The 142610-nt window shown below is 36.2% G+C and overlaps 12 protein-coding genes and 2 long non-coding RNA genes across 40 annotated transcripts; 6 read left to right on the forward strand and 8 right to left on the reverse strand.

The window, feature by feature from the left end:
* The first annotated feature begins 15334 nt into the window (after positions 1 to 15334).
* Positions 15335 to 18670, forward strand: LOC149386281 (uncharacterized). The gene is made up of 6 exons (XM_089627391.1): positions 15335 to 15949; positions 16773 to 16933; positions 17007 to 17078; positions 17272 to 18121; positions 18192 to 18365; positions 18608 to 18670. Exons 2-4 carry the CDS (start codon positions 16787 to 16789, stop codon positions 18025 to 18027), a joined length of 975 nt encoding a protein of 324 aa, XP_089483517.1. The 5' UTR covers positions 15335 to 15949; positions 16773 to 16786; the 3' UTR covers positions 18028 to 18121; positions 18192 to 18365; positions 18608 to 18670.
* On the forward strand, positions 18056 to 21324 carry LOC149386282 (uncharacterized). Its single transcript, XM_089626504.1, has 8 exons — positions 18056 to 18121; positions 18192 to 18365; positions 18608 to 18819; positions 19229 to 19265; positions 19431 to 19568; positions 19744 to 20136; positions 20570 to 21051; positions 21127 to 21324. Exons 1-8 carry the CDS (start codon positions 18056 to 18058, stop codon positions 21302 to 21304), a joined length of 1680 nt encoding a protein of 559 aa, XP_089482630.1. The 3' UTR covers positions 21305 to 21324.
* Positions 21325 to 21790: 466 nt separating this feature from the next.
* On the reverse strand, positions 21791 to 24704 carry LOC149386283 (uncharacterized). Its single transcript, XM_089626505.1, has 3 exons — positions 23755 to 24704; positions 22583 to 23555; positions 21791 to 22267 (listed from the first exon to the last, which is right to left on the reverse strand). Exons 1-3 carry the CDS (start codon positions 24702 to 24704, stop codon positions 21791 to 21793), a joined length of 2400 nt encoding a protein of 799 aa, XP_089482631.1.
* Positions 24705 to 38356: 13652 nt separating this feature from the next.
* On the reverse strand, positions 38357 to 69214 carry LOC149386284 (uncharacterized). The gene is made up of 8 exons (XM_089625477.1): positions 67944 to 69214; positions 67727 to 67855; positions 67342 to 67402; positions 67111 to 67258; positions 66874 to 66920; positions 66577 to 66679; positions 66304 to 66484; positions 38357 to 38508 (listed from the first exon to the last, which is right to left on the reverse strand). The coding sequence occupies exons 2-6, from the start codon at positions 67812 to 67814 to the stop codon at positions 66673 to 66675; spliced, it is 351 nt and encodes a 116-aa protein (XP_089481603.1). The 5' UTR covers positions 67815 to 67855; positions 67944 to 69214; the 3' UTR covers positions 38357 to 38508; positions 66304 to 66484; positions 66577 to 66672.
* Positions 39189 to 45848, reverse strand: LOC149386285 (uncharacterized). Its single transcript, XR_016301267.1, has 22 exons — positions 45416 to 45848; positions 45221 to 45315; positions 45008 to 45113; positions 44775 to 44887; positions 44533 to 44680; positions 44349 to 44421; positions 44056 to 44261; positions 43852 to 43908; positions 43639 to 43756; positions 43028 to 43343; positions 42833 to 42932; positions 42249 to 42555; positions 41632 to 42094; positions 41438 to 41559; positions 40943 to 41307; positions 40615 to 40836; positions 40426 to 40487; positions 39985 to 40346; positions 39779 to 39879; positions 39643 to 39703; positions 39469 to 39559; positions 39189 to 39336 (listed from the first exon to the last, which is right to left on the reverse strand). It is a non-coding gene; the product is annotated as an uncharacterized LOC149386285 (long non-coding RNA).
* LOC149386286 (uncharacterized) lies at positions 54088 to 91872 on the reverse strand. Of its 23 annotated transcripts, none has more exons than XR_016301254.1 (47): positions 91450 to 91866; positions 91254 to 91349; positions 90988 to 91146; positions 90809 to 90921; positions 90568 to 90714; positions 90384 to 90456; positions 89846 to 90216; positions 89633 to 89732; positions 89254 to 89355; positions 88969 to 89115; positions 88785 to 88857; positions 88464 to 88694; positions 88162 to 88358; positions 88025 to 88085; positions 87835 to 87936; positions 87623 to 87706; positions 87362 to 87473; positions 87131 to 87229; positions 86587 to 86852; positions 86201 to 86496; positions 86065 to 86125; positions 85859 to 85960; positions 85645 to 85728; positions 84673 to 85519; positions 84465 to 84593; positions 84032 to 84119; positions 83382 to 83909; positions 83062 to 83159; positions 82807 to 82980; positions 82382 to 82639; positions 82178 to 82299; positions 81849 to 82066; positions 81703 to 81780; positions 73709 to 73909; positions 72139 to 73554; positions 71912 to 72055; positions 71687 to 71833; positions 71369 to 71583; positions 65964 to 66216; positions 65399 to 65888; positions 65196 to 65304; positions 64590 to 64696; positions 64380 to 64521; positions 63997 to 64096; positions 63795 to 63912; positions 54804 to 54924; positions 54093 to 54368 (listed from the first exon to the last, which is right to left on the reverse strand). XR_016301254.1 is itself a non-coding variant. In XM_089625474.1 (38 exons), exons 13-17 carry the CDS (start codon positions 88194 to 88196, stop codon positions 87429 to 87431), a joined length of 327 nt encoding a protein of 108 aa, XP_089481600.1. In that variant the 5' UTR covers positions 88197 to 88358; positions 88464 to 88694; positions 88785 to 88857; positions 88969 to 89115; positions 89254 to 89355; positions 89633 to 89732; positions 89846 to 90216; positions 90384 to 90456; positions 90568 to 90714; positions 90809 to 90921; positions 90988 to 91146; positions 91254 to 91349; positions 91450 to 91809; the 3' UTR covers positions 66073 to 66216; positions 71369 to 71583; positions 71687 to 71833; positions 71912 to 72055; positions 72139 to 73554; positions 73709 to 73909; positions 81703 to 82066; positions 82178 to 82299; positions 82382 to 82639; positions 82807 to 82980; positions 83062 to 83159; positions 83382 to 83909; positions 84032 to 84119; positions 84465 to 84593; positions 84673 to 85519; positions 85645 to 85728; positions 85859 to 85960; positions 86065 to 86125; positions 86201 to 86496; positions 86587 to 86852; positions 87131 to 87229; positions 87362 to 87428. The 23 variants fall into 23 exon arrangements, 3 of the variants coding, with proteins under 3 accessions (XP_089481600.1, XP_089481602.1, XP_089481599.1); XR_016301251.1 differs by having other exon boundaries at positions 81703 to 81788; positions 81839 to 82066; XR_016301250.1 differs by having other exon boundaries at positions 81839 to 82066; positions 91450 to 91865.
* LOC149386287 (uncharacterized) lies at positions 57116 to 58381 on the forward strand. Its single transcript, XM_089627039.1, has 2 exons — positions 57116 to 57632; positions 57707 to 58381. The coding sequence occupies exons 1-2, from the start codon at positions 57229 to 57231 to the stop codon at positions 58371 to 58373; spliced, it is 1071 nt and encodes a 356-aa protein (XP_089483165.1). The 5' UTR covers positions 57116 to 57228; the 3' UTR covers positions 58374 to 58381.
* Positions 91873 to 94166: 2294 nt separating the features above from the next.
* LOC149386288 (autophagy-related protein 8C-like) lies at positions 94167 to 95729 on the forward strand. Its single transcript, XM_089625487.1, has 6 exons — positions 94167 to 94418; positions 94536 to 94597; positions 95006 to 95061; positions 95148 to 95200; positions 95307 to 95425; positions 95540 to 95729. The coding sequence occupies exons 2-6, from the start codon at positions 94561 to 94563 to the stop codon at positions 95635 to 95637; spliced, it is 363 nt and encodes a 120-aa protein (XP_089481613.1). The 5' UTR covers positions 94167 to 94418; positions 94536 to 94560; the 3' UTR covers positions 95638 to 95729.
* On the reverse strand, positions 95654 to 96404 carry LOC149386289 (uncharacterized). Its single transcript, XR_016301270.1, has 2 exons — positions 96172 to 96404; positions 95654 to 96010 (listed from the first exon to the last, which is right to left on the reverse strand). It is a non-coding gene; the product is annotated as an uncharacterized LOC149386289 (long non-coding RNA).
* A 3132-nt stretch (positions 96405 to 99536) lies between these two features.
* LOC149386290 (Ankyrin repeat family protein) lies at positions 99537 to 102144 on the reverse strand. Its single transcript, XM_089627271.1, has 2 exons — positions 100429 to 102144; positions 99537 to 100070 (listed from the first exon to the last, which is right to left on the reverse strand). Exons 1-2 carry the CDS (start codon positions 101845 to 101847, stop codon positions 99729 to 99731), a joined length of 1761 nt encoding a protein of 586 aa, XP_089483397.1. The 5' UTR covers positions 101848 to 102144; the 3' UTR covers positions 99537 to 99728.
* Positions 102145 to 107861: 5717 nt separating this feature from the next.
* Positions 107862 to 108824, forward strand: LOC149386291 (uncharacterized). Its single transcript, XM_089626576.1, has one exon. It carries the CDS (start codon positions 107983 to 107985, stop codon positions 108463 to 108465), a length of 483 nt encoding a protein of 160 aa, XP_089482702.1. The 5' UTR covers positions 107862 to 107982; the 3' UTR covers positions 108466 to 108824.
* A 5685-nt stretch (positions 108825 to 114509) lies between these two features.
* LOC149386292 (ADP-ribosylation factor GTPase-activating protein AGD12-like) lies at positions 114510 to 118071 on the reverse strand. Of its 2 annotated transcripts, XM_089627007.1 has the most exons (10): positions 117810 to 118071; positions 117314 to 117364; positions 117169 to 117237; positions 116823 to 116904; positions 116530 to 116605; positions 116277 to 116440; positions 116053 to 116188; positions 115747 to 115863; positions 115350 to 115445; positions 114510 to 115050 (listed from the first exon to the last, which is right to left on the reverse strand). In XM_089627007.1, exons 3-10 carry the CDS (start codon positions 117194 to 117196, stop codon positions 114769 to 114771), a joined length of 981 nt encoding a protein of 326 aa, XP_089483133.1. In that variant the 5' UTR covers positions 117197 to 117237; positions 117314 to 117364; positions 117810 to 118071; the 3' UTR covers positions 114510 to 114768. The 2 variants fall into 2 exon arrangements, with proteins under 2 accessions (XP_089483133.1, XP_089483132.1); XM_089627006.1 differs by lacking the exon at positions 117314 to 117364.
* A 2168-nt stretch (positions 118072 to 120239) lies between these two features.
* Positions 120240 to 123207, reverse strand: LOC149386293 (ferredoxin--NADP reductase, root isozyme, chloroplastic-like). Its single transcript, XM_089625585.1, has 5 exons — positions 122993 to 123207; positions 122827 to 122883; positions 122055 to 122396; positions 121370 to 121589; positions 120240 to 120899 (listed from the first exon to the last, which is right to left on the reverse strand). The coding sequence occupies exons 1-5, from the start codon at positions 123014 to 123016 to the stop codon at positions 120400 to 120402; spliced, it is 1143 nt and encodes a 380-aa protein (XP_089481711.1). The 5' UTR covers positions 123017 to 123207; the 3' UTR covers positions 120240 to 120399.
* Positions 123208 to 128403: 5196 nt separating this feature from the next.
* On the forward strand, positions 128404 to 132142 carry NF-YA7 (nuclear factor Y, subunit A7). 4 transcript variants are annotated; one of them, XM_089626677.1, is made up of 6 exons: positions 128404 to 128579; positions 129475 to 129536; positions 130253 to 130395; positions 131278 to 131379; positions 131503 to 131667; positions 131731 to 132142. In XM_089626677.1, exons 2-6 carry the CDS (start codon positions 129509 to 129511, stop codon positions 131917 to 131919), a joined length of 627 nt encoding a protein of 208 aa, XP_089482803.1. In that variant the 5' UTR covers positions 128404 to 128579; positions 129475 to 129508; the 3' UTR covers positions 131920 to 132142. The 4 variants fall into 4 exon arrangements, with proteins under 4 accessions (XP_089482803.1, XP_089482802.1, XP_089482804.1 ...); XM_089626676.1 differs by having other exon boundaries at positions 128405 to 128691; XM_089626678.1 differs by having other exon boundaries at positions 128405 to 128634.
* The last annotated feature ends 10468 nt before the right edge of the window (positions 132143 to 142610 follow it).

The following is a 142610-nucleotide window of genomic DNA, read 5'->3' on the forward strand; positions in this document are numbered from 1 at the left end:
TACTTAATATTTATATTTGTAAATATATAAAATTGGCTATTAATCTAATATTTATCAAACTTTGATTATTTAACAATTTTCAACGTTTAAATTGGCTATTTTACTAAATTACCCTAAAAAAATGGGAAAGTAGTACTATGATTATGCATGAATTACTAGTACTCAACCTTTATCAAATAGCTTAAAATGTTTGAAGTTTGTTTACTTTTTTATAAAGTTTCAATCTAAAAGGATTTTAATTATCTATTATTTTTTAAATGTTTCACTTTAAAAATATTGTAGTTGTAATAGGCTTAATTTCATAAATCATGTGGAAATTTTATGTGATAGTATTTCTTGAAATTAATGACATAAATAACGTGTCTAGAACTTTTGCTATAGCTTTTTTTAAGTGGTAATCATTTTCATGATCATGTTTACATTTTCTTTTAATTTTTTTCTATTCTTTTGGGATTTAAATAATTCAAAATAACTGGTAACTCATCTAAATTAAAAAAAAAAAAAAAAAAGAAGAAGAAGAAGGGGGGGGGGGGGGGGGGGGGGGGGGGGGGGGGGGTTGGTGGTATTTGTAGAATGTTTAAATGTTGAGGTATTCGGAGAATCATTATCTTCTAATATATTTTTGGAATCCCCCTTCTTATCAAGCATATGGGCTTCGCTGGCCATTATCATGATCAGCCCATTACAAAGTAACCCATCACCAGTGCAATATCATCACCACAAGCAACAACACCGTGGCGAACTTTCTTATTCCCATCCCAAGATTGGGCTTTAGCTCATTATCACGTGCGGGCTCAAAAAGGGAAACCATTAATTACTTTTGAGAGAGGAGAGAGGAGAGGAGATATATATTTGAAGCAGAGTTCGTAATGTCTCTTCAACTTGCATCTTGGTGCCATAACGTGGCGCCGCCTGACGTTTTTTTTTGGCTTTTAACTTTTTTTTTCTTCCATTCTTTTCGGCTTTTAACTTTTTTTTTTAGTCTTTAACTTTTTTTTTTCTTTTCTTTCATCAATATATTTTGTATAATTTATTTATGTATATTATAATCATAATTACTAATACTATATTATACTATATCAATAACATACATTATCCTTTATTTTTTTTCCCGACCTTTAATTTTTTTCCCTCTTTCATCAATATATTTTATATATCTTTTTTATTTATATTATTTTCTTTTTTCTCCATCTTTCATCAATATATTTTGTATAATTTGTTTATGTATATTATAATCATAATTACAAATACTATATTATCATATATCAATAACATACATTATTTTGAATATATGTTATTATATATCTATATATAACATAGTTAATAAGGACCAACTCCTCCCCCACATGCATCCTAGGGCCGTCACGTGGCCCCGCCAGACAGCGACACGTGGCGGTTTTTTTTTTTTTTTTCCAGCCTTTAATTTTTTTTCCCATCTTTCATCAATATATTTTGTATAATATTTTTTATGTATATTGATTTTTTTCCTCCATCTCTTATCAATATATTTTGTATAATTTTTTTTTTATGTATATTGTAATCATAATTACTAATACTATACCAATAACATACATTATTTTGAGTGTTATTATTATTATTATATATATACATATATTCTTGGAAAAACTATGTGGGATTAATATTACACGTAGATTTTATATGTTATTGTTTGATGTATAATACACTTTTGCAATTTAACTTAACAATATTTATTATTAATATAAATATAAGATTTTTTTTTTTACTTTCTATTTCTTTATATCGTTTTTTATTTATTTCTTTTATCAAAATTTAACTTCAACTTTTACTTACATAATTTGTTTTCCCATAATACTTCTAAGAAATCTGACAGATAGGAAAACATGCAGTTTTTTGAAAACCTTTGAATCATAACAGTTTTTTTTTCTATCTTTTCTTATTGTTTAAACATCATTGACAACGATTTTGCTAGATTTAATTTAATACAATAAAAAAATTTCAACTTACTTTATTTTTCTTATTTTTATTTTCCTCTTTTTGTTTAAAAATATTAATAGTTTTGCTGACTCGCGCATCGCGCGTTTTTTAAACTAGTTTCGTTAGACAAACCTAGTTTGGATTTGAGATTATTAGTTACTGTAATGTCAAATAATTTATCTCCCTCTCTTACACATTTTCAGATATATTTGTTTTTGTCTATATTAGGAGAGCTACTCAAAGCCACACAAAGCCACTGATATATATTTGTTACAAAAATAAATGACACAACCATTTAGCTTTAAAGATCATTCAAGACCTAACCTCGTGTACAGGCTAATCAAGTCACTTATAGCCTAAAGTAAGCCCCAAGAGCATGAGCATGATTTGAAAAGCTTCATGATGCGCTCATGTCACAGGGTTCGAGTCAGCTAAAACTGATCATTCATTATTTGTGCTTCACACTCTTCTTGTTAGAGGAGTGCAGCCTAATCGGCGTCGAAGTGACAAAACTGACGAGTGAAGACCTTAACACGATGATTTGCGAAAATATTATTGTAAGGTTAATTAGTTGGGGGTATTTTGAGAATTTCAAGCATGTCTATTAGACCTAGTGTCTTCCCTATAAATACTCTATGCGTCGATGTTCTTTGTAGAGCGCAAGAGAGTTGTAAACATTTTTTCTCGATTTGGGTTTTAGTGAGAATTTGCAGTGGCAAAGTGGATGTGGTTTTTGCATTGAAAGTGAACCACTGTAAATCTGTGTGTGCTTTATTTTGTTTTTCGCAAATTTCGTTTTCAGATTTTAGGTCGGATTTGTTTGTTGAATCTCAACACTTCTCTGCAAGTCTTTATCTTAGTCTCTACAAATGGTATTATGTTTATAGAGAATAATGAATCACATGTACAACTCATCATCAAACAACTCTCTAGGAGAGATCATCAACTACTTCCTAGGAGTTAAAGTCCAAAAGAGTGAAGATGGGTTATTTTTAAGTCAATCAAAGTACATCAAAGATCTATTTGTCAAATCCAAGATACAACAGTCAAAAACTCATGCTCAGCACCACTGAAATATGCGCATAAGTTCCTGAAGTATGGAAGTGCTGCTATTGAAGATGTTCGCTTGTGTAGAAGTACAACCGGTGCTTTGCAATAAGTGGCTATTACAAGACCTGAATGTTGCGATTTTTCCGTACGCAAGTGCACGTAGTCGCTCAAGTAGTAGAGTTCGTAAGTACGAGTCGATCCCACGAGGAAAATGTTTAATTAAATTGACAAGATTACTAGCACGAATTGAACCGATGATTTGATGATTGTCAAAACGAACGAAAATTAAAAACAATTAAAAAACGATAGATTACGATAATGAGAAAGCAAGAACTATGGCTTCACAAGTTATTCCTATGGTTTGGATTCGGGAATTAAGCACTAAACACACACTCTTATCTTTGCTAATCACGCTCACGATAATGATAATCTAAGATTTCTCTCGAACATCTAAGAATCTAAACCTATGCCGGAATATCTTCTCTCGATCTCAACCCCTAAAAACAACGGCTAGCTTTAAAAACAAGAACGTTCACACGACTCCGAAACAGCCTAGTTATGTCTAGCCTAGGAATGTATCCCAGTAAATTAATCTTTGTGCACGACTAACCTAATCTCTTCCGAGCATCAAACAATATTCCTAATATCATGAACATGGTAGCTAATTGAATTCAAGCATTACACACGGAATTAAAATAAACAAACATGTTAGAGCATATGGGCATTAATTTGACATGATTGAATCCATAACCATATTCATAACTTGCTACACCATAGCCCTTAATGAATTTAGTGCATTATTGAACGGAAAATAAACGGCGATGAATATAAAGCAATCATGAATAAAACTGAATTATATTAATAAAAACGGGAGTTTCAAAGATTCAAAGAATAGAGATAAAAACTGTGAGTGGTGAAAACGAGATTGTGGCGACGGAGATCCTCTCTGAATGCTTCTTCTCTCCTGGGATTTTTTTTGTGGCCGAATAAGAGAAAACAAAACTAAAAACAAAAGCAAAAGATATGTTTCTAAATAAACTAAAATGTTTTTTTAGGTTTCCTAGGTTTTTCGGAGCTCATATGGGCCGTCGGATCATGTTCAACGGTTTGGATTACAATTAAAACGCGCGACAAATAAGTTGGAATTGGGGCCTATGCGCCGCACACCCCTTCCTGTGCGCCGCACAGGTCTTTTCTGGGCAGCCTGTGCGCCGCACACCAACGCACAGGGTGAATGCACAGGGTCTTCAAATGGCTGTGCGCCGCACAGGGACCGCACAGGGCAAACGCACAAGACTCTGTAAGTTTGTATGTTGCCTCGAAGGTCCGATTCACCTTGAACCACCTATCTTGAGCTCCGGGTGTCGGAATCGAGATCCGAAAAATGTTCTGAACTCCTTGTGATTGCCCCGTCGTCCTCGAATGCTCTATTTGTCATTTTTGCTGAAAATTAAGAAAAAACACTCCAAAACACATGAAAATGCTCTCGAACTAACTTCTTTTCACTTCCGAGAGTACAAACAAAACACGTTTATAACGCGCTTATCACTGAACTTACATACAGTGTCAATAGACTATATCAATCTATCCATGAGTCTCTTAAAGATGATTGGAAGGCTGTGAAGAGTATTCACAGTTTGAGTGGCATGATTGAGCATGGTTTTCATTTGACACGCCGGCCACTTTGATCCTAGCCTATGAGTGGCTTCTATAGGAGGTCAACGTCAAGATTCTGTCTTTTTTTTTTTGCCACAATCCCATCGGATGGCAGTCAAATAAACTACGTACAATATCAAGGTCATATAACGAAGCTAAGTGTGGAAGTCTTGCATCACTTGTTGCTAAATTCCTCGTCACGACATCTTCTTTTAGAACTAAATGTTACTTCTACTCAGACTCTAGTTCTTAGGTGTGATAGCCTTAGTGTTGTTCATCTCGTTGAAAATACAGTTCTACATGCTAGCACAAAGCATATAGGGCTGAACTTGTACTTTGTCTGTTAAAAGGTCTTCCGCAAAGTTATCAAAGTCAAGCATATCCTAGTTGTAGACCAAGTGGCTGATGTTATGGCCAAAGATTTGTCAAGCTCGTCCTTATATATATATATATATATATATATATATATATATATATATATATATATATATATATATATATATATATAAATATAAAAGGTCCAAGCTTAAGGTCATCGGTCTGAACACCATGAGCTAGACGGGGAAGTGTAATTAGGAGAGCTACTCAAAGCCATTGAAACGATCATCTCAACGGTACAACTCAGCAAGTGATATTCCAAGCTGGAGAATGCGTGCTCACCAAGCAATAGCTTGAGAGCTAAGCTGAAGAATGAGTAGTAAGAAAGCAACAATTTGAGAGTTAGCTAGAGTTAAAGTTAGTTAAATGTAGTTAATGTAAATGTAATTATGGTTAAAAGTTAGTTAGAAGAGTTAGTTAGTCATTAAATGTACTCTCTACATCAATCTGTTAATTAACACATAGATTTGTTGAAGAAATCGTCTCTATTCTTCTCTTCATTCCCATTCTTACTCTATTGTGCAGTCTAGATTAGAGGCTTGCTGTATGATATCATGAGGTATATATTCGTAGACCATACATGGCGTCCAAAGGGTGCAAATAACTCTTTATATGAAGTACATTCTAAGCCTATAAGTCCATAACCACCGACATATATTAGAGTTTAATGATCTTTCAAACATTTATATAATGTGTCTATATACCGTCCACGACCTTGTATCAAATTCATATACAAGTACATCTATCTTGTCTTATTCCCCCCATTTTTTTTATGCATGGATGCCTTGCAAACTAGCTTTATCATACGTATATATACTTTGTACCACGTTTTTAAACTTGAACTCTCGTATTGTTACGTCATGTCATCCTCATTTTACTTTAGAATGATTAAGCAGTGAATTTTTTAAGCACGTGTTACTAGGCATAAGTCGCCAAAAAAACGTTCCTGTACATGCATGCAGAAATGAGCATGGATTAAAACATTCAGAACCATCCCAGTATCAATGTATTATGTTATTAAATCGTCATGTGATATGTAGATGGCCATCATATATATATATATATATATTGACTATTCTCACTTTATAATTCTGTTATTCTTATCAATGTGTCGTCTTTTTGGCTAACGAGATGTATGTCTTCTTCGTCAAGATACTCCAATTCATGATAAATAAACAAATTTTTATCATGTGGCTCTCTTTTTTTTTTTTTTTGTAAGAGAGACTTCAAATATCTTCAAAGAATTTGACCTAAATATTCGCACGATTGATTAACGATCAACCTAAAACATAATTAAGATTTTGTGATATAAATGTCATTAAATCACGGATTTTTTTTATATATATTTTAACAAATCTAAATCTATTGACATACATCTTTGTGAGGCCCACTAATATAATATATTTTTTTATTATATTTTTAGTTGATTTCGGGAAAGAAAAAAAAAACTAATTTTACTAATATGTAAGTACAAAACTTGTTTTTAGAAATAAAGTATGGAACAAAGCGTGACAGTGATATATTTATGATATATTTATATTTATATATATATTAATTTTAACTGTGCACTAGCCTTATATAGCGAATTTTTTTTTAAAAAAAATAGTCATAAATTACTTGGGTTCCTTCCAGCCCCTTACAACTTTCTTCTAACAGTTTGTAGATCACAGTGGAATCGATAGATTATTATCATGCTAAAATAATTGATATATAAAATGCTAATTTATTGGGAGTGATATAGAATAGTGCAGGCAACTTCATAGCCGTTTTGATTGCTAGGAAGCATGTGGGGCACTATTGCATGTACTGTGTACATGTTCAATGAGTGCTTTTTTTTTTTTTTTTTTTTTTTTTTTTTTTTGCAGTTGATAGTAGCCACACGTACTATTCCGGCCATATTTCAATGTCTTGTAAGAATCATGAATATAACACGCTCTATTAATGAAAAAGTAAAGTCAAAGATATAATAGAAACTTTAATATCTACTTCAAATTATATATGTATTTATGAATGAATATCTCAACGTGCGCATAAACAGAAATTAATGCAAATTATATATGCGATTGCTTCTCATCTTTTCAAGCAGTACTGAAAAGTACTCCGACTCAAATCAAAGTGCATTCCACCAGGAAGTTTTCACTTACGTACCTATTTTTTAACGTTATTCCGCAAATATCCACCTACTTAACTAGTCTATTTCCAATCAGAGTTGTTTATTTATTTTTTTCTATTTCCCATCTCTAAGATTATCATTTTGTTTCCCAAATTTTGATTTCTATGTGATTTTAAACTTTTTCTAATTTTTTAAATTTAATTATTTATATATTTTATTTGCTGAATAAAAATATATACATCTAGACAATTTATTGCTTTCACTTCAGAAATTTTTTACATCTTTCAAAACTGTTTACATTTTGACAACTTATTCATTCAATTACTCAGAAGTTTATTTGTGTAACAATTATATCTATAAGAACCAAGTAATGCAAGAGATCGTTAGAAGTGTATTCATTAGTGCAACTCCAACCATACTCCAAAATATTAAAATTCACACCAATAGGTACAACCTGTAATTTTTTTTTGGGAGGTACGATGACTTTCATTTTGAGACGAACAAGAACAAATTAAATTTTAATTTATTTTTTTAATGATGCAAAAATCATCAATTATTTATTACCAAGCAATTTTACGAATTTGTCAGTTTTAAGGGTCTTATGTTAGCAAACAGTTAAAATTTGACGGAAGATATGTATGATATATTTTTAAACTTAAAGAATATTTATGTAATAATAATAGTAATGTATGCTAATAACTTTCCACGGCTCTGGAAATGGCTTCAAGTTGATTCCGGTGATATTCTCCGCTTGAACAGAACTTGCGCAATAATGTTATGTAAATGCTCTTATTACAATTTAGAATATATATTACATTTATTCGGGAGTAAATTGAGTTAGGGTTAATTTCCTTAGAATATATTTTGTTACCGCGTTCGTACATTTCATTGAATCAAAGACTACAAAATATTTGCACAATTGCACTCGTTTTTATTTGTTTGTTTTTAAATAATTGTTTTAATATAAATAATGGACTGTTTTCATAGAAAAAGCCAACATTCATGTTAGGTCATATCATCATCGTGATGGCAAGCATGTTAGGCATATCGTGTGTTGGCCCCGCGTATAACTTTCATAAATATGCAGACACTTCACCGCAGTTAATGCACTCAGGCTTTTGCCCCACCACTAATAATAATACAACTAATTCAGTTCCACTTTAAATCCCATATTTAGCTCCTTGATCCAGGTTTTAAATTTTAGGATTTTCGCTGAAAATTAAAAGAAAATTATTATGACATTTTTTACTCGATGAAGGATAAATTTGAATTTTTTTCACCAAAAAATTAGCGATATTTCAATAAAAAAAAATTTGTAATGAAAAATTATTTCCATAATTAAGAAAATGAAATATAATTTTCATAACTTCATATATAAGCGTTGTTCCGTATATATATATGTATATATAAATTGTGTATATGTAAAAATATATGTATTAAGTTCTTTGGAATATTAATTCACATCTAGTAATATATATTAAATTTTTATTTAGCACATATATAAAATAAAATAAAAAGTCATATTTTTTTTATTATATTCCGCAACATTTACACAATTTTCCGTTTCCAGCCGCTTTTCTATTTCCGAGACCATTAAAACGACATATAGAAGGATATTTAAAATCTTGCCTAGATCTCTAGTTATCTATTTTGGGTGTGTATACCTATGAATTACAACAAAGTACATATTATACTAATGATATATTGTTAGTGAAGTGAATTTACCAATAAGAAAACAACAAATAGTTTTTGTTTTACAAAGTCTCGAGAAATATCTCCATTATTTCGATTATCTCAAGTTTGAGGGGTGTTTTGAGAAACAGCCGTATCATTACAACTCCTCTCTCTCTCTCTCTCTCTCTCTCTCTCTCTCTCTCTCTCTCTCTCTACTCAGTTCATTGTTCCACATCTTGACAAAATATAATAATTTTTTAAGTGAAAAAATTTGTTTCTAACTTTAGACATATCTGAGTCGCCCTAGACAATCTACAAGGATATAACCTCAGCTTTGCAAAGGTTTCAATGTATGAAACCGTTTTATCGAGTGGATTAAAGTTTCTTTTAATAGAAAACTATATATGTAGATATACATTCCATGTTTCTCTTTACCATTATTAGAACAATATTAACGTTGCTTTTCTGTTTTTTTTTTTTTTTCCGTTGATTTGACTTGATAGAGATACGTACATCTTCAACAGTGAAACTCTCTCCCATTTTATCAAACACACTAACATGGGAACTAAATATCTATATCATATATATCTCATATATACTCAGCTAAGAAAAAGTTCATGTATCATCAACACCAAAACTATAATTGAACACGTTTAGCTCGCTTATAAACAGCTAGCTTGCTATAGCTAGACCTTTAATATCATTGAATATAATAATACACACACACACAAACACGTCAACATTTACATGTGTATAAAAAGACACAAATCTAAGCTCTAAACCATGCACATCATATCACAGGTCGCTCGAAAAAAAAATGGCGATATTCCAAGAGAGATCATCGCAGACTCATCATCATCAAGACCTTCACAGTGATGATTTTAAGTGTTCCAAAAAGGCGCCAAAAGGACACTTTGTAGTGTACGTGGGAAAGGGAGTGCTAAAGAGATTTGTGATTCCTTTGTCGTATCTGAAGAATCCCGTTTTCCAGGAACTTCTTGAGAAATCTGCTGATGAATTCGGGTTCGACAATTACTCCAAGGGCATCGTGATTCCTTGTGACGAATCCACTTTCCGAAGGGTCATAGAAATTATTCTAGGTTAGTTATTATCTGGGTACTAATTCATTATTATTTGCTAGAGGTAATTCATCGTTAATGGGATGAAATGGGACCGGGGATTTTTTTTTTTTGTAGTCCACGGATACGTATTTACAGAAATTGTCAAACTATGTAATAAGTTTTGGTGAGGTATTTTAAATGTAGTGAATATATATATATATATATATATATATATATATATATATATATGTATATTGATATATTTGTTTCTCATTTGTGTAAGTTACGCCAGTAATTTTCGCTAATTCACCGAAAACTCTAAATTTTGTCTAACGAGTCATAAATGCTATCATGGGGTCTTTACCAGCAATTTAATTAAAGTTTGGAGACATTGAAAATTGGATGAACTTTGACTCAGTCAAAGTCGATCTTTATATTGGAGCCTCGTCTTATTAACTCAATACAAGTCTGACTTTCCCTAAACAGGAAGTGCGGGCAGTGGGTCTTATTTGAAACTTAATCCCTCAAATATCACATTTATTTTTTTATTCTATAGGTATTTAAAATTTACTGCATTTTTTATTGTTTATAGTTTTATTTTACTTATTATTTTTTTTAAAGTATTATTTAACTATTTCTTAGTTGTTTAAAGTTTTATTCAATATTAGCATATAATCGTCCAAATTTTTAAAAAAAAATTAGGATATATATGAAAGGTTTAAAATTTAACATACTTAAGAAATAGCATCTTCTAAATGAGGTATTTTTATTTCAAGTATTTGGGGATTTAGCATTTTCAAATGACATATCTGTATACCAGTTAATTTACACAATAAAAAAAATGTGAAAATTTCCGGAACTACCCTAATTTAAAACCTTTTTGAGAACATCACACTTCTCATTATTATTTTGAGAATATAATATTTTGTTTCGAGAATAGCTCTTTTTACAGATTTCTTTGTTGTTTACAGTTTTATTTGATTTATTTATTCTTTAAAAAAAATTGAAAATTACAAAAAAAATCATGAAATATTTAAAAATTGGATATATTCAATAAATCACCATCTTCTTCATATGAGCTTTTTTTTGGAAAAATCTTCTTCATATGAGCTATTTTGAAATTTTCGCCAATAAAGTTACATAGTACACACCCATTTTGAATGCCCTATGCCCATCGCCATGAAAGAAAATAGAAGAAATTATCTAGCACATTTGTAAACTTAATTCTTCAAATATTGACAAAAAAAAAAAAAAAAAATAGTCTCATAAAATACTGATGGTCTACAGTTTTATTTAACATATATTTATTGATGTTTTAAGTTTTATTTTTATAGATTACAGTTATATATATATATATATATATATATATATATATATAGTTTATGATTTTATTTATAATAAAAATTGCCGTTTTAATTTTTAAAAAGGGTGATGTAGATAAATTGCTAATTTAATTAAAGTTATGAATTTGCAAAAGTGAAATTTGTTGTTACTAACCAAGTTTGTCATTCTTATTGGGGGAATAGCTTAAGTTTCATTTTATTAAGCAAATAGCCCATATTTTCGGCTCAGACCATAATGCCCTTGGTAAATTCGCGAATTGGTTCATTTAATTAACCTACTGAAGTGAGTTAGGTTAATTAATTAACTTATTGGTTGAATATTAGTTTAGGTTCTGAGTTTTTTGTGAGTAAAGTTAATTTACTAAAAGATTGAATTCAGAATTAGGTTAATTAATTGAATACTTTGAATATCAATTGACTTAAGTTATGATTTTTGTAAATTTTTTGTGAATTTCAAATCATTCACGAATCAGTTAATTAATTAACCTAACTCACTCCAGTAGGTTAATTAAATTAACCGATTCGCGAATTTACAAAGTGTCTCTCCTCAATCCCCTCCATCGCCGCCGATTTCCTCTCCGCCGCCGATTCCTCTCACCCCACCGATTTTCGAGTCAATCTGGTTCGTTCCGGTCGAGCATCGCCGCCGTCGGAGCTCGACGGAATCGACGCCGTCTATGGCGGATCTTGACGGCGTCTATGGTGGATTTCGCCGACGACATGTTAGGGATCAGCAACGAGGATGGACGACGATCGGCGACGACGCGGCGGCGTGAAATGGATCGGCGGCGATCGACGGCGTGAAGTGGATCGGTGACGTGAAATGGACGAGGATGAGTTTAGGTTTAGGTTTTGGGAAAATTGAGTTTTACTCTTATATATGAGGGTAATTTAGGTAGTGAAATATTAATTGGGCTATTCACTTAATTTATTCAAAATTGGGCTATTCTCCTAATATTGGTGAGTTGATTGGGCTAGTATGCTCACTCTCCCTTTGCAAAATAGTCAAGGTTTGTCTTAATACAGTGAAATAGCCAACATGTACAGTAATCTGGTTTCAAATTTTTTTTTATCCCAAGATTAATTTTTTTTAAAGTGATAAATTGCTTATAATAATGGGAGAGTGAGCATACTAGCCCAATCAGCCCACCAATATTAGGAGAATAGCCCAAATTTGAATAAATTAAGTGAATAACCCAATTAATATTTCACTACCTAAATTACACTCGTATATAAGAGCAAAACTCAATTTTCTCAAACCTAAACCTAAACTCATCCTCCTCCTCGTCCATTTCACGCCACTGGTCCACTTCACGCCGCCGATCGCGGCCGATCTTTCACGCCGCCGCGTCGTCGCCGATCGTCGTCCATCCTCGTTGCTGATCCCTAACTTCGCCGACGAGATCTGTCATAGACGCCGTCGAGATCCGCCATAGACGCCGTCGATTCCGTCGAGCTCCGCGGCGGCGATGCTCGACCTCACCGGAACAAACCAGCTCAACCACGGCGCCGAGGAACAAGACGAAGAAGGGAAGACAATCTACTGCTTGGCGGCGCAGGGAAGGTACGGCGAGGATCGGCCGGACTGGTGAGGAGAGAGAGTGGTGAGAGATCGGAAGTGGAGAAGAAGAAGAAACAGTTTCGCGAATAGGTTAATTTAATTAACCTACTGGATTGAGTTAGGTTACTAAATGATTGAATTAGAAATTTGGTTAATTAATTGAATTCTTTGAATGACAAATTTGACTTAAATTATGATTTTTGTAAATTTTTTGTGAATTTCAAATTTTTCATGAATCAGTTAATTAATTAACCTAACTCACTCCAGTAGGTTAATTAAATTAACCTATTCGCGAATTTACCAAGGGCATTATGGACTGAATCGAAAATATGGACTATATTTACATAATAAAATAAAACTTTGGCTATTCTCCCAATAAGAATGGCAAACTTGACTAGATACAACAAATTTCACTATAATAATCATCAAAAATATAATTTTAAGCGGCTATTTTATATAATTTCAAAAGGCTTCTTCATTTACCCATGACCTATTTTGTATAATATATTGTGAATGGGCCTAATTTTAGGCATATTCAAAATTCCCTATCCACGGAATTGGCACATTCTTTACTTTACTTACAGCGAAGACAGCGCGTTTGGGTTGTTTTTTTTTTTCAAGAAACTTTGCAATCGGTTCGTGTAAAATAGAAACTCAGCTCTCGCGAAAAGTGTACATGACATCACATTCTAATTGAAGCATTTTGGATCATAAAGCAATTGGATTTTGCATTTCCTTTTTTTTTAATGAAAATACACACAATCTCAAACCTTTCGCATTCACTGAATTTAACGAGCAATAATGAACTAATTTGGTATTCAAAGAGGATCTAAGTTCCGATACATATTTATTGTGAATGCATTTTTAATAAAAATAACAGATGATCTAGGGTTTCTCTTCTGCTTTTGTTATGTGATTTAACTAATACCTTGCTTTTTTCAGAAATAATTTGTATGTGACAGATTCTGGCTTCGTACTTTGGTGGATCTCCGAGATCCTTTCAAGGACCTATATATGTTGCTCGATTGTGTAAATCCCGTGGTAGCAACCGAATAGGGAAAGTATACAGAAAGGACTTTTATTTTCTAATATATTAATATTTTATATTGGCTAGTCATTTTGGCTCATTGAGTCCATTCTTGCGTGCTAAATTGTTTGCACCAGTCTTACCTTTTGTCTCTGTAGACTGAAGAGAAAGGGGAATCTGTGAGCATAGGTTATAATTAACATGCGAAAAGCAAGCCTCAACCTCTTTCGAATATACAACATGGATTTCCATGTTTTGGAAATGCAGCTTAGTTAGACTCTTATGTTGATCCAAATGAATCATCTTTTTCAAGGAGGTAAATCTTTGTCTGCTAGGCAAGAGGATAACAAGTTACAACATAGGATATGTATTTCTATTACTAGTATATGTAGTTTTGTTATAAAGAGTTTCAAGGAACTTAGTCGCTTGCTTTGGTGTGGTCTATAAATATATAGGGATTGATATGATGATACTTTTGGATGGTTTTTTTTTTCTTCATATACTGTCCATTGAAAAAGTTTTTTTTTTCTTTTTTTGTTTATAACAAACATGTCATGAAAAAGTACAGTAGTTAATAACTATATATCATGGAAAAAACTGTATCCAATGACAACCACAGTCATAAAAGTGGAATAAAGGATTTTTAATAGATAATGGAAAAAAAATCAATTAATCATAATTTTAGAGAGAGAGAGAGAGAGAGAGAGAGGATGTTGTTTGTTCTTTTGTTCGATATTTTGATAAATAATAGAATGTACTTTGCTTAGGTCATTTATTTAAGAGCCCTTTATTTAATTGACGTATTAATTATTTATTTTTGTGCCATGCAAAGACAGTATTTCGCAACTTTAGCCAATTCTCTAAAAAAATAATTATAATTAAGTAACTACTTCTTGATGACATGATTGATTAGATATTATAGGGAATCGATCAACGGCTTTTTTTAGGAGAGAAGAAGAGTAAGTGGTTTAGAATTAGCAACGGCCGTTTCGCGCCTAATTTTTCAAGCCCACGTTGTATGGGGTCAGTCAGACCATCCGCGTCTTATTTTTGTGATGCTTTAAGAAACGTTAAACCGGCCATAAATATTAGAGGAATATAATTTGGTAGTATCAGTCTGCAGGGTTACTTTTAGTACTAAATATTAAATACGTCAATTACATGGATTGTCTATGTAATTTAATACAGACTGGGTTATACTGAAAGTAAAATACAAGTTGGAGAAATCACTAGTGTTTAAAAGATAAAAGGCTTTTACAGAGATGTCGTCGATCCAAAATTATACATCTATGGAACGGAAATAAATCCATGAATAACGAAGAAAAAATGTTTCGAAATTAAATAGAAAAATCCAAAAAATTCCAAAAATCACAAAAATAGTAAAAAGAAAAAAAATAAATAGGAAAGTGCCATTTTAGAGGCCTTAACAACGAAATTTGGAACGAAGTCCAATTATAATTGGGAATTTGACGTTAATAATACCATCTTGTTGTCACTTACCATATTTAGCCCAAAACTCAAAATTTGACACATGTAATACCTACACCAATAGGTAAAGACTATTATACCCTCAAAACTCATTTAAACGAAATAAACCATCCCAACCCAATTTTCTCCATTTTCCCTCGCACACCTACACCTCTTCATCTTCTCGGTTTATCTCCCTCCCTCTCTCTCTCACGATTTTTCAAACCTCCAACCCCTCCCACATTTTCGCTCTCACGATTTCACTATCTCTTCCTCTTCCCTCCCACGATTTCGCTCTCTAATCATCTTCCTCTGTGTCTCTCTTTCTCTCCCTGTCCTTCTCTTTCTCTTTCTCGCTCAAAAATCGCGACGACCCATCTCGGGGACCCACGACCCAGCTCTCGGCGACCCAGGTCTCGGCGGCGAAGGCGCAACCCACCTCTGCTCGACCCAGCTCTCGGCGACCCAGCATTCGGTGACCCAGCTGTCGGCGACCCACTCCTCGGCGACCCAGCTCTCGGCGGCGAAGGCGCAACCCACCTCTGCATGACCCAGCTCTCGGCGACGAAGGCACCTCTGCTCGACCCAGCTCTCGGTCTCTATCACATTCTTGACGTTAATCGGTGAAGAAGAAGAAAAGATTGTGTTCATCTTCATATCAAGGTAAATCGGCCGATCTCTATTAAAGCCTCAAATTGATTGAAAACTCTATTTAACCTCAAATTATTTGATTTAGGGTTTTTGGCTCAAATTTTTTTTGGGTGTTTTAGTGTATTTGGTGTTTGGGCGAGTGTTTGTTGTGTTTGGCCGAGAATGTGTTGTATTTGGGCGTTTGATTGTATTTGGGTTTGGGTGTTTGAGTGTATTTGTGTTTGGGTGTTTGAGTGTATTTGTGTTTGGCCGAGAATGTGTTGTCTTTGAGTGTTTGTGATTATTTGTGTTTGGGCGAGTGTGTCACGGAATGACCCGAGTCCGTGACACTTGTGTCACGAAGTGGATTCACTCCGTGACACATATTTCATTTAGTTCGGTCTCTTAAAACCCTAGAAATACTGGTGAGTGTTTGTTAAAACCCTATTTCATTTACTCAAAAAGGTATGGGTATCTCTATTTCATTTATTTCGGCCGAGTATTTGTTGATTTAGGGTTTTTGGCTCAAAATTTTTTTGGAGGTTTTAGTGTATTTGGTGTTTGGGCGAGTGTTTGTTGTGTTTGGCCGAGAATGTGTTATATTTGGGTGTTTTATTGTATTTGGGTTTGGGTGTTTGAGTGTATTTGTGTTCGGGTGTTTGAGTGTATTTGTGTTTGGCCGAGAATGTGTTGTCTTTGAGTGTTTGTGTGTATTGTGTTTGGCCGAGAATGTGTGTGTTTGTGTGTGTTTCGTGCTCGTGTATATATTTGATTGAACAATGTTAGGTTTTGACGAGTGTGTGTGTGCGTATTTGGTCTTGAAGTTGTTGAAAATTGGTGACTTGATTTGTTTCAGGTTTTATATATTCAATGACGAAGTCTAAAATAACCAAGGTCGAGGAGGCCTCAAACGTTCGAAGAAGTTCTAGGACGGCTTCGAAAAGGAAAATAATTTCGCCGTCCAAGCGTTCCAACGATGACGACGCGTTCGTCGTCGCACCAACAAAGATAAAGAAGGTATAGAATAAAAATGAAGTGACTTAATTAGATGTATGTGCACCTATTTGATTTTGTTTTGTGTTTGATATAGCCAAAAAACAAGGCTGAGTCATCGGGCGTTGCGACCGCCTTGGAGAGTCCTACAACTGCTATTCCCCGAAAGGTGAGTGTCAGAAACTCATTTTGATCCTGGTTCATGACAGATGTGTCACGGACTCGATGACTTCGTGACAGATGTGTCACGAAGTCAGCGAGTCCGTGACACATCCGTCACGAAGTGGGTGAGTCCGTGACACATCTGTCACGAACTCAAGCATAATGGTTTCACTAATAATGTCATTGACTCATATGTGTAGGAGTGGAGACGGTTTATACCCGAGTCCAACGTTGAAGGATTTTCCTTTAACTTCCACGGGGGATTGGAAAATTTCCTCGCTCTCTTACTCGGCCGCAGCGCCGAGACTCAAGCTGGATTCGCCCAATCATGTTTTGGGCAGTTCGTGGGGCAACCCAAAATAGTCCGGTCGTCGGCGATTATAAGCCACTTGGTGTTGAGGACCGGGAGCTTCGAGGGCGAAACCACTGACGGGCTTCTGATTGAGATTGGAGGCCGAGTCCGGGAGTTCACGAAGAGAGACTTCCAGGAGATCACATTCCTCAAAGTCGTCGATGACTACGAGGAATTCAAGTTCGAGGGGGTTGTTTCTAATGACAGCCTGTTCAAAAAATTCTTCCCGGGGAAGTATTTGAGTCGGAACTTGGTCAACCAATTCTTGGAGGCGAGCGTAGATTGGCCGACAGAAGTTCAGGTAAATTACCTGAAAATTTACTTCGTCTTGAATGTCCTCCTGGCGGACGATGCGAAGAACAGGACACCGTGCGTAGAGCTCATTAAGGCGGTGGAGGACACGGACACATTCGGTCGCCATCCATGGGGCAACGTGGTGTGGAACTACCTTCTCGGCGAAGTCCGGAAGTTTGTGGAGAAGGGTGGCGAGCCAATGGAGCAAGGTAAAAAAAAAAAGGAAGCTCCATCTCCCCGGATTCGTCGAGCCGCTTCAGGTTTGGGGGTACGAGTGTCTTCCTTTCCTGACGAACATGGGGGTTTGTGAGAAAGTCTCCACCACAGCTCGGCCAATAATGCGTCGGTGGAAGTCTATCGGACTTGTTCAAGATGCCGCCATGAGAGGAATCAACTTCAATGAGGTAATAAATTTGTAGGTTAATTCATACTTTAAATTGATGACACTCATTTGTTAACTTGTCCCACGTATAGGTTGAATTTCACGGAATCGGCGACACTTCTTCAAGCGTTGCAACCCCTTCTACGACGGCAGCGGGGGTGGACAAACGCTCGGAGAAGAAACCCAAAAAAGACGCCCCACAACCAGAAACACCACCACCACAACCACCACAACAACCGTCCCATTCACAAGCACAGACAGTTGAGGTAACACAATTTTGGGTTTCTATTTTAATTTAAATGCATCCACTCCGTGACACATCTGTCACGGAGTGGATCCACTCCGTGACAGATGTGTCACGGAGTGGATTCACTCCGTGACACATCTGTCACGGAGTGGATCCACTCCGTGACACATCTGTCACGGAGTGGATTCACTCCGTGATAGATGTGTCACGTACTGGATTTACTCGTCAGCCAGCTTACTTTGTTATTTTGGTCATGGACAGTCCCGGCTCGACTCTCTCGAAAACTCAGTTGGAAATCTCGACGAGCGTTTCCGCTATATGCAAGACGACTACAGGAAGTTCAAAAAAGAAATTTTGGACGCGGTGAAGAGCTACAGAGTGGCTCTTGATGAACTGGATCAGTACTACGATTGGAGAAACGAGTTACAGTTAGAAAAGAAGCGCCGGGAGAAGAAAGCGGCCAAATTGAAGAAGTGGGAAGAAGTGATGGCGAAGAAGAGAGCGGAAAAAGAAAAGAAAAAAAAAGAGGAAGAAGAATATGTTGAGAAGCTGAAGAAAATGCAGGAAGAAGAGAAGAAAATGCGGGAAGAAGAAAGAAGAAGCAGAGAGAAGAAGAAGAGGATAAGAAGAAAGAAGAAGAGGAGAAGAAGAAGAAAGAGGAAGACGAGGAGAAGAAGAAGAAAGACGAAGAAGAGAAGAAGAAGAAAGACGACGAAGACGAGAAGAAGAAGAAAGACGACGAGGACAAGAAGAAAAAGGACGACGGGGACAAGAAAAATAAGCAGGACAAAGACGACAAGAATAAGAAGGACGATGGCGCCAAGAAGAGCAAGAAACAGGAGGAGAAGAAGGATGACAACCAAAAGAAGAAGAAAAACGAAGTCGAGAAAGGGAAAAGAAACAAACCAGTCAACAAGAGGTACAAGATATGCAATAGACATATTATTTTTTTCTTTAAGAGTGGATTCACTCCGTGACAGATGTGTCACGGAGTGTACTTAGTGCGTGACACAGTGTCACGGAGTCGCTGAATTTCGTTATTTTGATTACACTCATGTTGAACTAAATGATTTTGAATGGTCAGGAGGATGAAAGTGACGTCGAAAACACACAAGGTCAACAATCTTGGGGTGATGAAGATTCGCCTCTCAGTCTAGAAGCCCAAATGAATGCAGAGGCTATGGAAGAGTATGAGTTGTTAGGGACACAGGGGGTTCAAGAGGTACCTCCATTAATTTGATGGTTGAACTTAATTCTTGACTTGTTTAGAAGCATATAATTGTTATGGTTGAACTCAACAATAAACTTGAACTCAAATAAGCATATAATTGTTATGAAATATTATTTTATGGTTGAACTCAACAATAAACTTGAACTCTATTTCTCTTGTTTGATAGATATATGACTTGAAGACACCGAATCCCCATATCCTTATTGAAGACTCACCTATCAAGAAACATTTGACCCGGCAACGACGCAGCCCCGATAGGTTTACTCCTTCCAAAAAGGCGTTGCCTTTTCTGAGGTTCACCAATGCTCCGGACGTGCTTCCTGATGAACTGCCGCTGTCGGAGGTAACCAAACAACCGGACCAGGATGACGTTGACGTCATGAAGTTGTGGTTCCAAGTCGGCTTGAAGAGGGGCCACAAGAACATATCTCAGGGCAAACCAAAATATAAGCCGGAGGAAGAAACCATAGCGCCTTCTATGGAACTTGGACAGATGGCTATCAACCAGAAGACCTTCTTCTACAACATGTGGCACGAGGACGGTTGGTTGTCTGATCAGGTATTAATGTGTGTCAGTAATTTTTAAAATATGTCTTGTTTTGCAGCTCACTTCGTGACAGATGTGTCACGGAGTCAATTCACTTCGTGACAGATGTGTCACGGAGTCAATTCACTTCGTGATAAATGTGTCACGGAGTCAATTCACTTCGTGACAGATGTGTCACGGAGTGAATTGACTCCGTGACACATGTGTCACGGAGTGAATTGACTCCGTGACACATCTATCACGAAGTGAATTGACTCCGTGACACATCTGTCACGAAGTGTACTCAGTCCGTGACACATCTGTCACGGAGTGAATCCACTCCGTGACACATCTGTCACGGAGTGAATCCACTCCGTGACACATCTGTCACGAACTAAAGTCACTCCGTGACACTTGTGTCACGGACTGAGGTATTTAGTGCTTATGTTTATCTTTTGTCGTGCAGCATGTGGACGTCGCGATGTACTACCTCCGGAAGAAGAAAAAGGCGGGTTTGTTACGTCACTCCTTCACCATCATGTCCACGGTCTTCTTTAAGTATCTCCGAGATAGTTACACTCAGTTCAATGCTAGTCAAGATCCGGGTGTATTCTTAAAGAAGAAACTGAAAAAATGTGTCGTCGACCACATTACCGGAGAGTCTGGAGCGGAGCAACTGGTGGACCCATGGGACGGGGTCGATGATGTCTTCATCCCTGTAATAGATGGCGGACACTGGTATCTTCTTGTTGTCAACGTGCGTTCAAGGTGTATAACGGTGTACGACTCCATGAGTTCCACCGGTGGACACCAAACGCTCGTGGACACTGAAGTCAGAAACTTGGCCACCATTTTGCCATATGTTCTGCATGTCGCCGGCGTTCTACTCTCCAATGAAGAAATATTCAAGGTCGTCCACTACGATCAAATGCCACAACAAGACAATGGGTAAATATTTTAATTCTTAATTTTACATTCTTAATGACACATATCAATTAAAGCATGCGTTTTTTGTTCCTTCAGAAATGATTGTGGCATGTTTATGATCAAGACTGCCGAGTTTTTGGCGCACGACCTTCCATTGTCTGATTTGAAACAGGAGGACATGATCATGTATCGACAGAAAATGACCACCGAATTATACCGACACGGAGCGCTAAAACTACACACGCGTGGAAATGTCAATGTTGAGGCAACTTGAAATTATGTGTTTATGATTGTACGCATGTGTTTATAACTTTATATATGTATTATTAGAACTTCAATTTCGTAGTTTAAAAGTGTATGTATGTGTTTATAACTTTTTATATGTATTCTTAGAACTTCAATTTCTTAGTTTAAAAGTGTATGTATTGTTTATAACTTTATATATGTATTCTTAGAACTTCAATTTCTTAGTTTAAAAGTGTATGTATTGTTTATAACTTTATATATGTATTCTTAGAACTTCAATTTCTTAGTTTAAAAGTGTATGTATTGTTTATAACTTTATATATGTATTCTTAGAACTTCAATTTCTTAGTTTAAAAGTGTATGTATTGTTTATAACTTTATATATGTATTCTTAGAACTTCAATTTCTTAACAATAACATTGTTTCAATACCAATAAAGTTCAAAACATTCAAAATGTAATACATAGCAAAACACCAAGGAAGTTCTAGATATTCAATGATAAAACGTGTCGAATTACAAACCAAACCAATGTCCCATCCCCGGAGCCCTCATTTCCGGTGGAATTGGGTTGTGACACGTAGCTCTATTGTGACCTACACCTCCACAACGGGAACATTTACGAAGCGGGGCATCAGATTCTCCAAGAGAGGGAATCCTTCTCTTCTTAGGTCTACCCGCCGGACGACCTAAGAAGTTAGGCGGATTTACTTTGATCTGCTTGATTTCGTCGGGAAAAGTCCATGACGATTCACTTCCTTGAGGATGAATAACCCCTGCATACGCCAATTTCCAATACTCGGTCGTGTAGTACTCTGCACAATAGCTCTCAACTGGTAGGTTGCGTAAGCGACAAGCCGCAATGGCATGGACACATACAAATAGATCAGTTTGAAATTCTCGACACGAGCACGTCTTATCAATCAAGTTCACTGCCCATGGTGTTCCTTCTGTGTCTAAAACCTCGAATTCGTATACTGCAGAAGGCCGGACCTAAAACATAAGCAAAAAAAAGTTTAAACATAACCACTCAGTCCGTGACACATGTGTCACGAAATGACCCGAGTCCGTGACACTTGCGTCACGAAGTGGATTCACTCCGTGACACATGTGTCACGGACTGAAGTCACTCCGTGACACAAGTGTCACGGACTCGGGTCATTTCGTGACAGAATTTAAAAATTAAAAACACACTATAACCTGCATATTTGCCGAGACAACAAGTTTTTTTAACATTTCGGTATGATATTCCATTGACAACACACTTTGAGTTGATGCCGCCTTTTCTCGTCGTTGGTAGAACCAAACTTGCATTCTCTCCCTCAACCAATCAAGGCACTTCACTATTGGAAATGATCTTGCTTTAACAGTTAACGCATTCAAAGACTCTGCGTTGTTTGAAGTTATGATCGTATACCTTGATGTCTTGAAAAAACAACGTGCCCACTTCTCATTTCCTACTTCGTTGACAAGGTACGAACGTATCAACGGGTCTTCCTTGTCCAACATGCGCATAAACTTTTGATATTCAAATATAGTATACGCTTTTGCTGCACCGTAGAACTTCCAATTGAATTCCTTGCCAAGTTTTTTGAATTTTGCCTTGACGTTATTCTTCACGTGGTATGCGCAAAAACCATGTTCTGCTCTTGGAAAAACTTTCTTCGCGGCGTTAATGATTCCGGTGTTTCGGTCGGATACGATGACCATGTTATCCCTCTCCCCCAATGCTTCCTTAAGTTTGTTGAAGAAATAAAACCAGGACTTGGAAGTTTCGGACTCACCAATACCATAGGCAAGCGGGAATATTTGCTCATTTGCGTCCATCGCGGAAGCCGTAAACATGCTGCCCTTGTGATAGTTTGTCAAGAAGGTTGCATCAACAATTACAACAGGCCGACAATACTTCCATCCCTCTCTGAACGGAGCCAAAGAAACGAAAAAGTACATGAAATATTTATGACGGTCAGTTTTTAGGTCGATGAGAGAACCTGGATTCTTTTGCTCTAACATGTACTTGTATTTTGCAAGAGAGGCATATGACTCATCATCAGTCCCATACAAGGATTGTATTGCACATTCTTTTGCCCTCCATGCTTTTCTGTATGAAATATTGACTCCAACCTCTGTTCGCATGTAACTCTGAATCTCCTTTGGGGTACAACTATGTACAGTTGGATCAATAAATTTGTGTTTCACCCTCTCTCCAACGAACTCTGCAGTAGCTTGCGGTTGCCCTTTTTGTCTTTCCTCCACAGAACAAGTGTGCTTTGGATCATATCTTGAACCATAAACACATACACACGATCAAAAACAATTTAAAATTAAAAGGGCATACATTTCCTGACATATCTGTCACGAAGTACATCCACTCGTGTCAGGAGTGGATTCACGTCGTGATAGATCTGTCACGGACTGATTCATCTACGAAGAGAAATGAAATTTCAAATAAAATCAGTTTTTAGGTCGTGAAATTTTACCTTCTAATTTCAAAACAATCCGTGTTCTTTAGCTTCACTGCCCGGACCGCCCAATCACAATTTTTACCCGCACAAATGACATGAAGTTTGAGCGGAGATGAGTTCTTCGTTTTGAACCGATAATGATTATTGATTGCATCCATCCGCAAATGCTTCAACAACGCCGCTTTGTTTGCATATAATCCTTTTTTTTTTACTCTTACCGGAGATAAAATATCCAACACCTCAATATCGTTACTCTCGACACATGTATTTGATTCGGGAGCCGTAACCGAACACCCCCCATTCTCTTGGCTCGATACATTCTCTTTTCTTTGTGATCGAGTTGGCGGCTGTGGTGGAAGAGGAGGCTCTTCCTGGTGTTGAGTCTGTGGTGGAGCCTCTATTGACAAAATAACTGGTGGTGGAGACCTTCTGGGTTGGGGTGTTGCCTGGCTAACAGTATTCATGTCATCCAACCCAACAGTATCATTGTCGAAAGCCTCCGGACTTGGTACGTCCCATTCACGTGCCTCGGATATAGGACTCGGCATGTTTGGAATGATCCTGCTTCGATTGCAACCAAATCCACTCTCGCTTGTGTTTGCTGTTGGAGTGGATCCAACCCGTGGAGAAGACGCGCCATCCGCTTTTTTATCCTGAAATGCCTCCGGACTAATCTCAAGTACAAGATTCAACTTCGTCCGGTTCGGTTCGTTCTTCCTCAAGTACAAATAACATCGCAAACTTTCGTCGTCGTCTATGGTTGGCGGTACGAGCCCGTCAGCTTCATGCTTGACGTTGATTGAATGCGTTGCAGGGGTCACGTTCAACCGAGCATACAATGTTTGCATCAAACTTTGGTAATTCAATTTGGTAGGAAGTAAAAGCGTAAGAGTACCACCCTCTTGATATACGCCCGGTTTTACCCATTTCCCGCTATGCTTAGCATATAAACATATTTCCGCCATACCTGTATACGTTCACTCAGTATTAGAAATGAGTATTAAAAGACGGTTATTAACATGGAAAAACATCCAGTTCGTGACACTAGTGTCACGAAGTGAATCCAGTTCGTGACACTAGTGTCACGAAGTGAATCCAGTTCGTGACACTAGTGTCACGAAGTGAATCCAGTTCGTGACACCTGGAAAATTTCAACACTGAAATTCCAAACACCATTTTTGGCGAAGTAAAAACTCAAAAAAGCTTTGGAACACGTTCAAACTGAACGAAATCACTAAAATAGCTCTTAGTTGTTAGAAGAACAAGCTACTTACCCAGATTTGACGCCAAGATTTGACGGTCACCGGAGAAGACACTCGACCCAAATCTGACGACGGTGACCGGAGAAGACTTGGACCCACGCTGAAGAGGGTGAGCGATTGAAGAGTGAGCGTGAATGAGAGAGATGCTTGGAGGGAAATGAAGATCTGAGTCAGCGTGAATGAGAGAGCTGCTTTGGAGCGTGAATGAGGGTTTTTTTTTTCAGAGACCGTGAAAGAGAGAGTGAAGATGAGAGAGTGAGCGCAAGAAGGAAGATCTGAGGGGAGGGTAATTGAGGAAATTTTTATTTCTCTTTCCTAGTCAAAGTAACATATGTGTCAAAATATTGGTTTTGGGCTAAATATGGTAAGTGACAACAAGATGGTATTATTGCTGTCAAAACCCCATTATAATTCTGAAGACATGTCTGCTCTCTTGATCTTGTATTATGAATATTTATGATGTATCCACTTTTTTTTTTCCTTTGTGGTGCAAATGTGCAATTCAACATGGTATTATTTGAACGTGGCAATAAAGTCATAAAAAATTTCGTACAAAATGCTATAAAGTGACGATATATTGTAATCTTGCGTTACAAAAATGTATACGTTGCAGAGATCATGCCACTTTGTAGTATTTTATAAAAAAATGGTGAATTCGTTGAGATATTTGTTAATAATTATCCCATCTTATAAAGATTAAAATGATAGCCAAACTATCAACTTATTTTAAAATAATAGCCAACATTCACATGAATTCTCAAAAATACCCATTTCCCCCCAAATTCACTTATGATTCCTCATATCTCTCACGCTTCATCTTCTTGAACCGTCATTTCTACTCCATTGATTCCTTCGTCACTCTCACCATCGTCTTCAAGATCCGATGCGCCCATTCCACCCCTCGACGTCGCCGAGCTCCTCTGCCACGCCCGCAACGCCGATATCGACCCTCACCTAATCTTCGCCCCAACCCATGGAGCTTCCGACTTTTCTCTCTCGTCCTGGGACCCACCGCTCCGCAGTCTGGTCAACCACTCGGTGCGAACAATTCTTTCCATCGCCGCGGAGGATCGGAGCCCCGACGAGGAGCTCTCCGTCACGGCTCTGATTTTTGGAAACTCCGACCGAGGCAGTGTTCTTGATGTCCACATCCACGCCGGAGTCTATAAGCCGCTCGCGTTTGGCGTCCGAGAAAATAGAGCGAATTTGGCAGTGGTCGGTCATCCCAGAGAAGCCGCTGAGGCAAAGTATTCGGTTTTGGGCGAGGTCTGAACTGAGTCTAGGGCTTGCGTTTATCAATACCTAAATGTGATTCTGGTTTGTTTGTTCTCGAGGGTGGTGGGGGCGATTTTGGACAGGATGTTGCCGCGGGCGACGAAGGCGGCGGTGAAGGCGTTGGTAAAGGCATACCGGTGGGGGAGGAACCGGGCGAAGGCGGCAGAAGCGGGGGCGACGCACGCGGCGATGGAGGTGTCATTTCAGATTCTAGGATGTTTTGTTTCGACAGTTAACCCGATTAACTGTCACGGTTAATCTGATCAACTGTGATGAACCTCATCCGAATACGATTTCGAACACAGGCGAGTCTCGCGGTTGCGTCGATCCGGCCGTTCGAATGTCGCAAGTCGAGTTCGCATATTAACTATGACAATTAATCGGATTAATTGTGAAGGTTATTCCGATTAAGAGTGGCAATCCTCCTCCGAAAACGACCGTTTGAAGGTCACAAGTCCAGTCTTGAAATCGTCGGAAGAAGCTGAGATTTGAGAACTTTGTCGCCGAAGGTCAAGACCTCGTTTTCGACGTAGACGAGTGAGACTTCGCTGGAGAATGGAGCAACGTTGGAGGCGATCCAGTTAACGGCGGCGTTCGGATTGAAAGCTAGGGTTAAGATTTCGCCGTTTGAAATTTTGATTAAATCTCGGATTCCGGAGACGGCAAAGATGACAGTTAATAAAATTTATTGCTGTTCTTGTTACGGTTAATAAGATTTACTATTGTTCTTATTATGGGTAATGAGATTTACTATTTTTCTTGTTACCGTTAATATTATTTACTCTGACAGTTAATAATAACAACCCTTAAAGGTACTATTGGAATGTTATTATAAAAAATTGATTACTTTTCTAAATATGTTAATAATTGAGCTATAATTTTAAAATACGTGAGCTGTTTGGGCTAGATACTTAGCCCGTCCATATTTGTTTGCATTTTAAAGTATTATTTTTAACTAAAAAAGATAGAAACTCATATAGAAAAATACTTACCATATTTTTCTTATTTGCGGTTCTTGAATTTATTTTATTTTGACATATTGACTGTTCGTCTGTTCCTATTCTCTTTTTTATGAAATGAGATATGATCATTAGCTACGGCAATAACCATAAATAATAATGATGATAACTATGATAATAATGAGGAACATATGCTTATGTTTTCTTTTATATAGGTCTTCCTCTATGCCACTCTAATCGAAATAATACGTACGTCATCACTTATTTATAGTATTATTATATTTTTTCAGCTTAAATGTATTAAAAATAATATGTTTTATTTATATGGGAGGGAGGGACACGGAGGAACACAAAAAATGAATGCATGGATGGACACCTAGTTTTTCTTAGCAAGGAAAATTTGAAGTTTCAGTGAATGCAAATGCAATTTATATATATGGAATTGGAATTGGAATTGGCCAACTTTTTTGGGAGTGTTAATAATTTATTCGTGCATGCAAGCAAGAAAGAACACTACACTAATTTTACATTTATGGTTGATATCATAGTAATTCCTAAAATCACTTGGCATCACTTATATGCAGATCTCATATATATGTAAAAAGGGAATAAAAACATTGCATCGAATAAGAAACTCATATAACATTAGCAATATATATCGATTCAATAATTGGTTAAACAATGGACCACATTTAGAAAGAAAAAAAAATGGGTATAATCATATACATAAATAAACATAATTTATTTCCAGAAAATCAGCAAAATAACTGGGGAGAACTATTTATGTTACAATAATTGACATATATAGTTCTCTTTTTATAATTATAATTTTGGGTCACCCATCCAAAAAAAGACAACAACAAAATGGCCGCGTATGCTCGGGAGGAAGTGGTCACTAGCTAGTTCGAATTGATACATCTTAGCTAGTTAGATGTTAAACAAATGTACGTTACAAAAGTATTAATAATGCAGCTAAGAGAATATGTGGTTGAACTGAAAGATAGTCAAATAAGTGTGTATCACTTTGTTTCTTTTTTAAGTGTGGATCTTTGTTTACATATAAATGGCTTATTGATTTAAAAATTATACTGTGCGAAAGATTAGAAATGTTTGTCTTTATTTTAGCAAGACTTTATTATAAGCTTTTGTTTTATGGGGCCTTAGGCAAATGGCCTAAGTGTGCTTTACCATTGGCTTGGCCCGGTGGCTGTCTCTTTGGGTGTGTGTAACAAAGTGAACGAGCATCTAATCAATAAAAACTAGACCATACAATGATATAAATTACAAATATCTTCTCCATTAATTTTGTTCTTGTGTTTTGAAGATATTCACCTATAACTTTTCAATCCGCCCCGAGACAGATCTACACGCAGATAAAGATTTCGTCGGTCCGCAATGCTCACGTTTATAATCAAGGTTAATTATTTAGTTTGACATATTAGACACCAGAAGACGAATTACATGATTTCCATTATGTCTAGGGATGACGTCAACCTTTTCAAGTGCATGTGTTTTTTCGGTAATATATTACCAAAAGATGCTTCATAATTGATCGCATACATACACAGCGAATTACAAAATCCTCACGTTCATAAGCATATCATATAAGACCACTAAACCACCAAAGAAGCAGCACGGCGACATTGTAGCTCTTTTTTTCCCACTTGCTGAAAGATGTACATTGTGGTACAGATTATATCATGACATTTTTTACGGATCACGTGAAACAGCGTTAGAATTTCAAACTAGTTAACGAGCAACGTTTGGTAAAATATCCAAAAATTATGATATGACACTTCAACTTATTTGTTTATTAAAAATTTATTGCCACTAATTATTCCACTGACTATTTTTAAGATTCTAATTCAAGTTTCATCTTATTAAAAAAAATTACTAGCCCACAATAAATTAAATTACCATTTAGTTAATTTAATTTACCGTGGACTGATAGACTATTTTTTGATAAAATAAAATTTAAACTACTTTTTAAAAAGATGATAGACTATTAACCCATTGGTCTAATTACCCACTTTTTTATTTCAAGTTTAGTCCTGATTAATATTCTCTATTATTTAATTTTTAAAACAAAATCATAGTCTTAATTAATATTTCGAATTGGAAACTTATCCCTCCCCTCTCCACATTTTAGCAAACACATTATGTAATTAAATTATTCCAGATGTACTCTCTCTCTCTCTCTCTCTCTCTCTCTCTCTCTCTCTCTCTATCGACGATTCCATGCTTCGGAAGCCGATGATGCTAGAAATTTCAGAAGCTTACGGACCTCAAGCTTGCCGCCATCGAAGAAGTGATAGGGATCGATAACTTGCCAGAGTTGTTTTGTACTTTTTAGGGTTTAAATTTCTAGGGTTTGAACAAATTGAAGTTTTGTTCTCTAAGCATTAGGCATAATTCGAGGGAGAGGATGAGACCCTGAAGCTCACTGTTATTGTCTTCGTAATCAAGGTAAAGAAATCCTCTCTGTTTGAATTGGATTAAATATTCTAGATTTACATATTGGTGTATTGATTTGATGATTGTTGAATTTTCGGAAATTGGTCTTCAAATATATGTTCTCGAGTTTAGAGTTCAAATTGATATTACGTTGTCGCTGAAATCTCTTTTTTTATAAAAAAAAAATACTTGTCATTTGTTTATTTTTGTTGATTTGACACATAAATTTGAATCCGAGATCTCTTTATTTTTTGTAATTTATCATTTATTTATTTTGGTTAGTTTGACACATAATATATGCTATTTACTGAAATTAACCATTATTTACTAAAATTTACGGACATATAGCATTACTATCAGCTGATTTCTGGTCTGGTTCATCAATTGTGTTTTCATATCGAGGATTTATGTGGGGTATTTTTCATGTGGTCGCGATAATGTGGTCTTATGAGAGAGAGATAAGAAGGGTCATTAAATGTTGGGTCCATTAGGTATATAGCCATATTTACACTTTCACATTGCTATATATCCAACATTTCGTAAATATCAGGTAAATGGCAACGTCCATGTATTTACACGCATAAATTGACGTAAATACCCCACCATTTTATTTCAATGAAAGGGAATACCTAGAATGTCACGTCATGTTTGTGGTCATTTATTTAGTATTTATGAAAAAGTGGCTATATAGCAATGTGAAAGTGTAAATATAGCTAGTTACCTAATTATTTGTTAAATGGCTATGATCAACACGTTAATGACTCATTTTTGTTATTTAAATTCTAAAATGTTTAATTAAGAGTATTTTGGATTTTTGATTCTCATTAATTTATGTTAATGACTATGTTGCAAAATTAACAAAATCTTACATATTTAGTTAAATTTAAATTTTCTATTGACTACTCAATTATAGACCCTTATATTAAAATATGTCTGCTTCCCATATAGTAAAGAAGGCACTGAATAGGGAACTGGATATGTGTAATAAGGTCATTCGTACAAAAATTATTTATTTTCCAAATGGATTTGTTTTTCAGGAGTACGTACTCTTAAAATCATTAATAGTATCCAGAGGAAAGAAAAAAAAAAAAAAAAAAAAAATTAACATAGGGCTAGCTCAGTAAGATAAATCTTAACAAAAATGAGCATTTTTCCAATTTGAGCTCAAGGCAGCGAGAACCCATATATATATATATATATATATATATATATATATATATATATATGTACATTATATCTGTCAGTTACGTACATGCATGATCGTCCCACCATTTGTCTATATGTACATGACACATGGGAAAAGATTTTCAAGAATACCATTATAAAATGTCACTAAAAACAAAACATTGTTTTGGTTTGATCCTATAAGATTCTACCTTGGTAGCAAGGGCCGAATATATGGAGCGTAGAATCTATATCTTTATACCAGAGTGGGTTCTACTAAATTTTCGTATAAATGTGTAGCGAGTAATTAGAAAATCAAACCGTTATGCTGTCACTTAAAAATGCCCACTGAAGTATGAGTGAGTGCCTTGTTGCTTGATCTTTGTTACCTCTTCCAACCACCAAACAGAAAGAAAGAAAGAAAGAAAAAGAGGTAGAGACTGATCTCAGTTTCAACATTGATGCAAATTCACACAAACCCTAGGTTTTTCAACAATCATAAACGCAAGTCATTAAACCATTCATTGAGAACATATATGCATTATTGCAATGTAGTACAGTGCTAACTAAAAACTATATATATATATATATATAAAGAGAAAAATAAAATTAACAAAAACTGGTATAAAACAACACCAAGCAACAAAGAAACTCTTAAGGTTTTTCGTGCTTGTGCCAACACAACAAAATCACAATGCACTTTCGAAAGATGTAAAACTTTGACCTTTGTTCCTTTACTGCGTTAGAGCATTTTTTCTTCAAACTTGAGCTTTCTCTTCTCGGTTCTTGCTTTGATATTTGTGCTTCAAAACGACGCTGTCTTCGACCCATCACCTACGTCGCTCTCTCTCTCTCTCTCTCTCTCTCTCTCTCTCTCTCTCTCTCTCTCTCTCTCTCAATGCGATATAAAACTAATTCATTGGCTTGCTAATAATAACAAGCCACTAAACGAGGAGAGAGAAAGACAAAGCGGAAAGAGGACTTTGTTTGTGCTTTTGCTCCGATATTTCTGTTAATAATAGAACGTACTCTCCTTATGTCTTTTATTTTATGAAAAATTGTACAAAATTCTCATTTGAATCTTATTGATTAGTAAAATAACTAAATTTTCAAGTTTTTTTTTTAAATCCAAGATTAAAATTTTTTACAATTATTATAAACAATTTATCACTTAAAAAAATTTAATTTTTGGGTCAAAACATTTTAAAATCAAATTACTGTACATTTTAACTATTTCACTAAATTAAGATAAACATTGATTATTTTGCAAATTCATAACTTTAAATTAGTTATTTAACTACATCACTTTTTATTTTATTGACGTATTACTATTTTATTTTCTCACCACGCTAAAGTCCAGTGTTTCAAAAGCGGTGCGTTTAGCTGGTTATATTTTGTTATTATTGTACTATGCAGTATTTTATTTCTCGATGACATGATTAGAATATTATCACCGTTCGATCAAACACACTTTAGGAGAGGAGAAGAGTAAGTGGTTCAGAATTAGAGTCGTTTCCTGAGTAAATGTGCAAAAGCCGGCCACGATGCATGGGAGCAAGACTATCCACGTACTTATGTCGAATTGAAGATTCTTTTTTTTTTTTTTTTCTGCGGTTAAAAATAAATCATGTTATATGGGTGTGAGCCGCGTGACGTTTAGTACAGTTACTTGATAGCTAGCGATATTTTTTTTTTTTTTGTTTCCATCACTTCATGGATTAAAGTCCATTGGAGGACCATATTAAAGAATTTATATGCAAACTATATAATAAAATAAAAGTGTAATTTTCGTTTACAAGCAAAAAAAAAAAAATCATCACATTTAAGAAATAATATACCCTATTTTCCAACGTCAACGTTTTCATCATCGTCCCTCCCAAATTAACTTCATGTTTGAAGAACGCTTGTAGCTAGCTTCACCGGCACCGTTACAATTTAAGTATGGATGTTATTATCTTTTTCTTTTTCTTCTTCTTTCGTAATGGTGTTAGATAAGGGAATTAAATCAATTAATCATAATATCCATAACTAACCATTACAAATGTTAAGTGACCATAGTGCTCTAAATAGTCCCCTTCAAACTCATGAGTGAGAAGTAATCTTAGGATACCTCAAAGGACTTAATTTCAACCATGAGTTTGGACCCAAAATAGACGACGTTGAGCTGGAAATAGGTTCGGCAAGGACATCAACCACCTAATTAGAAGTGGGTACATGCTTACTTGAATGGGACATTGAGCCACCTGATCTCTCGAACGAGTCAAAGGTTCATTCCAGCATGCTGTGTACGAGCATGGAGAACTGGATTTACAGAAAGCTGATTTGGACTAGAGTTTGTCACACCAAACCTTTAGGACTGCATGATTTTAAGTACCACCAAGTTCAGTCAAGAGAGTTGAGCTAAGAGATCTTAGAAAAAAAACAATTGCAATTCTACAAAATGTTGCCTAAGTTGAAGAACAAGAGATAGTATGTTGTTTTTTTGGAACCTTTATAAACAAGAGATTAGATACATCCCAAAAAACAGTGATAAAAAGTTGACTATTTTGAGTTATAGATTGACCGGGTAATAAATCTGCAATAAAACTTCTAAGTCAACCAATTAATCTCTTAATTATGGAAATTGAGACTTGTGAGTTGTTTCTGATCTAGAATTCTAGTTATGTCTTATAAAAATTGAAGAATAGCGTCATAAATAAAGAAAGTACAAAAGATCCTTTTGCCGTATTTTCCTTAATTATCAAAGTTTAGGGTATACTACTAATTATCCCAATCTTGAAGTGAATAATATGAATGGTCGTGCTCTTTGATGCCTTTATGAGTGATTCCTAATTATACAGAAATTGGGAACATGATATATTGACGGGTATTAAACACAAAAGCACTGGTAATTAAGTAATTAAGAATATGAATCGTTGACTAAGTTATTGCAATGTTCTAGCTTCAACTTGTTAAAGTATCTTTAGCTTATTCACAAACATATATGGATTGAAGATATGGATAGAGTCAATAATACTCGCGAATGATAGTTGTATTCACAAACATAGGGGACATATGCTTTGATAACATGTAAACATCATCTACAGAAGTCAAATGTGGTGATCTCGTAAAAAATAGGGAAATAATGGAAAGCACTTGGTTACGTTATTTTCAAAACTTTTTTTTTTCTTATTCTCATTTATATTATGAGAATACCTCATTCTATGAGGTGCATTTCTTATTTAAAGACTTAGTTAGGTTCTGTTTAGTTTTCCATATTATGCCTCTTGAGTCTTGACCAAGGATAGATACCGTTACCAATGTGTTGCTGGTATTATCTGGTATACCAATGGATTACCGTGGTGTCCATAAAAAAAATTACTGATAAAATTACCGTTTCCGTCATGATAAACTGTCAAATACCGGATTAACCAAGAACAAATATTTATGAAAATTTATACATAACGCAATTTACCGTTATATAAGTCCACAGTTACTAAAAAAATGTCGAAAAATATAATCGACACTATTTTAGTCAAAAATATCAAAATTGTTACTAGTTGAGACTATTTCCCAACAAGATAATCTCAATGTGGTAAGCAAAGGGTTATTTGAAAGAAACTATACAAAATACGCAAAAATAAAAGTGAATCTCCATTCGGTAGGACTTGCATGTTAGGAATCAGTGAAGCCATATCCCAAACCTTAAAATTCAAGAAAGAAATAACATGACACTTGCATTACCCCGTCTACGATTATGAACTGCAGTCCCTATTAAAAAACATGGAACGTCAAGGCTAAATTAGAATAATAACCTGTAAAAATGAGTCGAAGCTGACAAGATAAGCAGAACAACAATTTCCTTAAATTATTTATGCAAATCTCCAGTCACTGGCCTTCAAAATTAACGAAATAATCACAAAGAATGAATGAACTTGGGGAAAAAAAAAAAAAAAAAAAAAGGTGGCAGAAAATTGAATAACTTGTCAACACAAAAACAAAATAATGCAACATGAACCCTTAACCGTAAACTAAATTTATTTCCTCGAATCTCCAATCACTGACCTTTAAAAACAAAGGAATATTCGTAAAGAATGAATAAACAAGGGAGAAAAAAAAGTGGCAGAAAATTGAATAAGTAGTCAACAAACAAAGGAAAATACACACACACACTTGACTCATTTCTACACGCGCTAATTCCAACTCCCAAGCAGTATCACCCGCACACGCTCTAACACACACGCGCTCTAATACACATACACGCTCTATTCCTATTTTTTAAATCTTTTTTCGTCTCTTTTTTCAGTTTTGTTTTATGCAAAACTTACAATTTTTTCCTCCTGTTTCCTTGTACACTCAGCGAGAAAAGCAGCTATGTATTCTTGTACCTGAGCCACAAAATACAGTCAGTGTATACGAGCACCCTATTTCACAATTGGAACTTAAAAAAAAAAAAAGAACTTACCTCAAATTGGTTGACCTTCATAGCAAAAATAAAATAATTGACAACGCACCGCACACTACACTTTTGTTTACTGCTAGAAACTCGAAGAAAACCTGGAAAAGAAACAACATACTTCATGCAACACGATCAATTTCGGACTACGCACCTGGAGTGAGATTACATGACCAAGATGAAGCTGGCCCCACCATTCACGTGTACCAGGTTCTTTGTCCAACTTCCTTCTCTCTACATACCCACACAAAAAAAAAAAAAAAAAAAATCAAATCAAATCAAATAGGAGTATTTAAAAAATTATTTCAAACTTCTGTACGATTGGTTAGGTCATTCCTCACCATAAAGAGAAGAGCAAACACGCTTCTCAGAAGCAATAATTCTCCGGGCTACTCCCGAAACCTGCAAAAATCAATACACATGAATGCAATGAATTAGAAGTCAAAGGGGTTGTTTAAGGCGACGGAAGACCCGCACCTTATAAATCCACGAAGATGATCGAGAAAGTCCCATTCGTACAGACGATCGATGGCTGCTCTGCAGTTGACAGTTGAAAGCTTCTCTGCCATTCTTTTCTTTTCTTTTTTCATTTTTCTTTTCTTTTTTCTTTTTTTTTTCTTTTTTTTTTCTTGATTATGGGTTGATTCTCAACCAAACAGACAAAATTTGAGAGAGAGAGAGAGAGAGAGACTTGCGTATGCGTTCGTGTCAAATCAGCTCGACCACGTGGCGACGACTTTTCCGAAGAGCATTTCTTCATTGTCGGCACTGAGGCGGTGAAAGGGAAGGTTTCACTCTGATCTCTTCTTCTTCTTCTCTCTACTGTTCTTCATTGCACTCTCTATTGTGTAGGTTTTTGCCTGGTGCCCGTCTGCTTGTACGTAGAGACGGCACAATTGAAGCCATCGAGAACTTCGTTGAGAATCAGAAAAATCGCTTGGTTGTAGATGGACATTACTTACCATAAGTGAGAAGATGGACGAACACTTCTAGACGCGGATTGCAAGAAAAGCTCCATTCCTGTTTGTTGAATCAAGGTTACATGCCAGCAACACGGAATAAGCAGAGAGCAAGAGAAATAAAATAAATGGAATAAACTAGTACTTGTTTACCTGAAATGAAGAGGAGCACAATCATTAAATGTAAAAAAATACAATATCTAACCTGGTACATTATATTCGTTAGAATTTAACACCAACTAGCAGTACAATGGAACGAATTTGGAAGCCTGCAGAATACTTGTTCCTACAAAACAAAATACTGTCAGCAAAAACGTTAGTAAGTTAGCGGGTTAGTATGTTTATAGTTAGTAAAATAAGTATGGTAAAAGTTAGTAAAGCTAGTAGTCAGTAGTTAGTAATCCTCGTCCTCGAGCTTGGCCCCCCACTCCTTCCCGAGCCTGGCCTCACCTAGGTTCGGTCCCACCCACCCGTTTCCCGAGCCTGCAAATATTCACCTAAAGTTCCTCAAATAATGAAGTAACCAAAGTCTAAAGGCAGACAAAGAAGAAGCATTTACACAAACCTCAAAGAAGGAGTAATGAACACGGCCTTGTCCTGCTCCAAAACATACCTCACTGTGGTTCCTGCAACATTACAACTTGTTATTCCAGCGTCACTAGACCCACATCATGCTTGCTTAACAACATTACGATTTGTTATTCCAGCATCCCTAGACTCAAAGAAGGCAGTCTTTTCTTTTTTTCTATTCTTTCTTTTCTTTTCTTTTTTCGTTTTTTCTTGATCATGGGTTGACCATCATTGGGTAAAACGGTAGTTGAGGGTGTAATTCAGAAACAGAGGCAAGCACTCATGGAACTTGTGTGCTTCAGGGCCAACAACACCAAATTCTCAACCAAACATCAGTTCCAAATTCTCAACCAAACACAAAATTTGAGAGAGAACGAGAGAGAGGGCGAGACTTACATATGACGTTTGTGTCAAATTAGTGGATAGAGATGAAGCTCGTAAAAAGATAGAGAATTGACAGTTGTCATGGGAATAATAACTCACTCACTTCTTATCACCCACACACGCTATAACACACACACACACGCGCGCTAGTCCTTCTAAATCTCTTTCAAACACACATTCTAACTCACTTTTACACACGCTCTAATTCTAACTCCCATGCACTATCACCCACACACGCTTTAACACACACTCTTAACACACACACATGCTCTAATCCTACTAAATCTCTTTCACACGCACACGCTCTAACTCATCTTTACACACGCTCTAATTCTAATTCCCAAGTACTATCAATCCGTATTTGGTCCGACAGATCGGGACCCATATTCGGTTCCCTCAGCCTTTACTCTCAAGTTTCACGTAGGGGGGATGGCTTCTGCATTGGCTGAAACAATAATCAAGGAAAGTTAACTCACTAGTTTGCAAAGTAAATCCACTTTAAAGTAACATACCTAAGGAATTTACATGCAAATACACTAACATTGTATGCAGGCATGCTGTTCCATAATTGAAACTACACCAAAATAAATAATAACAAAAACAAGAACTTACCTCAACTTGGTTATCTACAAGAAACTTATCAACAGTACTCCGCATTTGTCGACTTCAAAAGTAGCCAAAGTCTTCGCTGATCGACAACAACGAGGCAGTGGACGGAATATGGACTCATCTCTAGTATTTTAGTTCACTAATTAATCCTTACTCTAGTCCCACATCGTAGTTCACACTCCCGAATCTGTAAACTCTACAAAGATCAAATTTCAGAAGCCCATTAATTGAATTATCAACACAAAATTAAAATTGATATGACATCATTAAAAGGATAGAGATAAGAACAATGTACCTTGGCGTTGGAGTGTCCATACTCTCAAATTGCTTAGGGGAGTGGCGCAAAAAGCGTTTTCTTTTTTTTGTCTTTTTCCTTTGTTAGCTTCTCTTTTCTTTTTCTTTTTCCTTTTTTTTTAATCTCTTTTTCATCTATTTTTTCAGTTTTCTTTTATGCAAAACTTGCATTTTTTTTCCTCCTGTTTCCTTATACACTCGGCGAGAACAGCAGCAATGTATTCGTTTTTTTTTTTTTTTAATTCTTCTTCTTTTCCTTTTCTTTTCTTTTTTCTTTTTTTTCTTTTCTTTTCTTTTTTTCGTTTTTTTTCTGGATCATGGTTTGACCATCATGGGTTTCCCGGTAGTTAAGGGTGTATTCAGAAAAAGTGGCAAGCACTCGTGGGACTTGTGTGGTTCAGGGCCTACAACACCAAAATAATACAAAGATCGGTTCCAAATTCTCAACCAAACAGACAAAATTCGAGAGAGAGAGGCTGAGACTTACATATGACGTTCGTGTCAAATCAGCTGACGACCACGTGGCAACGACTTCTCCGAAGAGCATTTCTTCATTGTCGGCACTGAGGCGATGAAACGGAGGGTTTCACTCTGATCTCTTCTTCGTCTTCTCTCTACTTTTTTTCATTCGACTCTCTATGGTGTAGGTTTCTGTCTGCTGCCCGTCTGCTTGTACGTAGAGACGGCACAATTGAAGCCATCGAGAACTTCGTTGAGAATCAGAGCAATCGCTTGGTTGTAGATGGACATTTGATGTACTTTCGTGCAGAAAACCTTATAAACAAGACATATAAATGTTAATAATTTATTTTCATACATACATTTATCAATATGAACAATGAATTATATGCCGGTTTTTTTCTTTTCTGTGATTCACTCCAGTGAGACAACTTGTCACTATCAATATTAGACCCTCAAACATATACTCAACAGTACCCCAGATTTACCAATTTTTTGTAGGTGAAAGAATGAAGGTGTGCCTGTATTAGATCCCCATAAACAAAGCATAGTCCAAAGATAAAGACATGATGACTAAAGAGCTACAGAATTCAGTATCTGGTCCATGAAACTCAAGAGTACTCACCCGTATATAAAAGATCCTTGTTTGCTAGTTTGAATCACTGGTCGAGATAAATAATGGACAAAACCTCTTGTAGATGAGTTTCCCAGAACACCCTCCACTTCAACAGTTCAAGCGTAGCCTGGCCTAGGTAGACAAGCCTTGGTTTCACCTTCATAACAAAAAAAAAAAACAATTGATAATGCATCGCACACTACACTTTTGTTTGCTACTAGAAACTCGGAGAAAATTTGGAAAAGAAACAATGTATTGCATGCAACACGATCAATTTCGGATTACGCACCTGGAGTGAGATTACATGACCAAGATGAAGCTGGCCCCACCATATACGTGAACCAGGTGCCCCCACCATCCACAACCAGGTTCTGGTCAATCTGTTGTAAATAATAAAATCAAATACGGAATATATAATAAAATGATTTCAAACTGTTGTATGATTGGTTAGGTTATTCCTCACCATAAAGAGAAGAGTAAACAAGCTTCTCAGAAGCCATAATTCTCCGGGCCACTCTTGAAACCTACAAAAATCAATAAACATGAATGCAATGAATTAGAAGTCAAAGGGGTTGTTTAAGGCGATGGAAGACCCGTACCTTATGAATCCCCGAAGAGAGTCGAGAGGCCCCATTAGTACAGACGACTGATGGCCGCTTCGCAGTCAACAGTTGAAAGCTTCTCTGCCATTGTTCTCGAGCTGCATGCAAATGGATGAAAAAGGGTCATGAATGCAAAAACATGTACACAAGTGTTGCTACTTTGCAATTAAAATCCAATTCAAAATAACACTTAAATAACATACCTTTGGTTCCCAAAACTCGCATACACAACCCTTCGGGCTTCTCAAATCCAACAATTTTAGCCAATTGAGGATTTGGGTCATCATTTTCAGTTCCTCGCAGGGATTTGAACAGTGTTGTCACGTGTGCTTTTTCCTTTTCTTTTTTTTTCTTTTCGTTTCTTTTATCGTTTTTCTATTCTTTTTTTTCACTTTTTTTCTTCATATTTTTCTTTTCTTTCAATTTTTTCTTTTCTTTTTTCGTGTTTTTTTTTCCTTTCTTTTGAAGATTATCAGCTTCGTAAGCTTCATCACCAAATTATTGAGCTAGATCTTCGCCCCCACCCCTATAGGCCTCCTAAAAAAGACGTTGCATGTTCCCATACCTACACCATAAAATAGAGTCGCATTGTATATTACCACAATTGGAACTACACCAACCAAAAAAAAAAAACAGGAACTTACCTCAACTTGGTAGTCTACAAGAAGCTTTTCAAAAGTACTCCAGATTTGTTGTTTTATGTACTCTACAGAATGAAAGCGTGACCGTAATAGAGCCCGTGAGTAAGCAAATTAAGCATAGTCAATAGATAAAGCCATGATAAATAAAACTAGGGAATTCAGTGTCTAGTCAAGGAATCACAGAGTACTCACCTTGGTATAAAAGTTCGAAGGAATGTTAAGGCTGTAGATCTTTTAGGCCAGTTGGACTCATCGGCCGATGAAAGACTAATGGATAAAGCCTTCCAAGAGATAAGTCTCCACACCAGTAGTTCAAAAGCAGTCTTGGGCAAAGTTGACAAGTCAACGGGTACATCCAGCAAATACGATAATCTTGAAGCTAGACTTCAGACAGGAGAAGATAAAATGGAAAAGCTACACCACCATGAAAGAAAAAACGAATGACACGAGACTGATTAATAGGAGATTAAAAAGAGTTGCTAAATATTCCATTACACATTATTATCTTAAAATTTCGTACCGTTACCATCGATTTCACATCATCTTGTGAATTGCCACTCAAATGTCCATTGTGACCAGCACTCCTCTTTGACACGAAACTGTCAGGCTGACTGGTGAGATGAATTTGTGTTCAGTAGGGGAAAAAGAGAGGCTTACAGGTTCTTGCCGTGAACATCGGTGCGGTGAAGAGAATCGATGGATTTGGCAAGAACGTGCTTGTCCCGTTTACTTGGGGGAGAGAGAACATGCTTTAAATTCGTCTAAAGAGTTGATCTTCTTTTTCCTTGGTATGAGATCGCACAACAAAGTTTATCTAAGGCTGTATTATAACAGCAGATTTTAGCTTCCAAGACTGTGTGATTTGCCCATCCATCATATTCCCAACTTCTTGCAAAAAGAGAGAGAGAGAGAGAGAGAGAGAGAGAGAGGTTTGGGGATTATATAATAAAATTGGATCCCAATAAGAAGACATGCGCTTGGACATAACTGAGCCAAGAAAGACCACTGAGATTACCTTGTCAAAGGTGAAGAGGGGATTGATTTGCTTGTTAATCACGTTTTGCAAGGCCATGACTTCTCTCCTCTGCTGAGTGCACAAAATGCCCTTTTGGACATCGGTCATATTCGCTCAGAGGTCTGCAAACAAACAATCATATGTAAATATATATTCCGTGTGTGTGTGTGTTTGAGAGAGAGAGAGAGAGTAACCTGCATCGAAGAAGAACTTGAACGATGACCTCTCTGTCTTTGTCGTTTGATGGGAAATGTGGGGATGTTTCTCCGAGTGTGGCGCGTAGATCACTGTAGATCAGAGATGGCAATGGAGCTATGCTCATTTTTCCTAATTTTACCTTTTCTCTTCTTTTTTTCCTTTTTTCTTTTCTTTTCTTTTTCCTTTTTTGGTTCTTCCTCCAAACACCCTCCTAATTTCACCTTTTCTCTACTTTTTTTTCCTTTTTTTTCTTTTCTTTTCTTTTCTTTTTCCTTTTTTGGTTCTTCCTCCAAACACCTAATTCCTTCTGTCACCCTCAGGAAACACAGGAAGTGTCGACTCATGATCACGGATTAACCCGCATTGGGTCTCACAGTAGGCAAGCACTCATCATTGAAAGAAGAGCAAGCACGCTTATAAGATGGTTAAAACCAGAGTTCTCTGAGCGACTCTCGAAACCTAAAAAATTATATATTAAGGCAATGAATTAGAGTTAAGAGTTGGATGAAAATTAACACGTTAAAATCATACAACCTATAAATTGAAGTAGCTGGATATCTAACCATAAGTTTGTGAGAAAAAGAATAGTTTTTATTAAAAAGAGTTAACTCACTGCACAAGCAATGTCCACCCGACCGGAGCTGCTGCCACAATGCGGTCTTCCAAGCGGACCATCATGATGCTTGCGGGGCAAGTAATCACTCTATTGTTTCTTCTTCTTCTTCTTCTTCTTCTTCTTCTTCTTCTTCTTCTTCTTCTTCTTCTTCCTCTTCTTCTTCTTCTTCTACCCTCTATTGTTTTTCATTTCACTCTGTATTGTACGTAGAGACGGCACAATTGAAGCCATCGAGAACTTCGTTGAGAATCAGGGCAATCGCTTGGTTGTAGATGGACATTTGCTGTACTTTCGTGCAGAAAACCTTATAAACAAGACAAATAAATGTTAATAATTTCGTTTAACACATACATTTACCAATATGAACAATAAATTACATGCCAGTTTTTTTCTTTTCTGTGATTCACTCAAGTGAGAAAACCTGTCACTATCAGTATTAGACCCTCAAAGAACAAAGATAGCACTAAAACTGACATTAAAAATAAAACGAAGATAGGTTTGGGTATACTGAAGTAAAAAGGGAACCCAAAAACAGAGCTTTCCTTTGGGAAAACTGAGTAAAGAAAGGTCGCAGAGATTACCTTGCCAATGGTGATGAGGCAATCGATTTACTTGTTTAACGACCTTTGGAAAGCCATGACTTCTCTCATCTGGTCACTGATCCTTTAGGACTCAAGAGGTCTGCCAAAAGAAATTATTATGTAAATGTATATCAATTGTGTGTGTGTGTGTGTGTGTGTGTGTGTGTGAGAGAGAGAGAGAGAGAGAGAACTAACCTGCATCAAACCAGAAATTGGACATTGACATATCTGTCTTTCTCATTTTTCTTATTTCACTTTTTTCTTCTCTTTTCTTTTTCCTTTATTTTTTTTTCTTTTCAATTTTTCTTTTTTTCTCTTTCTCTTTTTTCTCTTTTTTCCTTCTTTCTTTCTCTCTTTTTTTCTCTCTTTTTTTTTTCCTTTGTTCTCTTTGTTTCTTTTTTTAGCAATACTCTACATTTCCTCCTGTTTTCTCAGATAAACAATTTCTTCTTTCTTAAAGATATACTTCAACTTTTTTAGTCATCAGTTCAAGCGAGAGCGCCATATGTTGCTGCAAAGTCAAAATGAAAAATAAAATAGAAGTCAGACATCAAGTAATTGAATGGAATAAATTAAGAATAGCAGTTCACAAAAAAAATCAAAAGAATACCAATATCTAACTAGTTAAGACCATAGAAACGTCCCCATTTCCTAGGAATTGATATGCAATATTCAAGTTAAAATGACATCAACTCAAAAGTAAGTCGCAGCAAGGAAATCGAATTGATCATTGACCGTGTAACTATATAAATGGAAGCATATCTAACTTTTATGAAGAAGACATATAAAAGTACTGCATGGTTTACCTTCTTTATCTTTTGCAGTGTGATGACACAACAAAGTTTATTGGAGGCTCTATTATAGCAGACGATTCAAGCTTCTAAGACTTCCTGTGATTTTCCCATTCATCGTATTCCAAACTTCCTGGGAGAGAGAGCGAGAGAGAAAGAGAGGTATAATGAGTTGATGTGAGGCATTTCTTGATGGTTGGATGAAATCAGGCAAGCAAGACAAAACACCTTGAAACGAAGAATCTATACGCAAGAGAGTCACTTTCAAGTGCTCTTTCTCATCTCCTGGTAAAAAATAACAATGGATGGGTTATTAACTTGCACGCAATTCATTCCCCACTAACAGTTTCCATAAAAAAATAAAAAAAAAAAAAAAAAAAAAAAAAAAAAAACCAAGACTATTTGAATAAGGTATAAACTGAGATAAATTACCGGGATCATAATGGAGTTTGACATATTCTAATAAGATCATCCAATGCTTAACGAAAATGAAAGTCATTTGCAAAGACGACTTCTTCAATACTTGGGATATGCCAGTTGGGTTGGGTCCAGCTACAGTGAGAAGTTTTTCATCAGTGTAGTCTTTTATGCTGAACCATTCTTCTAACATAGCAGTGTCAGGGTGTCAGGATAAAAACCTACATGACAAGTTGATCGGTCAGCTTGTTCTAATCTACTACGTGTAACAAAAGAGACGACATAAAAAAAAGCTTAACGATACCTACACTGATCAACTGAAGAATAATGAACCAGACTTCATCAAGGGACTGCAGAAGATGATCTCCAGATCCATTAACTCTGTGAATTTCCAAACAATCAATAAGACTTAGAGCCATTGAAACAAAAAGAGTTTACGAGTAACACGTGTACTAAGAGGTGTGAAACAATAACGAATAGATAATCGAAAACCTTCCAAGATGGACAGTTGCAGAAAGGATGGGTTCTTAGAGATGGTCCTTCGTAAGAGCGTAGGACTGCCATAACTAATTGCAGTTGATAACGTTTTCAGTTGGTAATCAATTGCTGTTTCGAGAACTGGAGAAACTGAAGATTTTGCCTGTGATGCAAAGATCAAAGTTTAACCTTTGGTAACAATACACATTTAGCATGGAATCAAATCAATATAACAATGATATTAGAAGAGAACAGACCTTCGGATATCAGATATTCCGCCAAACCCAATTGCTGGTATCACTTTCAAATACTCTGTAATTGCACCAGGAAGAATATGTGTTCTGACAATCTTGGAAACCTTCTTCAAAGCCTGTATGTTAAAGAAGTAAAATACTATTGTGGATAGAATATACAGTGGACAGAATAAACAACATACCTTATATGTCCAAAATGTGACCTGATTAAACAAGGGTCTGGAATAACAACATACCTCGGCGTGGGATTTTCTTTTATGCATCGGAAGACATCTTCAGAGGAGGCAATTCATTGAATATGATTTCTAGTAACGACCAAAGTAAGATGCTAACAACAAGTTCCTATACAAAGTAAGTCTTTCATCAGAAAATTGAAAGGGACTTAAACTGTTATTGAAACATCTCAAATCGATTTCTTATATATCGAACAATATTCAAAGGGATTTAACCTAGGATTTCGCCCTCGGCCGCGACCGGATTCCGTAGCGTAGAACCCTAGCCCCGCGATCCTCTCCACAGAACAAAATGAAAAACCCGACTCAAACTAGCATCACCAAAGTTTGAAGGTTAGAACAAACGATAGAATCTTAAACCAACGGCAAAGATCGTCGGGAAACGATAAGGTGATCGGAGAAGGTACTTACCGGCGAAGGAGGACCACAGCAGAGAGAACGAGAATGTTCCATTTCTCAAATCGCCGCGCTTTCTCGATCGCCGCGCTTTCTACGGTCAAGGATTTCCCTTTTCTCGTTTCTCGATCGCCGCGCTTTCTACGGCCAAGGATTTCCCTCTAGGGTTTCTCTTTTCTCGATCGCCACGCTTTCTACGGTCAAGGATTTCCCTCTAGCGTTTCTCGTTGCTTAGTCTCTCTCTCTCTCTAAAACCCTCTCTCACTCTCCGACTCTCTCTCTCTCCTCTTGTTTTTCATTTGGCGCTACAATGATATGAAACGGCGGAATGGGATTTATCTTTCCTCTTTTGTAGAAAATTTTGAGCTTTCCTTTTTTGTAATGCAAGCTGTCTTTCTCTTTCCTAAGCTGCTTGGTCCTCAAGTTGTCCTAATTTTGAGACACCTGTCCTGTATGATAATAACTTTCCTTTTTTATGTTACTAGTTCAGAGTCACATCGCGCGACTAATATCGTTAAATTAAGTTAATTATAATAATAAATATAATAAACTCATTCAATAATTTTCTTTATCTCTCATTGAATGTTTTTTATACTTTTCTCACTCCGGTTATTAATATTTATCTATTTCAACTTGAAATACATTTTGATAATTTAAATACCTTTTTATAACTTTTGATTTTTATTTCTAAATCCTCACCTAGATTTAAGGGACATATGCAATCAATAGTTTTTTTGTGTAGAATATTCTTCCGTAGACTTATTATGAAACTATATATGTTTCATCTTGAACATAGCGAGAGCAAATAAAAATGTAAGTATGAAATTATTTATGTTTGAAGTATAATATTTTCATAATTCATTTAGCTCGAGTGTCGAATGACTCTCACCCAAAGAGCAGGACATCCTCAATAAAAGAAAATAAATGTCATTAAAAAGTTAAGTAGACATCAATATATAAGTTCCTAAAATTTCAAATGAATAAATCTGACTCGAAAGATAACATAAATTAAAAAGAGCATACGAGTCTCAATTCGGATACATCGACTGAATTTGGGGTTATAACTTCTACGTTCTCTCATTCTACGGTGATTATTTTGTGTATGAGCAAGAATATATTATTGAACCCAAATCGTGATAAGCTCCATTTAAGATTAGCAAGACCAAGGAAAGAGTACATAAATTCAAGCCACCAATAAAACCGAATTAATGAGATTTTAGAGTTCAGGTCACAAGCGAGTCGTGATTAGTAAGAGAGTCCTGATTAATGATTAATGAGATTTGAATTTGACATAGTAAGGGCTTTGATTCTTATCTTTGGAATTATAAATTGCACATAAAAAGTAATAACAGTAGTAGAGTTTGGATAGATTATAATAATTGAATTTCATTATTGTTGATGTTAGAATTACTAATTTCGAACGAAATAAGATTTGAATTTGATATAGTAAAAGCTTCGATTCTTAACTTGGGAACGAATTATAAATTGGAAGTAGAAAAAATAAAATAATAATATATAGAGTTTAAATACTTTACAAATATAAATAAATAAAGGATAATGAAAATGTTGAATTGATAAATAATCATAAGGATGGTGCTCAATGGATTACCAATGTTAATGCTTTTATAATACGATTAATTTGTAAGGCTTTTTCCCGGGGAATTCGATAGCCATTTTCGTGCATACTAGCATGTATTTTATACTATGATGATTAATTTTACAATTACAACGTTCATTTCATAATAATTGATTCATATCCCGTAATGGTCTCATTAACGACGTTCGTTACTTTTACATTGGGTGATTTGTATTGGGAAATTTGCGTCAATGTCACAAATTCGTCGGTTTTTTGCATTTGTGTTACAAAGTTGTCAAAATTGCATTTGTGTCACGTATTTACATTCGTGTCACATGTGCAAATTTCAAATTACTCTCTCTCATCATTTAATCTTTTATTACTTACTCCATGTCTTCTGAATTTTTACAATACCTCATTAAAAATCACTTCATCTTCCTCTAAAACTTTCTAAAATTTTTGCGTGTGACTTATTTGCAATTGGATTGCCAATTTGTGACATAAGATGCAAATATCACATTTGTATTTGAGCTTCCAACTTCGATTTGAGGTGGGCTTGGCCCAATTAACTTTTTTTCCATTGTTAATTTTCATTTTATCATTTAATAGGTCTAACTCTTTATTCGAGGTTCACTATTGGCGTTTAGTTATGAAGACGAAGTCCTATACTAATAGCCAATTCTCTATTAAATAAATATTAGTTAATAATTATTTTTCTCAAACGTCACTATTTTTTTTAAAAAAATTTCATATTTTAATCTTTCAACCGTGTTCATGCACATCTTCTCTACGTGTCATCTAAACAAGTGGCCACGAGATTCCAACTTGGGCAGTTATTAATCTATCATATCTCGAAATATGCAAAAAATTTATTTTCCCGGTCAATTCGCTCTTAGCATAATTTGTAGAATTGCACGATGAACAATTTCTTCACGCTACATTTCTAATTTAACATTGATTTTATAAATGTTACAGCATACATGGAAGATAAAAAATTTATAAATTCACTTAATATCAACATTTTGTTATGAAATTGAATATATAAACCATTATCAAAAGTAATTTATTTTATACAGGAATATATGTATATATATTTTATATATACAATTTATAAAATACGTATATATTTATTTTATAAGAGTTACAATACAATACATGCATGTTATTTTGTTATTTTGTTAATTATACATATTTTATAATTTTTGTTAATTATATTTATTCCCATATGGGTTCTGAATGAGATTCTTTATTTATGTTATTTTGTTAATTATACATATTTTATAATTTTTAAGGTAACGGGTCTAGTACCGGGTACAGAATGACAATTCCGTTACCCGTATCTGGACCCGTTAAAAACATAACGGGTATCACCCGTTAACTCGATAAGATCGGGTATTACTCGATCGATTGAATTGGGTAACAGGTCTGAATGCAGGTAGCAGGTAAAAATACCATCTCTACATAAGATCAAGGCTTACTAACAGAGTCTCAACGATCTTGATTGAACCGCCTAACTTAACCACTAAAAAGCTCTTCAAGTTGTAATTCGAGTGAACCACGAATTGATCCATTGGAGCAAATAACCCGATACGATGCATAGAAAAAAAATATGTTCCAACAGACTAATAGCCTTATCCAAAAAGAAAAATCGAGATTAAAAAATTAATGGAATTTTATGAAGAAAAAAACTGGTTTTAACTCCTAAAAGAGTCATGGGTTAGATACACATAAACTTTTTAGATATATAAAAACATAAATATTAAAGATTTAATTTTCCCTAAATATCAACATGAGACAAAATAATAAATATTTAAATCTCGTAGAGAAAAGATTAGCCAACAAAGGAGATATCATATATTTGTATTCGAAGAGCAAACAAATGAGCTACTAACAGCTTGTTTTGTGCGCTTTATTGTGTCCAGTCTTCAAACTCAATCGGACCGTTTTTAATAACTTAATAAAAGTTTAGACTAGTACGAGCTCCTTCTTCAACCTGGCAAGTAAACGTGTAGGCCACAAAGCAAACATTCTGCTTTATTCTCCATTCTTGACGGATAGGAGCGTGAGGTTTGGGGTAAGAATACTTATCTACTCTGTTCAATTTGAGATCAGCCAAATACCCGAAGAAACGTTTGATGTGACCAACTTTATTGCAGTAATGACACATCCACTTCTTCTGTCTGGAGTGGGTACTAATAACAGGAACAATAGCTACACGCATCATATACTAATAACAGGTCGCACCTAAAGTCGCACCTAAAGGTATCATTGGGTGCGAAAATTGACTTTCAGGTGCGAAAAAAGTCGCACCCAATGTTGTTTTTTGTACTAGTGTATATACACATAATTATTGTGATTGGGCATAACTTCCGAGGATAACCATAGATTGCTAAATTTCTTTTTAGGTTTATAGGCGGCGTAAATACTTAATCTTTTCGATTTGATAAACTTCAATACTTCTATTTTTTTAACGATAAAATTACCTAATGTTATATTTAAGTACCACCGTTACTAGAAGTCTGTTAAAATCACACACGATTACTCGGATGCAAATCTCTCTCTGTGGAAAAATTCATCCAACAACAAATTACCTTTACAATGTTATATAGAAAATTATATTGAACCTAAAAAACTCTTGGATAACCTTAACCCTAATTTAAATTCGATTCGAGCTCGAAATCCGAGCCGGTTCGAATCGAATTTGTCCACAAAAACCAAAAATTCTGATTCTTTGGCCTTGAAATATCATTGAATCCATGAATTTCGCGTCGAGTCAACCCCTATCACCTCTGCTGAGCTCTGGCGAGGACAGCGACGGAGATTTCGCTGCGTGGTACTGCAACATGCAATACGTCATCTTTGTCTTCGTCAAGCTTCGAAGCGACCACAATCGGATCCCTGGACCCACGGCGCTTCTCGCAAAGCTTCTCGTCGTGTCGCATGCCAATTTAGAGGACCGGTGTTCCACATCGAGAAAGGTTCTTTCTTGCTCTTGATTCATGTCGTTTTTCGTCATTATTGTGGTCGTTTTGTGTATTTAAAATCTTTCAATTAGAAGCTCGATCATTTTCTTTCAATTATAAGCTCAATGTCTCATTGCTTTGTTTTTTTTTTTTACCATAAACAAATTCAAATTCGAATATTATATTACTCACAAGATGTCTTAAATTTGTGACGATTGAAAATACATTTACGAAATTGATCAAAGAAGTACGATGTGGGGTGAGACTAGCAGATCATAAATGGTCTCAACGCAGGCACCAGTCGAGATCTCAAAGGGTGTTCAGTGAAATGCCGTAGAAAAATGGGTGAAATGTTTGCATTAGATTTGTTATTGGATAGGCGATGCTGATGATGGCATGCGATTTAAAGAGTAGTTTTTTTTTGTTTTTTTGTTTTTTTTTCCCCGGAAAAACACTGACATGTATTTTGTGTAAGCAAAGAGAGATGGTGAAAAGTATTAAACTTTTTTTTTTTTTTTTTTTTTTTTTTTTTTTTTTTTGTATAAATGATATATTAGGCATTAGGGCATTTTAATAGTTTCGTATGTTTCAATTATCACGTGCCAAACACTTGCGAATTAACTTACGCATTGAGTTTAGAGTACACAAGAAGAGTGTAATTAAACAAAAAATGATATAGCAAAGTGATCGATTTTATATTACGAGGAGTAAGTTGTAACAAAAGATGTAGTTCAATGGGCAAAAAAAATTATCTATATTCAAAGTAAGATTTGAATTTCATATAGCAAAGACTTGAATTCTCATCTATGAATTATGAATTGCAAATAGAAAATAAAAATATTAAGAGTTTTGATGGTCTAGAAATTACATGCACTCAAGACTATTTTGACGAGGATATAATCCAATTAACAAGTTAATTTTATACTTAAAAAGTATATGAAAGATTTCTTAATTTTAATTTTTTTTTTATATTTTCTATTAACAATTAGTAAAAAAGTGATTCTATAAGTGTTAGGAAGAAAAAATATTCATGAACGCATTGTTTCCAGTTCAATTCTTGTAGAAAAAAGACTAGTACAAAAATGACGGCGCAAAAATGTTGATTTTGTGCAGGAGCTCTTTTTTACCTACACTTTTAAAAAAAATTATGTGCTCACTCGTTTTTAGTTTTTATTTTTATTTTTATTTTTTTAAATATTTTTCAAGTAACGATTAGTAAAAAACAAATACAATTCTATAAGTGTTGGACAGAAAAAGTGAAAGCATTGTTTCCAATTTTATTCTAGTGAAACAAAAAGCTATTGAGAAGCATAGTGATCGATTTTATATTACGAGTAAATTGTAACAAAGGTTGCGAATAGAACATACAAATATTAATAGAGTTTTGATGGTGCAGACATTATAATCCAATTAACAAGGTAATTTCTTACTAAAAAAGTTTATTAGAGAGTTATCAATTTCATCAAGTAATGATTAGTAAAAAAACGATTCTATAAGTGTTAGGAAGAAAGAATATTCATGAACGCATTGTTTCCCGTTCAATTCTAGTAGTAACAAGACATCACAAAAAGGTTGATTTTGTGTAGCTGTTGTTTTTTACCTACACTTGCGCATTATATATACATATATATAACACATCAATTACTTAATTAAATACAATTTTAAAAATAAAATAAAACCAATGGCATTTAGTTTGTTATTGGATTGGCGATGCTTATGATGGCATGTGGTTTAAAATAAAATATTCATACACAACACCAAAATAAGAAAAATAAATAAAACCAAAATTAGTTTGTTCAATAATCACATTTCACGGAAAAAGAGAAAGGAAAAGAAAAACCAAGAATAAAAAAGACTTCACATTGTTTCAATTTTAATCTAGTGGAAAAAAGACGACGTAAAAACATATAAAAACGTTGATTTTGTGTAGATGCTCTATTTAACCTGAACTTTTTAAAATTATTTGGTCATTCCAAGGATGCACATAATACATAGATACACACATCAATTACTTGATTAAATACGATTTAAAAAATAAAATCAAACTAATGGCACAACAATTAAAAAGACTTCACACCACCAAAACAAATAGCAAAATATAAAAATTTAAGGCCAAAAATTTGATTACACATAATAGCACCAAACATAAGCTTACCCAACAAGACCAAGATTTCATAAAAAATGATGATGGCATGCGATTTAAAGAGTAGTTTTTTTTCCTGAAAAAATGATGTATTTTGTGAGAGAGAGAGAGAGAGAGAGAGAGAGAGAGAAAGTATTACACCTTATTTTTTGTATAAATGATATATTAGGCATAAAGGCATTTTGACAAATATCACGTGCCAAACACATTTGAAGTTAACTAACGGATTCAATTTAAAGAACACAAGAGAAGTGTAATAACACAAAAATGATATTGTGATGCAAAGTGATCGATTTAATATTACAAAGATTAAGTTGAAACAAAAGTTGTAGTTCAATGGGCAAAATAATCATATCTATTCAAAATAAGATTTGAATTTCATATAGCAAGAACTTGAATTCTCTTACATGAATTGCGTATAGAAAATAAAATATTAATAGAATTTTGATGGTGCACTCATTACATTCACTCAATTATGCGTAACTATTTTATTACAATATAATCCAATTAATAGGTTTATTTCGAATTAAAAGAAGTTTATGAAAGAGTTTCTAATTTTAATTTTTTTTTTATATTTTTTGGTAATGATTAATAAAAAAGCAATTCTATAAGAGTTAGGAAGAAAAAAATATTCATGAACTCATTTATTCTCGAAAAAATGACATGTATTTTATGTCGGAAAGAGAGAGGGATGGGCAAAAAAATCATCTATTCAAAATAAGATTTGAATTTCAAATAGCATAACCTAAATTCTCATCTTTGAATTATGAATTGCGAATAGAAAATAAAAATATTAATATTGTTTTGATGCATACATTATATACTCAATTATGCATACTATTTTTGTGACGTTATAATCCAATTAATAGGTTGATTTCGAATTAAAAAAGTTTATGAAAGAGTTTTTAGTTTTAATTTTATTTATATTTTCTAGTAATGATTTGTAAAAAAACGATTCTATAAGTGCTAGGAAGAAAAAATATTCATGAACTCATTGATTCCATTTTAATTATAGTGGAAAAAAAACGACGTAAAAACAGATAAAAACGTTGATTTTGAGTAGATGCTTTATTTAACCTAAACTTTTTTGAAATTATGTGCTCATTCCAAGGGTGAACATAATATATAGATACACACATCAATTACTTGATTAAATACAATTTAAAAAATCAAATCAAACCAATGGCACAACAATTAAAAAGACTTCACACCACCGAAACAAATAGCAAAAAAATAAAAATTAAGGCCAAAAATTTGATTACACATATAATAGCAACAATCAAGAAATTTCGAACCAAAACAAGTAGGAAAAAAAAACCAAACATAAGCTTACCCACACAATACCAAGATTTCATACAAAAGTACCCCCCCAAAAAAAAAACACCATATCAAAGATTACACAATCAAGATTCACCAAACATTAGCTTACATAACAAGATTTCATACAACTAAAGTACCAAAAAAAAGCACCACATTAAAGACTTACGCAATCAAGATTTCATACACCAAAAACTACATAATGAAAACCACACACAATCAAAACCAAGACCACCATACAAAAAAAAAAAAAAAAAAAAAGATAATCTTACACACAGAGTGAAAATAATCAAGTAAATTTCAAAATTAACCCAAATAGCAAAAATAATAATGATAATAATAGCAACCAAGAATACTTCACACACCAGAACAAGTAGCAAAAGAAAAAAAAAATAGCACACAAGATTTACACGCGGAGCACAACAAATAGAAATCATGCTGGTAAAAAAAATGTACCAAAAATAGAAATACTGAAACAAACACGGAGCACACGGAGAAAAAAGAGTAAAATATAAACAATCCATAAGAATCCACACAAGCTACCAGCACAAGCAGTCCATGAACACTTCACAAAGCCACAAAAACGAACACGATAACAAGAAAATCAACAATCAAAAGGCACAAGATAAGATAAGAGGATTTTCAACAGTACAAAACTAGAACGCACACAAACAATACATTCAATGAGAAGACAAACACAAGACAAAACCGAGAGAGAGAGAGAGAGAGAGAGAGAGAGAGAAGAGAGAGAGAGAGAGAGAGAGGATTTGGGGGTAATGGCAATCGGCGCTAAAACCCTCGAGTACCGAGGCAGTGTCTCCAGTGACCAGAACAGTGACAGACGGCTGTTATCAAAGGAAAGAGACGACCTTTCCATGCATCTGCAGTTATGGCAGCACTCATATTTGAGCTGCCTACATACCCTCTCTCTCTTCTTTTTAGGGGAGAGAGAGAGATAGGGATCAAGCCCTTGTAGTTCGTATATCAACATGGCATGAAAAGTAAAATATGTCAGAAACCAAATGCAAATACAATATAAAATGTCAACAATACATCAATGCATAATCTCAAAGATCCTCAACTCCAATCTCCGACATTAAATTTTTCGGTAGAAATTATTTTTGGGGTATATATAGCTTTATTTGAAAATCAAAGAGGTTGATTATGCTCTCTCAACAGTTTGAAAAAAAAAGATTTAAAATTTGGGCCGGCCGGCACTTTAAATAAAAAAATAGAGTCAGTCAAACAAATAAAGGAGAGGATAACCGATCAATTTTTTTTTTTTTTTTTTTTAATATAAAATGTTATTTCCCTTTTGTAATCAATTTAGGAATTTTGTGAAAGAAGTCAGAGTTGAGAATCCCAAGATTATGCATAGAGGCATTAGTGTAGAAAGCAGTGTACCTAATTCTGTGGTCGTGTTCCTCTCCAACGACCCACCGCCTGACGAGCACCGATCCGTCACGTCCCACCGAAACCACAGTTACTGCTCCTCCAAATTCTAATAGTAATCGTCCACCAGATTCTACAAGAGAAATTTCATTAATTGGGCTTAATAACCCATTAAATATCAAGATTAGACCCTAATGTTTAAAAATATCTAAATATGGACTTTTGTACCGAAAATGGACAAAAATGCCCCTGAGACTATATCAGCTCAGCCTCACTCTCACTCTCACACTCGCTCAAACTCTTTCAAATCCACTCAAATCCACTCAAATCCTCTCTACTTAAGCGGGTTTCAAAAGAATCATGGGTAAGATTACTAACTTAATCATTTTTACAAAGTTTATGAATGTATATGATAGAATGTAGCATAAAAAATCGATCAGATCTGAAAACAAAGTCCAAAATCTGGGTTTAACTTGTTTGTACGATGGTATACGATGAAATTTAAATTTGTGTACGATGAAATTTAGAAAAAAAATTGGATTCTGTACTATTCTGTACGATGGTGTACGATGGTATACGATGTTGTACGATGCCGTACGATGCCGTACGATGCCTCTTTTACAATGTACGATTCTGTACGATGGTATACGATGTTGTACGATGCAGTACGATGTCTATCAGTAAGATGATGTACGATGATGTACGATAGTGTACGATGGTATACGATGTTGTACGATGCAGTACGATTGTGTGCGATATAGATGCTTATTTTGCATAGTTTGACTGTTTTTTTGCAGTTTTTGTCATGATTAACGGCACTTGGGAGAAGGAAGGACACCAATGGGTTTTCACCAATGCAGAATTTCGTGCATTTGTAATTCCGAAAGAGGTAACGTACACGGAGTTAGTAGATTTCTTATACGAGAAGTTCGAGTTAGACAGATTCGCGTTCGACTTAAAACTCGAAGTCCCATACGAAGTCGGTACAATTCCAGTAGGCCCTGCCGTATTGAAGGACAATGGTGATGTTTCGCATTTTATGAAGCACAAATATCGTAATAGATTTCCACTCTGTGTAAGTTTGGTACCGAAACAGATCGAGGTCATTGCACCTATTCCGTATCGAGGATTATGTAAAGGGAAAGATGTGGAAGTTGGAATGGTGTCTCGCAATGAACCGAAGAAGAGACGGAATACTCTTGTTATCGAGGATCGACAAAAAGATCCTATAATTGAAAACAAAGACGGTGGCTGTGACGATGACTTGTTTAACGAGTACAAGGGTGCCGGAAACGGTGACGAAGTATACAGGCGTGATAGAGATTGTAATCACAACAGTGACGAATATGATGGACACAATGGTGATGAATACGAAGATGGCGAAGGTGATGAAAACGAAGGTGGCGAAGGTGATGAAAACGAAGGTTGCGATGGTGATGAAGAGAATAGTGATGGATATGACGGAGATAACAATGGTAGAGGTGAAGAATTTGAAGAATTTGCCAATCCCGAAGAATATGAAGAATTTGTGGAAACGTTTACGGTACCAACGGGTCATTGTGAACCATCGGGTCAATGTCAGCGTGAGCCTCCGATGATCGGATCACCTATCGTTCCTTATTCATGGAAAGCACCCGAGTTCAGCGCCGATGATGTTGTGAAGGAAAACCCGAGTCATTATCCAAGTCATTCTTCTACAGGTAATTTAAGTGGATTCAAATGAGATTCAAGTATAATATGAAACCACATATTGTTTAACTAACCTTTGAAAGTAACAGGTAGCTCAGAAGAAATATATATTGGGCAGCAATTTGAAAACAAGCACGAACTGAAGAAACATATCCACTTGTACGCGTTGAAACATAATTTCGAATTTAGAGTGAAATCTTCTTCGAAAAAGAGATGGTATGTTCTATGCAAAAACGAGAGATGCACATGGAGGTTGAGGGGTGTCGTGCAGTGGTCTGAGATGTGGGAGATTACGTCGTACGAGGGTAAACACTCATGTGGGCGTGTTGTTCGAACAGAGGGCCATCGAGGAGCGGCACCATGGGTCATCGGTCACGTATTTAAAGACAAGTACTCAATTAACTCTATGGCGGAGTATTCGGCGCATAACGTCAGGGAAGAAGTGAAGACAAGATGGGGTGTGAACGTATCGTATTTGAAAGCTTGGAGATCCAGGGAGAAAGCTATTGGGTACGTGCGGGGTACGCCGGAACAATCGTACCAGAAGTTACCGTCTTGGCTGTACATGTTGAAGCAAAAGAATCCTGGGACGTTAACAGACTTTGTGCGAGATGGTGATAAATTCAAGTATGCTTTCTTTTCCATTGGTGCGTGTCGTAGAGGCTTCAAAGCATGTCGGCCGGTCATAGCATTGGACGGTGCATTTCTGAAGACAAAATACGGGGGACAGTTGCTTTGCGCAATTGCAATGGATGCGAATTCACAATTATATCCACTTGCATTCGGAGTTGTAGATAGCGAGTGTCATGCTTCTTGGATTTGGTTTTTGAGAAGATTGCGAGAAGCTATCGGTGAAGACGTACCTAATTTGGCGTTCATATCCGATCGCCACGTTAGCATCATACATGGTGTCGAGGTTGTGTTTCCTGGTATCCCTCACGGAGCATGTTACCATCATTTACAACTGAATGTCCAACACAAGTTCAAGACAGACCATTGTCGCTTTGAACTTTACGATGCGGCTTACGCCTTCAGTAAAACAGCATTCGAAGCTAATTTTAGACAGTTGAGACGTAAGGATGTCGAGATGGCAAAGTATCTTGAAGAAGTTGGTGTCGATCGGTGGGCCAGAGCTTTCTTTCCTGGAAAACGGTAAGAGTCTAGAACTTCTTTTGTACTGAATTTTTTATGTCGTTGATTATATAAATCAAGTATGTTTTATATAGGTACGACCTAATGACGAGCAACAACGCAGAAAGCTTCAACAACAAAACAAGGAATGCGAGGACGTTTCCCATTACGACGTTGCTCGAGTTTATTCGATTCACACTCCAAACTTGGTTTTTTGAACGAGAAGAGATAGCGAACAAGTTGAACACAAAATTGACACCAACGTGGCAAAATGATCTCGCACAGCTAAATAATAAGGCACAGTTCGTCAATGCGTACGGACTTGGTCTATATGAATGTCATGTCAAAGACGTAAGAGGTGATTTCGATGTAGACCTTATGGCGAAGACGTGCACTTGCGGACTACCACAACAATTGAATATCCCGTGCGAGCATTCTATCGCAGCAGCCCAACATCGAAGCGTGGACGTGTACTCGTTATGCAGTGACTTTTATTTGAAGGAGACGTGGATTGAGATGTACAAGGAAGCCATATATCCGGTTGGCAATGAAGATCAATGGGATGTCCCGGATGAGATAAAAAACATGAAAGTTTCGGAACCCGTTGAAAAGAAGCAAGCCGGTCGACCGAAGAAAAGTAAACAAGGAAGAAGAAGAATTAATCGATACCCATCTCAAGGCGAAAAGATTGTCGTGCAGCGAAAATGCGGGAAATGTGGTGGTAGGGGACATAACAGAAAAACATGCACTTGGAGGGATTAAAACTTTAGACTTTGTGTGTTATTTTTATTTTTAAGTTTAAAACTTTAACGTTTATTTGAGTCACTTTTTTATCTTGTTTAATGGCGTCAAGATGCAACTTTAGTTGTTTATAAATGTCTCGAGTTCTAAACCCTTTGTGAATGTGTGAATTTTTGATGTTTTTTTTTGTGAATCTCTTTAATTGAATTACATGTTTATAAGGTACAATAAAAAACACAATAGTCAACAAACCATCTCGATAATATGTTTATAAGGTACTATTACATAGAAAACCAAAAAGATAAAAAATAAACATCCGAAAATACAAAATCACGGGATAAGGTGGTTGTAGAATAAGTCCACGCACCATTTCTTCCTGAACATTCTCATATTCTCACTTTGAAGAGTGTCAAATGATTCGTTCAGTACTACGTGCTCGACATACTTCAATGCGAACATCCCGCAATCACCGCTACAGCACAAGAATAAGTTGTCACAAATAGTTGAAACATAACTTGAAAAAACATGATTGTTTAGAGAAAGTTGTCAAAAAAAAGTTCAAATAACTAGTAAAATAACTTGTCAATTAAAACTTGTAAAAAAAAAAAAAAAAACTTCTAAAATAACTTGTCTTGAAAAAACATGATTGTTTAGAGAAAGTTGTCAAAAAAAAGTTCAAATAACTAGTAAAATAACTTGTCAATTAAAACTTGTAAAAAAAAAAAAAAACTTCTAAAATAACTTGTCAATAAAAACATGATTGTTTAGAGAAAGTTGTCAAAAAAAAGTTCAAATAACTAGTAAAATAACTTGTCAATTAAAACTTGTAAAAAAAAAAAAAAACTTCTAAAATAACTTGTCAATAAAAACATGATTGTTTAGAGAAAGTTGTCAAAAAAAAGTTCAAATAACTAGTAAAATAACTTGTCAATTAAAACTTGTAAAAAAAAAAAAAAAACTTCTAAAATAACTTGTCAATAAAAACATGATTGTTTAGAGAAAGTTGTCAAAAAAAAGTTCAAATAACTAGTAAAATAACTTGTCAATTAAAACTTGTAAAAAAAAAAAAAAACTTCTAAAATAACTTGTCTTGAAAAAACATGATTGTTTAGAGAAAGTTGTCAAAAAAAAGTTCAAATAACTAGTAAAATAACTTGTCAATTAAAACTTGTAAAAAAAAAAAAAAACTTCTAAAATAACTTGTCAATAAAAACATGATTGTTTAGAGAAAGTTGTCAAAAAAAAGTTCAAATAACTAGTAAAATAACTTGTCAATAAAAAGATAATTGTTTACCTGTAAGCACATTGTGGGACCTTGTCATCGACGATCCACGTCGGCACAGTGAACTTAATTTCACCATGTTCACTTTCCCGGTAAGAGTGGGGATGGTTCTTGAAGAAACCACCTATGGCCACAACCCTAGCAAATGCTCGACTCCAAGTCTGAATAATAAACATTTTAACAATGTTAAGTAACTCTTAATTTAATTAATTGTTGCTCTAAGGTAATAATTGTGAATAACATAACATTTTACGTACCTCCATCAGCTCAGTGAAGTCCTTTTGATGTCTCGACGACTGCATGAGATCCTTTTGGCAGTCGAAGACGGTAATGGTCCAGGCCTCGATGTCGATCCGAAATGTGAACCAATGAAGGTTCTGGAAGTTCACGACGAACAGGATCTCTCGAGCACCATCCCAAGGCAAAATATCGGCGTCCCTATACCCAGTCATCGGGCTAATAGTTGCCCTCATGTCCCAGTCCACGGGTTCGGGCTCTGCTCCCAGTTCGATGGCCTTGTTGATGTTCGCTTCTTCCGTTCTGAATCGGCCGTACACGTGCTGGACCCACCGACAATCCATGATTCGGACGTCTTGCCGATAACCGTCGAGACCTCGTTGGCGAGCCCGAACCATGTGAATCATAGCATCAATATGCTGAGACATTACAAACATATAGCGTTATTTTAAATTGATTGGAAAAAGTGAAATTATATAATAACGTACCGAATCATGTAGCCATTTGGTTTCTGTCAATATCGTGTTGAAGAAAATCGTGTTTGCGTCGCACGTCTTCAGTCGAACAGACTCCATGAATTTGCCGTCCCACTTTTTTATCCGCAACCACTTAACGAAATTATCAAACTCTTTTGGCTTCGCGTCCTTCAACGGCTTGAACTTGGGGATCGGCTTTTCCAAATACTTGGGCCTCGTCGGATCAGTGAATTCGGACCAACGCGACGTCTTCTGTCGCACTTGCCGATGTGGACGTGCCGGAGTAAGCTGTGCCTTCTGTCTTTTCCTTAGAGGAGTTGTGAGCGGGCGTAGCTTATCCGAAATGTCTTCTCTACGAGGACTCGACGAAGACGTCGACAACCTGGGAGAAGTCACCGGCCTGATCTCCGATCGCTTCGACGACTCGCGATGCGTTGAAGATGGCTTCTTCGACTTCTTCGATGACTCGCGATGCGTAGAAGACGGCTCTGACTTCTTCGATGACTCGCGATGCGTAGAAGACGGCTCTGCCTCATGCGATGGAGACGCCGGCTTTTGACTAGCCGCCGGAGGAGGAGGAGGAGGAGGAGGAGGGGTCCGGCGTTTACGACCATCATCTTGGGTCGTGGGAATTTCACCCCCAGGCAAGCCCGTTGCGTCCTCGAACAAAATGTTCAGCCTCCTCCACATAGAAAGCTGAAAGTCAAAGTAATAAAATATGTCACAAAATTTAAACTTGTCAAAAAAATTTAAACTCAACTCTAAAATTTAAACTCAACTCTAAAATTTAAACTCAACTCTAAATTTTAAACTCAACTCTAAATTTTAAACTTAACTCTAAAACGTTAAATTATATTTAAACTTAACTCTAAAACGTTAAATTATATTTAAACGTAACTCTAAAACGTTAAATTAAATTTAAACTCAACTTTAAAACGTTAAATTAAATTTAAACTCTACTTTAAAACGTTAAATTATATTTAAACTTAACTCTAAAACGTTAAATTAAATTTAAACTCAACTTTAAAACGTTAAATTAAATTTGAACTCTAACCTGTCTAACACTCATGCGCTCAACTCTACGGCCGGTCGTGGCAAGAGAATGTAAGACTATCCCTTGTGACTGAATCATTCGTTTTTGGGATGCTAGCAGTTGTTCTTGAGATGCTCGCAGTTGTTCTTGGGAAGCTCGCATTTCTCCCCACATTTCCCGTGTTATGACAAAGGCCTCGGGAATGTCGGCGCAAGAGGTCGCTGTAGGCCTCGATCCCATTGCGGGAGTGGTCGGACTAGCAAGACGAACACGTGGAGTGTCTGACACGTGTTCGTCGTCGGAGTCTCCGACGATGGCATCTTCTGCAACAGTCGCGACTCGATCTATTTCTTCTTCGATGTCTCGCGGCTCTGTCGCATCTTCGCCCTCGATGTCTATGGGATACAGACATTTGCTCGTCTGTGTCTCGAGGAGAGTGAACATTTCTTTCTCTGGTGCCCTTGGTCTCAGCATTTGAAGAACACCCACCTACAATACATTAATAAACGTTACCAATATTCCAAAATAATGTAAAATACATTAATAAACGATAAATAATAAAAAGTTACCGTTTTTTTATTCAAGACCGCCTCGATGTCTTTGCCCATTATGAGCACATTACTAGACCACGAGTGCATCCGGGGCACACGAATCCCCTGGTTCGACCCGAACCTCATCCCGATCTCTGGGATAGCCTCGTACGCCCAGTAATGAAGGGTATGGAGATTACCCGTCAATGTGTACTTGGCCTCTTTCTGTGCCACATCTGGCTTGTCCTTCAACTTCTTTTGCAGCGTTTCGTGATAACGCCGTAGGTTCACCGACAAGCTGGAATACGTCTCTGCCCAACTCAAATTTCCCCAAGGCATCTTGAAGAAGAAGGGGAGGTCTTGAACGATGTATAGAAATTTCTGCCACCTTTCTTCGATGGCTTTGTTGGCCGGCTGCCCCAGAAGATACCCGTAGACGAATACGAGCAGCCCAAGCTTGAACGCAGCGTCAGGGCTTCGACATATGGTGAACGCGTTGATCAACGCGCTCAACTTGCTTCCGACAACGCCGTTCAAGTGATCCGTGATCAATCCATCGTTCTTTCGCTCGTCTTGTTCGGCTTTGGTCGGACCGTCTTCATAAGTCATCCCCGAGACGAGTGCGTACTCGAGGCGTCCAAATCGTACCCGTTTGCCTCCGATACCAAAATGTATCTCGCCGCGTACCGTCGCCTCGATCTTCTTCTGAAGGAGAGTATGTACGAGCACCGGTGAGAAACCAAGCTCGCTCTCCGTAAAAAATTGCTCGAACGGAGTCCCGAGGATTCTTTCTTTTATCCCGAGCTCATCGAATCTACTCCGTACAAGCTTCAAGATCCCCGTCCCACCGTACGTGATACGCCCCGGGAAAGAGACGTTGTACATGTAGTTCAAATTGTCCTAAAAAAACAACAAAATTAGGTCAGAAATTAAAAACATCGTACAGCATCGTACAGTATCGTATATCATCGTAAAACAAGAAATTAAATTTTTTAAAAACATCATCGTATAGTATCGTATAGCATCGTACAACATCGTAAGACAAAAATTTATTTTTTTAAAAAACCATCGTATAGCATCGTATATCATCGTACCGCATCGTAAAACAAAATAATTAATTTTTTTTAAAAACCATCGTACAGAATCGTACAGCATCGTACGACACTTTTTTTTAAAAAACATAAACCCATCGTACACCATCGTATCGCATCGTACAGACCTATGCATTTCATCGTACGACATCGTACAGCATCGTACGACATCGTACGATGCATGAATATCATCGTACACTGCCCCCAATTTTTAACCCTAACTTTCTAAATCCGATCATAAACAGCTCAAATAACCACAAATCAGATAAATCCTAAGTCCTAATACATATTCTGACTATTTTTTATGAGATTTAACAAGAAATTAGTTGAAAAACTCACCTTTTTCGACGTTTTGAGATGTCGGGATTTCTGAGCATCACCGCCGCCGGATCTCGAAGAATTTCCATCGTACGCCATCGTTATCTATCGTACCGACTCGTACAAGATCGTCTGCCGTCGTACCGACTCGTACACAATCGTAGAGTTTTTTTTTTAGTGAGCGAGAGAGAGATGAGTTGTTTTCGGGGGGAATGAGACTGAGTTGAGATTCAAATAGGTTATAAGGGCATTTTTGTCCGATTATGGTACAAAAGTCCATTTTGGGATATTTTTCAATATTAGGGTCTAAATGAGATATTTAATGGGTTATTAAGCCCAATTAATGAAATTTCTCTTCTACAATTATGAGCGAGATTGAGTGCATATCAATCGTGTGTGTCGATTAGCAAATCGAAGAGATCAGTTACAAAGCTTTAATTAAAATATTAAAATGATTCAATTTTATAGCAATCACCTCAAACATATTCAAGTATCTAGTGAAAAGCATACGTAAGAAAGACTCCCAGTCAATGAAGGGGTAGTTCTTAATTCCGTATAGACTCCCACAGATCCACGCATTCCTAGATAAATTCCTGCGATGCAAACAGGAAATTAGTTTTTCTAGTACTTCATGCAAAAAGTATAGCACATAAGAGTTTTGCATATGAGCATCCTACCGTAACGAACTCCTGGTATCCAAGTCAGCTGGAAGAAGGAGTCTCACAAGCCCTGATCCCTCAAATGATCAATTATGCCAGGGTTTCGACACTTTAAGACCTGCATTTTTAATTAAACATTATCCAAAAATCTGAATAAAAAAATTTAAAATATGCTTATCTAACTATTGCAAGAAAGCCTACAAACACATACATATATTTATATACATATATGTGTACATGTGTGTGTGTAAGAGATGGTTAGAAAGATGTAAAAGGCTAAGAACCCGTTGCTGCGAAATCATAGATCTAGATACTTTTATTGAATCAAAGAGAACCCAGATTCAATAACCTAGTTCTTGGAGATACACAACACTGGGAAAGGAATCCCTTAAAAAACTGACCTAAACTGGGACCATATTTCACGTGCAGAATCCGCTGTGAAGAACCTTCTACAGGACTGAACGAGGGAAGTAATAGTCTCAAAATACTGTTGCCTCAGTCTCCAACCGTCTGGACCCCGATTCTTGTGGCATTTGCAAAGATCTAATTCAGGTCACACTATTAAACCCATAACAATTTTAAACACGCATGAGTTCAAATATATAAATCACCTGGTGAATTGTGTATATCGAAGTATCATAGATTGGCCACCATGGAACCTTCCAAGAATAACTTTCTCCGACACTTGTAAAGTATTCTCACCAGATAATTTCCCCACCTAATTGACATGGAACAAACATCAGGTTAAAAAATACGTATATGGTTTTATTTGAAAATCATAGATAGGTTATGCTCTACCAACCCTTTTGACTGAGACCAAATACAATATACAATGTCAACAATACATCAATGCATAATCTCAAGATCCTCAACTCTAATCTTCAAATCGGTAGAAATTATTTTTGGGATATATATATATATAAATATATATATATATATATATATATATATATATATATAGCTTTATTTGAAAATCAAAGATGTTGATTATGCTCCCCTCAACAATTAAAAAAAAAGATTTAATATTTGGGCCGGCCGGCACTTTTAAAAAATAATAGTCAGTCAAACATATAAAGGAGAGGATAACCGATCAATTTTTTTTATATAAAATATTATTTCCCTTTTGTAATCAATTTAGGAATTTTGTGAACGAAGTCAAAGTTGAGAATCCCAAGATAATGTATAGAGGCATTAGTGAAAGATAGACAGCAGTGTACCTAATTCTGTGGTCGTGTTCCTCGCCAACGACCCCACCGCCTGACGAGCACCGATCCGTCGCGTCCCACCGAAACCACAGTTACTGCTCCTCCAAAAACAATATTTAACCTGGTACTTAAACTTGGTCAGAATTTAACACCAACAAATCAACTCAACATAATTAGAAAAAGACCTGAATTGCCTATATAATAAATCGTAATACCTAGCAGGACAATGGAACGAATTTGAAAGCCTGCAGAGTAAGAGCCTGGTCCCCACCCTTTTCCCGAGTCTGGCCCCACATAGGTTCGGTACCACCCATCCTTTTCCCGAGCCTGGACACACCCACAGGTTCGGTTCCACCCATCCTTTTCCCGAGCCTGGCCCCACACAGGTTCGGTCCCACCCATTCTTTTCCCGAGCCTGGCCCCACCCATCCTTTACCCGAGCCTGGACACACCCACAGGTTCGGTCCCACCCATCCTTTTCCCGAGCCTGGCCCCACCCAGGTTCGGTCCCACTCACCATTTTCCCGAGCCTGGCCCCACCCAAGTTCGGTCTCACCCATCCTTTTCCCGAGCCTGGCCCCACCCAGGTTCGGTCTCACCCATCCTTTTCAAACTACTGTATGATTGGTTAGGTCATTCCTCACCATAAAGAGAAGAGCAAACACACTTCTCAGAAGCTAAAATTCTCCGGGCCACTCCCGAAAACTACAAAAATCAATAAACATGAATGCAATGAATTAGAAGACAAAGGGGTTGTTTAAGGCGATGATAGATCCGCACCTTATAAATCCCCGTAGATGGTCGAGAAGTTCCATTCGTACAGATGATCGATGGCTGCTCCGCAGTTGACAGTTGAAAGCTTCTCTGCCATTCTTTTCTTTTCTTTTCTTTTCTCATTTTTCTTTTCTTCTTTTTTTTTTCCTTTTCTTTTCTTTTTTCTTACTTTTTTTTTTTCTTGATTATGGGTTGACCATCATTGAGGGTGTATTCAGAAACAGTGGCAAGCACTCGTGGGACTTGTGTGGTTCAGGGCCTACAACACCAAAATAATACAAAGATCGGTTCCAAATTCTCAACCAAACAGACAAAATTTGAGTGAAAGAGAGAAAGAGAGACTTACGTAAGCGTTCGTGTCAAATCAGCTTATGACCACGTGGCAACGACTTTTCCGAAGAGCATTTCTTCATTGTCGGCACTGAGGGGGTGAAACAGAGGGTTTTACTCTGATCTCTTCTTCTTCTTCTTCTCTCTACTGTTTTTCATTGCACTCTCTATTGTGTAGGCTTTTGTCTGCTGCCCGTCTGCTTGTACGTAGAGACGGCACAATTGAAGCCATCGAGAACTTTCGTTGATAATCAGAGAAATCGATTGGTTGTAGATGGACATTACTTACCATAAGTGAGAAGATGGACGAACATTTCTAGATGCGGATTGCAAGAAAAGCTCCATTCCTACGCTGCATACCCTGTTTGTTGAATCAAGGTACATGTCATAACCTGAAATGAAGAGGAGCACAATCATTAACCGTCAAAAAATACAATATTTAACCTGGTACATAATCTTGGTCAGAATTTTACACAAACAAATCAACTCAATATAATTAGAAAAAGACCCGAATTGCCTATTTCTTTTTTTTTTTTTTTTTTTTTTTTCTTTTTTTTTTTTTTTTCTATTTCATAAATCGTAATACCTAGCAGGACAATGGAACGAATTTATAAACCTGCAGAGTACTCGATCCTGCAAAAAAAAAATACTGTTAAGCAAAAACGTTAGTAAGTTGGTGAGTTAGCATGTCAATAGTTAGTAAGGTTGGTAGTCAGTAGTTAGTAATCCCCATCCCCCGAGCCTGGCCCCCCACCCCTTCCCGAGCCTGGCCCTACCCAGGTTCGCTCCCGCCCACCCTTTTCCCGAGCCTGGCCCCACTCACCCTTTTCCAGAGCCTGGCCCCACCCAGGTTCGGTCCATCCACCCTTTTCCCGAGCCTAGCGCCACCGAGGTTCGGTCCCACCCACCCTTTTCCCGAGCCTGGCCCCACCCAGGTTCTCGATCCCAAAGCGAGTCTGGATGTGAAGTGCCTGCAAAATATTCACCAAAAGTTCCTTAAATAATAAAGTAACCAAAGCCTAAAGGCAGACAAAGATGAAGCATTTACACAAACCTCATAGAAGAAGCAATGAACACGGCCTTGTCCTGCTCCAAAACATATCTCACTGTGGTTCCTGCAACATTATGACTTGTTATTCCAGCGTCACTAGACTCGCATCATTCTTGCTTAACAACATAAAATATATATCATTCAGTGATGCAGTGCGATCTGTGAAACAACAAATTCAGAATAAGGCCGTGTTCTGTTTATCAAACACGGTCAGGTGGTGAAATCAGAATATAAGAATTCATTACACATAACACAAATTCAATAAGTAAAGCTGACAATGATAAATGCTTGACATTGTGCATGCCCTAAAGGTACACTGACTTGTGTAAAGTGTTCAATATAAAAAATATTGTGTAAAGTCTTCAACAGTTAAAAGAAGAATACTCACTGTAAAGGCAGTCCACCGGATCAGAATGAGGCCCGTCCAAGCGGACTATCATGAAGCTTGCGGGGCAAGAAACCGCGATCCACACCATCGACTTCAGATCGAGTCGGAGAGGATCACTGTAATGGTTGCCTTGAAAAAATAAAAGCTCGAAATCAAAATCATGAATTTGTGAATATTATTCTCAAACAAATTTGAAGGGGGAAATAGAGAGCCTTACAGATTAATGTCGTGAAAACTTCTCGGTGTGGTGAAGAGAATCGATGACTTTGACATAATTCGACAAAGCCAAAGCATTTACTGGTCCTATTTTCTTGAAACGTTTTCGATTCTGGTTCTCTTCTCTAAAACTACGTTAGTCTCATATCCTATGGACCTGAATCAAAGAATATCAACTTACACACACACACAAGAAAAAAGGCATGAAAAAAGCTTCAACTGTATTTAAAAAAAAAAAAGCCAAAATAGTGCTTGCTAAAAGTGTGAAAATGAAATTGATGAATACAAAACACGAAAAATGGCTGATGAGACACGGACAAAAACTATTTTTCTTGATCATGGGTTGATCATTGAGTTCAACGGTAGTTGAGGGTGTAATTCAGAAACAGAGGCAAGCACTCGTGGGACTTGTGTGGTACAGGGCCTACAACACCAAAATAAAACAAAGATCAGTTTCAAATTCTCAACCAAACAGACAAAATTTGGGAGAGAGAGAGAGAGGGCGAGACTTACATATGACGTTTGTGTCAAATTAGTGGATAGTGACGTACCTCGTAAAAAGATAGAGAATTAACAATTCCCATGGGAATAATAACCCACTCACTTCCGATCACCGACACACGATCTAACACACACACACGCTCTAACACACACACACACACACACACACACACACACGCTCTAATCCTTCTAAACCTCTTTCACACACACGCTCTCTCCTAACTCATTTTAACACACGTTCTAATTCTAACTCCCATGCACTATCACCCACACACGCTCTGACACACACATGCTGTGACACACAAACACGCTCTAATCCTTTTAAATCTCTTTCACAGATACACATGCTCTAACTCATATTTACACACACACACACACACTAATTCTAACTCCCAAGCACTATCACCCACACAGGCTCTAACACACACACGCGCTCTATTCCTTTTAAATCTCTTTCACACGCACACGCTCCAACTCATTTTTACACACGCTCTAATTCTAATTCCCAAGTACTATCAATCCGTATATGGTCCGAAAGATCGGGACCCATATTCGGTTCCCTCAGCCTTTACTCTCAAGTTTCACGTAGGGGGGATGGCTTCTGCATTGGCTGAAACAATAATTAAGGAAAGTTAACTCACTAGTTTGCAAAGTAAATCCACTTTAAAGTAACATACCTAAGGAATTTACATGCAAATACACTCACATTGTATGCAGACATGCTGTTCCATAATTGAAACTACACCAAAATAAATAATAACAAAAACAAGAACTTACCTCAACTTGGTTTTCTACAAGAAACTTGTCAACAATACTCCGCATTTGTCGACTTCAAAAGTAGCCAAAGTCTACGCTGATCGAAGACAACGAGGCAGTGGACGGAATATGGACTCATCTCTAGTATTTTAGTTCACTAATTAATCCTTACTCTAGTCCCACATTGTAGTTCACACTCCCGAATCTGTAAACTCTACAAAGATCAAATTTCAGAAGCCCATTAATTGAATTATCAACACAAAATGAAAATTGATATGACATCATTAAAGGATAGAGACAAGAAAAATGTACCCTGGCGTGGGACTGTCCATACTCTCAAATTGCTCAGGGGATTGGCGCAAAAAGCGTTTTGTTCTTTGTTCTTTTTTTTTTTTTTTGTTCTTTTTTTTTTTTTTTTCTTTTTCCTTTGTTAGCTTCTCTTTTCTTTTTCTTTATTCTTTTTTTTTTTTAAATCTTTTTTTCATCTATTTTTTTCAGTTTTCTTTTACGCAAAAATTACATTTTATTCCTCCTGTTTCCTTATACACTCAGCGAGCACAGCAGCAATGATCATCACTCACCATAGGAAGAAGAGGGCATGGGCCGACTCTCATGGGCTAAAGCCAGTGATCTCTCTATCTCTTGCGATCTGGAGAGGCAAAAGATGATCCATTAAGAATATTTTGATACAAAAATTAAGAAACTTACACATTTTCTAGATTGAGACGGCTCATTACTCACCATAAGTGAGAAGAAGGAAGAACATTTCTAGTCGCGGATTGCAAGAAAAGCTCCATCCCTACCCTGCACACCCTGTTTGTTGAATCAAGATACATGTCAGCAACACGGAATAAGCAGAGAGCAAGAGAAATAAAATAAATGGAATAAACTAGTACTTGTTTACCTGAAATAAAGAGGAGCACAATCATTAAATGTAAAAAATACAATATCTAACCTGGTACATTATCTTCGTTAGAATTTAACACCAACTAATCAACTTAACATAATTAGAAAAAGACCCGAATTGCCTATTTAATAAATCGTAATACCTAGCAGTACAATGGAACGAATTTGGAAACCTGCAGAATACTTGATCCTGCAAAACAAAATACAGTCAGCAAAAACGTTAGTAAGTTAGCGGGTTAGTATGTTAATAGTTAGTAAAGTAAGTATATTAAAAGTTAGTAAAGCTAGTAGTCAGTATTTAGTAATCCCTGTCCTCAAGCCTGGCCCCCCACCCCTTCCCGAGCCTGGCCTCACTCAGTTTCGGTCCCACCCACCCGTTTCCCGAGCATGGCGCCACACAGGTTCAGTCCCACCAACCCGTTTCCCGAGCCTGCAAATATTCACATAAAGTTCCTCAAACAATTTTTTTTTTAAGAGAAACAAAACTAACCAAAATATCCAAAAATGCAAAGGCAGCAGATAAGTAACAACTACAATGTTCTTCCTCGAACCCAAAAATGAAAAAGCAGCACCAAGATATATTGAGAAGAGAGAGAGAGTGTTCAACGGTAATGCTAGAGGGAGAGGGTGTTGCTTGTGGTTGAGTTGTCCCTTTCCCGCGGAAGTGAGACCGCGAAGCTCTCTGTGCTTGTGGACCGGGTTGCACAGCCAGTTGATCCACGTCCACGTCCACCATGATTACCTCAAAGTACTTATACGTCCACCATGATTACCAGCCAGTAAGAGTTCAGAACCCTGAGGCCTCCGATCTTACGCCCAGCACGCTCCTCGGCCACAGACCTCTTGCTGCGCTGGAATTTCAACTGAGTAACTCCCTAGTTCGTGGGCTTCCCGTACACGATACCCTTCGAGACCGGCCTCTTACGCCCACCACGCCTCACATGCACACGGTAGATCACGTAACCCTGTTTGGCCTTGTATCCGAGACGGCGAGAACGGCAGCTACGTATTCTTTTTTTAATTTTTTTTTTTTCCTTTTCTTTTCTTTTTTCTTTTTTCTTTTTTTCGTTTTTTTTTTCCTTGATCATGGGTCGACCATCATTGGATTTCCCGATAGTTAAGGGTGAATTCAGAAACAGTGGCAAGCACTCGTGGGACTTGTGTGGTTCAGGACCTACAACACCAAAATAATACAAAGATCGGTTCCAAATTCTCAACCAAACAGACAAAATTCGAGAGAGAGAGAGAGAGGCTGAGACTTACGTATGACGTTCGTGTCAAATCAGCTCACGACCACGTTGCAACGACTTCTCCGAAGAGAATTTCTTCATTGTCGGCACTGAGGCGGTGAAACGGAGGATTTCACTCTGATCTCTTCTTCGTCTTCTCTCTATTCTCTTTCATTCCACTCTCTATTGTGTAGGTTTTGTCTGCTGCCCGTCTGCTTGTACGTAGAGACGGCACAATTGAAGATGTGCCTGTATTAGAGCCCCATAAACAAGCATAGTCAAAAGATATAGACATGATGACTAAAGAGCTACAAAATTCAGTTTCTGGTCCATGATACTCAAGAGTACTCACCCGTATATAAAAGCTCCCTGTTTGCTAGTTTGAATCACTGGTCGAGATAAATAATGGATAAAACCTCTTGTAGATGAGTTTCCCAGGACACCCTCCACTTCAACAGTTCAAGAAAAGCCGGCCTAGGTAGTCAAGCCTTGGTTTGACCTTCATAAAAAAAAATGAAATAATTGATAATGCATCGCACACTACACTTTTGTTTGCTACTAGAAACTCGAAGAAAACTTGGAAAAGAAACAATGCATTTCATGCAACACGAACAATTTCGGACTACGCCCCCGGAGTGAGATTACATGACCAAGATGAAGCTGGCCCCACCATATACGTGAACCAGATGCCCCCACCATCCATAACCAGGTTCTGGTCAACCTGTTGTAAATAATAAAATCAAATACGGAATATATAATAAAATATTTTCAAACTGTTGTATGATCGGTTAGGTCATTCCTCACCATAAAGAGAAGAGTAAACAAACTTCTCAGAAGCCATAATTCTCCGGGCCACTCTTGAAAACTACAAAAATCAATAAACATGAATGCAATGAATTAGAAGTCAAAGGGGTTGTTTAAGGCGACGGAAGACCCGCACCTCATGAAAAAAGACATTAAAAAAAACACGAAAATGGCTGCTAAAAGGCAAAAGAGTGCCTGCTAAAACTGTGAAAATAAAATTGATGAGCACAAAACACGAAAATGGCCTTTTTTTTTCGTTTTTTTTTCCCTTTTTCTTTTTTTTTTTCTTTTCTTTTTTATTTTCTCTTTTCTTCCTTTTCTTTTCTTTTTCGTTTTTTTTTTCCGTTTTTTCTTGATCATGGGTTGACCACCATTGGGTTAAATGGTAGTTAAGGGTGTAATTCAGAAACACAGGCAAGCACTCGTGGGACTTGTGTGGTTCACGGCCTACAACACCAAAATTAAACAAAGATAAATTCCAAATTCTCAACCAAACAGATCAAATTTGAGAGAGAGAGAGAGAGAGGGTGAGACTTACATATGACGTTTGTGTCAAATTAGTGGATAGTGACGAACCTTGTAAAAAGATAAGAGAATTAACTGTTGTCACGGGATAATAACTCACTCACTCCCTATCACCCACACACGCTCTAACACACACACACACACACGCTTTTAACACACACACACACACACACACACTTTAATCCTTCAAAATCTCTTTCACATACAAGCTCTAACTCATTTTTACACACGCTCTAATTCTAACTCCCAAGCACTATCACCCACACACACTCTAACACACACACGCGCTCTAATACACATACACGCTCTAATCCTTCAAATCTCTTTCACACACACACACACACACACACACACACATACACACACTCGCTCTAACTCATTTTTACACATGCGCTAATTCTAACTCCCAAGCACTATCACCCACATATGCTCTAACACACACGCGCTCTAATACACATACACGCTCTATTCCTATTTTTTTTAATCTTTTTTTCGTCTCTTTTTTCAGTTTTCTTTTATGCAAAACTTATATTTTTTCCTCCCGTTTCCTTGTACACTCAGCGAGAACAGCATCTATGTATTCTTGTACCTGAGCCACAAAATACAGTCATTGTATACGGGCACACTATTTCACAATCGGAAGTTTAAAAAAAATAAGAACTTACCTCAAATTGGTTGACCTTGATAACAAAAAAAAAAAAAATTGACAACGAGAGATTTCATGACCAAGATGACCCACACAAGTCCCTGGAAAAGAAATAATGTATTTCATGCAACACGATCAATTTCGGAGTACGCACCTGGAGTGAGATTTCATGACCAAGATGAAGCTGGCCCCACCATATACGTGAACCGGGTGCCCCCACCATCCTCAACCAGGTTCTGGTACACCTGTTGTATATAATAAAATGATTTGAAACTGTTGTATGATTTCCATTTTTTTCATCTTTTTATGTTAGCCTTCATTTTTCTTTTTTTAAATTGTTGCCATGATAAATAAAACTAGGGAATTCAGTGTCTAGTCAAGGAATCACAGAGTACTCACCTTGGCATAAAAGTTTGAAGGAATGTTAAGGCTGTAGATCTTTTTGGCCAGTTGGACTCATTGGCCGATGAAAGACTAATGGATAAAGCCTTCCAAGAGATAAGTCTCCACACAGACAGGGTTGACAAGTCAACGGATACATCCAGCAAATACGATAATCTTGAAGCTAGACTTCAGACAGGAGAAGATAAAATGGAAAAGCTACACCAACATAAAAAAAAAAAACGAAAGACACGAGACTGATTAATAGAAGATTAAAAAGAGTTACTGAATATTCCATTACACATTATTATCTTAAAATTTCGTACCGTTACCACCCATTTCACATCATCTTGGTAGTTGGGTTAAATGGTAGTTGATGGTGTAATTCAGAAACAGAGGCAAGCACTCATGGGACTTGTGTGGTTCACGGCCTACAACACCAAAATTAAACATAGATCAATTCCAAGTTCTCAACCAAACAGACAAAATTTGAGAGAGAGAGAGAGAGAGGGCGAGACTTACATATGACGTTTGTGTCAAATTAGTGGATAGAGACGAACTTCGTAAAAAGATAGAGAATTAACAGTTTTCATGGGATTAATAACTCACACACTCCCTATCACCCACACACGCTCTAACTCATTTTTACACACGCTCTAATTCTAACTCCCAAGCATTATCACCCACACACGCTCTAATACACATACACACTCTAATCCTTTTAAATCTCTTTCACAAACACACACGCTCTAACTCATTTTTACACGCGCGCTAATTCTAACTCCCAAGTACTATCACCCACACAAGCTCTAACACACATACACGCTCTATTCCTTTTTTTTTAAATCTTTTTTCGTCCCTTTTTTCAGTTTTCGTTTATGCAAAACTTACATTTTTTTCCTCCTGTTTCCTTGTACACTCAGCGAGAACAGTAGCTATGTATTCTTGTACCTGTGCCACTAAATACAGTCTGTGTATGAGCACCCTATTTCAAAATTGGTACTCAAAAAAAAAAAAAAAAAAAAAAAAACCTTACCTCAAATTGGTTGATCTTCATAACAAAAATAAGATATTAACAACGCACCGCACACTACACTTTTGTTTGCTGCTAGAAACTCGAAGAAAACCTGGAAAAAAAACAATGTTCTTCATGGACTACGCACCTGGAGTAAGATTACATGACCAAGATGAAGCTGGTCCAACCATATACGTGAACCAGGTTTTTTGTCCAACTTCCTTCTCTCTACATACCCACAAAAAAAAAAATTCAAATACGGAGTATATAAAAAATGATTTCAAACTGCTCTATGATTGGTTAGGTCATTCCTTACCATAAAGAGAAGAGCAAACACGCTTCTCAGAAGCCATAATTCTCCGGGCCACTCCCGAAACCTACAAAAATCAATACAAATAAATGCAATGAATTAGAAGTCAAAGGGGTTGTTTAAGGCGATGGAAGACCCAGACCTTATGAATCTCCGAAGATGGTCGAGAAATCCCATCCGTACAGAAGACCGATGGCTGCTTCGCAGTTGACAGTTGAAAGTTTCTCTGCCAATCTTTTCTTTTCTTTTCTTTTCTTTTTTCATTTTTCTTTTCTTCTTTTTTTTTTCTTTTTTTTTTCGTTTTTTTCTTGATTATGGGTTGACCATCATTGGGTTTCCTTGTAGTTGAGGGTGTATTCAGAAACAGTGGCAAGCACTCGTGGGACTTGTGTGGTTCAGGGCCTACAACACCAAAATAATACAAAGATCGGTTCCAAATGCAATATTAAAGTCATTTTCCATTTTGTAATTAATGTAGGAAATTAATCAAGAAGGTCAAATATGAGAATCCTATAGACTATCTATGAAGACGTGTTAGGGACAGAGCAATTAGCGTACCTTCTTCAGTGGTTCTGGGTCAGCCACATTTTTGTTTGAACGCTGCCTCGGTCAGAGAAACTCAAGCCATCGCCAGCACCATAAGTAGCTGAGGCAAGGAAACAAGAGCCAACTAAAAAGAGTTCTATGATAGCCATCATGGACTATTGCTATTATGAAGACTAAAATGAGTAAGATTGTACTTCCTGTAAAAGCAGGAGGTTAGAGTGCATGGTGAAAGCAAAGGGCTCGGCAAAGGAGCTGAGGATCGAGCGTGTAATGCTGCCAAATTTTCCTTACTGGATTAAGAATTGGGGCTTAACATCAGTACAACAATGAGAATAATCCAGAAACAAAGAAATATGTCAATAAGAAAACCGTTAAAATTCGCCTGCATTTGATAGATTTTAACAACAAGTTTAAAAGGGAAGTAATCAATTGAGTAGTTCTTACCGTGTTAGTGATGAAAATGACTTCATCAAAAGCTGAAAGCTGAGATCCACATGCCTTATCCTTCATAAACTGCAAAAAACAATACATGAAATCATAAATAAGAAAGATTTTCAGTAAGATAGATCATCACTCACAGCAACAATGGCGACTACAATGATGACGACGATGGCGAGGCAGTTCCGGCGAGCTCTGTCCACTGCGTCGGCGGGGGCGGAGGCACGGCCTCCACAATTTTCGCTGACTTCGGTGCCGGCGCTGTGTGAGAAAGGGGACAAGAGGATGAAGAGGGGAAAAAGGTTCAAAGGATCGTACGGAAACTCAAGGCCTAAGAGAAAGAAGATGATCGTACGCCTCAAAGACAAGCTCGAGGTTCAAAGGTCCACACCGTGGCCTCTTCCTTTCAAACTCATCTAATCTAGGGCTTTAATTTTATTTTACTATTATTTGGAGCCGCTAGATTTTATCTAGTGTCATTTTTCTTATGGAAAGAGCTCTGTATATTAGAAATTTACAAACCCTGTGCTTCAGTGTCGCATCAGTTCTTTATTTCTGTCCCTGTGCTTTTTTTTTTCGTTTTTTTTCTTGATTATGGGTTGACCATCATTGGGTTCCCCTGTAGTTGAGGGTGTATTCAGAAACAGTGGCAAGCACTCGTGAAACTTGTGTGGTTCAGGGCCTACAACAACAAATTAACACAAAGATCGGTTCAAAATTCTCAACCAAACAGACAAAATTTGAGACAGAGAGAGAGAGAAAGAGAGACTTACGTATGACGTTCGTGTCAAAACAACTCACGACCACATGGCAACGACTTCTCCGAAGAGCATTTCTTCATTGTCGGCACCGAGGTGGTGAAACGGAGGGTTTCACTCTGATCTATTCTTCTTCTTCTCTCTACTGTTTCTTATTCCACTCTCTATTGTGTATGTTTTTGTCTGCTGCCCATCTGCTTTTACGTAGAGACGGTACAATTGAAGCCATCAAGAACTTCGTTGAGAATCAGAGAAATCGCTTGGTTGTAGACAGACATTACTTACCATAAGTGAGAAGATGGACGAACATTTCTAGACGCAGATTGCAAGAAAAGCTCCATTCCTACGCTGCACACCCTGTTTGTTGAATCAAGGTACATGTCAGCAACACGGAATAAGCAGAGAGCAAGAGAAATAAATAAATGGAATAATGTGGTACTTGTTTACCTGAAATGAAGAGGAGCTCAATCATTAACCGTCAAAAATACAATATTTAACCTGGTACATTATATTGGTCAGAATTTAACAGAAACAAATCAACTCAACTTAATTAGAAAAAGACCCGAATTGCCTATTTCATAAATCCTAGGTGTAATACCTAGGACAATGGAACGAATTTGGCGAGCCTAGCACCACCCAGGTTCGGTCCCACCCATCCTTTTCCCGAGCCTGGCCCCACCCAGGTTCGCTCCCGCCCACCCTTTTCCCGAGCCTGGCGCCACCCAGGTTCTCGATCCCAAAGCAAGTCTGGTTGTGAAGTGCCTGCAAAATATTCACTAAAAGTTCCTTAAATAATGATGATCATCACTCACAGCAACAATGGAGAATATAATGATGACGACGATGGCGAGGCAGTTCCGGCGAGCTCTATCCACTGCGTCGGCGGGGGAGGAGGCACGGCCATCTAAATTTTCGCTGACTTCGGGGCCGGCGCTGTGTGGGAAAGGGGACAAGAGGACGAAGAGGGGAAAGAGGTTCAAAGGATCGTACGGAAACTCAAGGCCTAAGAGCGGGAAGGTGATAGAACGCCTCAAAGACAAGCTCGAGGTTCCAAGGTCCACACCATGGCCTCTTCCTTTTGAATTCATCTAATCTAGGGCTTTAATTTTATTTTACTATTATTTGGAGCCGCTAGGTTTTATGTAGTTTCATTTTTCTTATGGAATGAGCTCTGTATATTAGAAATTTACAACCCTGTGCTTCAGTGTCGCGTCAGTTCTTTATTTCTGTCGGCAAGAATTTGGGTGCAGAGCTTTGTTTGGATGTTCATGAAAAACGCATCAGCTCTTTTTCTTCGTTTTTTTTTTTTAAAGATTGATCATCACTCACCACAGGAAGAAGAGGACATGGGCTGACTCTCATTGGCTAAAACCAGTGATCTCTCTATCTCTTGCGATGTGGAGAGGCAAAAGATGATCCATTAAGAATATTTTGATACAAAAATTAAGAAACTTACACATTTTCTAGATTGAGACGGCTCATTACTCACCATAAGTGAGAAGATGGAAGAACATTTCTAGTCGCGGATTGCAAGAAAAGCTCCATCCCTACGCTGCACACCCTGTTTGTTGAATCAAGATACACGTCAGCAACACGGAATAAGCAGAGAGCAAGAGAAATAAAATAAATGGAAGAAACTAGTACTTGTTTACCTGAAATGAAGAGGAGCACAATCATTAAATGTAAAAAATACAATAGCTAACCTGGTACATTATCTTCGTTAGAATTTAACACCAACTAATCAACTCAACATAATTAGAAAAAGACCCGAATTGCCTATTTAATAAATCGTAATACCTAGCAGTACAATGGAACGAATTTGGAAACCTGCAGAATACTTGATCCTGCAAAACAAAATACTGTCAGCAAAAACGTTAGTAAGATAGCGGGTTAGTATGTTAATAGTTAGTAAAATAAGCATGTTAAAAGTTAGTAAAGCTAGTAGTCAGTAGTTAGTAATCCCCGTCCTCGAGCCTGGCCCCCCTCCCCTTCCCGAGCCTGGCCTCACTCAGTTTCGGTCCCACCCACCCGTTTCCCGAGCATGGCGCCACGCAGGTTCAGTCCCACCAACCCGTTTCCTGAGCCTGCAAATATTCACATAAAGTTCCTCAAATAAATTTTTTTTTTAAAGAAAAAAACTAACCAAAATATCCAAAAATGCAAAGGCAGCAGATAAGTAACAACTACAATGTTCTTCCTCGAACCCAAAAATGAAAAAGCAGCACCAAGATATATTGAGAAGAGAGAGAGAGTGTTCAACGGTACTGCTAGAGGGAGAGGGTGTTGTTTCTCTTCCAGGTGGCTCTGCGAGAGGGCCTCTGCTTGTGGTTGAGGTGTCCCTTTTCTGCGGAAGGGAGACCGCGAAGCTCTCTGTGCTTGTGGACCGGGTTGCACAGCCAGTTGATCCACGTCCACGTCCACCATGATTACCTCAAAGTACTTATACGTCCACCATGATTACCAGCCAGTAAGAGTTCAGAACTCTGAGGCCTCCGATCTTACGTCCCGCACGCTCCTCGGCCACAGACCTCTTGCTGTGCTAGAATTTCAGCTGAGTGACTCCCTTCGAGACCGGCCTCTTACGCCCACCACGCCTCACATGCACAAGGAAGTGGACCACCCCACACTACACTTTTGTTTGCTACTAGAAACTCGAAGAAAACCTGGAAAAGAAACAACGTACTTCATGCAACACGATCAATTTTGGACTACGCACCTGAGTTAGATTACATGACCAAGATGAAGCTGGCCCCACCATATACGTGAACCAGGTTCTAATTTGTCCAACTTCCTTCTCTCTACATACCCACAACAACAACACAAAAAAAAAAAAAAAAAAAAAAAAAATCAAATACGGAGTATATAAAAAATGATATCAAGCTGCTGTTTGATTGGTTAGGTCATTCCTCACCATAAAGAGGAGCAAACACGCTTCTCAGCAGCCATAATTCTCCGGGTCACCCCCGAAACCTACAAAAATCAATACACATGAATGCTATGAATTAGAAGTCAAAGGGGTTGTTTAAGGCGATGGAAGACCCGCACCTTATGAATCCCATTCGTACAGACGACCGATGGCCGCTTCGCAATTGACAGTTGAAAGCTTCTCTGCTATTATTTTCTTCTCTTTTTATTTTATTTTATTTTTTCTTCTTTTTTTCCTTTTCTTTTCTTTTTTCTTTTTTTCTTTTCTTTTTTTTTTCCCTATTTTTCGTTTTTATTTTCTTGATCATGGGTTGATCAGAAACAGTGGAAAGCACTCGTGGGACTTGTGTGGTTCAGGGCCTACAACACCAAAATAATACAAAGATCGGTTCCAAATTCTCAACCAAACAGACAAAATTTGAGAGAGAGGCCGAGACTTACGTATGACACTCGTGTCAAATCAGCTCACGACCACGTGGCAACGACTTCTCCGAAGAGCATTTCTTCATTGTCGGCACTGAGGCGGTGAAACGGAGGGTTTCACTCTGATTTCTTCTTCTTCTCTCTATTGTGTAGGTTTTTATCTGCTGCCCGTCTGCTTGTACGTAGAGATGGCAAAATTGAAGCCATTAAGAACTTCGTTAAGAATCAGAGCAATCGCTTGGTTGTAGATGGACATTTGCTATACTTTCGTGCAGAAAACCTTATAAACAAGACATATAAATGTTAATAATTTCTTTTCATACATACATTTACCAGCATGAACAATGAAGTATATGCCGGTTTTTTTCTTTTCTGTGATTCACTCAAGTGATAGAACTTGTCACTATCAATATTAGACCATCAAACATATACTCAACAGTACTCCAGAGTTATCAATTTTTTGTAGTCGAAAGAATGAAGGTGTGCATATAATAGAGCTCCATAAACAAAAATCAATACACATGAATGCAATGAATTAGAAGTCAAAGGGGTTGTTTTAGGCGATGGAAAACCCGCACCTTATGAATCCCCGAAGAGGGTCGAGAGGCCCCATTAGTACAGACGACTGATGGCCGCTTCGCAGTCAACAGTTGAAAGCTTCTCTGCCATTGTTCTCGAGCTGCATGCAAATGGATGAAAAAGGGTCATGAATGCAAAAAACATGTACACAAGTGTCGCTACTTTGCAATGAAAATCCAATTCAAAATAACACCTAAATAACATACCTTTGGCTCCCAAAGCTCGCATACACAACCCTTCGGGTTTCTCAAATCATACAATTTTAGCCAATTGAGGATTTGGGCCCTCATTTTCAGTTCCTCACAAGGATTTGAACAATGTTGTGACGTGTGTTTTTTTTCTCTTTTTTTTCTTTTTTTTTTTCCTTCTCTTGAAGATTATCTGCTTCCATGTAAGCTTCATCACAAAATCATTGCGCTAGATCTTCGCCCCCACCCTTATAGGCCTCCTAAAAAAGCCGTGCGTGTTCCCGTACCTACACCATAAAATAGAGTCATATTGTATATCGGCACACTATTTCACATTTGGAACTACACCAACCAAAAAAAAATGAACTTACCTCAACTTGGTAGTCTACAAGAAGCTTTTCAAAAGTACTCCAGATTTGTTGTTTTATGTACTCTAAAGAATGAAAGTGTGCCCGTAATAGAGCCCATAAGTAAGCAATTAAAAATAGTCAATAGATAAAGCCATGATAAATAAAACTAGGGAATTCAGTGTCTGGTCAAGGAATCACAGAGTACTCACCTTGGCATAAAGTTCAAAAGACTAATGGATAAAGCCTTCCAAGAGATAAGTCTCAACACCAGCAGTACAAAAGCAGTCTTGGGCAAGGTTGACAAGTCAACGGGTACATCCAGAAAATACGATAATCTTGAAGCTAGACTTCAGACAGGAGAAGATAAAATGGAAAAGCACCACCATAAAAGAAAAAACGAAAGACACGAGACTGATTAATAGAAGATTAAAAAGAGTTACTGAATATTCCATTACACATTATTATCTTAAAATTTCGTACCGTTACCACCCATTTCACATCATCTTGTGAATTGCCACTCAATGCCCATTTTGACCAGCACTCTTCTTGGCCTCCAAACTGTCGGCCTGACTGGTGAGATGAGTTTCTGTTCATTAGGGGAAAAAGAGAGGCTTACAGGTTCTTGCCGTGAACATCGGTGTGGTCAAGAGAATCGACGGATTTGGCAAGAACATGCTTGTCCCGTTTTCTTGGGGGAGAGAGAGCATGCTTTAAATTCGTCTACAGAGTTGCTCTTCTGTTTCCTTGGGATGAGATGGCACAGCAAAGTTTATTTAAGGCTCTATTATAGCATCAGATTTTAGCTTCCAGGCCCGTGTAATTTTCCCATCCATCATATTCCCAACTTCTTGCACAAGAGAGAGAGAGTGAGGTTTAGGGATTATGATAAAATTGGAGCCCAAAAAGAAGACCTGCGCTTGGGCATAACTGAGCAAAGAAAGACCACTGAGATTACCTTGTCAGAGGTAAAGAGGAGATTGATTTGCTTGTTAATCATGTTTTGCAAGGCCATGACTTCTCTCCTCTGCTGAGTGCACAAAATGCCCTTTTGGACGTCGGTCATCTTCGCTCAGAGGTCTGCAAACAAAGAATCATATGTAAATATATATTCCGTATGTATGTGTGTGTCTGTATGTTTAAGAGAGAGAGAGAGACTAACCTGCATCGAAGAAGAAATTGAACGGTGACCTCTCTGCCTTTGTTGTTTGATGGGAAATAGATTTTATTAAAAAGAGTACACTCACTGCACAAGCAATGTCCACCCGACCGGAGCTGCTGTCACAATGTGGTCTTCAAAGATGACCATCATGACGCTTGTGGGGCAAGTAACCGCAATCCAGATCGACTTTGGGGTGGGCAGGTGGATGCAGATTGGGTTCTACGCAGCTGGAGAACGTTCAACATGGAGTTCGAGTGCCTGGTCATAGCAAATAGATAAGGCATAGGAATAAGGATCAGGCGAGCCATAGCGGCGAATTACCTTTACTAGATGAACAATCCAGAAGGAAAACAAAACGAACCCTTTTATAAGAAAACCTTATGCTCTACGCTTCTATACCAAATCCAGAGAGAGAGAGAGAGAACCTGAAATTGGGGGTAATAACATTGAAAGTCGAGGCAGCGCGAAATTGGGGGTAGCCACGGCTTTAGCGCTTCCTTCAACTCTCTGCTCGGATAGGATAAAGAAGACTAACAACTACATCTAGCAAATACGACGATCCTGAAGACTTCAGAGAGGAGATGATAAAATGGAAAAAGCTACACCACCAAAAAAAAATTGAGAATACGTGAGACTGATTCATATTCCATTCCACAGAGTAGCATCTTAAAATTTAGTACCATTTCTATCCATTTGGCATCATCCTGTGAATCTCCGTTCAAATGTCCATTTTCACCAGCGCCCCTCTTGTGCATGAAATTCACAGATTATGCAGTCACTGAGAATAATTGTAAAAATAAATCAAAGTAAGACAAGTGAAATGACGAGTATAAAACTGATAAAGCATGGTCAAATGAAAATATCAAAATATCATGTCACAAATAACAAGCACCTCCTAATCACGAAACCTGTCACTAATCAAAATACACTATGTAAATATATTCTGTGTGTGTGACAGAGAGAGAGAGAGAGAGAGAGAGAGAGAGAAAAAAAAACCAACCTGCATCTAAGCAGAACATGGACGTTGACCTCTCAAATTCTTGTTTGCTGGGAAATCTGGGCATGGAGTGAACAGAGATGGCAATACGCAGATCTCAAATTCTTGTTTCCATTTTTTTCTCCTTTTTTCTTTTTTTTTTCTCTCTTTTTTCTTTATGATTTCCTTTTCTTCTTTCTTTCTTTCTCCTTCTCTTTTTTTCTTTTCTATTTCCGTTTTTCTGTTCTTTTTTCATTATAATTTCCCTTTCTTTTTTCTTTCTTTCTCCTCTTTTTTTTCTTTTCTTTTTTCGTTTTTCTTTTCTTTTTTCTCTTTTTTTTTCTATTTCCTTTTTATTGTTTCTTCCTCCAAACGCCTCAACCTTTGATCGCCCTCAGGAGAGAGAGAGAGAGAGAGAGAGAGAGAGAATGTATTTCCGGATGTTGAATCAGCGATCGCGGATCGACCCGCGCTGGGTCTCACGGTAGTTGAGGGTGTAATTCTGAATAGGTAAGCACTCACGGGACTTGTGTGGCTTCGGGACTTGCAACACTAAAAACGAAACAAAGAGGACACGCTAATTCTCAACCAAACAGACAAATACAAAGTAATTTCATATATATATATATATACACACACACACACATATACATACATTGAGAGAGAGAATGTACCTTTATAACAACAAGAACATGCATGTTAAAACATGGGGGGAACCGTAAACGCCTCGTCTTATGTAACGATGTATGGATTCGTTGTTCCCTAAACCGTTTTCAGAGATAACATTAAGAAAAAAAATTACTAACAGGGTAAAGAAACAACATGATAAAAATGATGGGGGGAAAATGGAGTGAATTTTATCAGTGCGATCTGTGATACAACAAGAGAAGCAACTGCAAAACAATTGTGTTCCTTGTTTATCAAACACGTTCAGGTGGCGAAATCAGAATAAGTATTCATTGCACATAAACACAAATTCAATTGGTAAAGCTCATAATGAAAAACTGCTTGACATTGTGCATGCCCAAAAGGTACCCTGACTTATGTAAAGTGTTCAATATAACAACTATTGTATAAGTCTTCAACAATTAAAAGAAGAATACTCACTGTAAAGGCAGTCCACTGGATCAGAATGAGGCCCTTCCAAGCGGACCATCATGAAGCTTGCGCGGGAAGAAACCGCGATCCACATCATCGACTTCAGATCGGGTTGGAGAGGCTCACCGTAATGGTTGCCTTGAAAAAATAGAAGCTCGAAATCAAAATGATGAATTTGTGAATAAAAGAGAGCCTTACAGATTAATGTCGTGAAAGCCTCTCGGTGTGGTGAAGAGAATCCATGACTTTGACATAATTTGACGAAGCCAAAGCCTTTATAAATCCTATTTTCTTCGGTGAGAGAAAACATGTCTTGTAATGTCCTGATAACCTCTCGGTTTGGTGAAGAGAATCGATGACTTTGACAGAATTCGTCAAAGCCAAAGCAATTCGACGAAGCCAAAGCCTTTACTGGTCCTATTTTCTTGGGCGATAGAGAACATGTCTTGTAACAAAGCATTAGTTATCGAAACGTCTTCGATTCTGGTTCTCTTCTCTAGAACTACATCAGTCTCATATCCTATGGACCTGAACGTTCAGAATCCAAAAAGGCAAAAGAGTGCTTGCTAAAAGTGTTAAAATCAAATTGACGAATAAAAAACACGAAAAGGGCTGATAAGACACTAACAAAAACTATTTTTTCTTTTCTTTTTTCCTTTTTTCGTTACTTTTTTTTTCTTTTCTTCTTAGGTTTTTCTTTTTTCTATTTTTCTTTTCTTTTTTTTCTTTTCTTTTTTCTTTTTTTCCTTCTTTTTTTTTCTTTTCTTCTCTTCTTTCTTTTTTTTTTCTTTTTTTTCATTTTCTTTTTTCTCTTTTCGTTTTTTTTCTACTTTTTTTTCTTCTTTCTTTTTTTCTTTTTTTTTTTTTTTTTTCATTTTCATGCTTTCTTTTTTTTTTTCATTTTTTTTTTCTTTTCGTTATTTTTTTTTTCTTTTCGTTTTTTTCATTTTCTTTATTTTTCATTATTTCTTGATCATGGGTTGACCATCATTCGGTTTCACGGTAGTTGAGGGTGTAATTCAGAAACAGAAGCAAGCACCCATGGGACTTGTGTGGTTCAGGGCCTACAACACCAAAATAATACAAAGATAAGTTCCAAATTCTCAACCAAACAGACAAAAATTTGAGAGAGAAAGAGAGGGCGAGACAAAGTTTGAATAATCAGCCGAGAAATCATAATGGATAAAACCTCTAGTAGATTAGTTTCCCAGAACACCCTCCACTTCAACCGTTCAAGAGTAGCGCATCCTAGGTAGACAAGCCTTGGTTTGACCTTTATAACAAAAAATAAAAAAGTAATAACGCATCGCACACTACCCTTTTGTTTGCTACTAAAAACTCGAAGAGAACCTGGAAAAGAAATAATGTATTTCATGCAACACGATCAATTTTGGACTACGCACCTGGAGTGAGATTTCATGACCAAGATGAAGCTGGCCCCACCATATACGTGAACCAGGTGCCCCCACCATCCACAACCAGGTTCTGTTCCAACTTCCTTCTCTCTACATACCCACAAAAAAAAAAAAAAAAAAAAAAAAAATCAAATACTGGGTAGATAAAAAAAATGATTTCAAACTGTTGTATGATTGGTTTGGTCATTCCTCACCATAAAGAAAAGAGCAAACAAGCTTCTCGGAAGCAATAATTCTCCGGGCCACTCCCGAAACCTACAAAAATCAATACACATGAATGCAATGGATTAGAAGTCAAAGGAGTTGTTTAAGGCGATGGAAGACCCGCACCTTATGAATCCCCGAAGAGGGTCGAGAAGTCCCATTTGTACAGATGACCAATAGCCGGTTCGCAGTTGACAGTTGAAAGCTTCTCTGCCATTCTTTTCTTTTATATTTTTTTCTTTTTTTTTCTTCATTTTTTTCGTTTCTTTTCTTTTTCTTTTCTTTTTTTCTTTTTTTTTTTTCTTTTTTTCAATTTTTTCTTGATCATGGGTTGATCATCATTGGGTTTCCCTGTAGTTGAGTGTGTATGTGTGTATTCAGAAACAGTGGCAAGAACTCGTGGGACTTGTGTGGTTCAGGGCCTATGACACGAAAATAATCAAAGATCGGTTCCAAATTCTCGACCAAACAGACAAAATTTAAGACAGAGAGAGAGAGAGGCCGAGACTTACGTACGACGATCGTGCCAACGACTTCTCGGAAGAGCATTTTTTCATTGTCGGCACTGAGGCGGTGAAACGGAGGGTTTCTCTTCTTCTTCTTCTTCTTCTTCTTCTTCTTCTTCTTCTTCTTCTTCTTCTTCTTCCCTCTATTGTTTTTCATTTCACTCTGTATTGTACGTAGAGACGGCACAATTGAAGACATCGAAAACTTCGTTGAGAATCAGGGCAATCGCTTGGTTGCAGATGGACATTTGCTGTACTTTCGTGCAGAAAACCTTATACACAAGACAAATAAATGTTAATAACTTCGTTTAACACATACATTTACCAATATGAACAATAAATTACATGCCGGTTTTTTTTCTTTTCTGTGATTCACTCAAGTGAGAAAACCTGTCACTATCAGTATTCGACCCTCAAAGAACAAAGATAGCACTAAAACTGACATTAAAAATAAACGAAGATAGGTTTAGGTATACTGAAGTAAAAAAGGGAACCCAAAAACAGAGCTTTATTTTGGGAAAACTGAGTAAAGAAAGGTCGCAGAGATTACCTGCCAATGATGATGAGGCAATCGATTTACTTGTTTAACGACCTTTGGAAAGCCATGACTTCTCTCATCTGGTCACTGATCTTTTTGGACTCAAGAGGTCTGCCAAAAGAAATTATGATGTAAATGTATATCAATTGTGTGTGTGTGTGTGTGTGTGAGAGAGAGAGAGAGAGAGAGAGAGAGAGAGAGATAACTAACCTGCATCAAACCAGAACTTGGACATTAACATACCTGTATATCATTATTTCTTGATCATGGGTTGACCATCATTAGGTTTCACGGTAGTTGAGGGTGTAATTCAAAAACAGAGGCAAGCACCCGTGGGAGTTGTGTGGTTCAGGGCCTACAACACCAAAATAATACAAAGATTAGTTCCAAATTATCAACCAAACAGACAAAATTTGAGAGAAGAGAGAAAGAGAGAGAGAGAGAGAGAGAGAGAGGATGAGACAAAGTTTGAATCATCAGCCGAGAAATAATAACGGATAAAACCTCTAGTAGATGAGTTTTCCAGAACACCCTCCACTTCAACAGTTCAAGAGTAGCCTGGCCTAGGTAGACAAGCCTTGGTTTGACCTTAACAACAACAACAAAAATTGATAACGCATGACACACTACCCTTTTGTTTGCTACAAAAAACTTGGAGAGAACCTAGAAAAGAAATAATGTATTTCATGCAACACGATCAATTTCGGAGTACGCACCTGGAGTGAGATTTCATGACCAAGATGAAGCTGGCCCCACCATATACGTGAACCAGGTGCCCCCACCATCCACAACCAGGTTCTGGCCCAACTTCCTTCTCTCTACATACCCACAAAAAAAAAAATCAAATACTGAGTATAAAAAAAAATGATTTCAAACTGTTGTATGATTGGCTAGGTCATTCCTCACCATAAAGAAAAGAGCAAACAAGCTTCTCGGAAGCAATAATTCTCCGGGCCACTCCCGAAACCTACAAAAAATCAATACACATGAATGCAATGAATTAGAAGTCAAAGGAGTTGTTTAAGGCAATGGGAGACCCGCACCTTATGAATCCCTGAAGAGGGTCGAGAAGTCCCATTCGTACAGACAACCGATAGCCGCTTCGTAGTTGACAGTTGAAAGCTTCTCTGCCATTCTTTTCTTTTCTTTTTTCTCATTTTTTTTTCGTTTCTTTTCTCTTTTTTTTTTCTTTTTTTTTCTTTTTTTTTCTTGATCATGGGTTGATCATTATTGGGTTTCCCTGTAGTTGAGTGTATTCAGAAACAGTGGCAGGCACTCGTGGGACTTGTGTGGTTCCAAATTCTCAACAACAAAATTTGAGACAGAGAGAGATAGCGAGACTTACGTACGACTTTCGTGTCAAATCAACTCACGACCACGTGCCAACGACTTCTCCAAAGAGCATTTTTTCATTGTCGGCACTGAGGCGGTGAAACGGAGGGTTTCACTCTTCTTCTTCTTCTTCTTCTTCTTCTTCTTCTTCCCTCTATTGTTTTTCATTTCACTCTGTATTGTTTTTCATTTCACTCTGAACCATTCTTCTAACCTTGCAGTGTCAGGGGGTCGGGATAAAAACCTGCATGACAAGTTGATCGGTAAGCTTGTTCTAATCTACTACGTCTAACAACAGAGACGACTTAAAAAAAACAAGCTTAATGATACCTACACTGACCAACTGAAGAATAATGAACCAGACTTCCATCGAGGGACTGCAGAAGATGATCTCCAGCTCCATTAACCTGTGATTTTCCAAACAATCAATAAGACTTCGAGCCATTGAAACAAAAAGAGTTTACGAGTAACACGTGTACTAAGAGGTGTGAAACAATAACGAATAGATAACCAAAAACCTTCCAAGATGGACAGTTGCAGAAAGGATGGGTTCTTTGAGATGGTCCTTCGTAAGAGCGTAGGCCTGCCATATCTAATTGCAGTTGATAACGTTTTCAGTGGTAATCAATTGCTGTTTCGAGAACTGGAGAAACTGAAGGTTTTTCCTATGATGCAAAGATCAAAGTTTCACCTTTGGTAACAATACACATTTAGCAGTAAGAATGAAAAAAGAAATACATATAATCATGGAATGATAATTATTCTTTGAAGTTAATAAGACAAGAAAGAAATTGATTACGTACCCATGTTGCGAGAACCGCTGCTTGAAGTAGAGCATCATGAACCAAACAGCCAGAGCAATCGCTTGGTTGTAGATGGACATTTGCTACTTTCGTGCAGAAAACCTTATAAACAAGACAAATAAATGTTAAGATTTCGTTTCACACGAACATTTACCAATATGAACAATAAATTACATGCCGGTTTTTTTTCTTTTCTGTGATTCACTCAAGTGAGAAAACCTGTCACTATCAATATTAGACCCTCAAAGAACAAAGCTAGCACTAAAACTGACATAGAAAATAAAACGAAGATAGGTTTGGGTATGCTGAAGTAAAAAGGGAACCCATAAACAGAGCTTTGCTTTGGGAAAACTGAGTAAAGAAAGGTCGCAGAGATTACCTTGCCAATGGTTATGAGGCAATCGATTTACTTGTTTAACAACCTTTGGAAAGCCATGACTTCTCTTATCTGGTTACTGATCCTTTTGGACTCAAGAGGTCTGCCAAAAGAAATTATTATGTAAATGTATATCGATTGTGTGTGTGTGTGTGTGTGTGTGTGAGAGAGAGAGAGAGAGAGAGAGAGAGAGAGAGAGAGAGAGAGACAACTAACCTGCATCGAACCAGAACTTGGACATTGACATATCTGTCTTTGTTGTTTGATGAAAAATCAGGGTCACGTCTCTCCAAGCACAGCGTGTAGAACATAGATGGCAATAGAGGTATCCTCGTTCTCATTTTTCTTATTTCACTTTTTTCTTCTCTTTTCTTTTTCCTTTATTTTTTTTCTTTTCAATTTTTCTTTTTTTTCTCTTTTTTCCTTCTTTTTCTCTCTCTCTCTTTTTTTTCTTTGTTCTCTTTGTTTCTTTTTTTAAGCAATACTCTACATTTCCTCCTGTTTTCTCAGATAAACAACTTCTTCTTTCTTAAAGATATACTTCAACTTTTTTATTCATCCGGTTCAAGCGAGAGCGCCATATGTTGCTGCAAAGTCAAAATGAAAAATAAAAATAGAAGTCAGACATCAAGTAATTGAATGGAATAAACTAGGAATAGCAGTTCACAAAAAAATCAAAAGAATACCAATATCTAATCTATTACGTGTAACAATAGAGACGACATAAAAAAAAAACAAGCTTAATGATACCTACACTGATCAACTGAAGAATAATGAACCAGACTTCCATCGAGGGACTGCAGAAGATGATCTCCAGCTCCATTAAGCTGTGAATTTCCAAACAATCAATAAGACTTAGAGCCATTGAAACAAAAAGAGTTTACGAGTAACACGTGTACTAAGAGGTGTGAAACAATAATGAATAGATAACCAAAAACCTTCCAAGATGGACAGTTGCAGAAAGGATGGGTTCTTTGAGATGGTCCTTCGTAAGAGCGTAGGACTGCCATAACTAATTGCAGTTGATAACGTTTTCAGTTGGTAATCAATTGCTGTTTGAGAACTGGAGATACTGAAGGTTTTGCCTGTGATGCAAAGATCAAAGTTTAACCTTTGGTAACAATACACATTTAGCATGGAATCAAATCAATATAACGATGACATTAGAAGAGAACAGACCTTCGGATATCAGATATTCCGCCAAACCCAGTAGCTGGTATTACTTTCAAACACTCTGCAATTGCACCAGGAAGAATATGTGTTCCGACAATCTTGGAAACCTTCTTCAAAGCCTGTATTTTAAAGAAGTAAAATACTATTGTGGATAGAATATACAGTGGACAGAATAAACAACATACCTTTTATATCTAAAATGTGACCTGATTAAACAAGGGTCTGGAATAACAACATAACTCGGCGTGTGATTTTCTTTTATGCATCGGAAGACATCTTCAGAAGAGGCAATTCATTGAATATGATTTCTAGTCGTAACGACCAAAGTAAGATCTAACAAGTTCCTATACAAAGTAAGCCTTTCATCAGAAAATTGCAAGAGACTTAAACTGTTATTGAAACATCTCAAATCGATTTCTTATATATCGAACAATATTCAAAGGGATTTTACCTAGGATTTCGCTCTCGGCCGCAACCAGATTCTGTAGCGTAGAACCCTAGCCCCGCGATCCTCTCCACAGAACAAAGATGAAAAACCCGACTCGAACTAGCATCACCAACGTCTAAAAGTTAGGACAAACGATAGAATCTTAAACCAACGGCAAATATCGTCGGGAAACGATAAGGTGATCGGAGAAGGTTCTTACCGGCGAAGGAGGACCACAACAGAGAGAACGATAATGTTCCATTTCTCAAATCGCCGCGCTGCCCTCTAGGGTTTCTCTTTTCTCGATCGCCGCGCTTTCTACGGCCAAAGATTTCCCTCTAGCGTTTCTCGTTGCTTAGATCTCTCTCTCTCTCTAAAACCCTCTCTCACTCTCCGACTCACTCTCTCTCCTCTAGTTTTTCATTTGGCGCTACAATTATATAGAACGGCGGAATGGGATTTATCTTTCCTGTTTTGTATTTTTTCGCTAAAAAAAAGGGAAATTTTGAGCTTTCCTTTTTTGAAATGCAAACTGTCTTTCTCTTTCCTAAGCTGCTTGGTCCTCAAGTTGTCCTAATTTTGAGACACCTGTCCTGTATGCTGTATGATATAATAACTTTCCTTTTTTTTTTATGTTAAATCAGTGTAGAACTGCTTGGTCTCCAAGTCACACATAAGACCCTGACTTTTGTAGGATAGACTCACTATTTGGTAATATAAATTTGGGCCTATTGGTTTTATTATTTTATGGAATTTAAAAAAAAAAAAAGAGATTTTGGGGTTTTTATTATGTTTGATATCTATAATGGTTATTTTGGGATAAACTTAATAGTTATTTTTTATCACACCTCACACTAATTATATATATCTCCAATTTTGTGGGCATAGACTCACTCTATTGATGATATAAATTTGTACCTATTTTATTTTCTCATAAATACAAATTCGTCAGTAGTCCAATATAATTACATCCGCTAGGGCCAAAACAGACCAAAAGCGATGCAGATATGTGCTCCCTATATTGTAATCTAAAACTGATTCATCATAAGCCTCTAAAACTCTCAGTTGAAATTCATTTTGATAATGATAATAAAAAAGGACCTGTAATAAAAAAGATGGACCCAGTCACAATAAATATAATCAATACTATTTAAAAAAAATGAATGACAGCTTTCAAACTCTTACCAAAAGATTGAAATATACAATAGATCCTCGGCAATTCTTCAATAAGATAGAGTCCTCTCCATAACCTACCGAAATGACGAGGGCTAAACCCTAGAGAGAGAGAGAGAGAGAGGCATAGAAATTGGCGGTGTGTGAATATATATACAAGACCGTCTCGTCAGGAGTTTCTAAATAACAACAGCTGTTGTTATATCCTACTAGAATAAACGCAACGGAAAGAAAATCTTTATGATCTCAATTCAATTAATATCCAGCTGTAAATTAGGAGTAACAGACCTGATATCATTAAATGCAATTGAGAAAAAATCAATTAAGAATTTAAGACGAATGGAAAGAAAGATATTACTTGGGCTTCAAGTAACAAATCACAAGGGTAAAAGAGAGATATTGCTGGCAATAATAGAAAGTTTAGCTGTGATTGGCGATTATTATCGATTGTTTTGATAAAAAAAAAATATATATATATTATTATGGATTATTCAGGGGGCCAAATTTTGAAAGAAAAAAAAATCTAGAGGGCAAATTTAGAAAAATTATATAAATTTGGGTTAAACTTATAAAAATTTATAAAAAAAAAATTAGAGTAAAAATCGCAATTTTCAAAAGTTGAGAGGGAAGGGAGCGTGGAGCATTAGACTCCCTATGCCCAAGGCAGCTCCCCTTTGATGGTAGGTGTATTTGTGATTAATTGGTCAATGAAAAAGAAAAGTTAACTTTACAGTAAAATGAGGACAATGTGCGCCGCGAACTTATGTTGTGACTAGCACTATGATCGATGGACTAAAGAATATTGCTTGGCCTTGGCTAGGATTTGCCTAAAAGATTCTATTCAAGTGACTTTCCAACTCAACTCAGGGATTTGATTCAAAGACTTGTCCGAATATTTGATTCTACAACTCAACTCGATTACTTGTCCATAGGACTTTGCTCGCCTTGAACTCATTTCGTTACCAAGAACTTGGCTCCACGACTTGATTCAAGGACTTGTCTGAGGATTCGACTCGATGACTCGTCGTGAGGACTTTGAACTCGTGTCGCTACTAATAATTTGGCTTGATGACTTGATTAAGGACACAACTTGAAGACTTCTCTCGCCTTTAACTCATGTCGAGTGGAGAAGATGATCGATTATTACAAAGAGAGAGTTAGAATGAGAAGGTGAGTTGAGAGAGGAATGTGTTTGACTAGGATGATCGATACTTTATCATTAACACTCAATTGAGTATATAAATACAATGTCTTGTTAGATTACGCTGATTGGCTAGCTAATGAAAAATAGTAGGATCCTACTGCTGACTATGTACACGTCAGTGTGCTCTAACAACTTAGTACACTTGGCGTGTGGTCTAAGCAAGCTTGAGCGTGATTAGCCTCCAGAGCACGTAAGCTTTGTGTGATTTCTTCATACGTTGTAATCAAGGACTTGACTTGACGGCTTGATTAGAGGACTTTATTCGAGTATTATACTTGAGGACTTCGGTCAATGTTTCGATTTGAGGACTTTGCTCGTCGTGAACTCACCTCGCTATCATGGGCTTGAGCTTATGTTTTGGTGGGTTGCTACTTTTGTATATCCCATGAAAATGACTTCATAGCAGTTAGTATTCTCGAATTGAGAATTAAAAACGGTAGAAGGGAAAATTCCCAAAAAATTGCCCAATAACCCGTCTAACACTACCGTATTAAGTCATTGACTTTCCTCAAAATATTGTAGAGAGAGAGAGAGAGAAAATGTAAAGATTCCCAATTTTTTTTAATGATACTAATGAATTCACACACAAACAGAGCATAAAAGATTAGGTTCCGTATAGGCATAGGAGAGAAACTCATACAAGATTAGTCTCTCTTCACGCAACCATTATTCTTATAATTACAACCCCGTATCATAATAAACCCACTCTTTTCGGATTTCTTGATTCCGACCCGTTTTCTGGTTTCTCATCACCACCAAGATTTCGTCAATCATCTTCCTCCAAGAATCTCTTCGAATCCATTTCGTTTTGGGTACGTTTTTTCTGTTTCATCGCTGGTGGTTTGAATTTATGTGCAAAGATATCTTTAGTGGGTCAAAAGGCAATTTCTTTTTATTTTCTGAAGGATTTTGTTGTTCGAAATTCGCAGGGAAAATACAGAAGTAAATTTCGCTATGGCTAACAAGTCATTCAAACTCGATCATCAATTTGGTTTGTTTCTTTCCCAAACCTATTTTCCGAGTTTTTTTATTTTTTTATTTTATTTTTTATTAACGCTTGTAATCTAGATTATGTTTATTCTCAATTCTCAAATTTATAGCCTGAACAAAAAATGGTTTCTTGATTAGATTTGTATTCTTTTCTTTTGTGTATTGTGTGGAAATTTGTCGATTTTTTGTTCAGTTGCTTAAATTGTTCATGACCTGTTCTTAGGAGTTTCATATGGGATACATACATCAACCAATTCTTAAATTTTTCTTTCCTTGAAAACATGTAAACTATTTCCATTTTGTTGATCAATATATATTGCTATGAATATGATCTTTCGTAGTTTTATTATCATCTTCTCTAATTTTTTTCTTCTGCTAATTGATTCATGAAACTAAAAAATATTTATAGAAAGGAGAAAAGCTGAAGCTCTTCGCATCAAAGAGAAGTACCCGGACAGAATTCCTGTAATCCCTTCACTCATCAAATTTATTCCGATTTCGTTCGTTTTTAATTCTCTCGCTATCGTTCTTGACTCGAATCTTTAATTCAGGTTATCGTGGAAAAGGCCCCGAAAAGCGACATTCCTGACATCGATAAGAAGAAGTCAGTAACCAATCATCGTCAGCTGTTAGAAATTATATGATCTGAGTTAGATTTTGTGTTTTGTTTCGGATTTTATGTTAATGTTTTTCTTATCGTGCATTTGTAGATACCTTGTCCCGGCTGACTTGACGGTTGGTCAGTTTGTGTATGTGGTTCGCAAAAGAATCAATCTCGGTGCCGAGAAAGCCATATTCGTCTTCGTGAAGAACACCTTACCTCCTACAGGTTTTTTTTTTTTTTTTTTTTTTTTTTTTTTTTAAACTCTGCAAAAATCCCATCTTTTTATTGACCCATATATATTTTGTCCGTAATATTTTTTGTTTTATTTTTTACTTGTAGCTGCGTTAATGTCCGCCCTTTACGAGGACCACAAGGACGAGGACGGGTTTCTTTACTTGACTTACAGCGGCGAGAACGCGTTTGGATCGTTTTTTTAAGAAGCTTTGAAATCGGTTCATGTAAATATAAACTCGCTCTCACGAAAAAAGTGTACATGACATTCTAAGACAATACATTTGGGTTTTTTTTTTCTCTCCTGAACATACACACAAAAAGCTCATAGCTTTCGCAATCGTTGAATTTTCACTTTGAAGTGGTGCTTTTTCCCTGGCACTTGTTCTTGATCCATTTGAAGCTTGATTGAGCCGCGGCCTTGGCTTTGGTCAGTCCCGATTTGCTGTTCTGCTTCTTGTCGGCCTCGCTTGCCTTCCTGGCTTTGGCGTTTTCGTCTTCTTCCTCGAGTGCCCCGATTCCCCCGGCGCCCCATTGGTCAGCCCAGCTCGGAGCTTCGCTTGCCATGCCTCTCAAGATCTTGAATCAACAACCAAAACAAAACAAAAGGCTAATATAATTAACGGATCTAAACTAGTGTTTTCATTTTTAGTTACATACCTGATCTGGACTAAAACATAATCAATAAAAAAAAAAAAAAAAAAAAACAAGTGATACAAAGGGAAAGAGAGAGTTGGTACCTGAGAATCAGAAGGAGAAGAAGAATGGGTGGGTGAAGAAAGATGGGAGAGCCTATTTATTTGTTGTTGTCAAAGTATATATTTTAAACAACCAAAAGAAAACAAAGGAGCACATGTTGATGGGGTGTCTTTTTTATCAGCATCTTAAACACACTTCTTTTCTAAGGGACTTTGCCAACTCACCAAGTTTCCTTTGCCAAAAGCTAGCGTCTTTGTTGTTGTAATTTGTTTGTATGTCTGTCGTTTATTATTTTTTTTATTTTGAATTTTAGCATCAATTAAACCACTTCAAACGTGAAAATTTTAATCAAAGCCGAAATTTAAAAAACGTTAAACAAATAGGCCATCAGACATGCACGATATGTGCAATCATCTTTTTATATACCTAATAATACACCCTTATTAATTAGTTAATTTAATTTATTTTCGTGATATAAAATTTTCAATTTAGTTTTAAAATCCGTAATTTAAGGATCTCTCTCTCTCTCTCTCTAGTACTTGAACACGAGTCAGAATTTCACATATCAGTAGTAATTTTTGAGTGAAAACGGCTCAACAAAAACAACCTCGTGACCATGTACGCTAATTCACGTGAATAGGTGTTATTTTGTATGATTTTGATGTTTTATACTTTCGAATCGTCAATAGATTTTTGTTAATTATCGTAAATAGGCACTAATATTGTATGGTTTATGGTTTTTAACTACTAAATCGTAAGTAAATTTTCATTAAATATCATTAATTAATTTATGCATTTCTCATATTTTGGTGCAATAATATTTTCTAATTTTCTTTCGATGGAAGAGAAAAAATAAAGTGCAACGATTTTTTTTTATTTTGTGAAATAATGGGCGTATTAGGGAAGTTGAAACTTAATCTGTGGGATTGTAATTTCTTTTTATTTTTATTTATGAAAATTAAAATTAAGATATTTGGATAATAGTCTAACATGTTATGGCTAGTCAAATAAAAATTTCAAAACATTGATCATTATAACGTCTCAAAATGGCTAGTTGGATAAAATGTCAAAACTTATTAAAGAAATAGTGACCAAAATTATTATATGTAACGTTTACCGTTGTTGTTTTTGTTTTTTTTAGCGTTTACAATTTCATTTAGAATAAAGGGTTATTTATGATTTCAATTAAAAATACCAATATTTATGTAAGTTTTGGAAAGTAGTATTCTTGTAATGGACTGCAAATTTTTCCTATTTCCCTAAGTTAAACTGATTTTTGTCCCTCAAAGTTGGATAGAGTTTTATTTTTTCCTACAAAAATTTCTCTCTTTTGTTTCCACTTTTCACATTTCGTTCAATTTGTTTACATAAAATATAAATTCTGCGATAAATTAGGGTAAACAATTAGTTTCCATAGCATTGTGGCAATTAATCTTCAAAGAAACTGCATTATAGTTTCGTCCCTTAATTAAATTATAATCTTATTATTCAAATATTAAATATATTTCAGCTCATGCATAGGTGAAGCATACTTACTGTCTTAATTTGAATTATTTTCTTTATTATTGTGTTTTAGGCTACATTTTTTATGCATGAAGTCTAAATCAGTTATATGGCTAACTTCTATGAATAGTGTGTTGGTAAATAATTTAATAAAACGAAGAAAAAACAAATATTTTATAATTTAGGGAGGACACTTGTCAGCTTTCAATTTCAAAACACATTTGTTTAAAAATCAATCTCTAAGGGTACAAATATAATTAATCCTACTTTTAATCTAATACTAACAATTTGTTACTAGTCAGTCAATTTAAAGGGTAAGCCGAAGACTTGTGACTTCCATCTTAAGATTCATAATCAATCTTCCCAATAACCTGGAATCTAGTTGCATTTATTTATTTATATTACTTGCCTCTAAATCAAGCAACTGAACAAGTTTTGTCCACAATATTGGAATAAAGCACACTTTAGATCTCGGAGACATTTATATATATTATTTACCTGTGATTATATCAACTGAAACTCATAATAGCCAATGATGCACTAGCAATTTATCATCTTTCTTCCACCTTGTGGTCACTGGTCACGACTCACATGTGAGCTTTTACCAACTCATTTTTGGACCAATAATTGAGCATTATCATTTTACTTTTACCCCCCAATGTCTTCTTGTCTACTCAACTCCGTACGGGTAAATCCACAAGACACTTTTTTCCCCAAAGAGTGAGTCAATAAAGTAAAACCACGTCATACTATTTCCCTCTTTACTTCAACAAAATAAAGATATTGTCATACTTTAGTGTTTAGTCGATAAAAATAGAGGTTATAAATATACTATACATCACAAACATTTCAAGGGCCAAGACTAGGAAGTGAATAGTAGACCCATTAATCTGATTGAGCGTTGACTTTTGAGTCTTGAATCATAAGTGTGCCCAGTGAACCTGATAATTGGCGGTGAAAGCCACGGAAAAAAGTACTTCCGATTGTGTTTTCTACCTCACGAAAATCTTGTGTTTCGTGTGACACGAAAGTAGAAAAAAAAATTCCGATAAATTATGTCGGAAATGGTGGGTCAAAATTGTACCGTTGGACCGAGTGAGATTTGGAGGAATTAAATTTTAATCTATTTGTTTATTTCTCTTATAAATACATACTATTTTTTTATCATTTTATTCACAAATCAAATATTTTTCTCTCTCAAACTCTCAAATTCTCTACAAATATTTCTCTACAACAATCTCTTCATATATATTATATAGTTAAGTTTATAAAAAATTTATTATATAATTAAGTTTATATCATAATTTTTTGTTATATAGTTTAGTTTATGTAATTTGTATTAATATACATAAATTAATATTACAAAATATAGTTTCTAAATAAATATAATGTTTTACTCAAAATATTGTTGTAATGTTTTTACCTTTAAAAAAATGTTATTAATAATGATAAAATTCATTTTACATATTAGTACTTTTTTTAAAAATTTTAACAGTTTAATTCATTTTATTTACCATTTAAATTTGATTTTTTTTTTTTATGTTTTTAATTACTTGATGGAACTTAATCCATATTTCTATTAAGTCTAACAGAAATTCCACTTTCGTTAAGCAATTGTAGGTATCAAATTACCTACCGGAAGTTCCACTTCCAATAAAAAATGGAAATGAGCTTATTGAAAATGTAATTTCCAACGATAAGTGCCGATTGCCAGGATGATGCTCCAGTGAAACATATATTAATTAAATACTAAACACTCATCTCATCTGATAGATTCAAGACTAAACTTAGTCTGTTTCCTTGTTTTTTCCTATTTTTTTATCTACTGTAATATTTTTATTTCCCGGACAGTAATTATTAGACAAGTCATGTACTAAAGAATAATTAGAGCAAAATCCTTGACCCAGCTGGATATTGGAATTATATATATAGGAGAGCCATGCACTAAGAAAGTTTGATAAAGAAAAGGAAACAAAATTGTTAGCAACATTAAATTACATCAAATAAATACACCCCCAGGCATATATATACTAGGACTGATCAGAATCAGATGACGGTATATCTACACTCTCTAATCACGCACTATCAAATAAATCTACTTACTAGTAGTATTACTATTACTAGACTTTCTGACGACTGACTTGGATTTCTTCAACTTGCGAGACTTGTCTTCGCCGGAAGAGGCCCACGTGTACCCGGCGGGAATGGCGAAGGGGTCGCCGGCGTCGGCTTGTTTGCCGGCCGAGGAAGAGTGGCTACTGTTCCGCCTCAACCACGACGTCGACGAGAAAGAGGACGACGACGACGATTTTTGGTCGTCGCTGAAGAAGTGACGTGGACTGGAAAGCGGAGTGAAGAACTGTTCCACCGGCTGGAGCTCGGCGAACTTCGTGAACGTTATCACCACTCTCACCGTCGGAACCACCGGAATCGCCAGCTGTATCAAACACGAAAAGAGCACGATGTGACACGTGGCAAATCGCGGGCGGGAAAAGAAGAGAACAGAACGAATATATTTTCGAACACGTGGCAAACCGAGATTGTTCTTTTTTTTAATTATTTAGAGAGGGAGGGAAGGGATCGGAAGAATTAAAAAGATATTTTCGAATTTGTGTGGGACCCGCAATTGGTACACACCACGTCATCCAACAGCAGACCAACATGCTCCACAGACAAGGATTTTTACAGAGCTTCAGACTTGGGAGAGACGAAGGGAACATAAAAAGCACCAAAAAAGCAGAATACGAATAGGATAACACATATTCGGAACTCTGAAATTACGAAAATGGACCAACCTTGACCGGAAAAGTTCCCGGCGGGAACTTCGTGGTGAGAACCTCCCTCACTCGCCGGATCGCCTTCACCTTGCTCGCCAGGATGTCCAGCAATGGCAGAAGCTCCTCCGTCTTCAACGGAAATTGCTCCGTAAGCCACACCGACGGCCTCAAACTCCGTACGTATTCTTTCTCCTTCGTCGCCGGCGACGCCATCCCCGCGACGGAAACGCTTCGCCGAGGCGGAGCCGTCGACGCGACGGAAACGCTACGCCTAGGCGGCTGAGGCGGAGCCATCGCCGCCGCCGGGATTATGTCCACGCTCTTCCTCCCCACGGCGATGAATTCCCTGTCTTCCCGAACGAAGCTGCTGTGCCTCCGCCGATCCGGCGGAGCTCCGATGTTGAAATTCTCCGCCACCAGAAATCCGTCGTCGTCCTCGTCGAGCTCCAACGGAAGCAAGTCCGCGGAGTCTCCTCCGCCGCCGGATCCGCCGGCGACTTTTCTCGACCTGAAGCTGAACACTACATTGTGGATTTCGTAAACCCTAGCTTTCCACTCCCCGACTGTTTCCGTCTTCTCCTGTCGTCTCCAGTTCGTCCGACCGACGAGCTCCGCCTTGGTGACGTCCATTCCCGGCCGGTAAACGCTCGTCTGCGAAACGAATCCCGCCATATCCGACTCACTCATCGCCGCGCCGGCATTTTCGAACGCATCGAAGATCCGCCGATCGTCGCGGTTGAGGACGAGGAGCGATCCCGGCGCTACGCCGTGGTTAGAATCCCCGTCGCCGAGGAAGAGGAAGCTCTGATCGGCGCGCTGGATCTTAAGCCCGTCGAATCCGGCGAGAGAAGTATCAGCGCGGAGGTTTCCGTCGCGCTTCCAAATCCTGTAGGTGTCAGAAGGAGCGATCTTACCGACGAAAGGAATTACAGAGCTCTCGAAGTGAAACGAAATCTCCATGTAGAAGTCTCGCATCCGGCGAAGCACCGCCACGACGCGGGGAAGACGGCGGCGCCACTTCGTCCAGGCAGCGCGGTGGTGGAGCCGGAGCAGCACCGCCGCTATGTCCGAGCTCCGGCGACACATGGCCTCCTGGAGCGGGTTCCATCCGGCGGAGTTTTGAAGCGACACGTCGGCGCCGGCGGAAGCGAGCGTCCTCGCGGCGGCGCCGTCGGAGAGACGGACGGCGAGGTGGAGCGGAGTCTCGCGGTTGGGGACGTCGCGGCGATCGATCACGGCGGAGATTCTCTCGGCGAGGCGTTCTTGAGCGAGGGACTCGGCTTCGGTGTGGATCTGAGCCGGATCGGCGAGCCGAGGCAGGGTTGAGACGAGCCGCGCCAGGGCGGCGTGGTCGTTCACCGCGACGGCGTAGTGGACTGGGCTGTGAGAGTAGTCCTTCGGCCTTATCGCCGGAAACGGCGTCGTTTGCTTGGACATGTTCTGTGCGTTGTTTATAATCAAACTGTTGTTTTGAATCTGATATCTCAGAGAGTCTGAAAATGGTGTCGTTTCTTTGCTTAGTATAGTTAGCTCGTTTGAGAGAAAGAGAGCAAAGAAGATTTTTGATGATATGGGAATTTTATGGGGAAGAGTGAAAAATAAGGAACCAGGGATACTTTCGTCACTTTCGAGGTATCATTTTCCATTGGGAGGCGTGAGATGAGAAGAAGACTGAGTTGAGACTTGAGAGAGCAGAGAACACAATCGGCGCGACTTTTGGTAATAATATTGTAAAAACTGAAAACAACATTATATCGTATATATTATTATATATGCTATTTTTTTTTTTATGTATTAATGCTTATTTTACTCTCTCTTTTTCTTTTCTTTTTTCCTTTTCTAATGTCTGTGTGGTTTAATGAGACAGTAATGTTGGGCACACTTTATTGGCTCCGCGATTCAAACTCTTCCTACATTTTCTCACAAATGTACGAAATTTCGGGTGAGTTTCCAATCAGGTTTATTTAGCAATTGTGACGATCGATTTCAAATATCAATACCCGAACAACCACATTTTCGATTATTTCAAAATAATCAATATCACAGTTAACACAAAGAAGAGCGACATTATTCATGGCCCATGTTTGGTATTAAAAACCTCGAACTAATCGTCCAACGAGCTTAATTGCATTTAAAAAAAGGGAAATCCCTTAAATACCCCCGAAGCTATCAGCGGTGATTTGTCCTGATCGTGTCCTCCGATAAATCAGAAGAATCGAAGGTGGGTCCCACGCGGTCAGAGACATTAGACGACGGAGCAGATCTACACAATGAGTCAGTTTTGCGTGCGTGCGTGCGTGTCTTGGCATCATTGCCACAGAAACTACAACCAATACACAAATGATACATAACAGGACATCTGATAAAAAAAAATACATAATAGGACAAAGTCTTTTGTTTTATAATACTACGCGACCAATGTCTCTCTCTCTAGTCTCTCTCTACGTCCATGTCATGTTTTCTTGTTTTTTTTTTTTTGGAATTTAGTCCATGTCTTGTTGCTCATCTCCTCTCTTTAGCCTTTTCCCTTTGTCTTCTTCGCTTCCAAGTTGGACTCTTGTCTACATTTCTTCCTTCCTTGGCGTCGCTCAAAGTTATTAACCTTCGTCAAAGAAACTAACTTTGGACTATCTTTACTATATTCGTTAAAAACAATAATAGAATAAAAACTAATCAATTTTATTTTATTGAAGATGGTTCTTTTGAACTTTTTAAGTGCTTTGGAAATGAGAAACCCAAATAGATTGTGAGGAGATTTGGAGCAAGGTAAAGAGCCAACAATCCTCTCCTTTCGGTAAGTTGTAATTTGTTCTCTTTATGGACCCCTTGTGTTCCTTAGACAATCCTTCTTTCTTTTCTTATTTTTTTCATTCAATTTTCCTTGAGTTATATTTGCTCCCCTTATATATATATATATATATATATATACATATATATATATATATATATATTTACTCCCCTAATATTTATTAACATATAACGCACTTGATCATAAACATCCTATTCTTTGATACCTCTGTGATATGATCAAATCAAATCAAATTTTATAAGAAAACCGTTATTTTATATTATACTGCATAATTATTTGTGTGTGTTTGATTGGAGGTGATATTAATCACATTTTTGGGTATCTTAAGGAATATATTGTTTGGTGTGAGTTAATGTTAAAAAAATTATCATAAATGTAATTATCTAGGTAATAATATTACTTTAAACTGAAATAATCCTAATAACACTAAAAAGTGCTATTCAGATTACCCCTCATGAGAATCTTTTAAAGTATTTTATTTATATACCTTTGTGGCTTTTTTTATGTACGTTTTCTTTTAAAGCCATATATATACATGTTATATTAGCTATATTTCTTTATATTGAATGCAATAAGTAACATTCTCATTAATCCATTTAAAATATTAACTTTTATAATCAAACACTATAATCTTACAATCATGTTAAGCTGATTACATTAATGAGATTTATGAGAATGTGATTATATTGCATTACCTCCAACCAAACACACCATTTATGATGTAAATCTTGTAAATTTCACATTAAGCAATTTTTTTATGGGCCGAATCAGGGCTTTATTTATGAATCTCAATCAACATAATGGTTTTTGGAGAAATTTCAAAAACAGCTCTATTTAGAAAAAGAATTGATTTTATGACGAAGATAGAGTTTTCCAAACAGTAAATAGTTTTCTCATGAATGAAATTGTAAACAGAAAATAAAATTAAATGAAGTCCGAAACAGTATTCAAATATTTTAAAAAATTTGTAAACAACTTAATAAAAGTGAGTTACAATAAGCAATTTTCACATAGTTTTTAGACTTTAGCCATTTTTAGATGCAGGGTTAAAAATTTGGGCTCAGCGGCCCAAATTAACCTCTTCTCTACCATTTTTTTTTTTAAATAGAATCAATTTTTAAGAGTGTGGTAAGGCTCTCTTACAATGTTTCCTTCATCTAAAACAATCTCACTCCATCTCGTCATCTCTGAAGCTATACCTACTCTCTTCCTTTTCCAGATCATAAAAACGTACATTTTTTAAAAAAAAATTGCATAAATAATATGATTTTTTCGCTCAACACATAAATAGTAGGATAGAATTGTTTCAAGTATCAATAAGGACATAACATTTTTTTTAAATGACATTAATGTACGTAAAAAGAAGTTTTATTCTAAAGAAAAGTGGGTAAATTATTTGAAGAAATTTTGTTGGAAGAATTCCAATATAAAGATAGACATAGTGAATCTTTTCTTTGTTTTCTTAACACATAAGATAAAGATATATGTACAACCACATTATGCATTGGCAACTTTAATTAGTTTCCTTTTACCTTTTTATTTGTATCTCTTTCTTTCTTTTGTATTTATTTTTGTTCAATTGGAATAGTCATGACAACCTTAAGCTAGTAAATTGTATGTATGAACATGTTCCGTGGTATAGAGTGTTGAGGTGTGGAGCCTAATCGACGAGCTAATGAACTGCTCATCTGAAGACAAATAGCTGAGTTAAGGATAATCTGGATATTTTAGGCATGTCTATTACCTTAAAGAGTTTTTCTATAAATATGTTGTATCCGTCACTTTTCTATGTGTAGAATAATAAAAGAGAAAAGTCGGCGACCAACAAGATTTTTCTCATGACGAAACGTTTCCACCTAAAGATGGAGGAAGAAGCTCAATAGATGAGGGTGAATTTATCGCAACCGAAGCGTCTCAACAAACATCTAAAAGTGCAACTTAATCATGCTTATAAAAAGGTATTCATTCTCAAAAGCTTAGCTTATGTGAAGAATGCAATTTAGAATATGTAACGCTTGTTTTAATATGATTTTATTGGAAATAATAATGATCTTTGTATGTTTTAACCAACTTTTGTAGGTGTTTGGAATTGGAACTTATGTAAGTTGAAGAACCGTGATTTAAAAATTTTAACTTATGCATACACTAGGACAAAAATCGTCATCGGGTGCGACGGATGTCGCACCTAAAAGCCCAATAGTCGCACCTAATAGTTTATTAGGTGCGACATTAGGTGCGACGTCGCTAAAGGCATTAGGTGCGACATGTCGCACCTAATACGTTTTTTTAATTAAAAAAAATTACAAAACTGGACGGCGGGGCAGCGGCTGGACGACGACGTGCAGCGGGGCGGGACGGGGGCTGGCGGGGCTGGACGCGCGACGTGCAGCGGGGCAGGACGGCGACGTGCAGCGGGGCGGGACGGGGCAGCGGGGCTAGACGGCGACGTGCAGCGGGGCGGGACGGGGCAGCGGGGCGAGGCAGCGGGGCGCGGGAGGGGGCAGTGGGGCGGAGCAGCGGAGGGGGCAGCGGGATGGACGGCGGCGGCTGACTGGCAGAGAAAGTGTGAGACGGTGAGAGAGAGAGAGACGTACCGGGGAGGGACGGCGGCGGGAGGGACGGCGGCGAGGAGCAGAGAGAGACAGATCGAGTGAGAGAGAAAGTGAGCGAGAATGAGTGAAAAAGAAGGAAGTTTGGGTTTAAAAACCCTAATTCATATTGGGTGTGACACTGTCGCACCAAATAATCATATTAGGTGCGACCCCAATATGATAAAAAAAAATCGGCGGGATTCGGCTGAAAAGTTTAAATTTGAAACCCATTGGGTGCGATATTTGTCGCACCTAAAGGTATTAGGTGCGACAATGTCGCACCGAATAGCACTAAACATTAACGAAATTTTTAGTCATCCGGATGAGTATCCGGTGCGACATGTCGCACCTAATATGGGCTTAGGTGCGACATGTCGCACCTAATACCCTTCCGCACCCAATATGCTAATTTGTAGTAGTGATATGACATTTCGGATATTCTTTTTTATGTTGTTGGAGTTTTTTTTGTCTTGGATTTGGATAGCTGTAAAATCTTTAAATTTGGAACTTTGGATGAGTAGAACTTAGACTTTATTGATGTTAAAGAGATTTAAACTGCATAACAGGTAAAAAAAAATGAAATTCAAAATCTGGTTATCCAGATTTGAAACTGGTTACCCGAAACTTTGGTTAACCAGTTTCAGAATCGGTTATAATACTAGTTATCGATTTTGGAGAATTGCTTAACCAAATTTTCGGTTAACCGATTTTTGGTTTTGATCCAATTCGGTTCGATCATTGGACAAAAAATTTCAAAACCGAATATTCGGTTTTCAAATTGGTCCAAAATCGAACCGAACCAAACCGATTTCACCCTTAATCTCGTGATCTACCCCACTATTTTTAATAAATTTGATATCAATGTGAATATATTAACAAGACATCGTTTTAAACGGATAAAGACTTATTATTTACATGTGATACATTTTAAATTGACTACGATTGATAAAAACTAAATGGACTACATACAAATTAATTTTTTAAAAAAATTAAACATTTATTTAATTTTTAAAATGTGTATCTAATTTCGTTAAGAATTACCTTCACATTAGATTTTTATCCACTTAATTTAATTTATGTTATATATTTACTAAATTAAATATATACGTTATATTAATATATATATATATATATATATATATATATATATATATATATATATTGCAGTAGCCTTATTTACTCAAAGACATGCTAACTAAAAAAGAAAATGACATATATATGATTTATGTTTTAGTGAAATGTCAAGTTTAACTTTTGATTTTAAAAACTGTCGAGTATCTGTTTAACTAAAATGAAGATATTATACCCTAAAATAGACAACAGTACCACGAATTTTATTTTTATTGACTTTTCATTGACGTTGACTATAATATTTATTTGTAAACACTAATTATCTTTATTTATTCGCGTCATATATGTAATTTATTTAAAAACTAAAAAAATAAATAATAACCTCTTAATCGTGAATAACACAAAAAGAGACAAAAAGGTAAAAATCGACAGTTGATAAACATCAAAATCACAAATTGGAAAAGAGAATCCAGGATTCAAAGTTGCAACTCGAACATGGAATAAAGTCTTCTTTTGTGAGATATGAATTTTAATATTTAATTTCAATTTAAATATATTTTTATTTCAAATTTGAGAATTTGAAAATGAAGGTACTTGTTTAGATTTATTTTAAGATATATTTTTTTCATTTTCGTTAAATATAAGGTATGAATTCGACTTTTTTTAAAACAAAAAATTAAACTCGACATTTTATTAAAACATAGAATGTAGATGTGTTATTTTCCCTAACTAAAATCATAATTAAAGACCTAGTAGTAGTATAAGATAGCGTAATTAGCGGGGGGTCATTTACTTAATAAATAGGATTCGAGTTTCTTCGGACAAGAAGTCACGGGGTGTGAGTGAGAGACAATACGACAAAATTCACCGAATTAAGTCAGTTCGATTTCAACCGGACAATAATAATAGCCCAATTCCATCAAGACGACACCGTTTAGAGAATTAGAACTTTATCCTATAGAATTGCTATATTAATTAATTAAACTCAAAATATTCTCAAATCTCAACTTCCTTAATCACACCTCTGCTTATCTTCAAGATTTGACGCTTCAGCTCACTCACAGAAACTCAAAAGAAAAAATAAAATACAGAGAGTAAGAAATGGTTCGCTCAGTGCGAATCCAGACTGCGACGGTGACGATCTTCGTCGCCGTTACGATGCTCACCGTGATCTGCGGCGAATCGGACGGTCGAGAGCTCAGGCCGTCGGATCACGGCCTGGAATACCAAATCTCGCCGCCGCCAGGGAAGACGCCGCGCGAAACGGCGTCGTTCTTCGGAGGAGTCGGAGATTCGAAGGAATCTTCACCGTCGTCGGCGAACGTGGCTTTGCCGGAGGCGACGATGAGATCGAACGACACGTCGTGGTGGACCGCCGACGATAGCGGAGGCAAGCCTCACGTGCGGCGCGTGCTGCTGCTAGCGAGTGTGGCGTGCGGGATCACAGGTGTCGCGCTGCTATTGGCCTCGGCTTTTATCTACGTCGTTTGGCACAAAAAGAAACAGCGATCGTCATCGTTGACGTCACGATCGCCGCCACAACCACCGCCGCAACAAGCAATATTCGATATTGAGAGAAAGTAGTGGATATCTTGAGCTGAGTTTTTTTTTTTCTTTTATTTTCTTTTGTGAATAATTGAAAACATTTTAATTTTACTGTTTGAGTTTGATTAGGGAACTACGGTCCCATTAGAATTCATTTCCTTCTTCTTCCTTTCCAGTGCAGTTCTTCAGTCTCCTTCATTCGCTGTCTTTAATTATTTGATTCCATTTATTTGAAGTTTTAAACCACATTTTTTTTCTCTAATTTAAGTGTAGCTTCATTTATATTTCTGTGTCCTATACACGTCATTGTTGCTTTACCGATAAAATGATCTTAGTGTAGCATGATACTCTTTTTTCACTAGAGTAATTATTAATAAAAATAAATAAATGTTCTATTACATACTTTATAAAGGGATTTTTTAAGCAGGTGACCTTCTGAAGGGTGTGTTTTAAATTCATAACCTCTTATGTTTCCTTAATATATTTATATTTATTTTTCTTATTTATTTTTTGGAAGTTACGAAAATAACCTCTTAAAACCCATCCCATTTGAACGAGGGTAACGAAACAAACCCCCGCTGAAACGCTGAAACCCCCAGACCTCCAAGAACCAACCCCGCTGAAACCCCCAGACCTCCAAGAACCAACCCCGCTGAAACCCATCCCCCAAAACCCTCCCAAATACACCTAAGCCGCTCTCGGTGGAAGAAGCCGGTGGGATTCGGCGGCGCTCTATTACGCCTGCCTCGCCGGCCATCTCGACGTCGCGAGGCTTCTTCTCAAGTCCGGCGCGATCTGCTCCGAGCACACGTTCGACGGCGATCGCTGTCACTACGCCGCTCTGAACCTCATAGTCCGAAAGCTTCTCAAGTCGTTTGAGGCTCGTCCTCCTCCGCTCCCGCCGCTCAACGCCGCCCTCCGAGACCTCTTCCTCGCTTCGCCGCCCAATCTCTCTCCGCCGCTTCCACTCGCCGTCTCCGCAGGTATATCTATAGTAGTAAACTAGTTATAGTGATGGATTTTTAGGCGAATTTTTTGATGAAGATATCAGACTGAATCGACGAGACTGTGTTTTTGATGTTGTGAATCGATAACATGATTTGAGCGTAATGTTATAATCACTCTAAAAAAGTCATAAATTGTTGATAAATCTTGCTACAATTTATTGTTGCTCAGCTCATCACAGAATTCATCAGGGAAGACGATGGTGCAACATGGGCGCTTAACTTGTTAAAACAAAACAATGTGAAATTTGTTGGTTTTTGGAAAACATATTGAAAGATGAAAAGAATCAAGTTTTTGGGAAAAGATCAAAACATGATTTGAGCTTTTCATAAGTTTTAATTACCTATCGACAGAATGTTTTTTGTTACTTGAGGATATTTAAGTGTTGTTTGGAATTTGATTGGTCTGGTTATAGAAAGAAAGAAAATGGTGCGCTGAAATCTTCACGAAGCAATTTTCCGAGGAGAATTTCTTAATAAGCTTTCAGAGCCTTTTTTTTAGCCGCTCTAGTTTTACATTTTTTTTCTCTCTTTATTTAAATCTCATAAGCATTGAAATTTCGTCTATTTGAATGTAGATCACAAAAAAAATATGTCGATGAATTTAGCTTGGCGTGCACGAATGAGTTTACGTCCTCGTCGCTCTCCAACGGATGGAAATCTTGTTTGTTGGATTCTTCCGCGCTTTCTCTTATAATCTGGAGGTGATACACTTATAACTTCTACATCATCGGGAATCATCCATTCAGATAAAGAAGGCACGGGGTATATAGTTTCCACATACGCCAATGACCACAACTCCTTCAAATAGTATTTTGAACACAATGTGTGAAATTTATGTGTTCCATCAACAAAGGCTGCCAACGCATGTGAGCACGGAATCTTATCGATGTCAAATACTTTGCATGTGCAAGTTTTCCTATGCAGATCGACCAAGAAACAACCGTCTGTTCCTGTAACGTAATACTCAAGTGTGCTCCTATTTAACTCTTTCACCGAATAAAACGTGGATAATTGGTACCTTTCATGCAATATTTTTTCTATTTTAGGAGTCAAGAATTGTGAAGAAGATCCGAATGTCGATTCCTTTCGATGCTTGTTAAACCATTCCGAGATCTTGTCAATGATCGCATCCATCAAAGGAATCAACGGGTACGTTCTCGACTTTCTCAGCACGGCATTGATTGACTCAACACCATTCGTGGTTAAGATGTTGTAGCGGTTGCATTGAAAGAAGCACCTTGCCCATTTCCTTACGTCTACTTTTTGCTCAAGATACTCACCAATATGTGGGTACCTAATACATGATAATAATTAAAAAAGAAAAACATATTTAGAAGATAATTTAAAATAAAATAAATGAATAATCATAATTTTATCATACCTGCTCTTCAATTCCGAGTAAAGCTCATAAAACTCACATCCGTATACGCTCCAGCAACTTTCATGAACTTTTTCACAACATGATCCTTTTGCTTGCCCTTGCCTTTATCACTTCCTTTTTCCTTGCCTTTTCCATTTGCATTCCCTTTTCCCTTTCCCTTGCCATTATCGTTCTCATTGTTACCTTTGACTCGTGATTTAATATTTTGAGAAAGGTGCCACGCGCAATATCCATGCTCAGCTTTCCGGTAGACCAGACGAACCGCATTGATTATACTTTGGTGTCTATCTGAAAGGATGACCAGCTCCTCATTGTCCGGTATAAGCTCTTCAAGTTTGGTCATAAACCAATTCCATGAGTCATCATTCTCGGAATCAACTACTCCCCATGCAAGTGGATATTGATGGTGGTTTCCGTCTTGTGCAGTAGCGATGAGCAATGTACCCTTGTATTTTGTTTTCAGAAATGTTCCGTCAACAGCAATTACTTTTCGCATTGCTTTAAATCCGTCAATGCAAGCTCCCAATGCTACAAAGAGATACTTGAACTTCTGATTTTCGTCTACCTCTAGATGTGTGGTTGTGCGAGGATTAACCATCTTTATCATGTACAAGTATCGAGAAAGGTTCTCAAAACTTTTCTTAGGGTCTCCTCTAATATCATCGGCAGCAATTTGTTTGCCCTTCCAAGCTTTATAGTAGCTCACTGTCACGCCGTGATTTTTCATCTTTAGCATTATTTGTCCCGGGACAGGAGTGTCAAGGCGACCCGGGTACTCTTTTGCTAGCATATCAGCAACGAACCTTGAGGTTGCTTGTCGATTCCTCTTGTCTACTGCACTAGAAGAACAAGTATGAGTTTTGTTGTACGATCGGAGGGAGAAACGACTTGAACCTTTTACTTTTGCTGCTCGCAATGACCATTTGCAATCTGAAACTCTACACTTTACCACATAAAGCTCCGGTGTCGACTTGACTATACGATAATCAAAACAAGCTTTCAACGACGCATTGAGCACCAAATTTTTTACCTCATTTTTGCTCACGAATTCTTGACCTATTGAAATATCCATACCATCGTCGAAGGTAAAAGATGAACAATTTTCTTCAATTTCTAACGTCTCACAATGATCATCGCGATTATCCTCATCTTCATCAAGAAGAATATCCTTAGCTTGAAACACATCTTGTTGATCCGGAGATGAAATAGGGTCATGCGCACAACTTGGTGTAGAGGCAGCGCCGTAAGGGCTCAAGGGCTCTATGTCAACATCAAAATGTTCATCTCGAATTATATCTTCATTTTGATTGCAACCTGCAAGTTCACGAGAATGAGTATGAGTGTGAGTATCGTATTTAAAGTGAATACACGACTTATAAGTATGATATTTTGTCTAACCTTTGTCTTGGTCTTTTGTAATTAGCTCAACATGCAGCATCATTTTGCATTGGGACATGCCACGTCGATCAACAAGATAACATTTGACATCAATATCATCCAAAATAAATTTAGGCGCTATCTTTTCTGACATTGGACACTTGTAACTCAATTTCAAGTCCGTAACTTCTTTATTAATATGAAGTCTTTCGGATATCCTATCGAGTAGATATGAAATTGTTGCACACTTTTCATCGTCTAGTAATATGCTCTTAATATCTTCATTCTTTGAGAACCATTCATATGAGCCTTCATCTTTCTTTTTCCACTCTCCGTCGTATAAAAAATAAATAACAACCTCAACCATCGTACCTATAAAAATGGAATGAGTTATAAAAGAGGAATTGCATCGTATAAAAAAATAACATTAGATTCATAATATAAATTCAACTGGTCCAACTGGCCCGACCGGTCCAACTGGCCCGACCGGTCCGACTGGTCCAACTGAACTAGTTTTCACGATCCAGTTGGACCAGTTGACTACTGTTCGTGTTCATAACTTAGGAATCGCGAAAATCATGAAAACTTGAAAATTTTCATAATTTCTAATTTATTATTGATTATGGATTTAGAGAGGAATGTTACTATTTTAAATATTTTGTATTGTAAGCATCTTTAACATTATCATAAATTTCTTACCGGAGATGTTGGGGGCGGAGGTCGCCGGATTATGATGGAGGTTGCTGACGGTAAAGGTCGCCGGAGATGGCGACGGCGACGACGAAGACGACGTTGGAGCTAGGGCTGCGTTTTTTTTTTTTTTTTTTTCGTTTTTTATCAAGCTTTAAATATTATTAACTTCTTACAAAAGAAAAGGGTATTTATGTGATATTATAACATTCATTTAAAGAGAAGGTCATGGACTTAAAATTTATTAAGAAAGAGTCATTGATTAAAAAAAAATCCATTTTAAGGTCATAAAACTAAAGAACCCTTTATAAAGCGCGTTTTCTTGTATTACACTTATGTGGACATTTATCCTTTTCTTTTTCTTTTTTATAAATAATTTTGAGATAGAAAATGAGACAAGCCACGTCGTTTATGAATTATGATCTTGGGCGTTGATTCAAAGGAGAGAAATCAATCAAACAATTGTCGGTTTCGCTACGAGTTGCAAAAATGGATTCAAGTTTCAACAAGGGCAGTTGACTATTTTGTGAGATAAACATGCATAACATTATGAAGAAAGGCAAATTATGAATGGCTTTTCAGAAATGAAGTAAATGACTGATACAAATGCAATGATGAAGTGAGTACCAAGTACCAACCGAAATAATTCAGTAGTCATAGCTCATAACGGCTTAGATTTGAGTTTGAGCAACCATTGGATTCATTATTTCTTTGTCTTCTTAATGTCAATTTTTAAAAATTTCTTATTTTTTTATTATATTATTCTTTATCATGATAAGAGTTCGAGTAACAAGTCTAATATTACATGAGTTTGTTTGTTAGTTTGTTAGATTAGTTGAAAAGAACTGCAGGGTTGACCCACATTAGTTAGATTATTCTCAAAGCTTTTATGGTAAAGGAAAGAAATCAATGGTGTAAAAAAGTTTACCACATATCATCAATGCTCTCACGTCTCAACTACTTTTTTTCATTTATTAAAAGAAAATGGACAGTGAGGCAAATGAGCATGTATTATATTTCTAACAAAGGCCTTAAGATTATTCCAATTTTTATAAGGGGGTTCTTTATCACGCAGATTCACGTTCTTCCTTTGTAAAGGGACACAGACCTGAGCTTTCAATATAACTCATTTATTCATTCAAAAGCTACTTATTTTATGGGTTGCTATGATGGACAACCGTTTTCCACATTTAATGACGCAATGCAAGCCTCACTTCAAAGCCTGAACTAAATCTAATCCATTCTATAAAAAAAACAGCGAGCCATCATTTTTAGAGCAATTTTTTAACCTAACATAAACAAAAAACAAAAAATTAAAAATTTGCATATATTTTTTCAACTTGAAAATTATAAAAACAATGTCCTAAGCTCAATGATTTGACCAAAATGTATAAATGTAGTAGTTTTGAATTTGACGCAACAGGATACTCATCATAAAAAGCTTTGGTCAGATCAGATAAGGTTAATCTTATCTCGACATAAGCTAATCTGTTAACTCCCAAATTACTCCAAATAATAAGGAATTTTGAACTTTTGATCTTAATTTAACCTAACCTAACCGCCAAGCATAACCAACGTTCCAATAAAAGATCAAACAGTTTTTCAAGTAAAAAATGAGACATATGATCTAGTGGGAATCATGCAAACTCATATTTCAATACATTGAACCGAGACATATATGTACTACATTTGAGAAATTATGAATAAACAAATAAATAAATACGAGAGAAAAAAAAAAGAAAAAAAAGTACCCTGTTTCACTCTGTGTGATCGTCTCTATCGAAGTAGTTAAACAAGTTCTTAGTTATTAATATCGCGCAATTTTTGAGCAAAGAATAGTAGAAAGCTTTTTTTTTTTTTTATTGTGTGTGTGCACGCAAGTACTTACTACTGGTCGAGAGGCATCCACTCGAGTTCTAGCTCCATTTCTCCGGACTCGACATTCTGGAGCTTGAGGGTCAACTCCTGTTTGACTTTTCCATCAGCAATGTTGACCGTGCTGTCCTCTTTGAGGGCATTGTCGTGCGACTTCAGCCACTTCCCGATTTGCATGTTCCCGAACATACCCGCGTCTCCGAAAGCCATCGCCGAGGTAATCAACGGCTGGAGATCGATCTCCGCCTCTCCCATTATGTCATCCGCCGAAAAAGTGTCGTGATCAAAAACCCTCTGTCCACACCGAAAACCATATTGCGTTTTAAGATTGCCAGAAATGATTTTCTTCATCACCCCACAACTTCAACTATTATATTTTTTTTTTAGTGTAAAGGGTGTCTCAAATACCCGTTAATCTTGTCCTTCAGACTATTTTATCAATGAATAATGAACATCAATTTGTTCAATGGTATCTAATCACATTGTTTGTATGCATAAACAAATAATTAAGACGCTTTAGCTAGGAACAGATTACTCGTTAGACTGATAATTTCTTTTTCCACAACTACTTAGAAAAAAAAAAATTTGCTTACCAACTTTAAGGCTCCGAAATGCTGAGGAACTGATAGCATGAGTTCCTCGTTCCATACTGGATTCAAATTGCTTTTGACCACGGTTGTTTGAACGGTCTACAATATAACAACAACACTTGATCATCACCAATCATTTTTTTATTATTATTGTTATTATTATTTTTTTTTATCATCTAAATGTAAAACTATGCTAAGAAGACCTTTAGGGACATCAAGCTCTGAAGCCGGAGGAGCGAACAAATCAAACTAATATTAATATTTAATCCTAATGCAAAATTATTTCTTCAAAATTGATGTTTCTTTTTCCATGGCAATCACTAAAGGGACTTCAAATGCGGGCAGTACTTCTATTTATATAATTCTCAGGGACAGGAAGACGAAAAGAGAAACAACAAACCTGTTGACCAAGAGTCAAAACAACATAAGGATCGCTGGACAGCATATCTCTGATAGCTAAACCCATTCCTTTAACCACTTTTACCTTCAATAGTCCGATAAACTCAACCATGCCTTCCTGTTACCACGTCCAAGGTAAGATCATCATGACATAAATATATTATCTACATAATTATCAATTAGCCTCCTATATGAGCCAGATTATTACAACTAAAGTTTTACGAGCCATAAATTTCACGATAAAATGTTTTGATTTTTAATCATTGAACCCACCCGATTTAAGGAAATGATCAGAATAACTAATTACCGAGGCCTGTGAATTTGAACTCCGGAAACTATCCATGATCTTCCTAGAGAAACTGGATTGGAGAGAGGACCGTGCAGAAGCAATTGATGCGATCCTCAAGCTAGGCTTCAAAAATTCTTGAAGCTCGTACTTCGACCTGCAACGAAGTACGTTACAATGAACCAGAGATAAATACATTTAAAAAAAATAAAAAAATGAACCAGAGTTCAGGATATTCATCGAACCGGATAAACATTGACCGCTCATCGGGGCTGGAATCATGTCCAGGCTTTTTAATTCCTTCAGGGATAAAAGCCTCGTAAATCGAATTAGCAGAGGAATTTCCTCCGACTTCAATCATCGAATCAACTTCGTCATCGGACCACTCATCCAGCGTTACAGACAAGACCTGAACATTTGTCAGAGAATATCCAAATCCTCAAGAGACCATACTTAAGATTTTATTTTGTTAGCGAGTGTAAAAACAAGGATTATTACCTTTGAAATATGGGTACCGAGGCTTCTGTGCACGCCACAACATTTTAGGCATATAAAAACTCCAATATTAGCTGACCTGAAGTGCCAACCATATTTCTTAACCGAAAATTTATTAAAAAGAAAAGAAAGTTTCTTAACTCTTTCGTAAGCAAACGGTAAAGGAAAATAAACAAAATCATAAAAAGGACTCCATTTCAAATAATCTTATGAACTGAGCCCCCTAAAAATAAAATAAAAATAAAAAACTTAGTAAAATGATTACACATTACTTCTTCTATATATCATGTACTTACGCCCATTTTGGATCCGGCGCACCACAGTCGGCACAAACGCGATTATCTTTTTGAAGCAATAAATCTTTTAGTCTCCGTTTACCTGAAAAACAAAACGAATAAATAGTGCCGAAAAATTAATTCAATACGGCTCGCACACCAGTAAAAGGATTAGAACTTCGAAACAAAATCTCCTAATTGCTCAAGGAAAATATAATTATTAAGCAAACTGGGAAACACAAAATTCTCGACACCCACACAAAAACCACTATTTTTTTATTTTTTTGTATTCAATCTCTTGCATTTCATCCACCTCTAGTTTTTGCCTGATAAATTAGAGACAGGCCTCAAATAATTACAAGCGTACCTGAAGTAGGTCTACTCATTCCATTCATGGCTTTGCTCTTTTATGTAGTCACTAATGCCCTCCAATTACCTGCAAAGACGATACATTTGAGCAATTTTTGGAGCTTTACAAAACCAGCCAAAGAACATAAAAAATATAAGAAAACCTGAATCAATAAAGAAGCTGCCGAAAAATCAAGATGGTTGGTCTAAATTGTCTGCGCAAATAGGAATAAAAGAAAAAAGGAATGCCAGTTTGGCCATTATATCCACTACCTCAGATTAAAAAAAGGGAAGAAAAACTCAGACCAGCCAAAATAATTATCGTATCAGTGACTTTGGAAATCCCTGATTGAAATTCTATAAGGATTGCGAATTATAAAACGTCATGCAGCAAAAAAATTCCAAAAATCCTAACCAATTCAAAAGCTATGGAAAATAGTGGGTCAAATTTAAGCTTATGAAGAAACGCGACATTGGAAGATTAAACGCTCTGAATTAGAGGTATGATAGCTAATTTCAACCATGACGACGAATCGTTGACAAGCGGGGAAAAAAACACGAAGAAAGAAGATCAAACTGAACATACGAATTCTTCAGAATATTGCACAGAAAGATCTGAATGAATTAAATAAAGGGTAATAAAAAAGGCGTGAAATTTACCAGCTGAGTTTGAGGAAACGAGAACGTGAGAGAATGATTGATGACGAAGATTCTTTCAGGAATATGAGAAAGGGAAATGGCACGACCTGGTTTGTTGTGTTTATTTTGTTTTTATTTATACTTGTTAATTTTTTTTTTTACAATTTTAATTATTTTGAACTCCTTTGCTTGTTAATTATTGTATACCTTATTTATGTTTCTCGAACATTAAATAACTATTTTATAAAATAAGAACTAACCGAATGGAATGGTGGAATTCAATAATGATGAGCCGTTATTATTAGTTTGTAGAAGATATCTGAGCAAAAAAAATAGTTTGTAGAAAATATTGACACATAATGAATAGACATATGGCCATCTGACAATTCCAAATATAAAGAGATAAATTTGATTTGGCCCACACACACATTTAAAAAAAAAAAAAAAAAAAAAACCTATTGTTTGATTTTGTGAAAATTGTCATTCCGTGCAATTCACTTAACATTCTAATAATATATAAACAATGAATTATAAAAAAATATTGTGTTTGGACTTTGGATATTTCTCCTTCATTAAACAGTGTTATTTTTAAAATGGTTAATGAAATTGCTATTTTAACACTTTATTATCAGTGTTATTTTAATATTATTATATTAAACACCAGCTAAGTAATGAATCATTTGGATGGCAAAGATATACTAAAAATATGTCGTGCTACTTTACAGAGCTGTATGGAAAACTTGATTAATTTTAGCTTCTCACAAATTTATTATATATATAGATATACATATGTATATAATTTGATGGTTAATTAAGTTTATGTTTCTAAAATAAATTGGTTTTATTATGTTGAGAGGAGATTAAGTTATGCACGGCATCGAAAATACATGTTCTTACATTGTTAGCATGCACATTAAAAAAAAATGTAATATAACTTCTTTTTTTAATCACACTTTGGGCTTAACTTCTTAAAAGATTTTCCTATTATCTTAGAGGAAGGGTACCCGGATTATCATAGGGCGGCGTGCAGTTGGAGAAAGTCGAAGAACAGCCACAATGCCGAGTTCATCATTCGACACCATGATAGTTCGATAATCTCTATCCATGTAGCCTCGATGAATTGCACATATTTTGCGATGTTAGGATGGTGTGTAATTACTATTAAACCAAGTTAGGAACCAAATGAAGTTATGATCATCCGTCAGAGATAAAATAACGAATGGATCTTGTAAGATTTCCACGAAATTCATTGATTTCTTTGGAAGCAACAATTGTGATTGACGATGAAATGGTTTTCTACTACGTAATAACACTACTATAGCGTAGTCAATTTCCTACTTGGAAAAATGACGATCCCTCCAAAAAAATGACACCGAGAGGAAATCAGACCCGAAATACTAAAAAAAAAAAATATGGAAGACTTGTCCCGGTCTTCGACTTAGAAATACTTACTTTGGGTACCTAGCTAAACATTTTAAAGTAATAAATTTACAAAATAGACAAAATTTGTCAGACAATAGTAACATACCATGAATTAATTTTGTCAATAAATTTGTACAAAGAGGTAGATATAATGTCAAGTCTTAACTATTTTCTAAAAAAAACATATATATTTTGCTAAAAATTTAAAACCTCGACTACTTTACTAATCAGTTAGTGTTTTTTTAATGGACTTATGCATAATTTTTTCATATATAAAATTATACTGTTTATTTTCTAATTTTTATAGCGTCGTTTTTCACGGGGGAAAACGACGCCCCAACCTTTGTGTGCGCCCTGTCCCCACTGCCTCCTCGGTCTATCCGGCCTCCAAGCTCACAAAGCTCCTCCCGCAATCTGTAGTTAGACATTTGAACTCAAAACTATATCTCACTTTCTCTCCCTAACTCTAGAGACTTGGCCTCCACCTCACATTTCAATCCGATTTGTGTTGAATGTCGAAGCGTAATCCTCATGACGTGCCAAATAGCTCACTTTTCGAGAAAATGAGTTTGCTGATCCGACTAGCTTATTATACACACGTGCACGATCCATAGATTACCCTACACTTATCATGTGGGTTCTTGAGTTGATTAAAAAAGACGATGTTAACATGATTAGCTTAATGCAGATTGTTAATACCCAACCATTATTCTTATAAAAACGTTCACACAACAAGGGAGATACCATGAGAACCCAAAAATAAGATATTTAAAAGAAACGAACGACAACAAAAGACAGACTAGGTAACAAATAATTAACCCTTATTTTGTAATTATTTTTTTTCCTATTTACTAAGACACATTAGGTTGCAAATTAAGCATATATGGCCAACAGTTTTTTTATTTTTAGTTTGAGCTGAAACTCCATTAGATGCCTAATAATATAGGTAGCAACACAACCCGGAAACAAAAGCTTGACAAAAGCCTTTTACGTCAATTAATCGACAATATTTAAATAACAGAAAATACAAGCAAGAAAACAGTCTCTCACTTCATTCCATCCCCAAGAATCATATTATCACTTCTTAATAATGAATCCGAGACTTATTAAATCTAATAAAAAAAAAGGGGGTATTGAATTTGGACCCAACCCAAGTCTATGTGAGCAAAAAATACACCACCATTATCAATCAATAGACTTCAACATGCCATTGCTTGTTCTTCTTGAGCTGAGACAGCTTGTCTTCCCAGCTCTCGCCTCGCTGCTCCGCGACCCGTTTGAGAGTCTCTTGAATACCGGGCATCATTCCCTTGAGCCCGCAGAAGTAAATGTGGGCCCCGGAGTCCAACATCTTGAAAACCTCGTCGCTGTACTCCTCGATCTTGTCCTGCACGTACATTTTCCCTCCGTTCCTGTTCTTCTCCTCTCTGCTCAGAGCTTTGTCGTACCGGAAATTTTCCGGGTAGTCTTTCAGGTACTTTGTGAACTCCTCGTCATAGAGAAGGCTGTCCGTGTTGGCCACACCGAGGAAGAGCCAAGCCAGGCCGTCGAACTTGTACGAGGGTACCGATTCCATGAACATGCGGCGCAGATAGCCACGGTACGGCGCGACCCCGGTCCCGGTGGCGATCATTATGTGGGTCGCTTTCGGGTTATCTTCCGGAAGAAGCATTATCTTGCCAGATGGTCCTATTGTAACAAATGAACTAAACATTAATAAAATTTACTCCGAGAGTTTAGATTAATAAAATCATATAGTTTTGTTCCGTGACTACGTAGTATGCAAACTAGTATAGTCACGACCCTGTTACATGCATAAAGACTTCATACTAATGAACTAGACTGTGCAAAGCCATCGTTTCACGACACAGATTTAGTTTCCTAGAGGCAACAGAAAGGGGAGAGAAAAAATTCAAGGCAATAGATTGGGTGTTCTACATACCCGAACTCACTGGTGCCTTCTCAAACCAAAGGAAGAATAAAAAAACTATGATCATTAGCTTCTCAAGAATCACTCGATCTTTATATCTGGTTCGGTGTATCAGGTGATAAGATATCATAAGCAAGAACATCAAGCACAGTTGTAATTTTTTATCACCTGACAGACAATACAGTTCAAATACCCGATAGAAACACAGTTGAAAAAACCTTTCACGTACCTGTTATTTTAACCTTGTCTCCCGGTTTAGAGTCGCACAAAAAGTTGCTGCACACACCATTCTTCGAGGGATCCTCTTTCCCTGTCTCGGGGTCATAATACACAGCTCGACGCACGCAAAAACTGGCTGTCTTTCCGTCGAACTTGTCGCCATACCTGGTCGAAGCAATCGAATAGAGGCGAACATTGTGTGGGTTTCCAGGTTTCTTTGGGTTCTCGCCCTGCAAAACAAAATGCCACAAGAAACTTCAGGTATGAAAGACGACGTGAAATGACCATATGAGCACAACAAAACTAGACAACACTGTTTGTCAAAGCACAACATGACGACCACGTTCACATATAATATCTTCCATCAAAGAATAACATACTTGGAGACTGGACCAATTAAGAGAGCTAAAGCTAACCGTAGTATCTTCCAGCAAGGACATGATATGAGCAAATGAGCACATCAAAACTAGACCCCACTGTTTCTCAAAACACAACATGATGACCACATTCGCACATAATATCTTCCATCAATGAAAAACTTAATACTAGACCAACTATTAGACCTAAAGCTAGCCATAATATCTTCCAGCAAGGTCATCATATGGGCAATTAGACTATTCTGTTTCTTAAACCATTATGTTCTTGATATGATGCTACACACGACACGGCAACCACATTGACACGCGATAACTCACCGGGGGAACGACACCATAACTCTGTCCTTCCCAGTAAGGAAGATTGCCACCGTGGTCGATCACGATGTGGCACGTCTCTCCGGGAGCTTTTGGCCCGACAATCCTGTCCACGGAGACAATGGTCGCCGTGTAAGGCTCCTTGGGCTTGAACAAGTTCAACGGGGGATCTTTGGCGTCTTCGAGCTCCAGCGGAGCAACGGAGACCTTCTGCGCAGAAGGAGACGCCTGTTGCACCGACATGCACAGAACTCGGCGCTCTCGTTGTTGCTCTCCGTTCTTTGTCTTGATGTTCAAAGCCAGTGTTTGGGTCCATGATTTCTCGCGCAAGCTTACACTGTTTGTCTGAGAGGGATTCAAAGTCTCTTTCAGAGCAGTTTATAGTGGATATTCATACAAGATTGAAGAAAGATATTTTTTTTTAAAGAAACCAAACAAAAGTGCAGACCCAATATGAAACTCAAAAAGAGATTCTCTCTTTTTTTTTTTTCTTTTAACTTTTTATTTCTGGGTTTTTAATTTAAAGTAATTATATCCAATTCCGACAGAGAATAAGACTGAAAGTTTACTCTATTCCAAGTAGAAGATATTTTTTTCCCAGGAAAACAAGACCTCACACTAGGAAGGAAAAAAACAAGCATTTTGGGTTTTTGATAGCAATAGCTCTCCATCGTTGAAATAAATTAGAAAAATACAAACAGCGAAAGCGAAGCAAAACTACCAAACGAAACCTTTGAATCAAAATTACACGAAGGAAAAGTCGAAGTAAACGAACCTTGAATACGGATCTTCTGAGAGAGCAATCATTCCCGAATGGAACAGTCACCGAAATCTACAGGCGAAATCACGTACAAAGTCTCGTCAACGCGATGTTCTTTCTATACTCATATTCTCGATAAACCAAACATAATTTTACAAAGATCGACAGAGTAGAGACGAACCTGAGACAGTGTAGAGTGAGCCATGGCCGTGCTCGAGAGATCGATAGAAATGAGGTCGAGAAAAAGGCGATAATATAGAGGAATCTATATAGGTGTATAGATGAATATAAGCACACCGATCGAGAAGTTTATTAAGGAGCGGAGAGTGATCCTTTGGAATGTTGGAAGAGACAGTTTAATTGGGTTTTGCTTTCTATGGATTATTGATTGTTCACTGCTAATTTTATACATTCTTTTAAAAAATTTATAATCAAGAAATGACGTAACTTAATGTAATATTTTTTACTAATAATAATTGGGATTTTTGTCTTTTTCATGGTGTTTGTATTAAAAGGTTTTTTGTTATTTTATATATATATATATATATATATATATATATATATTTTATTTCCACTATCCATTACATTCATTGGATTAGGAATTTGATCCTTTGTGTCATCATCCCACTAGTAAATTTAAAAGCGCAGCCATAGGGTTAATTCGCTGGATTTAGTCAAACACTGTGTTTTTTTTTTATCGAAGTCAAACACTGTTTTCGAGAGGGGCAATGAAAATAATAGATTTAGAAGAAGAGTGAGTAATGGTGGGAAATTTTACACACCCAGATAAAATAATAATTGTGAAATTTGTTGTAACTAGTCAAGTTTGTAATTCTTATTGTGGGAATAGTCCAAGTTTCATTTTATTAAACAAATAGCCCATATTTTCGGCTCAGACCATAATGCCCTTGGCAAATTCGCGAATTGGTTAATTTAATTAAGCTACTAGAGTGAGTTAGGTTAATTAATTAACTTATTTGTTGAAATATGGGCGCTCTAACTTATTAGCATTTTTAAAACTTAGAATTGTGAAATAGCCAACGTTTTAGTAATATTTGGTAATTAGTCAATCTTTGATGCAATAAGACATAATTACGCTTATTTTTTCCCCTAATTCTTTACCAAAAAAAAAAATTAAACGAAAATAATTTATTTATACCTAAATACTCTCTCTCTCTCTCTGTTACATTTTTAGGCGTAGCAGAGGTTAAAAAAAAACAGCATCTCGCAGTTAATAGTCGGTAATAACTGTTAATAGGTCAGAAACCTATTAACAGTTATTACCGACTATTAGTTAAAGCAGAAGCCTATTAACAGTTATTAACGATTATTAACTGCGATTTTTATAATTTTGACATTTATCCATGGCTAAAAAAATGTGACGAGAGAGAGAGAGAGATAGAGAGAGAGAGAGTGAACATGAAAAATAGAGAGAGAAAGATAGAGAGATAACTGAGATCCTAATAATTATGGATTTTGAATAATAAATTATATTTTATTAATTTCGAAAATAAATTATATTAACTAATTAATAAGGGTAAAAATGGTATAAACAATGTGCCACATAAGCAGAATGGCTATAAATCAAACAAATTTAAAACGTATAACAGAATGAAATTCTTAGGTTTGAATTGGCTTAGTTAGTTACAAAACTCTTGAAATATTAGTTTAGGTTCTGATTTTTTTGTGAGTAAAGTTAATTTTACTAAATGATTGAATTCGGAATTAGGTTAATTAATTGAATGCTTTGAATATCAATTGACTTAAGTTATGATTTTTGTAAATTTTTTGTGAATTTCAAATCATTCACAAATTAATCTAACTCACTCCAGTAGGTTAATTAAATTAACCGATTCACGAATTTACAAAGTGCCTCTCCTCAATCCCCTCCATCGCCGTCGATTTCCTCTCCGCCGCTGATTCCTCTGAATTCGGAATTATGTTAATTAATTGAATGCTTTGAATATCAATTGACTTAAGTTATTAATTTTGTAAATTTTTTGTGAATTTCAAATCATTCACGAATCAGTTAATTAATTAACCTAACTCACTCCAGTAGGTTAATTAAATTAACCGATTTACGAATTTACAAAGTGCCTCTCCTCAATCCCCTCAATATGGCCGCCGATTTCCTCTCCGCCGCCGATTCCTCTCCCCCCGCCGATTTTCGAGTCAATCTGAGCCGTCGTCGCCGTCGAGATCCGTACCCAAAGAGCAAAACAAAAGAAAGATGGCTCAACAAGCGATGAGCGTGAGAACAAGAGCAACAACACCAGCAAAGGACGAGGCAGAGCTGGCTGAAGAGAAACCGTTACCGGCGGTACCACCGACGTCGGCGATGTCGGCGGCGCTGTCGACGACGGCGAACCTGGCGAATGTGCTTCCGACGGGGACGCTGGTGATCCACGCGGTGCTGTCGATGGTGGTGTTCGCAGTGGTGGCTGTGAAATGGATGAGGACAAGGACCAGACGAGTTTAGGTTTAGGGTTGGGTAAATTTAGTGCGAGGGTAATTCGGGTAGTCAATTATTAATTGGGCTATTCCCTTAATTTATTCAAACTTGTGCTATTCTACTTTTATTGGTGAACTGATTGGGCTAGTATGCTCATTCTCCCATAATAATTCTACCTAATGTTCAAAATATCGATACTGATACTCATACCGAGGTTTTGATTTTACGGATATATCGACGGATATTCTATAACAATTTTAATATCGACTACCGATTATATCGGTGATATATCGATGACGGATATATCGACAAAAATTTTATAACAAAATATAATAAAATATGTACCACTATTTATATTTTTAACTTTCTAATAAAACAATCAAATTTAAAATATATCTATAACTTTTTTCTTATAGATAGACATTATTAATATTTACATTACTTTCTCGATATTAAAAAATGTAATAAAATAATTTTTTTTCAAAGAAATTGTAATATTTTTTCTACTACATTACTAATATTCTTTAAAATAATAAAAAAGAATAGTATTATATATTTAATTATTTAGTCTATTAGTAATTTAGTATAGATATTATATCTATATATAATACGTTGTCATACATATATTTATATGTATTATAAAATATAAATAAGAAAATATTGATAATATCATTATATTAAGTAAAATTAATAAGTAAAAGATATAAATGATAAAAAATAATAATAATAAAAAACAAACAAATAAAACGATATTTTCATATTTGGAAACTATTTTGTCGATATTTTGGATTTTTTAATAAAAAAAACGATATTCTGTCGATATATCATCGATATTTTAACGATATTTATAAAACGATAACGATTACAACGAATATTTTACCGAGACTCTTTAAAAAACGATATATCGGCGATATATCACCAATATATCCTGATATTTTGAACATTGATTCTACCTAGTCATTATATATATATATATATGTATATATATATTCCCTCAAAAAAAATATATGTATATATATATGTATATATTCCAGTGGACCAATGGGAAATTTTACATACCCAGATAAAATAATAATTCTACCCAGTCATTTTATATCTATATGTATATTCCAGTTTTAAAGTTTGTATAATTGAGTGGACCAATGAGAAATTTTACATACCCAGATAAAATAATAATTCTACCCAGTCATTTTATATCTATATGTATATTCCAGTTTTAAAGTTTGTATAATTGAGTGGACCAATGAGAAATTTTACATACCCAGATAAAATAATAATTATACCCAGTCATTTTATATCTATATGTATATTCCAGTTTTAAAGTTTGTATAATTGAGTGGACCAATGGGGTTTGGGTCCGAGAAACCAACCAGATACCTGACGGCTTAATAGTGACCGATTTGAAGACCTCATATGACGATTGGAATGTGAAGTTGACGTCAAAGCTACTTTTGAATAATTTGAGTTCCTCGTCTATAATCGTGGGTGTACGAATGTGATATTTCATAAAAAAAAAATGTGAATGTTCGGTTCGAAGTGGCTACAATGTCGTTGCAATTTCATCCCACGATTGAGGTCGTAGTTTCCTCGAATTATGGAACATTGGCGGTAAAATTTGTGCAAACTTTTTGTCTATTGTAAGATAACAGATTATTCTTTGAAAAGTTGAGTGGGATTGGATTCCTACATCCCGGAAGATCTTGCCAAGATATGGATGAAGATCAACTATTTTTGTATGCGATGCTCTAAGGAGAAAGAGTCTACGTTCTATGCGTCATAGAAATATTACGAGATGTCCAAGTGTGGAAAACACTTAGGTGGTGAAAGATGATCAAAGAGAACCATAATGGGGAGAGTTTGAACCTTCTTATTCACATAGAAGCTCATTTTATCTCTTTTTTTTTTAGAAGTTCAAACTCTTCATGGTTGTGCTTTAAAATGTATGAAATTGCCGATGATGCGGTGCGACAACGTTGCGGCCTGACCATGTGATCCATAATAAACTCGGTGGCGACCCCCGAACCTCGAGGTGACTGCCATTAGCGTGAATGTGATGATTGACGCTCAAATGTGGAGTGAGGGGTATTTTTTGTGACCATCGAAATTTTGTTTTACATCCATGTATTGTTCTTTTTGTTTAACCGTGTTGTCCTTTAACAGCAGAAACTGTGACAATTTCACGGGAAAAAAATGCTAAGTGGGGTGAGTTTACAAAAATATATATATTTACGAAAAATTTATACACGAGAAAACTAGAATTTATGTTTCAATCCCGCTGAACAGTTTAATTTTTTTTTTTTACCGAGTAGTATGTATTTTGCTTGTTACATAATTTTTTTAAAATAAAAATGATATTTTGACTGAAAATTGATAATGAAGTAAAATTTACAACTTTAGAAATGAAATACATGAAGGGAAAGAGGTTACAAGGAAAAAAAAAAAAACCTACAAATTTTAGGAAAGTTGGGAAAGATCATGAAATTCAATGTAAAATGAAAAGTGAAAAACGAAAGATTACATTAGGAATTGAGTAAAAGAAAAGCTCTATAAACGAAAAGTAAAAAATAGAAATATAATAAATAAATAATATTTAAAAACAATAAATACGAAACGAAGCAAAAGATTACACAATGAGTCGAGGCTAGGGATTTAATTTCCCAAGTAGCATTGGCCAATTATATTGGCACTCTACTGCATCAACCACATGCAATACTATCTTCAAATTTTTTTTTCTCAGTAATCTTTATTCAATTTCGACTGCTTTTATTTTATTTTATGAATATGTGTGTTTGTTACTTTGTTTACAACTTTACATGTTCAGCCTTCTTAAAAAAGAAGTCCCCAAAAACCGGGCCCACAAGCTGCCCAATCTATCCAGCCGTACACTTACATTTCCCGTCATTTGTCGCTTTCAAATCCTAGCCAATCACTTGCTTACACGTTAGTGGACCCCACTCCCGATTCGTGGACTAGATTATCCTTTACGTCAGCACAATCAACGGTCCAGATCTGTTCTAAGCTGTTCGCCTAAGTTATCCACATCCACACAAATAAATAAATAAAACATTTTTTTGAATAATGAAAATTCAATAAAATAATTTAACAAAATAAAGTTTGTGGATTGGGATTTATGAGAGCGAAATTCCAATTCCAACAAATGCCCTTTTTCGTTTTCTTCTGTTTCCTTTCTTCTGAGGAGAAACTAAATATATATTATAAAATACGATAGAAAAAGGTTAATTATTTTTATTTATTTATTTATTTTAATTTCCAGTCATTCCGATTCTTCGGAGAAGAAGGTGCTGCGAAAAAGCGGGTATGTTTTCGACAACACGAAACCCTAGCTCGCTGTGAATTTCGCGCTCGACAATGTAGGGTTGAAAAATTCGATTGATTTTTCCCTTTTTGAATTCTTCTGCCACTGAATTGTGAGTATTCTATTGTTTTTTCTTTCGAGTTTATTGGTCGCTGAGATGAGTGGTTTTTTTTTTTTTTTATTGGATCGGAAGAGATGAGTGGTTGAGAAGATAACGAGAATTTTGGAATGTGTTGTCGGTTATTTTGGAGCAACTAGGTTGATTGGTCTCTTCTGTTGGAATTTTAGAGGTATTCGATTGATATACATGGTACTGGCAAGGTACTGGTGTTGATTGGGCTAAATTCTCTCATTTTGAAGGAGTTTATTTTTAATTCAACTGAGTTAAGAGCATAATTGAGACGAGTTCCGATTCTGATAATTGAAATTCTAAACTTGATCGCGAATTTGATTTGTCGAAAGTTCGGAATGGGGAATTTTGTTTCTGATTGCAATATAAGTCGGCCTTGTAGGCAACTGAAAAATTATCCGTTTCATAAACGATTTAAGGGTCATTGTTATCGATAAAGTAGCGTGAGAGTGTTAGTTCTGATATTACTAAGCTTTTGGACTCTTCAGTGGCGTTAAAATAAAATATGTTCAATTAATGCTAACATGTGTTTTGTTTTGTTTTGTTGATGATATTTGTCATGTTTCAGATAACATAGCTTTTATGTTATTTGCTTCTAAATTTTAAATGGTTGTGTGACGTTTTGCCGGATCTGACTACTCTCTTTGATCACTTTTAAGTTTAACATGATCCGGGGTTTACTGCTTTGAGCGTTTGCTTGTTATATGTATTTTTTTTTCTTTTTGGAATTGAGATTGTAATTTTTGCTTTTAATTTTCTTGTCAGATTTCTGTCAAAAGTTCTTTGTTCTGGCATCCTCATGACTTCCTCCGTGCACGATCTTTCTGGTAATTTTTCCCCTTCCCCATCTTTGGAATCTGGATGTATGGGACACTAGATATATAGTTGAACAATATCAGTATGTGTTTTTTAGTGTGCTTCAGAGCACGAGCTCTATTATGATCTCATAAAGGAACCAATTTATGGCTATATACTATTAGCCTCGGGTCTGTTTATATGGTTATATACAATTTGTGGTTTTTGCTCCCTTTTAAAAAAAAAACTAAATGTTAAAATAGCTACAATAAATGAGGATGGAGTAACTCTGTAACGTAGAGAGGGAAAAATGGACACTGTGTGTCCACGAGCGTGCTACAAGTTGTAGGAGTTATGGTAGGTGCTGTGTTTAGCCTATTAATAGAGGGGATTAATGTGGATGAAGGGAGACTAAAAGAGAGTTAAAGTTAGTAAAGGGAAGTAATTAATTGGGAGAGAGTGGACTTTCGATAGTCCTGCAAATTGTATATTGTATCTGTAAGCAATTATCACAATTTCCATTGTTTAATTTTTTAAACAATTTCCATGAATACAATTAAAGTTCATATCACCAATCAATGCATATTAGTCTAATAGCCAATAGCTAGTTGCTCTTTAGTTTTTGCAAGAAGAAGTTTGTGCTGGCATGAAGGCATCAATTTGTTTCTCTTGTTTGCCTTTTTAGTTCATTCCCCTTAATTGTAAATTCTTTGCTACAAAATTAAATCTGTAATGCTTGATCAATCAGAAAACTGTGAATCTGATGAGCACGAAAAACACTCAGAAACTCAGACCCAGTCGTCGTCCCTTGCAGCTGGAGGGTCACATGCTGTTATGACAACTTCAAGCGTTCCATATGTAACGCCACAATTTGGAGCAGGGCATGCAATGGTAATACTACTATCTCTAAATCAAAACCTTTAATATTGTTCAATGTCTCATAAAATGGCGTATGTAAATTTCATTTTCATACATTCTTTTATACATAGTATACAGTGTAAATACAACACTTCCTTCATAAATAATACTCTGGTGTGCTACTGAAGGGGGATGGGATGTTAGTTAATCTATACATGGTTTGTAGGAGAGATTGTGCGTATTGAAAGTTTAGGAGAAATCTCTTGAAGGCTCTCAAGGGTCGTATTTTATGCTCTATCAAAGAGTTGAGGATCGCTTTATCGAATTTAGAAGTGATGATGTAGAAAAAGAAGATTTTTTTTTTTTTTGGGTAGGAACCATAAATAGAAACACGTAAGTATTAGCAAAACCAGGTGCAATAGAAGAACTAAATGTTATAACCGGAGTGGTTGTACTCGCATTAATATCTGGAGCCCCATAAACACTGTCAAAATATATTTGGATGGGGACGAGGTATTGTTTTTAAGGCCCGAGAGGTGGAATAGATATGGCCATGCGTCTATTTAAACTCTTTTTCTTTTCTGGAAAAAATATTAAATATATTGTTGCAAGATGATTTATTAATAGAAATCTAGACATGTTTTCACGAATCCATGACCTTTCGACTAGTCTGTAATGCAAAAAGAGCTGAAATGAAAGGTATTTACCCGTTAAAAAGGGTCGGATCCGAACTGGATTAATTCGCTTTAACATGCTTGATTGTTCTGATGATGACTGCCGATAGTATGTGGCACTTGCAGTCAGACATAAACATGAGTACATGACTTCTTGAACACGCACTTGGTAGGTGTAGAAGCGCATGAAAAATTTCAGAATTTAGGAATTTTCAACTTATTGATCCTTGTCTCATTGAAGGCACCGGCAGCTTATCCCTACCCGGATCCTTACTATAGAAGCATTTTTGCTCCCTATGAGGCACAGCCATATCCGCCGCAACCTTACGGTGGTCAACCAATGGTATGTTCTCTCTCACCTCTCAAAAACCTTATCAATAGTATGGTGGTTTATTTTGCAGAAGAAAAAGTCGTACTCAATGTGAATTGAATAAAGATTCTCATTGTGACTGATGTCGTTTCTTAGGTCCATCTTCAATTAATGGGTATACAACAAGCCGGGGTTCCTCTGCCTTCAGACGCGGTCGAGGAACCGGTATTCGTCAATGCAAAACAGTATCACGGCATCTTGCGGCGCCGGCAATCTCGCGCAAAAGCAGAATCAGAAAACAAAGCCCTCAAGTCTCGAAAGGTGCGAGTTTGCAAACTTACAAATTTACCCTTGAAATTACTCTAACCCAAGTTTGTCTCGCAGCCGTATTTGCATGAGTCTCGACATTTGCACGCATTGAGAAGAGCCAGAGGGTGTGGGGGTCGGTTTCTCAATGCAAAGAAAGACGATAAGGAACAAGACGCAGTAGCATCGAGTAAGAAGTCGCAGCCTAATATAAACTTGAACTCTGATAAAGCCGAGCAAACCCCAACGGGCGGGTCGTCCTTGTAAATTCGGGAAGAACCGCCCAAGAGCCTCGGAAAAGTTGGCCTATCACGAATTCCGAATCCGGCCTCGGTAGCTTTTAGTAGTGTGTACAGGGTCTTTCTAAAGTGGTTAAACTTGTAGGAATGATTACACAGGAACTGATCAGGCAATCTTTATCCAAGTCCGTGAATGTTGTCCTTCTCTGGAGTCGTGACGGCCAGTTTGCTGTTTGGGCAGCTCTCTGTTAAAGGGGTAGTGATGAGGGTTTGGGAAGAACTTCTTTTAACTCAAATCAGTGAGTCATTGTAGTTTGGTTTGATTATGTGAAGAAGATATAGATTGAGCTGTTGTTGTGATTATGTGGTGTTTACTTTCAGTTCATCATAATAAACTAAGGTAATAAGTCGAGTGGTTTGACCAAAAATGGTGTTGACTTGGGACATGGTGGTACTTTTGCCACAAGTGCATGTTATCTTTATATCAAAGCATAGGTAAGCCAATGATAGATGAAAATTGGTCTATTTTTATATTTTATTTATATTCTCTTTATATATTTGTCTGATGGTATGACAGAATTCTTTGGAAAACTCTGATTTTCTAACTTTGGCTGCCTGGTTTTTGTGCCATGAAAAGACTTTTAATACTTGCAAATATTTATGCCTGTTAAACAAATATTCGTTAAATCTTCAAAATTGGCAAGCTACCCATTAGTAAGTAATTTGTTTCCAATGTTCACCATTTTGTTAGTGAAATGCTTATAAAATTTTAAGGGAATGTTTACAATATTACAGTTCAAACTTCAAATACTATTATTTCACATTTGAAAATCTACTATTTATCAGTGAATGTTAATCGTCAATCAAACGTGGATAACATATGAATAAATATTTACGATACAGTGTTAACAATTGAACTGTTGGTCGCCAAATATGAATTATTGTTGATGATCTTTGCGCCGATCTTTGAACCCTAACCCTAGCCTCGATTTTCGGTTGCGAGTCCTACAGCAAGCAATCCACATAAAACAATAAAGAAATTAAAAGCCCCAATTTTTCAAATTCTAAATTAGATAAAAACATTTAAAAAAAAAACACAGTTGGGAAGCCCGAAACAACGGTATTTGATTAAAATCATCGAAGGCTTGTGACAAAGTCACAACGGTATTTGTTAGCCTATTTTCACTAAAAAATCTATACTGATTCGCGAAATTCTGACTTCGTATTCTGGTACTGCATCGAAGAGAGAGAGAGAGAGAGAGAGAGAGAGAGAGAGAGAGAGAGAGATTCGAAACAAAATGAGAGAGATAGGAGAAAGTGTGTGAGATCCTATTAATGAGAGAGATTAGAATAATAAATTGCTTATTTTTAATCTCGAAAATTTTATTTAATTAGCTAATAAAAAAGGGTAATAAAGGTATAAAAACATGTCACGTCTGATGGTTATTTAAAAAATATATATAAAAGATTGGCTAAAAAGAAATTCACACATTTCAAGTGATTTACTTGGTGACAATTTTCTTTTTCTAAACCGTTTTGGATAGTCTATTTGATTTGAAGATGATTTTAGACCAAAACGAACTCTACATCTAGAAACTTAAAACAAATGAAAATAAGAGTTAAATTAGTGCCCTCTGGTAAATTGACCATTTTTTTAAGGCAGCTTCGCTCTTAGTGAAAATTAAATCAACAACCTTTACTTTTGAGGTGGTGTGAGATTATCAACAACATTATGCTAGATACAACTAAATATAGATCATATTTGGTCAACAATTTTGAGCAAATTGGTTGATTCAACGAAACATTTATGATTCCACTTACTCAATTATCTCTTCCTCACCAAAAAAAATATCATGGGGTGAGGGGCGATTTCTGCAGTAGAATTTCAACTCGCTGAGCTGGGTTTTCTTATATATTCAAACACGTTACTATTCACTTATTTTGTTTTACCTAAACAGATTCCCAATGTTTCCAAGATGAAATCATTTCAAATTTTGCCCTAAAACCTTTAAACAACGGGTTTTCTTATGTATTCAACACATTACTATTCACTCATTTTGTTTTACCTAAACAGATTCCAAATGTTTCGAAGATGAAATCATTTCAAATTTTGCCCTAAAACCTCCAAACGTTGTTTAAATTTGTCTCTTTTAGGAACTGCATGATTCTTTTACACCACTTATCCGAGCTTGCAGCTTGTTCGCTTGTGGACAAATATGACATATTTTAGACATATGGACTTGTTTTTATTTATATTCCCTTATCTCATGATTCCCATTTGAAATCCACATGCAAATACTCAGAACTTTTTCAACATTATAAACCAATTTCGCAAACAGAAAGGTCCCACATCTTCGAGTGGGCGAAATGTCCTCCATCAAAGGAATTTTATTTTTTTTGAAAAGCCTAATAATGACTTTTTTACTTAATTTATGTCAAACATAATTTTTTTTTAAAAGGATAAAGTGTTCTTCTATAATTTTTCTTCTAGACATTTGATCCATAAACATGTATATGTATAGTGTATATATTGTTTGGGTGGTTCCTTGGTTGCCACAAAAAGCGATCTATAAATTCATTTTATAGTTTTCTAATTAATATTAACCTAATTTCGTAAATATACACTAATAAAAGTGATTCCTTGGTTGCCACAAAGAGCGATCTATAAATTCATTTCATAGTTTTCTAATTAATATTAACCTAATTTCGTAAATATACCCTAATAAAAGTGACTCTTAGTACTCACGTTTTAAACAAGAACCGTAATATGCTACATAATGAATAACCAAAGCCTCTCTCTCTCTCTCTCTCTCTCTCTCTCTCTCTCTCTCTCTCTCTCTCTCTCTCTCTCATTTGCCTTTAACTAAGGCGATCTAGGTTATCTTTATCTCAAATACAACTGCAAATAATTAGATTTATAACGCTAACACATAATATTTAGGGGATAAGCATACGTAAGTACTATTTTGTTTTGTCGCGGCAGGAATTAACCCAGTATAATATTTTTATATTATTTTTATTATTAGTACTCTTGAGAGGATTTATTTTAGCTACATGTAAAGTCAACTATTACATGTCAAGGACGATCAAGATCAAAAAATCTGCTTATGATGGGAAGTTGACTAATTGCAGCCAAAGTTTTACACATGAATAGTCATTAAATTGGAGACTGTATAAATCGTAGTTCAAAAGTTTGATGTCTACAATGTACGATCCTGATCATGGGATGGTATAATATATAGAGACTAGCTAAATGGTCATATTCTAAAATTTATCCAAATCAAAAGATAAACTTTGTGTGATCCGTCACATCAAATAAGAACATAAACTAATATAATACGAAGAATTTGTTGTAATTAGTTAATTCTTTAGCTTTTTTTTAAGATTTTAACTAAATTTATATTTTATTAAGAAAATGATTCATCAAGTTCACAGTAAATTAATTAACTATAAAAAGTAAATTTAATTTATTTTTTAAGTTAATTTAATTTACTTTATAATTATTTAATTTACTGCGGTTCTAGTGAGTTATTTTGTTAATAAAATGAAACTTTGATTATTTTTTAAAAAGATTGTGAACTATTGAACTACTGACCTAATTGTCTCATATAATTTTGTGGCATTATTCAAGAAAAAACAATTATTTTTCTTATACAGTATTTTAAGAGTACATTTAAAATTTTAAAGACCTTACACATGGTGGTGGTGGGTTCATATTCTTTTGAGCAGTTTATTGAACTTTCATAAATCAGATACTTAATCAATTAATCCACACATTAACTAGCTTATATTTTTATTTTGAAGTTGATCATATAAGAGTGAACTCTGTAACAACCGAAAATGTAACAAGTCTTGCTTTACCAGCTATGCACATAACACAATCATATAGAATACTATATAAAGAATATATATATATATATATATATATATATATATATATATATGTATACAGCAAGAATCTACTTATATTCCAAGCCAAAAAAAAATTAATTGAATGGAAGAGATCTTATCCTACCATGTCGTTGTATACAGCAACATAAGTGTCGGATAGTAAGAAGGAAGTGAATTTTTATTCCGACTGTTATATATATATATATATATATATATATATATATATATATATATATATATATATATAGTATATGTGTGTGTATTATGATGTTTTGCGCTTAAGCTATATTTTATCGGCCTGAAGAAAAAATGATTAGAAATTATATGAAACAAGCACTAAAATGAATGTGACGGCAAAATCATTTGTAACAGAATTTCAGGCGAAGGTGGTAGTGATGACGACGAAGGCAAAATGATGATGATGTGAGCAATGCATATGTATACATATCGAAACTCTTTTAATATAGTTTTGCTTTCATTTATAATAATAACCATAAAACATGGATTAGTAGTTTTGTAACTGTTGTTGATTAAAATATATAGCTGGCTACGAAATAAACGATGCAAAATACACAAAACGCATGCACATATATAATCATTCAAGGTATATTATGTAGTAGTTCTGGTTTTTTCTTTTCTTTTTCCTCGAGTAATAAACATATACATATAGACTTGAAATTAATATGGAACTCGTTAACGCTGAAAAGATATACATCGATGCATTTGTAATTACCTGTAGAAGACACAGTTGACAAATGATATTACGTAAAAGCCAGTTATATAGTGCTCTAGCTGATCTTTTTATTTTTCTTCACGTTTACCTTCATTTTTTTTGCTTTTACATTTTCCAAAGAAAGCTTTGACAAATCAAATTCATATACTTAAATACGACTCCTAATCATGGCTATATATATTGTGTGTGTATATATGTATATATATTGCTCATGCATGTCCATAATTATGAGTTGGAAACATGTTTAGATTTTCTCTCACATGAGCAAATCCTATCAACTATATGATTTTTGCCTTTTTCCTCTCCTAATATTTATATGCATTGTCTCTTGCTATACCTTTACACTTCTAACATGCATGAGAGAGAGAGAGAGAGAGAGAGAGATGTAAAATGGAAGCAAAGCACACTATACTAGAGTAGATATATATATATATATATATATATATATAAATGTGGTGGTGGTAGGGTATAAATTATAATATTGTTTGTGGAGTCTGCAAGACTCTTTTGGTGCATGACATGAAATGTGCTCTCTCTCTCCCACCCAAAGAAAAAACTTTTAAATTTTGTTTTTGAGGGTCCCTAGCATATAAGGTGGGTATAGATGGCTGTGGAAAAGAAAAGGAAAAAAGGTACTCCCATTTCAGCCAACTTATATTTTATTATAAAATCACCCCAATACAATGATATATAGGATATCAGTGGACCTGAAACCCCCCCAACAATAATGGTGGAGTCTTGCAAACCCTAATTTTGTGTGCTTCTTTATCTTTTTATTAAATCCAATGAGTGAGTGAGAGAGAGAGAGGGGGGGATAAAAAGAAAATTATTAAAATTTTAAGGGGCTTCTTCATCATCATAACATGTATCGCTAGCTAGCCAAGGAGACAAGAAGACACAAGTGAGTTTGTGTAGCTATTTGACTCCACTCCCATCATATGCACATTATATACACACACATAGAATATATATATATATATATATATATATATATATATATATATATATGCATGTATATATTTAATATGTAACACATCTATTCAAGCGTATAGATCATATATATGTATGTAGGTGTGTGTATGTGTAGAGAGTGATATATGAGCTGTTTGAAAGAGCCTTGGATGCTTTTAATTTTTATGTGTGTGCTCTTTGTGCAAAAAAGTCAACCTTGTGAAATCAAAAGTCAAATGCTTTTCCACGCATCAAAACACACACACACACATACATATATATATATATATATCCCTCAACTTGATTCTTGAGAATGAAGGGATTGAGGTGGGAACACTCTTAATTGTTACCAAAAGTGAATGTGGTTGGTGCTTGTCGACCCTCTCGCTTATTATTCACCACAAAAGTGAAACTCTCAAATTCTTTGGGATATTTCGAATCTACCACTTCTTAATTAGGTGTTTGAAAAGTTGATGGATATATAGTGGTTTATATAATCTCTCAGTATCTTATAGATACACAAGTGGGATTTTAGTTTATCATAATCCATGCATTTAGGGAAAATTATGTGCTTAACCTAATCAATACCTATATCATTATAAACGCCTCCTTCATGTTGCCCTCGCTAGATCATGTACATATAACGCTACTACATTGATATGCCACGTGGCATATATATATAGTGGAGGAGGTACATATGCATACTAAAAAGGCATATGCTAAGTTGGATTCATTATAACACATCCCTGCATATGAAATTATGATTTCGCTGACTCGATCGTATGTTTATATGATACGACCTGACATAAATACCGGCATAGGTAGGCATGTATAAAATATAGAATTACTATATGATTACATTGGAATATAATCTTTTGTATACGTGCTAGTACTAGCTAGGGTCACATAATGCATAATGGCTTATCATATTAAAATTATATGGATATTTATCCATGTTCTATGCGTCTTTTATTTTTATTTTCATTAATGCTATAAAATCACTCATTTGTTCTTTTCCTATAGTGCTAGCTATTTTTCTGCATCATAATGTTTATATGAAAAATGACTTTCCAGTGATTTGTTTTTTCCTATTTATTAATAACTTTTTTTTTATCTCAATTCTATGCACTATTAAGGGGTCCGGCCCCTATATATATATCAACGCGTATATGAAGTAATAATATTGAAAGAAATATAGTTACTTAAGAGTATTCGTACATATAATAATGCTATATAACAGTGTATAGTACTGTGATGATATATAAGAATTACGGGACTTGTATATTAGTTACTACTTACTAATATATCCTAACCCATAAATATTTTCTCCTAGTAGTATATGTAGTATGCTGTAATTTTGAGAATTATCCGATAACAACTCAACTGTATTGAGTATTTTAGACTTAAAACTTAAATAAGATTAGGTATATACAATTATTTCAGGATAAGCTTAATAAAATATGTTTTTGGGGGCACAAACATGTACTTACTTATCGTGTTCGAATTAAAAAAAAATGTTGAAATTTTTTGTCAATACTTAATTACAAGTCTTCTTCCTGCATTCTTAGTTTTCCCATTTAGAAGCTAAGATAGGCTCATTGAACATGCATGTCTTCCGCCCTAAAATAAAAAGCTTTCAAACTACGTAAGGCTAAGGTTGGATTGTTTGAGCCAAATTGGCGCTGAAGAGAACAAAGAGGTGGTGAGAACTCCTCACTCAGAAGGATTTGGGGTTCTAAGGTTTTTAGGGTTCAGAGATTTTGTTGTGTTTTCTTCTTTTTATATTTATTGATTTGTTCTTTAGACTATGTTATTGAGAAATTGTCACAAGTACTATCATTTCATAACATTTTTTTTCCATTTTCAACCAAACTATAATTTAGACAAAAATACTAATAAAATGGGGAGATATAATATTTTTTAAATTTATTTTTACCTTTTTCTTTTTTTTTCTAATTTTTTTCTTTGAGTCTCGTCTGTGTCAAGATTTTTTTTTTAAAAGAAATATGAGTTCGTTTGACGATTAGATGACATATATATGCAACAAATTACTACACTGAAAAGTTGGTTGTTTTGTCAAACAATTGACATAATTAATTTATTGACATAAATGTCCACATTTGACATGATTTGTCGACATAATTGTCAACAATTGACAATTTTCTCTATTCATCAACTGATCATTAATGAGAAATATGTCTACTTCAAAAAAATTACCGAAGCTTGTCCCATTTACAAACGACCACCGAAACTTGTCCCATGTACAAAATTTGGATTTGGGAGTTTATTAATGATGATATTATTACTTTTTCTTAAACAATTTAGTTACTCTTTACATGATTGATATTATTAATGATTATAACAATTCTATTCTCTTTCATTGTTTTTATTTAGAGCCAAAATAAAAGCAAATAAATTGAGTAAAATTTTCAATGAACATTATTTACAAATGGTAATTAAGTATACTCACTGGATTAGAATAATAAGAAATTATCAAAGAATGTCATTGGAATATTGCAAATATAAAGAACAGAAATTGAAACATATGGTGTGGTTTCCAATTCTCTAGCAGGTCTGATTTCTTTATCCTCTCTCCTTACCCAAATCCTAAAAAAAGAGCACACTACCCAAATCAAAACATAAACAAACATCCCCACCAGCCAAACATATATTTAAAAATTATAATTAGAATTAAGTACTAAACAAAAAACATCCTCACCAGGCACATATTAAGTACCCAAAAAATAAAACACTATACATGAGCATAGTAGTAGTGTGGTTGAGCTTGAATCGAATACTTCAATTTCCCTACGAAAGTATTGCTTCCTTTGGACATGTCATAAAGGTTCAGGGAGATTATGTAGTCTGTGCAAGTGAGGCGTCTACATTTTCGGGCAGCCAGAAAGAATTTTTCGTCGTCGGTTGAAGCTGAAAATTAGGTTTTTTATGAAATTAAAATGCCATTATAATGTAGTTAGTTTGAGAAATAAACGGAAAAAATACCTGTTTGAGCGAGATCGGGAAAGTGAGTTTCCCGTAGAGCTACAGCGATCTGAAAATTTCCCAGAGAATCTCGAGCCAGTTTCAACAGACTCTAGCACAAGAGACGACATTCTGGCGAGGAGGTCAGGCGTCCTTAGACGCCTCAATCTTCATGAGAACGTCTCTCAGATGCGCCTACTGCATATTTGCCGCGGTCTCTTTTAGGGTGTGGCTTGTGGCACAGAGTGGTTATCGAAAACTCGGAGATGAGAGTGGTTCTCGAGTTTTTTTTTTTGAACGGTTGTTGTTGTTGTTGTTGGTGAGTGTGTCTGTGTGTGAGAGGAGAGAGAGAAAGAGAGAGAAAGAGGAAAACGAGAGAAAGGAAGAAAAAAATAGAGAGAGGGCAAAATAATATTTGCACAGTGGGCTCACTAGTATTTTTGTCAAAATTATGATTTTTTGTGGAAAATGGGAAAAATGTTATGAAATGTTAATACTTGCGGCAATTTATCTATGTTATTCAGTATGGGTGAAGAATAGATTTGGGGGGAACAAAAAGAAAGCGAGACAAATTACAAATTTTAGGTTTTGTGGGAATATTTTAGTTTAATTTTTATTTTTATATAACTATGTTATAATTAATAAATAAATGTAATCTTTTTTTATATTATTCACTAGGTTTTACATTTCAAAAGTAGTTGTATTATATTTTAACTTTGGATGACCGAAGTTTATTATAAAATGACTATATTAAAAATGCTACAAGTAATTCCTAAAAAAGAAATTAAGTCAAATATCTACGAATAACAGTTATAATATAATTGTTCTAAAAAATAATATAAGAGAGAGAGAGAGTAACAGAAAAAATAAAAAAAATTAAGTATGGATATTTTAGAATGAGTTATTGATAAAAATAAAAAAGAAGCAAAATCTATTTACTTCTAATGTAAATGCAATTACCCCTTTCTTAAAATAAACTTAAAAAACAATGTTAACATTAGCAGCGATTTATTAATTTAATTGTCACGTCACTTAAATTATAGATCTCAAGAATCGGCTCAAGAAGATGAGATCACACGCTTCTAATCTTAACAATTTTGTTCTGAGGTAAGATAATCTTGAGATCTTGGTTTGGTAGAGGCAATACAAATACATGTTTTCGATCTTTTAAAATATGGCTCGTGACATATTCTCTATCCCGGTTTCATATGAAGCCATATTTAGTAGTTTAAGCTGCATATCGATGATAGGACATGTAGTTTAAACACTGAAATGGTCGAGGTATTATAAGTTTTCAAAAATTGGATTCTTCACGACAGACGAGTTCAAAAGCCATTCGTCAACTTTGTACTCGTGGATGATCGGTAAAGTTTGACTTCTTCATGATAAACAAGCTCGAGAGTCATTTGTCAACTTTGAACTTCTTGATGATTTTACCTATGATGTCTTAAATATAAAGTAAACCTTGAAAATTATTATAAATAAGATTTAGATGCATTGTTTTCTCTACCAAAGTTTATTTTTTTGGATTTGCTCGGAGAGGTCTTAGTGAGGTCGTTTTCTATATTTTTTTCTTTTTCAGTGTCCAACTTTTTTTTTTTTTTTTAATTTTAAGCCCCTTTTTAAAAAATATACACAGCACTTTAAAACGGTGTATATATATAGTATATAGTATATACACCTAATACACGAGTTACAGTCTCTTATATACAAATGCCATGCATACATGTAAGTCTGATACATCCATTCCTTTTAATTATAGAAAGGCACATACATGCATATACATACATACATCTTATACCCAACTCATGCATACATAAAATGGTCATTAATGAAACAAACAAAACCCTACTGTTATGCTTACATTATTTTGCAGAGGTAAAGAAGAGGCACAGTGCTTTTGCCTGTTTTCTTAATTTATTACTATCACATTTTCATTTCCTTTTCATATAACTGAGGGAATAAGTAAACGAGAATTTTGGATATTTGGTGCCGGAAGTTTAAATAAATATATGAACTACATTCCCATCAAAAAACGGGTGAACTACGTAATCTTTAATGTTTGATTATTTATTATTATTTAATATTACAATTAGTTTCTTAGACAAATTATGTAATGAATTATATTTTGAAATGTATCTATTTTCATTTTATGGGTGATT

The sequence above is a fragment of the Urtica dioica genome, chromosome 9, assembly GCF_054948205.1.
Source record: "Urtica dioica subsp. dioica isolate 48M chromosome 9, U.dioica_male_clone48M_v1_H2, whole genome shotgun sequence".
Classification (NCBI taxonomy): Eukaryota; Viridiplantae; Streptophyta; class Magnoliopsida; order Rosales; family Urticaceae; genus Urtica; species Urtica dioica.

Coding starts and splice junctions, on each gene's coding strand:
- LOC149386293 (XM_089625585.1), bottom strand. CDS start 123,016: ATGGCTCACTCTACACTGTCTCAG. Junction 122,884..122,992: donor CTCACTCTACACTGTCTCAG/GTTCGTCTCTAC, acceptor TTTCGCCTGTAG/ATTTCGGTGACTGTTCCATT. Junction 122,397..122,826: donor TCAGAAGATCCGTATTCAAG/GTTCGTTTACTT, acceptor AATCCCTCTCAG/ACAAACAGTGTAAGCTTGCG.
- LOC149386292 (XM_089627006.1), bottom strand. CDS start 117,196: ATGAATGGAATGAGTAGACCTACTTCAG. Junction 116,441..116,529: donor TCGGTACCCATATTTCAAAG/GTAATAATCCTT, acceptor ACAAATGTTCAG/GTCTTGTCTGTAACGCTGGA. Junction 115,051..115,349: donor ATTTCGGAGCCTTAAAGTTG/GTAAGCAAATTT, acceptor CGGTGTGGACAG/AGGGTTTTTGATCACGACAC.
- NF-YA7 (XM_089626677.1), top strand. CDS start 129,509: ATGACTTCCTCCGTGCACGATCTTTCTG. Junction 131,380..131,502: donor CTTACGGTGGTCAACCAATG/GTATGTTCTCTC, acceptor GTCGTTTCTTAG/GTCCATCTTCAATTAATGGG. Junction 131,668..131,730: donor AAGCCCTCAAGTCTCGAAAG/GTGCGAGTTTGC, acceptor TTTGTCTCGCAG/CCGTATTTGCATGAGTCTCG.
- LOC149386282 (XM_089626504.1), top strand. CDS start 18,056: ATGCGTCGGTGGAAGTCTATCGGACTTGTTCAAGATGCCGCCATGAGA. Junction 18,122..18,191: donor GAGGAATCAACTTCAATGAG/GTAATAAATTTG, acceptor TCCCACGTATAG/GTTGAATTTCACGGAATCGG. Junction 20,137..20,569: donor ACGGTTGGTTGTCTGATCAG/GTATTAATGTGT, acceptor TTTGTCGTGCAG/CATGTGGACGTCGCGATGTA.
- LOC149386290 (XM_089627271.1), bottom strand. CDS start 101,847: ATGTCCAAGCAAACGACGCCGTTTCCGGCGATAAGGCCGAAGGACTAC. Junction 100,071..100,428: donor CGGGAACTTTTCCGGTCAAG/GTTGGTCCATTT, acceptor TGTTTGATACAG/CTGGCGATTCCGGTGGTTCC.
- LOC149386281 (XM_089627391.1), top strand. CDS start 16,787: ATGACGAAGTCTAAAATAACCAAGGTCGAGGAGGCCTCAAACGTTCGA. Junction 16,934..17,006: donor CACCAACAAAGATAAAGAAG/GTATAGAATAAA, acceptor TGTTTGATATAG/CCAAAAAACAAGGCTGAGTC. Junction 17,079..17,271: donor CAACTGCTATTCCCCGAAAG/GTGAGTGTCAGA, acceptor TCATATGTGTAG/GAGTGGAGACGGTTTATACC.
- LOC149386286 (XM_089625473.1), bottom strand. CDS start 86,328: ATGAAGAAAAAAAAAGAAAAAAATATAAAAGAAAAGAATGGCAGAGAA. Junction 86,126..86,200: donor CCTCTTCGGGGATTCATAAG/GTGCGGGTCTTC, acceptor TGATTTTTGTAG/GTTTCGGGAGTGGCCCGGAG. Junction 85,520..85,644: donor GGGAAACTAATCTACTAGAG/GTTTTATCCATT, acceptor TTGGTGTTGTAG/GCCCTGAACCACACAAGTCC.
- LOC149386283 (XM_089626505.1), bottom strand. CDS start 24,704: ATGGCGGAAATATGTTTATATGCTAAGCATAGCGGGAAATGGGTAAAA. Junction 23,556..23,754: donor GATTGTTTTGAAATTAGAAG/GTAAAATTTCAC, acceptor TTATGGTTCAAG/ATATGATCCAAAGCACACTT. Junction 22,268..22,582: donor GGTTGAGGGAGAGAATGCAA/GTTTGGTTCTAC, acceptor CTTATGTTTTAG/GTCCGGCCTTCTGCAGTATA.
- LOC149386284 (XM_089625477.1), bottom strand. CDS start 67,814: ATGGTGTGGATCGCGGTTTCTTGCCCCGCAAGCTTCATGATAGTCCGC. Junction 67,259..67,341: donor TTCATTGCTTCTTCTATGAG/GTTTGTGTAAAT, acceptor AATATTTTGCAG/GCACTTCACATCCAGACTCG. Junction 66,921..67,110: donor GGGCCAGGCTCTGGAAAAGG/GTGAGTGGGGCC, acceptor TTTTTTTTGCAG/GATCGAGTACTCTGCAGGTT.
- LOC149386288 (XM_089625487.1), top strand. CDS start 94,561: ATGGCTAACAAGTCATTCAAACTCGATCATCAATTTG. Junction 95,062..95,147: donor AGTACCCGGACAGAATTCCT/GTAATCCCTTCA, acceptor TCTTTAATTCAG/GTTATCGTGGAAAAGGCCCC. Junction 95,426..95,539: donor GAACACCTTACCTCCTACAG/GTTTTTTTTTTT, acceptor TTTTACTTGTAG/CTGCGTTAATGTCCGCCCTT.
- LOC149386291 (XM_089626576.1), top strand. CDS start 107,983: ATGGTTCGCTCAGTGCGAATCCAGACTGCGACGGTGACGATCTTCGTC.
- LOC149386287 (XM_089627039.1), top strand. CDS start 57,229: ATGGATGCGAATTCACAATTATATCCACTTGCATTCGGAGTTGTAGAT. Junction 57,633..57,706: donor GCTTTCTTTCCTGGAAAACG/GTAAGAGTCTAG, acceptor TGTTTTATATAG/GTACGACCTAATGACGAGCA.